The 142,837-nt window shown below is 31.9% G+C and overlaps 13 protein-coding genes across 19 annotated transcripts in view; 9 read left to right on the top strand and 4 right to left on the bottom strand.

Annotated features, from left to right (window-relative positions):
* Positions 1-4,464, top strand: part of LOC118039037 (CSC1-like protein At3g21620) — a 9,793-nt gene extending 5,329 nt beyond the window's left edge. The window contains exons 6-12 of the mRNA XM_035045640.2: positions 391-510; positions 687-767; positions 1,220-1,560; positions 2,476-2,721; positions 3,064-3,388; positions 3,531-3,764; positions 3,886-4,464. Coding sequence (XP_034901531.1) covers positions 391-510; positions 687-767; positions 1,220-1,560; positions 2,476-2,721; positions 3,064-3,388; positions 3,531-3,764; positions 3,886-4,146 — 1,608 coding nt within the window. The 3' untranslated portion in view covers positions 4,147-4,464. The remainder of the gene's footprint in view (positions 1-390; positions 511-686; positions 768-1,219; positions 1,561-2,475; positions 2,722-3,063; positions 3,389-3,530; positions 3,765-3,885) is intronic.
* Positions 4,465-5,192: 728 nt separating this feature from the next.
* On the top strand, positions 5,193-8,345 carry LOC118039113 (uncharacterized). 3 transcript variants are annotated; one of them, XM_035045754.2, is made up of 5 exons: positions 5,193-5,481; positions 5,586-5,742; positions 6,833-6,883; positions 7,031-7,123; positions 7,969-8,345. In XM_035045754.2, exons 1-5 carry the CDS (start codon positions 5,303-5,305, stop codon positions 8,026-8,028), a joined length of 540 nt encoding a protein of 179 aa, XP_034901645.1. In that variant the 5' UTR covers positions 5,193-5,302; the 3' UTR covers positions 8,029-8,345. The 3 variants fall into 3 exon arrangements, with proteins under 3 accessions (XP_034901645.1, XP_073260276.1, XP_034901703.1); XM_073404175.1 differs by having other exon boundaries at positions 5,341-5,481; positions 5,561-5,742; XM_035045812.2 differs by having other exon boundaries at positions 5,343-5,481; positions 5,578-5,742.
* Positions 8,346-11,294: 2,949 nt separating this feature from the next.
* On the top strand, positions 11,295-18,077 carry LOC118039246 (condensin complex subunit 2). Its single transcript, XM_035045936.2, has 13 exons — positions 11,295-11,680; positions 11,777-11,878; positions 11,953-12,070; positions 12,271-12,341; positions 12,420-12,480; positions 12,577-12,777; positions 12,876-13,171; positions 13,293-13,437; positions 13,534-13,784; positions 13,882-13,912; positions 15,127-15,266; positions 15,490-15,600; positions 17,695-18,077. Exons 1-13 carry the CDS (start codon positions 11,432-11,434, stop codon positions 17,884-17,886), a joined length of 1,968 nt encoding a protein of 655 aa, XP_034901827.1. The 5' UTR covers positions 11,295-11,431; the 3' UTR covers positions 17,887-18,077.
* Positions 18,078-26,882: 8,805 nt separating this feature from the next.
* On the top strand, positions 26,883-30,655 carry LOC118039326 (fatty acid hydroperoxide lyase, chloroplastic). Its single transcript, XM_035046048.2, has 3 exons — positions 26,883-27,566; positions 29,456-29,837; positions 29,961-30,655. Exons 1-3 carry the CDS (start codon positions 27,120-27,122, stop codon positions 30,605-30,607), a joined length of 1,476 nt encoding a protein of 491 aa, XP_034901939.1. The 5' UTR covers positions 26,883-27,119; the 3' UTR covers positions 30,608-30,655.
* Positions 30,656-35,792: 5,137 nt separating this feature from the next.
* Positions 35,793-40,750, bottom strand: LOC118039417 (uncharacterized). The gene is made up of 3 exons (XM_035046139.2): positions 40,495-40,750; positions 39,856-39,879; positions 35,793-36,471 (listed from the first exon to the last, which is right to left on the bottom strand). The coding sequence occupies exons 1-3, from the start codon at positions 40,685-40,687 to the stop codon at positions 36,125-36,127; spliced, it is 564 nt and encodes a 187-aa protein (XP_034902030.1). The 5' UTR covers positions 40,688-40,750; the 3' UTR covers positions 35,793-36,124.
* Positions 40,751-44,041: 3,291 nt separating this feature from the next.
* On the bottom strand, positions 44,042-51,635 carry LOC118049743 (uncharacterized). 3 transcript variants are annotated; one of them, XM_073404455.1, is made up of 9 exons: positions 51,263-51,634; positions 48,398-48,469; positions 48,166-48,261; positions 47,427-47,469; positions 46,507-46,613; positions 46,176-46,271; positions 45,668-45,876; positions 45,508-45,577; positions 44,046-45,059 (listed from the first exon to the last, which is right to left on the bottom strand). In XM_073404455.1, the coding sequence occupies exons 1-9, from the start codon at positions 51,407-51,409 to the stop codon at positions 44,949-44,951; spliced, it is 951 nt and encodes a 316-aa protein (XP_073260556.1). In that variant the 5' UTR covers positions 51,410-51,634; the 3' UTR covers positions 44,046-44,948. The 3 variants fall into 3 exon arrangements, with proteins under 3 accessions (XP_073260557.1, XP_073260556.1, XP_073260555.1); XM_073404454.1 differs by having other exon boundaries at positions 44,052-45,062; positions 51,263-51,631; XM_073404456.1 differs by lacking the exon at positions 48,166-48,261 and having other exon boundaries at positions 44,042-45,062; positions 51,263-51,635.
* A 12,163-nt stretch (positions 51,636-63,798) lies between these two features.
* Positions 63,799-72,585, bottom strand: LOC118039501 (cellulose synthase-like protein H1). The gene is made up of 10 exons (XM_073404453.1): positions 72,208-72,585; positions 71,910-72,059; positions 67,628-67,805; positions 67,092-67,217; positions 66,773-66,892; positions 66,429-66,641; positions 66,189-66,324; positions 65,918-66,099; positions 65,436-65,786; positions 63,799-64,509 (listed from the first exon to the last, which is right to left on the bottom strand). Exons 1-10 carry the CDS (start codon positions 72,465-72,467, stop codon positions 63,982-63,984), a joined length of 2,244 nt encoding a protein of 747 aa, XP_073260554.1. The 5' UTR covers positions 72,468-72,585; the 3' UTR covers positions 63,799-63,981.
* A 4,712-nt stretch (positions 72,586-77,297) lies between these two features.
* On the top strand, positions 77,298-81,504 carry LOC118039575 (uncharacterized). Its single transcript, XM_035046351.2, has 5 exons — positions 77,298-77,539; positions 77,648-77,790; positions 77,872-78,001; positions 79,691-79,882; positions 81,027-81,504. Exons 1-5 carry the CDS (start codon positions 77,366-77,368, stop codon positions 81,234-81,236), a joined length of 849 nt encoding a protein of 282 aa, XP_034902242.1. The 5' UTR covers positions 77,298-77,365; the 3' UTR covers positions 81,237-81,504.
* A 12,808-nt stretch (positions 81,505-94,312) lies between these two features.
* Positions 94,313-96,969, top strand: LOC118039652 (probable WRKY transcription factor 31). Its single transcript, XM_035046446.2, has 5 exons — positions 94,313-94,957; positions 95,041-95,139; positions 95,264-95,776; positions 95,866-95,979; positions 96,232-96,969. The coding sequence occupies exons 1-5, from the start codon at positions 94,535-94,537 to the stop codon at positions 96,943-96,945; spliced, it is 1,863 nt and encodes a 620-aa protein (XP_034902337.1). The 5' UTR covers positions 94,313-94,534; the 3' UTR covers positions 96,946-96,969.
* A 14,835-nt stretch (positions 96,970-111,804) lies between these two features.
* On the top strand, positions 111,805-113,330 carry LOC118039732 (mitogen-activated protein kinase kinase kinase 18). The gene has a single exon (XM_035046556.2). It carries the CDS (start codon positions 112,146-112,148, stop codon positions 113,205-113,207), a length of 1,062 nt encoding a protein of 353 aa, XP_034902447.1. The 5' UTR covers positions 111,805-112,145; the 3' UTR covers positions 113,208-113,330.
* A 6,295-nt stretch (positions 113,331-119,625) lies between these two features.
* LOC118039823 (stress-response A/B barrel domain-containing protein UP3) lies at positions 119,626-122,269 on the top strand. Of its 3 annotated transcripts, none has more exons than XM_035046725.2 (9): positions 119,626-119,882; positions 119,951-120,035; positions 120,120-120,247; positions 120,369-120,508; positions 120,651-120,719; positions 121,061-121,199; positions 121,426-121,488; positions 121,570-121,613; positions 122,053-122,269. In XM_035046725.2, exons 1-9 carry the CDS (start codon positions 119,702-119,704, stop codon positions 122,137-122,139), a joined length of 936 nt encoding a protein of 311 aa, XP_034902616.1. In that variant the 5' UTR covers positions 119,626-119,701; the 3' UTR covers positions 122,140-122,269. The 3 variants fall into 3 exon arrangements, with proteins under 3 accessions (XP_034902616.1, XP_034902691.1, XP_034902543.1); XM_035046652.2 differs by having other exon boundaries at positions 119,628-119,882; positions 119,945-120,035; XM_035046800.2 differs by lacking the exon at positions 121,570-121,613 and having other exon boundaries at positions 119,627-119,882; positions 119,945-120,035.
* Positions 122,270-128,731: 6,462 nt separating this feature from the next.
* On the bottom strand, positions 128,732-130,737 carry LOC118040006 (uncharacterized). Its single transcript, XM_035046904.2, has 2 exons — positions 130,302-130,737; positions 128,732-129,424 (listed from the first exon to the last, which is right to left on the bottom strand). The coding sequence occupies exons 1-2, from the start codon at positions 130,582-130,584 to the stop codon at positions 129,051-129,053; spliced, it is 657 nt and encodes a 218-aa protein (XP_034902795.1). The 5' UTR covers positions 130,585-130,737; the 3' UTR covers positions 128,732-129,050.
* Positions 130,738-134,431: 3,694 nt separating this feature from the next.
* On the top strand, positions 134,432-139,375 carry LOC118040099 (dihydrolipoyllysine-residue succinyltransferase component of 2-oxoglutarate dehydrogenase complex 1, mitochondrial). The gene is made up of 15 exons (XM_035046998.2): positions 134,432-134,586; positions 134,668-134,751; positions 134,827-134,889; positions 135,030-135,093; positions 135,205-135,244; positions 135,331-135,401; positions 135,478-135,552; positions 135,637-135,692; positions 135,792-135,836; positions 135,972-136,262; positions 136,382-136,476; positions 136,798-136,888; positions 136,999-137,109; positions 138,236-138,430; positions 138,527-139,375. The coding sequence occupies exons 2-15, from the start codon at positions 134,716-134,718 to the stop codon at positions 138,716-138,718; spliced, it is 1,425 nt and encodes a 474-aa protein (XP_034902889.1). The 5' UTR covers positions 134,432-134,586; positions 134,668-134,715; the 3' UTR covers positions 138,719-139,375.
* Positions 139,376-142,837: the final 3,462 nt, after the last annotated feature.

Genomic DNA, 142,837 nt, shown 5'->3' with positions numbered 1-142,837 from the left:
TTTTCTTTCATTGGAGTTTAAACTTCAAAAGATTTGCCAGGGTAAGAAAGAAAAAAGAGAGGCGGGAGGGTTCCCTAAGTAGGTGATGTAGATTTTGATGCCACAGAATGGATCCAGTTCCTTTCTCCAACAAGCTTGTCTTATATTCGCTCAAAATTCTAGTTTGACCATTTACTTTTCAATTGTACTGTCTATGAACTACAACAGCCATTCTTTGGAAGAAAATTCTGCATTGCTTTTCTAGTTTTATACCATCAAGCTTATGCACATCATCTAACTGAAAAGTTCATCTTGTTTATATCTTGTTAACCTATTTGGCCCAAAACAACTGGTTTGAGTAGGTGAATCATGTTATGATTCTTTTCCCTTGGCTTAAACATTTGCATGCAGGTTGTCTACAATGCTAATGAACTTTCTAACTTAGTCAACAAGAAGAAAAAGATGAAGAATTGGCTTGACTACTATCAAATCAAATATTCAAGAAACCAATCCAGAAAGCCTTCTCTCAAGGTATTCATTGCTAATGGTGTCCTATTGAAGTCACCGTTATCTTTTATTTTCTCTCCCTCCCTCCCTCCCTTCCAGATGTAGTGTTCCTACACTCAATTTACACGACAATTTACGAGAAAATGTTATTCAGATTTTAATCACTAACATGTAGTGCTAATTTATTTTTCATTGAGCAGACTGGTTTCCTTGGCCTTTGGGGGAATAGGGTGGATGCAATTGATCACTACACATCTGAGATTGAGAGACTATCAAGAGAAGTAAGTGGTACTTTTAAATTATATGTTTTGCATTTTTGAGTGTATTGTTTTACTTTCTTGCAGCGTGAAATATTTGTGCTCTAACTTCATATCTGTTCACTGACATTTATCATCATTCAAAGTAAAGTTAGGCCTTTTTAGGTCTTGTTTTCGTCTTATTTGTGAAGCTCTTATTGTTTTTAATCAATTGTTTGTTCTAGTTCAGTCATTATTTGTTGAAGGTCTGACTTTGTTGAAGCATTGACACCATAGCACAGAGAATGTTCTAGCTCTGAGATTTTTGCATTGTGAATGAAGCTCTGGTCACTTAATTGTATACATGAATTTAAATAGCCTGTAAAGTTTTGTAAACATCTAACAATTAACTAATGTTTTTATTATGAATTTTGTTGAGGTAGTCATCTCTATGCTTTCAATTAACCATATTTTCTTTTGAAATTAACAATTGCTAGATCTCCTTGGAGAGAGACAAGATTGTTAACAATCCCAAGTCAATCATGCCAGCAGCATTTGTTTCCTTCAAAACTCGATGGGGAGCCGCTGTTTGTGCACAAACACAACAATCCAGAAATCCAACTATATGGTTGACTGGGTGGGCTCCAGAACCCCGTGATGTATATTGGGATAACCTCGCAATTCCATTTGTTTCGCTCACACTAAGAAGGCTTGTTATTGCTGTTGCGTTTTTCTTCCTCGCCTTCTTTTTCATGATTCCCATTGCATTTGTACAGTCCCTTGCGAACATTGAAGGAATTGAGAAAGCACTCCCATTCCTGAAACCTATAATTGAAATGTGAGTATCTTTTTCTCAAGTGTGACCTTATATTCTTAGGAAAAATAGCTGTGCTCGTCATTTGTTTGGTTCACAACTGCATATCATTTAATTATATCATATTAAATGCTTGTAATCTACATGATTGGACAAAGTTATGATATTATATCAGTATAGCTGTCTTTCTTCCTCACCTTCTTGCTTCATATCATCTCGGAAGCTCCTTAAACTTTATTTTGAGAAAATTGTGCCTTTTATTTTCATGAAAATTTGCTTCACTCCTTATAGACTTAACCTGGCAGCAAGCTACTGACTTGTATTTTTTTTATTGTGCAATTAAATCAAAACAACAGTTCTAATCCTTCTGGTAAAACACTAACCTCTAGGCCAAATTTTAGGTTAAGATAAAGGCAGAAAAGGTATATTTGACATGTAGGAATGGAGATCAGTTGTGCCAACTTCTTTGGCTTAGCTCATACTTTTTTGAAAGAAATAATCTAAGTTCTGTTTTTGGGCATCGGAAAGCTGTAATGCCATCTTATGCCAATTTCTAGTAGATAACAGGAAATGACATTATGGTGGATTCTAGGATGGGGATGAAAAGATGGAAACATGTTGCAGAATGATATTTAGCTTTCTTCAAAAAATGTTATTGGTTTTTTTTTTCCAACCTGTCTTGGATGTTTTCTTTTTCTATGGATGCGAGTCAATTTATTAGAGTTGAATCATCAAAGGTTTGGGTGTGTTGTAGAATGATTCATTCAATAAAGTAAAATATGTTTGGGTGTGTTGTAGAATGATTCATTCAATAAAGTAAAATATATGGGGAGAAAACATAGAATATCATTTCAATCCTTTACCAAATTTGTGCTTTGTTTTCCGTTGCTTTAATGCAATTATCCCCTGAAATATGGCAACCTCTTGTTTTTCATGCAGGAAAGTGATTAAGTCATTCATTCAAGGTTTCCTTCCTGGAATAGCTTTGAAGATATTTCTTATTTTTCTACCCTCAATATTGATGATAATGTCTAAATTCGAGGGATTCATTAGTATATCAGGCTTAGAGAGGAGATCTGCAGCTAGATATTATATCTTCCAATTCATTAATGTGTTTCTTGGAAGCATAATCACCGGAACTGCATTTCAACAACTGGATAATTTTATCCACCAGTCTGCAACTCAGTAAGTTCTTCTCATATGTTCTACGCTTCCAACTCACCGGACATGTACTTGTATGCTTTGTCCATTAGCTGCTAGAGAAACTAAACATCACATGTAAATCTTGATTCATTTTGCATTTTAATTGAATTATGATTCTGCTGTATGCTTTTGTGTTTGATTGTTTAAGTAGAAATTAAACCTTCCGAAGGGTATGTGGTGAGTAGGATGCTCCAAGTCTAATAATCTTAAAATTTTGCTTCAAGGTGCAGTATTTAGGAATGAATTACATTTCTTGCTATTCAATTAGTTCATAATTACTTACGAGTTTTATTTTTATTTGACACCTTAAGCGAATTTTTGCAGAATACCAAAGACAGTTGGAGTTTCGATTCCTATGAAGGCAACTTTCTTCATAACTTACATAATGGTTGATGGGTGGGCTGGAGTCGCTGGGGAGATCTTAAGATTGAAACCCTTGATAATCTATCACCTGAAAAGCTTTTTCTTGGTGAAGACTGAAAAGGATAAGGAAGAGGCGATGGATCCAGGAACTCTTGGTTTCAACACAGGGGAACCACAAATACAACTTTATTTCCTACTTGGCCTCGTCTATGCAGTGGTGTCGCCTATCTTACTCCCTTTCATAATTGTATTCTTTGCCCTCGCATATGTTGTATATCGTCATCAGGTAAAAATTTGAATCACATCCAGAACTGTCACTCAAACTACAATTATACATGTGTAACGTATATGCAGTTCGCATTACAAGCACTAAAACATTATTGGATTGTGAATCCTCACTGAAAATAGATTGCTGCATGAACTTGTAGATTATAAATGTTTACAATCAGGAGTATGAGAGTGCCGCGGCGTTCTGGCCTGATGTTCATGGACGCATCATAGTTGCAGTAATTGTCTCACAACTGCTGCTAATGGGATTGCTGAGCACAAAAGAAGCTGCTCAGTCCACACCGTTGCTCGTTACACTCCCAATATTGACAATATGGTTCCATTTGTTCTGCAAGGGTCGATATGAACCTGCTTTTGTTAGATATCCATTGCAGGTATGTTAAATTGTGCGTATTTCTTGAGACAGAGTACACGCAGTTTCTGCTGTGTAAAATCTCAAAAACTTTCTTGAATAATTTCATCACCTCCTTTTCTGTCATTTCCATTGTTTTGCAGGAAGCAATGATGAAAGATACGTTGGAACGTGCCAGAGAGCCAAACCTGAACCTGAAAAGCTTCCTTCAAAATGCTTACAGCCACCCAGTTTTTAAAGGCGAAGATGGTAGCGACGGTGATGAAGCACCCGGAGAGTTTGAGAAGGAACCTGATCTGGTCCCAACAAAGCGCCAGTCTCGAAGGAACACACCATTGCCAAGTAAACATAGTGGTTCAGTTTCATCCTCCCAGCGTGAAGCTCAGGATTATCCTCTTCTCTGAAACTGTTTATGCGACATTAACTTGTGTGTAAATGCGAGTCCTTGGGAGATTAATCTGGTTGATATTTCTTCAGCACAGAGGTTGTACATAGGATAGACTACGAAAAGAGATAGCGAGCTGTGCAAAAGAACACAACACGGAAATAGGAACAAACTCATGTCTTAGGTTAGCGGAATAATTTGTTTATGCAATTGCCGTCGTAAATTTGGTTTTTTTTTTTTTTCAATATATATATTAATTATTCTCAAGGTAAAGAATACCTTGTTAATTAATTAATTTCATAAACTCAGATTCAAGTATTCTACTCATTCTTACCAGCTGTTTGGACGCAATGTAAATTATATTTTAAAAAAATTAAATTTTTTTTTGTTATTAAAAATGATTTACTTTTGAAAATTTTGGTTATGAATAATGATATTTAATTAAATATTTTATTTTTTAAATGTTACATTAATTAAATTCAAAAAAAATTAATTGAATAGTTTGTAATAGTTATTTAAACAGACAACACAAATTAAATATTATATTTCAAAACTATGATATTAATTAAAATTAAAATAAATTAATTTATTAATTTATAATAGTCCATTAAACCGGTGAATTGGTTGACACTAGAAAATAAAAGATAGTTATTATGTGAATAAAATATTTTTAAAATTTTAATTTAAAATGTATTTTCGAGTCTGGAATAAAAATATATATTTTAACTTATAAAATATATTTAAAAAAATTCATAAATTTTTTTGTATGTAAAACAACAATTAGTTTATACAATTAGATCAATTAGTTACCAATTAAGTGGGAAAATTAAAAATTAAGTTGCATGTTAAACTGTGACGCTTCAAAAACATAACATATTTAACTATCTATCTTATTACACTTCAAAAATACATTTAAATATCACTATTTTTTGTTCGAAAGAAGATAAAAATATATTATTAATAAAAATTGTTATTATGCAACAACTTTTAATTCAATATTAATTTAAAAAACAACCGATTATAATTTTATTAATTAAATAACAAGGAGATCTGGCAGGCTGGCATGCCACCAAATTAATCAGATAGAAATGGTCCCATTTCCTACCTCAACAACCTCCTTTCATTCTTTCCTCCTCATTTCCCTCCCTCCCTAGGTCAAGAGATTGAGAGAAACAATGGAGGCAGCAGCAGCTGGGGATTTGGTATCATCAAGAATTGGGCCTCGAACCATCACCGCATCGTCCTCTTCTTCTTCATCATCATCACCCGCGCCTCTTATACCATACAACCTTCCTCTCCTCTCTGCCTTGCTCGCCTGTTCTCTCGCTCAGTTCCTCAAGATCTTCACCACCTGGTCCTTCCCTTCCCATCCCATTTTCATCTGATTTGAATATTGGCCTTCTGTGTAATTAATTTATTGAGTTTAAATGTAGATTATTTCTTGTCCTAGATGCTCAGGTATAAAGAAAAGAGATGGGATTCTAAAAGAATGCTTGACTCTGGTGGAATGCCTTCTTCACACTCTGCAACCGTTACAGCTCTAGCTGTGGCTGTAGGTTTGCAAGAAGGGACGGGATCGCCTGTTTTTGCCATTGTTGTTGTCTTGGCCTGTGTTGTAAGACGCCCCCTTTTTCTCTTGTGGTGTTTGCTTGCTTATATCTTACATATTCCCACTCTGGTGGTGTGGCCTGACTCTTTGCTGTTTTTGATAATGTTCGCTAACATTGGCTTCCAACTTTCTTCACAACTTGATTAGTTTTATAAATTTTTTTCCCCTTATTGTATTGATTTGAATTGGAATTACTTGGTGGGCTACTTTGAAGCTTTAGTAAAATTTTAATTAAGCAATCTCAGTTTTGTTTTTGTTTTTGGAGGTTTATGAAGTTCTTCTTTTAAGGAAATTTTAGTGGTAAGGGAAGAATTCGTACTTTTCCTTCATGCTTGATGTGCATTTTTTGACAATGAAAAAAAATGCATTTTTACATTTTTTGTGACTGCCATGATGACTCACTTCACTAGCTTCCAACCAAAAGGGAGGGGAAAAATCCTGGCATATTGTTTGAGGAATTACTTGGTTCAAATTTCATGTCTTGACCTGGAGTCTCCTTTGATGTAAAATTTAAGGTTAGATTAGTATGTTTCCTTGTTTGAACCAAAGGAATGAAAATGATATAAGTAGTCTCGGATATTCAAATGTGCCTAATCTGCAATTGAAATGATGCAGTGGAGGATCCTAGAATAATTGATTGGAGCGGTGGAAATTTCATTGAACCTAAGCATTGCTAACTCTGCAAGTGAAGATATTTGTTGATTTCCCTTCTCAGTTCTCTCAAAAAAGAAAGTTTTGCTGCAATCCCAATATGCTTTAGACCAAAACATTTAGCACAATTTCGTATATAATTTCCCATTCCAATATCTAGGTTTTAATGGATTGTTACAGGGCAGCCTTAAAAGCTGGTTTAGCTGGGATGCAGCAAGTGTTGTCAAGTTTATAATCTAACCTGATTTATCCTGCTTTTGATCTGGATGATTTGATACTAGCTATAAAATTCATAGGGTTGTAATGCCATTTATGTTTTCTGTTTAGTGTTAATCCCTCATTAATCATGAAGTTTGATTCATCCAGTTATATTGTTACGTGCTATAAAATTCATAGGGTTGTAGTGCCATTTAGGTTGGCATGATTGGCTTTTATATTTTCGCAGGTGATGTATGATGCTTCAGGGGTCAGACTTCATGCTGGTCGGCAAGCTGAAGTAAGTCATCTTGACACATTTGGCAAATCTAGGTTGCGTTTTTTGTTTGCTTCTAATATTGCAACTTGCAAGTGCATTTGGCACATCCATAGGTGTCTTTTTGTTTCTATTGCTTTACATGATTGTTTTTTTGTGTGCCTGTTACAGTTGCTGAATCAAATAGTCTGTGAGTTTCCTCCAGAACACCCGTTATCCAGTTCTAGACCTCTGCGCGAATTACTTGGACATACTCCCCTTCAGGTTTATTGCATTATATACTGCATTTTGCTTCAAAAAACAAGTTCTCTGTTTTCTGCTTGTATTTTTTTTTTTCTTATTAGAGTTTGTGTATTCTGCATTTCAAAAGTTCTCGATTTACTGTCAAATGATAAGCATCCAGATGAGATGCTAGTTATTGTTTACTGGCTGCCGCAAGCCTTATAATCACACTTCTTTACTCACGCTGTAGACAAAGTACCTTGACATTGTAAATTGGAAACATCTGTGTGAAAAATAAAAAAGAATACTAAATGGCTTATGATAGCAAGATTGGAAACAATAAATACAGGGATAGAGAAAAAAAAAAAAAAAAAAAGGAGAAATGAGACATGGAGACTTAAGCAAAGAAGTGATAGTCGTACACGTTGATTATGCAAACAAAATCTCTATAGAAAGGTGGTTAAATAGCATTTTCCCTGCTTCCAAAAGGCACAGGTTGATAGAACTGGCCATAAAACAAAGTTTGTTATTGGAAGGCTTTTATGATAAAGATGTAGCCAAGTTTTGGCATATTCAGTGACTGCTGAGGGAAGAGTTTTTATGTTCTTGAAATTTGAAAACAATTTTGTGGAGAACAATTTTTAAGCGGAAGGATGAGATTTTAGAAATCATCACAGCAAGTCAATTAATAATATTTGAATTTTATTTTTTCATGATTCCTTGCTAGATTATGTATACTTTCCAAATCCTTCCAAGTGGGGTGCAAGGAAAATGGGAGGATGTTCTGTCATATCTCACAATTATTCCATGCTAGTTTGGGTAGAAGCTTGTTAAACGTATTGAGATTGACATTCAAGTGCAAATAACCAGCTTATTGCTTTGAACAGGTTGTTGCCGGAGCTATCCTGGGATGCATTGTAGGCTACCTGATGAGAAATACTGATTAGCACAACCATCACTTATTATTTACAGGCTACAGGCCCTTATTCGGCAATTCCAGTAAAGAGTGGAAGAGCTGTTGTATATTATAGCTCCAAAATTGTTGGAAAACAGATGTACAATTGATGCCTGGAAACTGGGAATTTTATTGATTCTGTAATATATGTAAAACGACATTCATGAATAAACAATGCTTCCAGAATGAATTTAGTGCAGCTATTGTATCTGGCATCTTTGCAATTGAACTATAATGTCCAGGTGCTCATTCTATTGTACTCAAATTTTATTTTTTTACTCTTTTTACTAGATATTTTTTTTATGGTCATGTTTCCCCCTTGATGTTTTTTATGTAAAATAGAGGTAAAGGTTATGAATTACAGCCAAGTGAGATTTGTATTTATGTATCATGTATTGTTATTCATGTTGCAGGTCGTGCTACATGCGTTGTCCGGGCATTTTCAACGTTTAAAAAAATATAAATTGTTTAGTGATGCTCAACGTGTTTCAAGCAGGGAAAAAAAATCATGATCATTATCTCTAAATCAAGTTTCAATTTAAAAAGAATGCTAATACTAAAAAAATCCCAGATAATCTTTAAACTTACTAGATAATTTGTAAAATGTATCCTCAATCAACCTTAAAACTTTTTTATCTACTTTTTTAAGTAACTTGTGTTTTAAATTAAACTATACAAGTTATTGATAAAGTGATTGAGTGAGTTCAAATGTAATTTAAATAATCGATAAAAAATATAATTTTAGTTTTTTTTTAAAAAAAAAAGATTTAGATGTCTATATATTATATTAATTTAAGTTTCGCAGCTTAATCCTCCAAACTCACAACCTGGGCAATGAATTTCACTTAGTTTAATAATATTTTTTATTTAATTATATACTAATAAAAATAGACGCTTGCAAAATTGATTATCAACCCAACATCAACACATTTGCTTAGGATAACAATAACCTCATAGAATGCAAATTAAAACAAATTAGAAAATCTAATTCTCAATTAACTCAAGCTAACCTATCAAACCATGCATATGGATCATGAACTTTATCTATTAGGTTGAATAACTTTTTTTTCAAAACTTTTTTTTATTTAATTATCCGATAATAAAAATAAATGATCACAAAATCAAGCACCAAATTAACGTTGAACATGTTCGACACTGTGATAACCCCATAAAAATAACAACAAAAAATATTATGAAGCTTGATTCTCAATTAACTCAATTTAATTCATCAAACCTGTGACTTAGGTTGTGGATTTCATTGTTTTTTTTTTTCTTCCTAAAATCATCATTTTTTTTATTTAATCACAAGATTAAAAAAAAATACACTTGCAAAATTGAACATCAACCAAGTATCAAAAAGCTTACTAATGATCGATATAAACATAAAAAAAAAAAAACAAATTAAATAACTTATAAAGCCTTATTCAAATCCAATAAAATATTGAATAATAAAAACAACAATAACAACAATTAAATAATAAAAAACCAATGTTAAAAGTTGAAACTAAAAAAATTCAAAGAAAAAAAAAAAATTGCCAGGCAAGCGAGCTTAGCTGGCCAAGGCTTGATATATATACACTTGTAAGATAAAGGGAAAACATAAATAAAGTATAAAGTTTTATTCAAAATCAATAAAAATAATCAAATGATAAAATTAAAAAAAAAAGAAAGAATTTTTTTGAGGCTTGACATGTATTTGTTTTGTTAGAAAAACTAAAATAATTTATAAAACCTTGTTCAATATCAACCAAATAATAAAGAAAAAAATTTAAAAAAATATATTTCAAGGCTTGATATGATTTTTTTAGCAAAACAATGAAAAATTTAAATAAATTATAAAGCCTTGATAAAAAAAAAAAAATTGAATGATAGAATTGAAAAAAATAAAACATAATGTTCAAAATTAAAATTAAAAAAAAAACAAAGAAAAATGAGGGAAGTGAAAGGTCTAGTGTGTGGGCCACGGTAGCCCAATACACCTGGACTTTTATAAATATACCCAAGCAAGCACACATGGGTCTTATTTATTTATTAAAGGACATATAACTCTTTTTTTTTTAAATAAAATTACAGCATAAGATAAATCGCTTGTTACTCTAGATTTTGACCTTCATAAATGATAAAAAAAGTCAAGTTGTCAACTTTTGATATTAAAAGAACTCATCTTCACTCATTTTTCAATTAGCAAGGCCTCCAGTAAATCCCCTTGTTGTTTTAAATTAGTATTTAATTGGTTTAAAAATAAAAAATCAACTGAACAAAAAAAAAATCCCAAGGCTTGAATTTGCAAAATAAAAAGAAAAACAAAACACCTAAATAAAACTCTGCTTATTAAATTGAATATACCAGCACAAAGGATAGCTAGTTTTACCTCTAAAAACAGGCTATTCATTAACGTTTTTTTTTTTTCCATCATAATTTGGCAACTCTCTCGCTCCTTCAAACCCAATTATTGAAATATAAGTAAAATAAAGTTTTAGACAAAATAGTTTCGTGTTAAAACTAAAGGGACCAAAGAAAAATTTGACAATTTTAAGGCATAAAGGCACTGACTTGTATTTTTTTTTTAAATGCCTCCCATTTTTTACTTTGTTTTAATTCTAGTCCTCTCAGTTTCAATTTTCTCTCCAACAATAAAATTAATTTTTTTTGTGAGATCAAGCACTAGCTTGATGACAATGATTTATTTTTAAATCAAAATAGCCTTAATTGAATAGATAACCAACCCCAAATCCTAATAAATATAATACCGAAGGATCAAATTAAAAGAAAAATTATTGAAGGAAAAAAAAAAGAGGAAAAATAAACAAAATTGACACCATTGTATTTTTAAAAATCAAAAGCCTCCCATTTCTCTCTCTCTCTTTTTTTCTTAAAATTCTGGTCTTAATGATCTTTTCTCCTTTCATAACTTGGTTTTGATTTACTTGAAATCCATTTTTCGTGTGTATTGCTGTAATTTGAATGAATTTATGTAACTCGTTTGCCTTCATTACCTCTTCTTATTTATTAGTTATTTGTTTCACAATTGTGTTGTTTTATGCAATTTTAAATTTATGTATTTTTTTATTTAAAATTAATTTTTATCATTTTTGAGTATGTTAGTATCTGTACTGAAAAAATATTTTTTGAAAAAAATTAAATTTTTTTAATATATCAATATTAAAAATAAAAAAATATTATATTAATATATTTTAAATAAAAAATACTTTAAAAAACTAACTTTTCACCACGCGAGACTGACGACACCGTAGCTTCCTTGCCCTCCCCTCCTCGAACCGAACCCAATTCAAAACACTAAATTGGAGGGAAAAACCCAAACTTAAAATTTTCACCCTGTTTTTGTTTAAAAAATCAAACTGTCAGTGCTGAATTTGAAAGGAAAAGGAAAAAAAATGGGAGAAATTCTAAGCCCTAAGCAGAGACTCCCCAGGATTCAATCCCCAACTTCTCCTTTCTTCTTAGGCTCCAACGACGACAACCTCGAGCGTGCTCAGGCACGTGCTGCACGCGCCGCCGCTATCCGCCGCAAGATCATCGCCGCTAACTCTCAACCACCGCCTCTTCAAGATCCAGATCCCTGCCTCGACAAGCAGCAGATCCTCGATCTCTTTCATAATTGCATAAAACTCGCCAGCGAGAATGTCCGGTTCTCTCCCCCTCTTCTTTCGTACCTGTTCCTCAAAAAATATTGAGATTCTTAATGTAATTATTGTTTTATTTTTGGTGTTTTGGAGCAGAAAATAAATCAAAAGAACACATGGGAATTGAATTTGATTGACCATCTCGCCGAGATCATCAAGGTCGAAGAAGAAAGTGATACTGAGACCAATTTCCAAAAGGTAAAACATCAGTTTCCTTTTTCCTTTTTATTTTCACGCAAAATTGATAGCATTGAATTTGGGAATCTGTGCAGGCGAGTTGTACCCTAGAAGCTGGTGTTAAAATCTACTCATTAAGGGTAGATTCTGTGCATTCAGAGGCGTATAAGGTGCTTGGTGGGATTAATAGAGCTGGTCTTGAAGATGAACCAGGTTGGGTTTCTTAACCCACTCCATTACACATCTAACAAGTTAATGACTTGAATTCAAAATTAGACATGTTAGTTTCCTACATTTTAGTGTTACTGGGTTGTGAATTACAATTAGAAAAAGCTGTGTTATTAATGTTGCTGCATAATTCATGATCTTTTTATGTTTGTTGATCTCATTGATGTTGTGTTATTTGAATGAAGGTACTGTGGATGGTGTTAATGCTGACAATGGACACGAGGAAAGCCATTCGAAAAAAGAGACTGAGAAAAAGGTTGGTAGCTTCCTGATTTACAGACTTATATTGATTGATTAGATGAACAAGTAGAAACTTACAGAAGACTTTATGCAGATATCACCTTTGTCAACATTGGAGCCGTCTTTTGAAGCTCTTAATGTAAAGAAGTTTGATGGTGAGTGATCACACATGAAATGTTATATCTCTGTTTTTAGTGTGGGAATTAAAATTTTGTTTATGTTGGAAATGGGATTTTTCATTTTCTTTTCAGTTGCATTTGCTGTGGATCCTTTGTATCATCAGACATCTGCACAATTCGATGAAGGTGGAGCCAAGGGTCTTTTATTGAACAATCTTGGAGTGTATGGTGGATGTCGAGTGCTTTTCGATTCACAAGAAGTACCGGGGAAGTGCACATCATGTGAAAATCAGCGTGAAGGGCTTGATATGATTGAGCTTTCTTTCGCTAGAGGTGTGGTGTTTGCTTTTAGTTGCTGTTTTCTCTTCTTGCATTCAACATTCAAATACTTATTCGAGTCAGTGAGCGCCAGTTTCTCATTTACTTTCCAGATTACATTGAACAAATGGTACTGAACATGCGGACAAAGGATGAAATTTCACCAACTCTTGGGATTATAGTCGATCAATTTGATGAAGACAACAAAAGGCCATTAAATATTTTTCCATCTCACCAGACATTCGCTGACCAATTTCATGAAGATGATAGAACTTGTAATAATGAAGTTGAGTTCGATGGTGAAACACATGAGAATTGTGGACCCTGGAATGTAGATCAAGATGACCAAAGAAGTGTGATTGATGAGGACCCCATTGGTGCAGATACAACTTTTCCAAGTTATCATGAGGTTTAAGCTATGCACTAACGGGACTGTTTTTTCCCATTACATTTCTATCTTTGATTTTTCTGTTCATTACTTTAAAAAATAAAAAAAGAAGTTGCTGACAAGTTGCGATCAATTCTTGTAGGAAAGAGAGCCACATTTGTTCGATAACCCAGATACGGATGACAGATTTGACAAAGTTGATTGGCCATTGTTTTTGAGTCTGGGATTTACATCAAAACGAAATGATTGGGCAGGTCCTGATCATTGGAAGTATCAGAAAGTTAAAGGTAAAACTTTTGTGCCAGTGCATGTGATATCATCAGCATTTTGCACTACTAGTCCATTTCATGAATTGTAATTTGGAAGCTGCTCTATGGGTGCAGAGGATCCTTCTACTACAGAAGAAGGATCACCAGTAATAACTAAGAGACCAAAGACCAAGAAGAAAGCAGAACTTGATATTGATTTCACAAAAGCCTTGGATGAAGAAATGCCTGATGTCTTTGCTCCTCCCAAAAATGCGAAGTCATTACTTCTACCTGCAAATAGACCACAGTGTAATACAACACTGCCAGAAGATTGCCATTATCAGCCTGAGGATCTTGCTAAGTTGTTTCTTCTACCTAATATAATGGTAATGCTTATTACGGAACTTCGGGATTGTTTGCTAATTCTATCGAAACATTATTCAGATATTTTTTTTGTTAATGAAAGACTTCTTGTGGTTGCAGTGCCTTGGGAAGAGAAGAAAAAAGTTTTCAGGTAATTATTTTTTCAAGACATACTACACAATTTTCTAGAATAATCCAGCAGTTCCTATAATTTTATTCGTATTTTTCTTCCTGTTGCTTTGAAAGTCCAACAGTTTCTGCATATCTTGCCTTGTCAGTTGCATAATACTATAATTGAATGCAATAAATCTCGTACTCATCGCTGCATATTTTAAAGAATTTGTACGTCGTTTGAATTAATCCATTCCTTAAATGTTTCATAGCTGTAATTGTCTTAATAATTATAATTGGATCTTGGTTCGGAAGTTTGGTGTGAATTATTCCTTTCTTTTCTTTTGACTTGAACCAGTCATTTTAATAACCATTTGATCAAATCTCAAATTGTAGAAATTGTTCTTGTTCCTCATTACTAGAAAAGTGCATTCATGTTCTGCTTCTTCATTAATAAGACACGTGGAAGTATCTGTTTTCTAGTCATCTCTTATTTTTAAAGGAAAAGCCCCGTATTTAGCTATCAAGTTTAATTGCAACCAAAACGATCTAACTTGCAGAAAAGGCATGGCCAAACTAGAACATTAAGCAGTGAGTAGAATACTTAAATATGCAATGAGGCATAATAAGCGGTGGAGGGCCTTGCTGCCACCGTTCACGGAGTTGAGGAACACTTCTTTGCTGCTCTGATTTGTCATTAAAAAAAAATAAATCAAAGAAGAATAAAAAAAGAATCATGCTATTTTTCCTCTCATGAATCATTCTCTTTTCTGCTTTTTCTGAGCTAGTATGATTATTATTGAAAGTTAGATATAAAGAGGAAAACATACGAGAGAAAGTATTGAAAATGTGAAGGCTAAGCTTCTAACTTTTAGAAGGCAACAGTTACGTAAGATGGAACATAAACTCAAGCGTCAACTGAAAGCGACTCATCTTGCTCAGATTATCCCTCTAATATTTCAGAAAGGTTTCATTCGCTGCTTTCTAGCAGAGATATGCTTGTTTATACCATTTTCTACATGGTATGAGGAATCTCTCATTATAGATTTCATCAGAATGTATGGTGCAATCGAAAATTTCACTCATTCCTTCCAACTAATTATTAGATGTTATTGTGATAACAATCGTTTCATTCCTTGCAAACTTCATTTAGCTCCATGAAATAATGTAACAGTCTGTATTTATCATATGAATTGTCTGCATTCACAATAAAGCATGTCTACAGTTTCCAATTCTGGTTATACAATATTTTAGATGAAACGAGGCAACAGGCAGATGATTGCGGACTACTGCCATCATGGGATGGTGAAAATGCCTTTGCTGGCCAATTTGATGATGGAGATGCCTATAGTGACGTGGAAGACCCCAACACACTCGTTTCCCAGCCTCGCCAGGTTGGTCTATAATCTCGTTCTAGAGTATGTTTGATTTAGCACTTGTTTTCATACATCATTTACGAGACTGAAATTAAACAGTAAGGAGGCCAATGAGCTTGCACCAAATCCTAATTTCTGCTTAAATTTAGCACATGGTCAATATGCCACTTCAAGTGCTAGTCAAATGCTGGAAAAATTCAAGTCATGTTCTTATTTTCGTTTCCTACATGTAACAATCCAGGTAAATAAAATCGAAGTACACTATGACAAGGCTTCTAAGCAAGTTGATGTCCAGACACTAAAGGAAACTCTTTGGCACCACATACAAGAATCTCCCCAAATGCCTGTCCAGGTGTGCTTATACTTGCACCTTTTTTTCTCCTTTTTTTTTGTCTTGATTTTTTGAAGTAGAAGCTGTAGCAGGACTCAATCCTAGGTAACTTGTGTGTTTTCGTAAGGTTGAATCAGCGAAGCTGGAACCACTGTATAGAATTGCTACTACTATTTTATAGTGTTCACTGCTGTTTCCTGCCATGAAAGACTTGTCAGTTGAACCTTACAAGCAGTCATAAGATCTTGAAAGTTGAGTTAGCTCAGTTTTTTTGGGAAGAAAACGTGCAGAGAGCAGCTTTTCCCTTTCTGGATATGAAGTTTTCATTGCCATCACCAACATTAATTTTACCGAAGTATAGAAAAAAAGGGCTTCAGATAAAAAAAAAAAAAAACTGAAAATGTAGTTCTGAAATGATAGGGGAAAAAAAGAAGAGATGTCACCCTTTTGTGTTTAGATTAAAAATTCCTCAATAAGATGTCCAAGTCTTCAGAGCTTGATTAAACTCTCTATAAGTATGCATAAAGAAGGTTAGCTCAGCCAGGGATATCCATGCCCTCTCTCTTTCTTTGGTTGTGAACTGAACTAAAAAATATATTCCAGATGGTTCACATGACGTATGTTGTTTAATGAGAACGTGGTTCTATCGAACTAATGTTGGGAAAAAGTAAAGTCAGTTATGGAAAATTATCCTAGAATGCAAGGGTTCGAGGCTAAGTAAAAAATAACAATTTAAAAAATTTATGAAAGTAAAAAAAATAGTAATCAAAAGAATTTTTAAAAAAAAATTAAAGGATGAAATTATAAAAAGTTTAATTTAAAAAATTATCTTAAATAAGATAAAAAAAAATCAAATCTATCAGATAAAGAAATTAAAGGAGAATAAAATAAAAAAAAGTTTATAAATATTTTTAAATAATATAAATAGTAATTAAAAAATAATAATAAAATTTTAAAGAAAAAAAATAAAAAGTTGTTTTGAAATTTTAGAGGGTTTATTGTGAAAATTAAAAAAAAGAAAAAGAAAAAGAAAAAACCTGCTTGCGCTATATTAGAGGTTTGTAAGCCATCCATGCCCTTTAGGGAGAGAGGGCTGTTGATAGGATTCAAATAATGCTATAAAAGTCATTGTTTAGTCATTGAATGTCCTTTCACACGTTGTCTATAGCTTGGAAACATTTCACATGATATGTGCAATACATACGCTAATAAATTTTGTTTTTTAAATAATATTTTATATATATTAAAATATTAAATTGTTCCTCATAAATTTAATTATAACAAAAAAAAAAATCTAGACACCAGTAAAATAAATTTTATTTTTAAAGACTATTTTACTATTATGTAAAAATATGAAAAAATCAAGTTATTCCTAATTAATTTAATAATGATAAATAAACTTATGAAAAAAAATCATATTAACTCTAATAACAAGTTTATTGATTTTTTTAGAAGGAAAAATTACTGATTTCACTTATCCAAATCAAGTCTAGGTGTAAGACTCAGCAATCATGTTTTTTTTTGGTAATAAAGCCTGCATACTTTAAGTAGCCGTCCTCCATCGTCTCTTTGGTTAGACAAGCATCCTCATTTGAAGTAACGGTAGCTAAGTAAAGAATGCTAAGGTAGATGTATCAAATACAATAATCATACAAGAAATAAAAACGTTCGCCACTTAAGGAGGGGGTGGCACTCGATTGAGGATTGATTGAGGGATTTTAATTTGGAATCATTTTGTCATGTATCATTTTAACCTATGGATCAGAAAAGGGGAGAGAGGTAGCAAAAAGATGAGTTAACTAAAGTATTTACAAAGGATTGACTATCCTAACAACTTGTACACAAAGTTGTCCTAAAATGAAGAAGATTTGTGTCAGTGATCCAACTAATTTGGAACTGACCACAGAGCTGGGTTGATTATGCAATTTACACATTTTCGGGTCATAGCATGTATTAGTCAAATAAATATTTTGTCAATAGCATTCTAATCTCATGGCCCTTCAATCTACCCCTGTCATTGTATGATATTGTGGTGACTTTTAGCTTGTCGATTCTAAATTGTGGTGTTGTTGCTGGTAACCTTCATGGAAATGATTTCTTTCGATATCTCTGCAGGATCAAGAAGAGGCAGTGTCTTTCAGGGATCTCTTGGCTAGTTTTCCTAGTGATTGCAGAGCTGCTGCAACTATAAAGGAGATTTCTCCTCATTTGTGTTTCATATGCCTCTTACATTTGGCTAATGAACATGGTTTGAGCATCCGTGGTTGTGCCACCTTAAATGATCTCAGCATACATTTTCCTCAATGACGGATTGAACTGGTATGAGCTTCAATCAGATATCCTCTTTTTGTATTTTGTGATTAAAATTGTGTCAATGGCGGTGCATGCCATGCCCTCTACCAGAATGTACATCTTTGAAGCCTGTTTGTATTGTAACGCACCCACAAGCAGAAATGTTCTTGCCTATCATTTATTTATGGATTCTGTCTTTTTTTTCATTGATGAGGCATTTTTTAACTATTAGAGTTTGAATTCTATTTTGTTTGGTATTGTGTTGTAAGGTGTTTTTTAAAAGTATTTTTTAATTTAAAATCATAAAAAGATATCTAAAAAAATCAATTAAATGTTTTTTTAGATAAAAAAATATTTTAAAAAAACACGCTAACACAATATTAAAATATATAATATAATTATTAAAAATCCTTGTTGTCTAGTGCCCAATTATATTGCAAGAGGTTGTTAGTTTAATGTAGAGGTGGCGTCATAATAATTATAATAAATTAGTTTCTGTGCAGATAAAAAAAAAATAGGGAATGTGATTTTCTTGTAGTCATATAAACAATTCATTGTGAAGTCACATTTACTTCCGTCCTAAAAGAAAATTATGTCTTAAAATAAGAAGTATTTTTGTTTTTTCTATATTTGAATGAACAATAAAATATCTATTAAATCTTTTTATTAAAAAAAAAAGTTAAATTATTGATCAAGAGTATTTAAGGCCCTGTTTGTTTCAACATAAAATAGTTTTTTAAAAATTACTTTTCAAATTTTTTTGTATTTGTTTGCCATTAAAAAAATAATCAATGGAAAACTCTTTTTAGTTAAAGGAAAATTTGGCTTGGTTTTCAAAAAAATATTTTCTTTTTATTTTGAGCATAAAACACTTTTCAGAAGTTGTGAAAAATTTAGAAATATCATATTATTTGCTGATAATATTAAATTTAATCTTCAAACTTTTGATTGATATATATATTTTGTTTTGAATCTTTTTTTTTTTCAATTTTATCCCTTAGAATTTGATTTAATTTGGATTTTATATTAACTTTTGTCCTTATTTCATGATTGTTATTTGCTTTTCTCTTATTATTTTTTTAATTGAAACTTTTTATCTATTAAATTTGATCCTTATTCTTTTGATTGTTAATTATTTTTTTTGAAATAATTTATGATATTTTAATTATTATTATTTTAATTTCATCATCTTTTAATTTTTTTTATCTATTAGATTTGATTCCTATTATTTTAATTGCTATTTATTTTATTTGAGATAATTAATGAAATTAGATTTTTTTTTTAATTTCATTTTCATTCAACCTTTTAATTTGTAAGATTTGTTCCTCATTATTTTAATAAACTTGAAAAAAATAAAACATTAATAAGTTATTTTTCACGTCATTTTTCATGACATAACCAAACATTGAAAAATATTTTCCAACTTATTTTCCATGACACTACTAAATAACAAAAAATAATCCACTTTTCAGGATTCCACTTTATAAAAAAACCACTTTCTAGCAAACAAATGAGGCCTAAGTCTTTTTCTTGTTATACATAGTGAAATTATAAATATGCTCTTGGATCCAAGAAATTTAATTAATTGGAATTAGGAGTACTAGGATCTTTTAGCTTCAATTATTTTGTTTATTGTTGGTTTGATAGATGATGATAATATAATTTAGCATTTAATTAATATTTTTTTCAATTTGAAAAATTGCTGGCATGTGTTGTACATGTATTAGCGTGTAGAAGTCGTCGTGCACTTTGGGTGATGTAAGCGACAACTCCCAACAGTGGAAAATATATTTTCACTATCTTATTTTATTCTTTTATGTCTCCTCTTCCATTTGAGTGACGCATGTCATCATATGATGGTCGGTTTATCACCAGTGATCCTTTCTTTTTTTCCCCTTCATTTCTTTTTCCTACATTGAGAAATGCACTTTAGTCCTCATTGTTATTGGAGTTTCCAATTTAGTCCTTTTATTTTTTATTTTTTTATTTTATCCTTTATTTTTCGTTAAATTTTTATTTGTTTTCAATTTAATCTTTCAATTCTAATGCAATCCCCCAGTCATAATCTTAAGGTGTTAATAAAAAATTGAAAATTTAACTAGGGGATAAAATGTGTTAATTAAAATAAATAATAATACTAATAAAAAATGAAATGATATTGAATTATTAGAAAGGAATTTTTATGTACGATGTTTTAAAAGTGAGTTAAGACGGATTTTCTGGTTAAATAAAAAATACATAAATTAGATAAAATGATATTTTTATAAATATTGATAAAATTTAATACATATATTTAAGTTTTGGCTTCCTTAAGAAGCTAGTTTCTTGTCAATTTCTTGATAAAAACACATAAAAAGGCTAGATTAAGAGATTTAAAAGGGGTTTAAAGGATCTAAACAAGAAATCTAAAGACTTTCCTTGAGTTTTTAGCACTTAAAAGTGAGTATTTGTAACAGTCTCAACTTGTAGACTCAATATATATATTATTGAAATTTTGTTTTCAATTTAGTAAAACTCCTCAATAATATCATTTAAACTCCATTCTATAATTTTTCTTTTCAATTTAGCCAAAAACTCCTCAATAATATCATTTAAACTCCATTCTCTAATTTTTCTTTTCCACTTGGCCAAAAACAACCTAGGGAAGGAAGTGAAGATTCTTCTTTTCTCTCTGAACAATTCTTACTCTATTCATATAATAACATTTATAAACTTTCATCTTCCCATAATTTCCAAACAATTGTGTTAAACCTCAAATTCCCGAAATTATTCCTCTTTTGGCTAAATATTCAATTAAAATGGGGAAAATTAATTTTGTTTCTTTTATTTAAAATTAAATACTTACCCAATCATAATTCATGCTTTCTAACATGGTTCATACATAATTTGCATTATTCCTATAAATTATAACATAAATCCACAACTTCACATAATCATAATTTTGCATAATCCTTCATCAAACATAAAATTAAAGGAATTAATCATTTGGAGCATGTTATTTATCTCACTTTGATAAGGATTTAAAGAAAGAATGCAAGGAAATCAAGTTTTCTTCTTCTCCCTCTTCAAACCCTAGCTTGAAATCCTTTCTTCAATGCACTCACCACATTAAAATCAACCCCCTCCTGGTGTTTAATTAAGTTAATCACTTTAATTAGTGCAATCAATGAGAATTTAAGTAGAAAAATCACACAATTCTTCCCCCTCTCTTTTTGTTTCAAGCTCACGTCTAAAGAGAAAAAAAAAATGAAGTATTTATAGTCGAACTTTTACTTATTTACACATTGGCCCCCATTTCTTCTCATTTTTATTTTTTGTCACTCAACTCTTCTTTTTACTTAATTCACACCATAGCATCTTATATTTTATTATATTGTATCCAATTACAATACCTAAAATCATTTTATTTAATCTATTCGGTATTTTATTTATTTTACTCAGATTATAATTTAGTGAATTTTCACAGTATTTTTGTGACAACCCTAATTTTTTTGGATAATATTGTATTTTAGTAAAAATATGTTGATCACATAAGTGAAAAACAATTAATTTTTTTTATTTACCAAAATTTTGACAAAATTTCCTCTATATTTATCATATTTCATGTTATCGACTATATTTACCAAAAAACCTGTATAATTCCAAAAAATTATTTCTCAAACTTGATTCGAGCACCCCAGATTAAAATCATCTAATCCATAACACAATTCACATACATACATAAATACATTCCAATTCAATTTCTCTTTCTCATATTGTAAGTTAAAAGTAAACAACAACCTGGCCATATAAACATTCATTCATAAAGTAAAAAGAATTCCAGAGTAAATAAAATAATCATTCAAGATTAGAAACATTAAAGAATCTCAAATCCATAGAAAGCAAAACACATTATCTAATATTGACTAATTGAACGAGAAAAGTAAAATTCATTAAAAGAACAAATGAACTAACATACTTATCATGGAAAACTAATGAATAATATGAAGATCGTAGAAATCTGGATAAAAATGCATGCTTTCTTTGTAGGTGAGATTCGACTAAGACTAGTCTAAAGTTATTGAATTTGCTTATTTAAAATGACATGAAATTTGTTTTAATTATGTTATTTGAAGTATTTAATGTATGAGTAAGAAGTTAATTTGTATGAAAATTGAAGAAAAAGCCATGACTCTATTTAAAGTAAGGTTCGACTTAGGATGAATTAAAATAGATGGGTTTTGTTGGAATAATTACTTTGATATATGAATCTACGTGTGTTAAGTGAAATAGGTTATGAAGGGTTAAAGTGAAATTAGAAAGGAATTTTAAAATAAACTCATGTCCCTTTTAAATGTCATGTTCGACCAACCATCGGTAATGAGGGAGATTTAAGTTAAGTCTTAAATTATTGTGATGTTTGTGTGAAATTGTGTCGTGTTTGATAGTCAGTTATTAGATGAAATTCATGAAATTTTATACGAAGCTTATAATTCCCTTAATATAGGGTTATTATTCTTCTAACGGAAAAATAGTTTTTTAAAAATTTTTTTGTGTTTGTTTGTCGTTAGAAAAATCTGTTAATAAAAAATTCTTTTTAATCAAAGAAAAATTTGGCTTAATTTTCAGATAAGTTTTTCTTTTTATTTTGAGCAGAAAACACTTTCCAGAAGTTGTGAAAAATTTAGAAATGTCATATTATTTGTTGATAATATCAAATTTGATTCTCAAACTTTTGATTGCTATATATTTTGTTTTGAATCTTTTTTTTTTTCAATTTTATCCCTTAGAATTTAATTGTTATATTAACTTTTCTCCTCATTTTATGATTGTTATTTGCTTCTTTTATCATTTTTTTAATTAAAATTTTTTATATCATCCACTATTAGGGGTGAGCAAAAAAAATTAAAAAAACTGATTAAATCGAGAAAATTAAAAAAAAAAACCGAACCAAAATCAATTTTGGAAAAAAACTGAACCCAAATTGAAAAAAAAAACCGAGTCAATCTGGAAAAAAACTGAGTCAAATTGATTTAAACCGGTTTTTTTTTCTAAAAAAACGAACCAAAATCAGTTGATTTGAACTGGTTTTGATTTTTTTTATTTTTTTTTCAATTTAATTATTTATTTAATAAAAATAAAATTACATAAAAAAAATAATTATCCACTATCCAAACCCTCAAATTTGATTCTCATGCATGTTGAATATTAGTTTTTAGGAGACCATCATATGACATGGATTTATAACACTGATTTTAAAAATGATCACCACACGTTTTAACTTTTAAGTTGTTTTGGGGCTTCATAAATATCTACACGGCAAGTATTCAAATAGAGACAAAAGAGAAATACGGTACCCTGCTAGTTTGCATTCGTCAAAGCCTAGAATTACAGTTGTCTTCTAAGACTGTTTGTTTGAATATCGGCCCCCTCAGCCTCACATCCTCGTGAGTCACATGGAGGCATTCACGGCCATAGCCATGGACCACGTAGTGTGGTCATGCTAATGTTTTATGTGCAGTGAAGTGTCATCATAGCGAAGCTACCTTCATGTATTTTTAATTATAAAAACATTTAATTTCTCATTAATGCACTCTGCATGATATGGATGCACTCTGTTTAAAATTCAACTAAAAATACCGATTTTCATATATAAAAGCTAAGAATATTGTCACTATTAAAATAAAATAATATCAGAAAAAAGATGCAACTTCTATTGTAATGCAATGTTGAACCCTCAAACTTATTTGGAGATTGTTTTTAAAAATATTTAATTTAAATTGATGTTTAAAGTGATTTAAAAATACTGGAAAAAAAATCATCCAACTTGATGTACACTTAAAAGGATATTATGTACTTCTGCCCTCACAAACTATCGAATTCAATGTTTATTTGGAAGTATAGTAGATAGGTGACTCGTGTTATGTCGCGGGTCAGACTAGCTTTTTTTAAATATTAGAAAAGAATATTCAGGCGATGATAATCTGAGATAACTAGAGTTAAATTGAGTTTAAAACATGATTCGGGGTATGAGACCAAAAGATCTAGTAGAAAGAAAAGAGAAAAGAAAATGTAAAGTTCAAGGCCTAATAACCTAATATCAAAGATGAAAATAAAAAATATATAATGTTGAAGAAGAAAACTCGAGTCAACTCAGGGTAATTTGACAAACCTACAACCCGTGACATGAGATCATGATAAAAAAAAAAAAAATCACAATAAGGAATCTAGTGAAAAAAAACCAAAGTTCAATAAAAAAAAAAATGTCAAAAAAAACTCAAAGCCAACTTGGGTTAACTTTACGAACTTGCTCTTTGAATAACCAAAAAGAAAGAAAAGTGAAAAAAAATGACAAAGCTCAAGGAAAAATGATTTAATGTAAAATAATAAAATTAAAGACATAAAAAATGAGAAAAAAAACCGAGTCAACCTGGGTTAACTTAACTAACCTATCACCCACAAATGAAATTGGGATAAAAAAAATAGACTTCCAAAAGAAAGACTAAGCAAAAAAGACTAAAGTTCAATAAAAAAAAAATTGAAAAAGAAAATGCAAGCTAACCTGAGTTAATATGATTAACACACACTCAGTATAACCCAATAGAAAGAAAAATGAAAAAATCACATAATTCAAGGGTTAATAATTGAACACCTAAGAATGAAATTGTAAAAAAAATCAATTTCATAAAAATAAACTGAGAATATTTTTTTTAAGGCAACCATAGTTTTTGTTTTATCTATTATATGAGATATGAGATCACGACAGCTAAAAAAAAAAGTGTAACAAAGAAGGAAGCTAAGGGTTTAATAATCAATTATCAAATAATAAATTTTTTTTAAAAAAATCAATTTTCAATAAGGGAATGTCTTGTTGGAAGGTAACCATGAAAAAATAACAAAGTAAAATATTCAAATATAAAACAATTTAAAACCCAAACAATGCAGACGAAATATGGTATAAAAATAAAATGAAAGAAAATAATTAGGGGCTAAATTGAAAAAACAACCAAGAAAAAGATTTAAAAAATAAAGATCAAAACTGGATAAAAAATTGAATGAAATTAAAAGTTGAGGGACAAAAACATAATTAAAAATGACTGAAGCGAAAACTCGATCCAACCTTCAAAACTTGTGACATGAATCATGAGATCAGATTACAACATAAAAGGCGAACCCAAAAAACAACAATGCAAAATTCACAACCAACCAAAATAATTAGGGATAAACTTGAAAAAACAAATAAAAAAAGATTTTAAAAATGTAAATATGAAAAGAAAGAGAATCAAATTTGACAAAAAAAAAAAATAAAACCAAATCATAATGGATGAATTTGAAAAACAATTTCAATTAACAAAAGGACACGAACAACTAAAACTAACAATAAAAAAAATAAGGATCATATCCGATATAAAAATGAAATGTTAATGGATGAAATTGAAGGATAAATTAATTCAATAAAGGATACAAGATCAAATACATCACAATTAAAAGAATGAGGACCAAATCTAATATAAAAATTAAATCTAAAAGGATGAAATTGAAAATAAAATTAACTCAATAAATGATTGAAGACTAAATAAATTACAATTAAAAGAATGAGGACCAAATTTAATATAAAAATCAAGTATCAAGGGATAAAATTAAAAAATAAAATTAACTCAATAAATGACTCAAAAACCAAATACATTGTAATAAAAAGAATGAAGACCTAATTTAACATAACAAACAAATAGCTATATTTTTTTTGTTTTTTTGCAATGGTCAACATATTTTTCTAGGAGGGGAGAGAGGAAAGAGAAAAGGAGGGAAAAATTTGTGACTGGAGCTCAGTTATATGTCGGATGCGAACATGCGCTTAACCATCGTGATGGAATAGTGAGACGCTGCACATATTATTGAACGACGCGCGTGAAGCCTATTTGTTGGCGTGCGCATATCAACCACTTTTGAATTAAACTAATAATTTATATATTAAAAGATTCAATTCTTAAAATCACATGAGAATTATAGGAAAAAAAAAATATAGCAAAATACTAATTAACTCACTTCTTTAGAGTGATTATTAATAGGATTATTAAAAATGCCTTTGTGCTGTTAAACCCTAGCCTGTCTAGTAAAAGTAAAATCTGATGTTTTTTAAGCATGGAGTATAAAATAATACAATAATTTCGGACATCTCCCCCTGGCCCCACATGTGAACCATGTTTCTGAAAGGGATCCATTGTCCTCGGGACTAATATTTTATTTTTCATGTCGACGTTGTTTTCTTTTGCCAAGATATTTATGTCCGTGCAACCAGAACATGGCCAGAAATAATACCAGTCCACCTATTTATCTCACTATATTACGAGGGGGAAGGACCCCATTCTAATTAATGCTGCAAAACTATAATTACATGATTAACCTTCAAATCGCCGTTGTAGTTATTTTTTAAATTAAAAGAAACTTATTAATTTTTACAAAAAAATATTATTTTAATTCTAGTAATTAAAATAATATTAAATAATTAATTCATGAAAAAAAAAATTTCTCAGTCACAAGTGAGTTTTCTTTCGATTCTACATATTTATAATTACATGATTTTAACTTGATGATATAAATTGTTTTTTTAAAATGCTCATATCTTGTCACTCAGCACATTTTGCATGATATAAAGGACTTCTTCACACTTGGGACACCGACCAGAGATACCATAGATGCTTGTGATTTGTTCATACAGATGCTCAGGGATTTCTTTATCTTTATATATATATATATATATATGTATATGTATATATATGTATGTATGTATGTATATTGCCTTTTTAGTTTTAGAATTCGAGCTCATTTATTATAAGGGAAAAAACACGTGGAAGTATAGAAAACGAACCCATCAACTCATTTTATGTAAGAAAATAATAATAAATAAAGAGATTTGTATGTAGAACTAATTAAATAAATAAGTTGAGCAAAATTTAATAATATCGTGAACAGACAAGTATTGAAAAGAGTTATAAGGAAAATAGAAATTAAAAAAAAAAAAGGTCTTATCCATGTTTTTGCTCTTCCACAAGCACCATTTATTGATCAGCAACATTAAAACCCCTCCTCTCTCTCGTCCCCGGCTCCATCTCCATCTCCATCTCCATCACCGATATTACACGCTCCCACTTCCACCAAGAAGATTCAGTGTCCTGCTTTGCTCTCTCTATAGATCTTACTGTAGTCATCAAATTTAGTTGATATTTTTTAAACATCATCCTCACTTCATCACCACACCCACTACATCCATGGCCATGGGCACGATGATGACCTGCCGAATGATGAGCATATCTCCAGGCATGCCGTCATCATCACCCCCTACTCAGTCTCCAGCACCCGCTTCCCTCCCACTCCGTACAATCCCTGGATCATACGGCTGGCCTTTGTTAGGACCCATCTCAGACAGGCTAGACTACTTCTGGTTCCAGGGTCCTGATACCTTCTTCAAGAAACGCACTGACAAGTACAAGTCCACTGTGTTCCGCACAAATGTGCCTCCAACATTTCCTTTCTTTGCTGGGGTCAATCCGAACGTTGTAGCAGTTCTTGATACCAAGTCCTTTGCTTATCTTTTTGACATGGATATTGTGGAGAAGAAGAACATCCTTGTCGGTGAGTTCATGCCTAGTGTAAAGTTCACTGGGAATATCAGGACTTGTGCTTATCTTGATACCTCTGAGCCACAACATACTCAGGTATATATTTTACAATCCTCAACTGTAGAAATCTCAATTGTTATCCCCTTTTTTTATTATTTTTCTGTTTTACTTTTGCTGTATTTAATTTGCAACTATCTATATATTTGCACCTTTCTCCTTTCTCCTTTCTCCTTTCTCCTGTCTCTCTCTCTCTCTCTCTCTTAAGAAATGTACTTTTTAATTGGTCCTAACAGTTTGAAGAAATCAAAATTGACTAACAAATGAGACCAATTTATAAATTGAGTGAGAAAACTGATGGCAAGAAAGGTAGTTTCTTTCCTATGAGAGGTTGCGTTTTCAAATCACCATTTAAATCCTCTTTAGCAAAGAAATGGCCTTTTTCGGAACTCTTTTTCTGAAATTAGAAAGGAAAGGCAATCCAAATGACCGTTAAAAGAATTTGAGAAAAAAGATTGGAGGAAAAAAAAAAAAAAAGGCAAATACTTCACTGTTGATATGAACGGTGGAGCAGGTGCGCACCCTACTTCTTTAGTATAGAGTAGAATAGAGTGATCTTCCCTTGTTATTATCAGTATCTTCTTCTTTTACTAATAATTTTTTCTCTCTAGAAAAAGAATTAGGAGCTGCCTTTTGGGTGGTGAAGTTGTACCCTGTCAACAAGCGCAAAAAAAAGATCAAGTCCCTAGAATACAAGCTGATTTTTCTATTTTGAAATTGCTTTTTCTCATGAGATGAAAAACTTCATATACCAAGGGGATTTATTTTTAAATTTAAAGGTGTTGAAAATATTTAAAAAAGAATTCAAAATGAAGTGCTAAAGATACGTGATATGAGATATCCCACGTTACAATCCATAGTTTGAATGGTAGAGCAAGAAAATGGCTTCGATAAGATCAATTATTGACTTTCTAGATATTTTATAAGAGAAAAAAAGAGTTCAAGTTACCATTCATTTGGAAGTTGTTCGACTCCAACACTGTCGACCAGCTGACATTTCGAAATCTTCGTTGCTGGCCCTCTTGCTTTGTTGTCCGATCTATGCTAAACTTCTCTCTTTTAGCTCTTTAGGCAACTCCCTTGCGGTATATAACAAATACAAAATTATGAAATGAACCGGTACCGTAAGAGAAAAAAAAGGTGCTGGTGTTACTAACATTTTACCTAATCAGATTCATGTTCTCATCTGGGGTCATCAAGATTTTTTTCCTTCTTAATATCAGTGATAGATTAACGAAACACCGCAGTTTTTTTTTTTTTAAAAAAAACCCTTGAGACTATCTTGGCTTCCAGTAGTCTCAAATATCTGGATTTTTACCAGTTTATTGTACGTGTTACTTATGAGTACAGTAGTTGGGTTTGACATCTACTATGGCACTTCTGATCCCACATGATTGTATCAGTTTGAAACAGAGAGAGTTCCCGTGGCATCATGGAATCTGGTGGGTGTGAATGCTAGTTGGCAAATATTAGAACTCAAGTTAGTCCTCGAATAATAAGTCTTGTTAAACTTACTGAAAATGATTTTTCATGTAATGCCATGGATTTGGAAGTGCCAGTAAATGTTTGATCATAATCCGCCAACCACATTTTTGAGATGGTAAAAATGGATGCCATTTGCCAATTTCCTTGTTTGAGAGATGTCAGTTTCATGAATAAGATCTGCTGCAAAAACATGATTGAAACTGGTAAGTTATTATCTAAGCATTAATATTACACTTCATATGATTTTCGGAATGTGAATGGTTATTTATATCAGAGCAAACAGAGAATTATACAAAACATGTATTAAATGTTATGGAGAATCTAACTTTGGTACTTCTGATTTATCAAATTTCAGTGGAAGAACTTTGCAGAAAGTGTAGGCTTTTACCTGCCAAAGAATATCATTCTTTACAGTTTTGTAAGCTGCTACTTTCAATGTGCAGCTTAAAAACTTTGCCATGGGCATCTTGAAACGCAGCTCCAAGGTCTGGCTTTCTGAGCTTGTAGCCAGCCTCGACACGATGTGGGACACCATTGACACTGATGTCTCTCAAAAGGGCAGTGGAAGCTACCTGATTCCTCTCCAGCAAGCCTTGTTTAAGTTCTTGGTGAAGTCCCTTGCTGGGGCTGACCCGTCAAACTCACCTGAAATCGCTGAGAGTGGTTACGCAATGCTGGACAAGTGGCTTGCTCTCCAGCTCCTTCCCACCATCAAAATTGGTATCCTGCAACCTTTGGAGGAAATTTTCCTACACTCTTTCTCCTACCCTTTTTTCCTTGTTAGTGGAGACTACAACAAGTTATACCAGTTCATAAGAAATGAAGGTAAACTTAAATTCAACATCAGTTCCAATTTGCATCTTTCATAATCTTGATTCATTGATTTATTCAGAGTTGACGATGTTTTTGTGATTGGACTAATGTTATAGTGCATGGAATTGTATGTAGCTAAAGAATTGTTACGCTATGCTGAGACCGAATTCGGACTGAATCAAGAAGACACCATCCATAACCTGCTATTCATTCTAGGATTCAATGCGTTTGGAGGGTTTTCTATATTTCTACCAGGTCTAATAAGCAGAATAGTAAGTGACACCGCATTGCAAGAAAAACTGCGCGATGAAGTCAGACAAAATGCTGGTCCAAATTTATCTTTCGAGTCAGTGATGAAAATGCCACTGGTTCAATCAGTTGTTTATGAAACACTTCGACTCAGCCCCCCTGTTCCCCTTCAATTTGCAAGAGCTAGGAAAGACTTCCAACTGAGCTCACACGACTCAGTTTTTGACATAAAAAAAGGTGAGCTGCTATGTGGGTATCAACCCTTGGTGATGAGAGACCCCGAAGTTTTTGATGATCCAGAGAGTTTTAGAGCAGACAGGTTCATGGGTGAAGAAGGTGGAGAATTACTGAAGTACTTGTACTGGTCAAATGGGCCGCAGACGGGGTCACCAAGTGCGTCGAATAAACAATGTGCAGCCAAGGATTATGTGACCCTCACTGGTTCTATGATGGTGGCTTATTTGCTTAAGAGGTATGATTCTATTACAGGAGACTCTGCTTCAATCACAGCTGTTGAAAAGGCTGTCAAGTGATGATGATTGTGTGATTATATGCTATTATAAATAAATTTGTGTTTTCAAGTTTTTGGCTGGTAAGAATTTTTTGAGTTGTGCTTTGATTTTTTGGTGGGAAAGGGACTGGTTGGACACAGATATGCCCGTTCACATCTTTCACAATTTCTTTTTGTTTTTCGCCGTCCTCGTTCGTGACCACACATTACAAGCTCTCTTCCATGAATCAAGATGTGTTTCGGCTAACATTAGACTTTCCCACAAATCTCCCTCTCCTTGTTGGTGGTTGTGGAGGTGTTCAGTGACCCCTCACATCTATGGTCACTGACAAAAACAGTTCTGCAGATCCAAAGGACAATAATTGTTCTGCATATAATTTTTCTTTTTGAACTCTCAAATAAAAAGCAGAGTTATTGCCGGTGATCCAAGACAAGTCCGGGTCTGATTTCATGTCAAATGAGTGTAAGTTAAACCGACTAAACTTGGTTGATGTAACGGGTTAATCTCTTGGCCTTTTTAGACGAGAAGGAGACTTGATTTAACTTTTTAATATATATTTTTAAATATACTTGATAAACTTGTCAACTAACATAAATATGATATATTTTCCCTTGAGTGTGGCAACCCTTCTATAAAATCCATGGTTATATTTCTTCAAGTTCCTTCAGTTATTTAAAATGGTTGTTGTAATCCAGGATATGCTACCATTTTCATCTTGGCCTACTTGTACACATCATATTAATTCATAAATTTTTTAACCAAAGTCTTTTTTAAAGGCCATTAAAACATTGCTTTAAGCCTTTTGTAGGGATTTTATACCCCTGCATAACCCTCAACATATAAATCATGTGTAACCCTCATCAATCTCCCCTTTTAAAATTTTTTTTTTTCCCAATGACTATTATGTTTTTATATCTCATAACCCCTTCAACAAAAGTATAATCTGGCTAGCTACTTACATTTAATATTTTTCTAACAATCATTCCTTGCAACAAAAAATCATTCTTATAAATCTCACTTACCTTTTCATACCATCTTATCATCACTACAATAATAGCTCTTATAACTCCAATGTCATTATCAATTACTTGACTTTTAGTTGCTGGACTATTTTCATTTCTAATTGTTCTCGATGGAGCATCTGCCATCGTATTCTCCTTGCCCTTTTTATACTGAATTTAATATATTAATCTTAATAGCTTGATTAAATTTCTTTTATATAGGAGTATGAATCTTCTGCTCTAAAATATGATTTAAACTTTCATGATCAATTTTAATGATGAACTAATTATAATCCATGTAGTGTCTCTATCTTTCTATTACCATTAATATAATAATATATTATTTTTTATAGATTGATAATCCAATATGCTTTAGACTCAATGGCTTGTTAAAAAAAGCTAACGACCTCTATTTTTTACTTAAAATTGCATCCAACCTATTTACACATGCATTAGTTTTTAGCACAAAAATATTGTTAGAGTTTGGCAAGGCTAGTATTGAAGCTTTACAAAGCATCCTTTAACTTGTCAAAAACTTCTGGAGCCTTCTTATTCCAATTTAGTCAAATATTTGTTGATGACCCCAAAACCTTTTATAAATTTCCTATAATATCATGATAATTCAAGAAAGCCTCTCAATTATTTAATTGAATAAGAAATTGGCCATTTCTTCATACTTTTGTATTTCTAAGATCATTTGGCACACCTTCTTTTGATATTATGTGCCAAAGGTGCTCAATTTGTTGCACACAAAAGAAGTATTTTGATTGTTTTGCAAACAATTGATTGTTATTCGATGTTTCCATCACTAGCTTTAAATGATTGATATGTAATGCTAGAGTTTAACTATATATTAAGATATCATAAAAGAATATCAATGTAAACATTCCCAACCAAAAATGGTTCCAACATAGTGTTTATCAAGGCTTGAAACACAGTTGGTGCACTGGTCAAGCGAAAAGATATATAACTTTGAACTTGTAGTGTCTATGAGGAGTTCTTAAAGCTATTATCCATATCTTCTTTATACATCCTCATTTGGTGATAACTAAACCTTAGATCCTGCTTTGAAAAGAATTGAAAACCATGTAATTCATCCATCAAATAAGAAATAAGAAATTTATTTTTTATATCCAAATTTTAATTGTATAATTAACACAAAGTCTCTATTTGTTATCCTTATTTTTAACCAACAATAATGGAAAGACAAATGAACTGCAATAGTGTTGTATAATTCTATTCTATAATATCTCCTTAACCAACTTTATAATCTCTTCTTGTGCACAAATGAGCTATTGTAAGGACTAATATTAACTAGTTTGGCTCATGGTATTAGAGGAATCTTGTGATCAAACCCTCTAGCAAGTGGAAGGTGTTTATGTTCTGCAAATACTAATTCATACTCTTTTAGCAATGCTTTCACTTGTGAGTTTTGCTCAACTTGTTTAGGTTCTTCATACACCTTTATGGAAAAAATTGTCCCACAAAACCATGCACTACTTCTTTTAAGCTATTATTAGTATATTAGCCTGCGTTTCGCAGTGAGTCAATATTAAATTTTTTTATTAAAATGTAAAAAAAATTAAGAGTATAGAAATTTTTTTAATAATGTTATTGAACCTAACCAAGTATGTTAATTTTGAAACCTTCCGACTCAACTCTTTGTCCAATTTAAGTTTTTTTTATTAAATTATGTAAGAGCTAGCTCGACTTAAATCAATCGATTTCATAAGTTCAAATGCAACCTCGATGATCGATAAAAACATGATTTAGCTTTTAAAAAAACTTCAAGATGATTATTTTTCTTAAAAACTATTGAGATGATAACAAATTGGATCCATCTCGCCCCCTGCGACCCAGGTCATGGACTCTATTGGGTTTAATAATTTTTTTATATTTAATTATATGATAAAAATAAATGCTCACAAAATTGAGCACCAATCTAAAAATAGACACTTATTTGAGTCAATTATCCCCAGAAAGCAAACAAAAATCAACAATGCACTCCATTTCCCAAACAATCCAATATTAAATGATAAAATTTAAAATAAATAAATTAAAAACAATTAAAAGACAAAAAAAACATATCATATTAGTTGGGTAAACTTGTCAAACCTATAAATCGAGTAAGTCAGGCTAGTATGTCATACCTGTGAACTGAGTCACTAGGATTATAATTTTTTTAATCTATTTTTTATTTAACTACATGATAACAAAAATAGATGATTGCGAAATCAAACATTAATCCAATATCGAGATATTTTTTTAGATCATGATAACCTCATAAAATGCAAAACAAAACCAATTATGAAACTGAATTTTCAATTAACCCAGTATCTAAGGGTGAAAAAAAACTAATTTAAAAAAGTTGAACTTACCAGACCCAAAAACCAAGTCAATCAGCCAAACCTGTGAATATGTTCATGGACTTTATAAAGTTTAATAACACAACTTTTTTTTGAAACTACTTTTTTTTAACTATATAAGAAAAAATAGATGATAAAAAAGACAAGTTCAATTCAAAAAAAGACACCATACCAAACTTGTAAACTAAGGCAATCCGAGTTACTCTGGCAAACTCGCAAACTATGCAAACCTTATATAAAGGTAAAATAAAAAGAAATAAATTATAAAATCAAATTCTCAATCATCCCAATATTAAAAGATGAAATAAAAATAAATAAATTATAAAATCAATTATAAAATCAAATTTTCAATCATCCCAATATTAAAAGATAAAATTGACAAAAACAAATTTGAAAAAAAAATCATGAAAAAAAATAAAAAAACATAAAGAAAAAAAAGAAAGCAAAACATTGTGAGTTATTATTGTTATTCACAGTGCAATATTTGTGGGTAAACAATGGTTTCCTCACACCCTTTAATTTTTATTACTTGTTTATAATACGACTTTTCTCTAAAACTATTTTTTTTTAACTATATGAGAAAAAAATAGACCATAAAAAAATTAAGTTTAATTAAAAAAACAACAACCCACCAAACTCGTAAACCAGGGCAATCTGGGTTATTTTGGCAAACCTACGAAGAATAAAAGAGAAAGAAAGAAACAACTTACGAAGCTAAATTCTTAACAACATTAATTTTTTAAAAATGAAATTGATAAAAAATAGATTTAAAAAAAATCATAACAAAAATTCAAAAAAAATAAATAAAGAAAGAAAGCAAGATATCATGGATTACTATTGTAATCTATAATGCAATGGATGTTGGGTGAACAATAGTTTCCCTTACATTATTTAATTTTTGTTATTTTATTAAGTTTAATAACATGGTTTTTCTCTAAAACTATTTTTTGAACAGCATAAGAACGAAATAGACTATAAAAAAGTCAAGTTCAATTAAAAGAAAACACTCACCAAATCCATAAACTGAGGAACTAAGATAACCTGAGTTATCTTGACAAACTTGCAAACCACGTTAACCTTATAAGAAGATAAAATAAAAAGAAAAAAAAAATTACAAAGCTAAATTCTCAATTATCTCAATATTAAAAAATGAAATCAACAAAATAATTTTTTAAAAAATCATAACAAAAAAACAAAAAAAAACCGTGTAAAAAAATACATTGTGGAAAAACATTGTAGCAATTCACAGTATTATATAAGAAAAATAAAAATATTTTCCCCACATCATTTAGCTTTTCTTATATGTTTTTGTTGTTCTGATCATTTATAATTCAGTATCTTCTATATTTATCTTCAATTCAATCATTCTTCCATTCTTTTTTAATGACATTTTTATTTTGATGAAGGCAAACATAATTATTGAGTAAATCCTTAACTAATCAAACCCCGAACACCATGTCATATCTTTCCCAGTTTCAACACTCTAAAATATGCTTGAAAACTCGTACCCTTCAATAAACTATATGAATTTGGGATGTTGTCACATTTCATTATATGCATAGCTTTCATCCAATGTATTCGAAGGTAGACAATATTCCTTAATCTTGCCTTCTTTAATTGTAATTCCATTGCTATTACCTTCTTCCATATCCATAAACTCTTCTTGTTGAGCTTGCTTCTGATCATGCTGATCTTCTGCTTCCGATTCCTCGCCTTTTCCGATGCTAACCAATGCTAGAAATACTTGAGCTTGTAACACCTGAGGATTCTTGTAAACAAATTACTACAAGAAACTTTCCCGGAAGTGCAGTGTCTTTTTTCAGGTAATACAACGTTCGGTCATCAAACGACTATAAATGTAACTCTCTGATCATATATAGTGCAGTACAACACACCATAGCTTAACGATACTAAACAAACTCTAAGCTTGGGAATTCGGCTACAATGTTTTGCAGACATATTATCTCCCATTTTTCTCACTAAAACAAATCAATCAAACTTCTAGAGTTTTACAAGTAAAGCATTTTACTATAAGAAATAACAGAAAATCCACTTTGGGCCTTTTTATGCAGCTTGGTTGTTTCAAAAGGCTCCTTAATAACGGTATGCTTGAGTATTAGAATCCCAAATATAAATCATATTCGTATAAATGCTGTGGAACTTGTGAATTTTTACGTGGATTGAACATTCCCCTGAGAGTGGGTATGGGACTTGGCAACCTCATCTTTCCATCCTCTCTGACGCGCCCTCAGCTCCCACATTGCTGTCAATTTCTTTTGTGCTACTAATGCGGCTTCAGATTTCTCCCTTGCTTCTTCACAGGTTTCCATCCCTGAATTGCATTTGTCAGCTTCCTTTTGATACTGGGATGTCATCTTCTTAGCCTCAAGCAGAACTATATCAGCTCGCCGCTGATTCTCTAGTGCTTCAGTTTCCCGCAGCTGCAATTCCTCTTTCAGTAGCTCTGCAAAGTTCTTCTCAGCATCTTCAGTCACCTCTGGGTCATGCTTCGCACAATCTGCATATTATATGCCAGGAAAAATGAGACACTGTGACACCATAATTCAATCATATCATCCAAGTAACATTTTGTGGTTTGATACTGAAGATTGCCAAGAAAACTACGTGTAAATATATGAAGAAACTCACATATAGTTTTATGCTAACTAGATAATCATAATTGGTCTATTAAAGGTTTTTGATAAGGAGCTGCTTATGTGATAAGAAAAATAACAATTACTATACATTATACCTCAAATAAACTGTATTATTGTTGTTGTTTTTTTAATGATAAAGGTACTTAATAATCTAACACGCTAGGAATTTGCCTAAACTAGTATATGCATGAGTTATTAAAGATAAAATACTCGTGAAGGGAAACAACGGCGGCTCGCATTCAGCCTCCTCTTCTCAAAAAGGAATTGGTTTCTCTTGTTTTCAATAACTTCAAAAAACCATTTCATGAGTATTACTTGGGAAATGAGTCGACTAGTTTTGTTGAAATATTACTCGTGACTGAGTGGGTAGAGTAGGACATCAAAGTCGATAGAATCAATGAATCGGCGGAATCTAATTCCAAAAAATGAAGGGAATTTCAACAATAAGAAGGAAACAGAGGTACATCATGTGGATGACTATATGTATCAGCCAAAAGGGTATTAAAACAAACAAGGCCTGTCTTTCTGCCCTCATTTCACACAAAATAACATGTTCAACTTTACCCTGGCATCACATATGCCACCCAGTTACTCACCCCATCCTTACAGGTTCAACGCTTGCATTTTAAAAGTGATGATTAGACCTTATTATTAGGTTTAGGTCCCAAGTCACTATTTTAGATCACAATAGTATTTTAACTAAAGTAACGAACACACATATAACAGTTTAGATAAACTCATATTATGTAAGCATATTAGATACATTTATCATTAAAAACCAAACAATACAACTTATCTTAGGTAGGATGTATATAGAGATTGTTATCTTTCCTATTACATAACGAGTTCCTTACATAGAACCTTTGATAGACTACTAAAAGTTTTCTAGTTACCATAAAACTATATGACAACTCATTTTTCTATTTTTGTCCTTATACATGTAGTTCGTCGATGTACCCTATACATTAATGGTGCAGCGAGTGTTGAAATGAAGGGGTTGTCACAGCTATTGTGATTGTGACAAAAAAAAAAGGGGGGGGGGGGGGCGCAAAGATGGGGATGCAAAGAAAAAAGAAAGGGCAATGGTAGTGAAGAGGAAGAGAAGGAGGCGAAGATGGGGTTGCAAATTAAAAAGAGCAGTAGTGCTGGCGGCTAGGATTTTCTAATGAAGATGATTTTTTTTGGCTTTTCGTTTTCTTTCTCTTTCTCTACAGATTTTTTTTTTTTTACCCTTTTGTTTTCTAATTTCTTTTCATTTTGTTCTCCTCCTAGAATTTATTCTCTCTTTGCTTTCTTTTCTCTTTAAATTTTTTTCCTCAAAATTTTCTCTTCGATTTTTCTCTCCAAACAATTTTTTTTTTTTCACTTGTTTTTTCTTCAAACCCTTCTCTCTACAATTTTCCTCTAAAAAAATTTGTTGCTCTCCTTTTTTTTTTTTAATGGAGACTCTTATTTAGACTACCTAATATTCACTCTTTTATTTCTTATTCTCTCTTATCTCACCACCTTCTTAAACTTTCTACCCCTTTCTCATCTTATTACCTTATTTTATTATTTTCTTTTATTTATTTTTCAATCTTATCCTTTATCCCTTAGTTGCTAGGAGAAAGGTTTAGAAATGTTCATGTTAGTCCCTCACCACTTCCTTAATTATCACTATGCTCACTAAATTTTTTTTGTCGTTTTTCTTTGATTTTTTTAATTTTTCCTAATTTTCAAAATTCATTAACATGAAAATGAAAAACGAAAATGATGAAAATCACAAAATGGCCAAATTGTGGCCGAATTGCCTCAAGAAATACATTTTATTTTTAATTTCGTATTTTTGAATTTTTAAAAAAAATGAGTGAAATAGGGGTTAAAGTTGAGTTCCAACACTGAATACCAAACATTGAGACATAATGAAGTCTGGAAAGAGATATATACACTTATGTTCATTGCATCCTAAGTTAAAACAGAAAACCCAGTAAATTTAATTTTTTTTTTTAAGTTTCATTTAAGTCTGCAGATAACCATGATACCATTTTTTTACTTTGCCATCAGGAATTTTTTTTTTTTTCTTTCAATTTCTTTTGGCATGGCTGTAATACACCCAATACTGTCCAGTTTTCATAAAAGCTTACAAATAAAAGAACAAAGCATAAGGATTAGATGATACATGAACGTATGAAAGGAAACAGCATAAATGAATAAGTCATGAGTTTCCTCTGGAGAGGGGCGGGGGGTTGATAATGTTGCAGTGTTTGGGGATTGTTTAAGGATAGCAAATAGTCATGCCTCCACAAACAACTAGGCATAAATTCAGGAAAAAGAAGAGGCAACCAATCAAAAGAAAAGTATGTTAAGTTAATCATCCTCTAATAAGAGCAAGATAGTTATTTGAAATAACAAATCAAATTGATGTCATAATATTCACAAAACTTGTGTTCTTTCATGTCCCGGTTATCTGTCCAACAAAATGTCATGAATGAAAAGAAACATCAGCACAGACGCCTAAATATTTTAGCTTAACACACTTCTCTGCCTTCTACATGTGACTGCCTATAAAGCCTTAGAAAAGAAAAGAGAGAACCAGAAATCCCTCTTTGTTTTCATGCAAGACAGCTTTATTGAAACAGCTAGAATGTACGTGGAAAATCTCATCTTATGAAGCCATTTTATCATTTGCAATATGTCCCGTCTAAAAAGCAAATCGAATCGATGTGTGAAATTGGGTTAGCACATACGAAAATATGTAGTGGAAAAACAACTCAAATTATCACAATACATGGAAAAAATTAAATTCATTGAAACAGACAAAATCTTATATTTCTAACCAGATTTTGGGAACAAAATGCACCTGGTGAAATAATTTTGGAAAGAAAATAAAACAAAAAAGATGTCAACTGTGATGACTAAAGTTTATCCATGTCTCCAATGAATGGGGGCAGCATGTCAGAATGCATCCTTTGCTAACATAATATAGATAATAATTGTGATGGATAAATTTCTGGTAATTTCAGAATTCATGAGGCAGCCTCTACATTTTTCCAAAGTCTGATGGATTTTAGTGCAATTTCTCTAAAATTAAATATCACTTAAATTTTTTTTATCACACATTAAAACACAAGCAGACTGTAGAAATATTTCCCTGCTCATGCACATACATATAGGACCAAGAAAAGGAAAGTGCTTAAGCTGTTCGGTTTTGACATTACAAATAATTTCACACTCAAATAAAGTTAATTCATGACAGATAAACTGACCTGTGAAGGATGCATTGCTCAATCCTGCAGTACAAAAAACAAAGAATTAAAGTAAGTATAAACATGATGAATAATGAAACTTATCCGATGCATGAGCACAAAATTCAAAAAGACATGATTGGCCTAGAAACAAATATACATATGCAAAGAATTCAATGGGTGTAACATTCAGTAGCAGATTACGTATGAAGCTAACAGCAAAACAAATGTGGTATCCTGCATTGATCGTCTGGTTAAAAGACCAAGAACAAGCACACAAATGAGCGCACACAAATAACAGGTGTAACTTGTCTTGAAAATGTTTCATCCTGTAACAAACAAATACCCAAAGGCATTTCACATGGATGATTCAGAAAGTTCGATGCTTCTCGTATTACAATGGTAATTGTGTATGTATGAAACACCATCACATTTATATCTGAACTTGAAGATATCTATTTATCTAGCATGGATCTGGAATCGAACTAAAACTTGTTTTCCAACTAATACGACTAAAACCCAAAATTAGTATACCAAGAATAACATCATCATCAATGAGTAATTGTCAGATCATAAACAAAAGTGGGCATCTAAAATTTCTGTAAAACGTCGTGAAGAAACAAGTAATAAAGAGAAAGAGACAGAGATAGATCTATTGACCTTGAGGAATGGAGAGGAGAGGCTGAGAAGAGCAATCACAGAGACAAGGAGAGCAATTCGGAGAAGATCGAGCGACGGCAACAAATCCTTCTTTCAAGTGCCAGTAGAGGGGTGGACCCAATATGTATCCTGCTATACACACTGCCATTAACCCCAACCCCACCACTGCCGCTTGCTGCTGCTTCGTTGCCATTCCTTTTCGATCTATCTAATATTACTAAGATTAATATCCTCCCCCCCCCCCCCCCCTTCTCTCCCCCTTCTTGAAAAAGAAGAAGAAAAAAGACAGTGAAAGGTATAATATTTCTTGCAGTCTGCGTGATTGATTGTATTCATAATTATGTAAACATATTTTTATCTTTATTGAATTTAAACAGTAGCAATTAAGTGTTTGTACAATATAGCATTTCCATCACAGTTTAAAAAAAAATGAATTTTTTTATTTAAAGTTAATGATTTTATATTTTAAAATTATTTTAATACATTCATCTTCATCTTTTATATATATATATATATATATATATTATTTTAATATATTTATAAATTAAAAAACATTTTAAAAAATAATTGTTATCATTATTCTAAACATCTTCTAAATGGTTGCGGGCGATCGTTTTCTTGCATTGGGTTTATAAAAAATGATGAGAATGAAAATGATAATTTTTTTTTTGTTTTTTATTAGTAAAAGAAGAAAATGGAAGTTGTCACCTAATATTTTGATCACCAGAAATTTTAATAGTCTGTAAGAAGTCTAAGTAAAAGAACTAGTTATACAAAAAGAAGATGTAATGCACCCTATCTATTATAAGTTTTTTTGTTATTTGTTCTAAGCCGTGTTTTTATTAGTTTATTTGTTTTAAATCATGTTTTTATTTGTTAGTCTAAAAAAAAAAAACCCTGTTATTTCTCCTCTAAAAAATACAAGATATAAATGTTTCTTCAATATTTTCACAAATAATTCAAAATTGTATTATTCAAGAAATATTATGAATAATGAAACAATTAATTTAATTACAACATAAAACAAGACACACATTCATTTTAAAGCAAGGTAAAATTTAAAAGTGAGTACAACATAATTAAAGACATGTGTTTTTTTTTATAAAAAAAATTAGATACATCATTCATATTTAATTTATATTCATATACCTTAATCAAGACACTAGTTTCATTTACCAAAGTAACTAGTTTCTCCACTAATTTAACCTTTATCAAATAAAATTTAGATACATTTAAGGAAAATTATGATCACAATTTAAATAATACTTTAGTTTTAAGGTGTCGAGTACCTATATGATATTTGAACATGTGAAATAGTTCTTTACTGCTAAGTAGGTCTTGCGGCGTCTCATATATCAGCAAGAACAATATCATTTGCTATTCAATCGTCAACTCATTTGAAAATTTAACTCCATAGACAAAAACAATTTGACATAATTCCATATCACTTAAATTAATGATCATTAACTATTTTACCTATATTAACAATTTCATTCTTATAATTTCCATCATTTAAATCTTATATTAAGAGTAATTCTAAACAAATTTTAAAGTTAGCTACTTCTAATCAATTAATTTAACTTAATCGCTTAAAAACACTGGTCACTGTTTAAATTATATTTGAAGTTATAGAATTTAGTTACGCGCATAATTTGTTTCTTATGAAAGTTTAGGTACAAGGATATAGCTTCATTGAAGGAATAAAACTCACTTATGTCATTAACACATCCAAAACTACTTGTTATTTCAGCATTTAAAATTTATTCAGCAAAATATAATTTGACTCTTTCTCAGTTTCTAACTTATATATGGGGTTTTATAACTCTAAATTAAACAAGAGTAGTCTTGTTGGAAAGATAATATCCCTAACTTCAACTTTTATGAAAAGCTTATTCAAATTTTTTTTATTTTCAAGCTCTAAACTTAACTGAAAGTTGGGTGATGAAGCTATCTAGTTTTTCAATTTTTTGCTTTTGACATATAACAAAGTATTTTTATTTATTTTCTCACAATTCAAAAAGCAAGTATTCCTCCTCCACCTATCTTATAACATCATTATATATAACATCATAATAATCAATTAGTTTTTTTCTTGTATTCTTTTTGAAATAACTACATTCAATTTCTTTAACATTCCTTCTTCAATAATACTTCAATGTTACACAAAAATTCCATAATTCCTTACAAAATTGCAATGTTCATGATTCAAAGCATAACCAATCTTTCCATTACAGATTAAACACAAGATCTCTATTTCTTTTCAATTGATCCTTTATATTTCAACACATGTTATAATAAGAACAAACAAACAATATTCATACATTGTTTTAATTTTCTTTTTCAATTTTTCTCCTTTTATGGCTGGCACCACCACCTTCAACAATACTAGAATTTTTTCTTCATTTGTTCATTATTCTAAGTTTCTTTCTTCCATTCTCATCCCAATTACATCAAACAAGGAAAATTTCTCATTTCCCCTAAATTTTCTCATGAACCCTAACCTAGAATTTACAATTTAGACATCAATTCTTAATTGTATTCAATTTAATTTGTGTAATCAAGTCTAAAGCCCCTCACTAGGTGATAAAATGAGCTTTGATTCTCAACTAGTTAAAATTTCCCGACACTTCTTATTTCTCCCTCTTGGTCAGCTCCCTTCTCTCTCCAAATGCCCAAATCTCTTTCACTTATTCTTTTTAGATTCTTGCTTTGATGTTGTTTTCTTACTACTTAACCTAAATCTTACTCAAACCTCTTTAATTTATAGTATATCCACTAAATTTTGGTAAATAAAATTGAGAAATATTCTCCCCCATATTCTCTTTTGTTGCCGACTTAAGAGAGAAAAACAAAAAGGATATTTATAGTTTAATCTATTGATATTTATATATTAACTCCATTTTGCTTAGTTATTTCATTTAGTCCCCAACTTTTCTATTATCTAACAGTTAGTGTCGTGTTCTTTTTTCATTTCTTGTTATTCAATTTCATATCCTTAATTTATTTTAACTCATTTTATCTCCGAGTTAAGATTTTAATATTTCAAAAAAAAAAATAACCAGGGGTTTACACTTTATCTCTCATCTCTGAGAACTCAAGGATTAAAACGTGATGAAAATAAAATTTAAAAACCGAAATGAAAAACCCAAAAATTATAGAAATCAAACATATAAAAATGGAAACACATGAAATACTAAAATGAACTTTTTTTTATTTATTAAAAACACTTTAGAAATCCATTATATTTTGTGAGGAATTATCATACTTAGATGAAGAGTACAAACCCCATGCATTTTAGTTTATAGTACTAATAAAAATGATAATAATTTAGATTTATATTATTTTATATATCTTTACCAATCTAAATTAATAAATTTAATTATGGATAATTTAAATCATCTAGTTAACAAATAATAGTGTTAAAAAAGAAGAAGAAGAAGAAGAGAGGATTTGAACAAAAAAAAAATACACACACTTAACACATAATATTAGGCTATTCTCAAATAAGTGTTAATATTACTAAGATATTTTTTAGAAGGCAAGACCAATAAGATGATACAATTCTGACATTGTTTATAAAATAGCTATTTATTTGGTAATAATTTCATATATGATCTTGTTTATTTTTTTAAAAAATAATAATTTAAAAAAAATTAAAATTTTTTTTTTCAAATTAATATATATTTTTACACCATAATCGCATTTCAACCACCACAGAAATGCATTTCCTCATTCAAAGTATAATTGGGGTGGAGCTGTTGGCATACAGTCCCAAACACCATACCTAACAATCAATGTCTTTATTTTCTGGCTCTATCCTGTTACAGCTCTCCGCCATGGTTTTTATTTTTTATTTTCTAGGAACAAAATTCGTAGAAAAAGCCTTAAGAAGAGCTTTTGAAAACTTATTTTATAAAGATTTTAAAACAATTTTCTTTAAAATAATTCCGAAAGAATTACTAATTTCTGCCAAAATAATTCCAAATTGATGCAACAGAAAAAATCTATACGGGGATTAAGAGAAGATCCAAATAAAAACGGAATTGCATCTGGTAATATTCTTCTCAAGGAACAGCCAACTATCAAAACAATTGCCAATCGTATCCATTCTCTAGATTCCAGATTCAGCATGACAAAACAGTAACCAAATTCAGAAGATCGAAAATGGCAAGTATAGATAGCAGCAGGGAGAGCATATTAGGGCAAGAAAAGCAGTGAGGATAGCTTGCTTGGAGCTGCATGCATTAACAATGTATTAAAGATTCACCAGTTAAAAACTATAACGGAGCATCTGTCTCACACTCAACAGAGTAGTAAATCATACAGCAAATTTACTTGTTTTGAAGAACAATTATTTCAACTATTACAGGCTACAATGTAAACCATCTGTGTATAGTATGATATATCTCCAGTTTCCTCAGACAGCAGGGACTATATTCCATGCCTCACTCGATCTATCCTTTGACTAAAGGCCTAATCATCGTCTCTATCGTTTGTATTCTAGAGGTTCTGTTGCTGACATTGTGAAATAACTGTTGCAGGTGTGGTACTGCAGATGGATCGCCCTGCTGGAGGTAATAGCACAAGAAATCATAGTAGTTAAGAGATGGAAGATTTAGTGAAAATGTTGTCCTGTTTTCTCATATCTAGAGGAGTATACAGAAAAACTATCTAGACAGGGTGGGTTGAACTTCAGGGATGCTATTAAAGCTTTGGAGCTACAGGCCGTAAGACATTTCAGGCGCAACAAAAAATTTCTACCTATCTTATCAGACATGTTTTTGCCTTGCAACCCAAAACATTACTTGTATAGAAGAAAACGGCCTTGATTGCGCACTCTATGCATGTAAAAGATCAATGATGGGATGACAGATGCAATACATGCATCTACGTAAATTAAGGATCAACCTTGGGAAGCAGATGCAACATGTATTTGCAATGTACTGACACTGACATGCACGAAGTCTCTATGGAACAATCAATCATGAAAGTCAATCAAGTCTTTTAACTTACGCGAAAAATGTCAATGAAGGCAGCATCACTTAAAATCACAGGAAGGAAAAATCGTAAACCGTCGCATGACCTGCAATTTAGAAGAAACCAACTCATAAATTGATGCTGAACTAAAAAACTACAGCCAGATATTTGAAATAGGAATAGATATTCAGCTAACCTTGGACTTTCTGAGAGCCTATGATAACACCAAATTATGTGTTTCAGAAGCCTTATGGAGGGGTTTTCAGCTAGCTGTCCCTCTTCAGCAAGCTTTAAGACCATGCTCCCTAAAACACGGACCAAGGCAAAAAATCTCTCCGCTACAGTACAGCAATACCTTAACCCTTCTTCATTTATTAAAATTTTGTAAACAATATAAGTCGCAACCTGTTTGGTCATACACGTCACAAATTGCATAACTCCTCAATCTAACCAGTTTTATCCTAAACTTTAAAGAAGAGTTCAAGTTGCAGGAAAAGATATGTGCTTGAACCTTTGCCTTTCCATTAAAATTTTTCATTGTTATCCCCTTTCCCAAAAATATTTTCTCAAATATGTCAGTTGTGTTGGTTTTCAGAACACAGCACATGATAACAGCTCAGAAGCCATAACTACGCGATAGAATGGTGGAACGCGGTTGACACAATTAATTTGAAGTATCAAATGTTCGAAGTCAAGGCACTCACTGTTTTTGACAATACATCTCCCACCTCCATGGAGCGTATGCAACAAGGAAATACTTCAGATTCTAGAAGGAAGTTAATGACATTTGGGTCATCAACCTGCAGAAACAAAGAGTCAAAATTTAACTTTACTTGTTTTAGGAAAAATCTAATTTATTTAAGGTATGAGATAATTAGTTTCTTTTTCCACATAATACAATCACAGCCAAAAAGCTTCAATGGGTTGTGTTTTGGTTGCATTTTCAGTTTATTTAAATGAATTTTCCGTATCATGCCAACAATGTATGCTAAAGACCAGTCAGGCAAATATCAAGCTCAATCTCCAGAAGAGCACCTTGGCTAGAGCACCAATAACACTTAAGCTGGCAAGCCTTAAAAATTGATGAGGCCTTTCCTTGTTTGTGTTGTTTAGAAGGGGGTAAAGATACAGAGGTAGTTTAGCTGCGAAACAATGAAATTCAATTAGCAGTGTCTACTTATCTAAAATATCAACTAACAGAAGCATTCAATTTCAGTCAGTAATACTCAACGTTAGTGAAATGAATCTTATTTGGAATTGAATATTTATGAATCTTGACAGCTCTTGTTTTGCATAAGTTTTAGAATATACCCTTTACAAATGAGTTGCAAGAACAGAAACTAGTTTCTAATTACTTTGTGTGGGCTGGCAAGTGGCAGGTGGGAAGTCAGAGTGCTCAAAGCCGTAAGCTTGATCACCTCCAAAAATGTCATTAGGTTGGAACCAGTAATGGATAGACAAAAACTCACCCTGATATAAACATGACTATACATAAATCAATTGTGGAAGTCTATTTCAACTTTAAAAGAGAATGATGATTTAAAGTTGTCTGCCTAAATTTCAAAGAAAAATGCTTGATATGTAAATCTTAGCTGGAACTCGCCGTGCTAATAAATATTGAAGAAAAAGGATGTTGATTAGTATCTAATAGAACTGGACACACTCAATAACTTCCCTGATATCTTATAACACATATTACGCAGACATGATCCAGTGTGTTTGGAGTGGAGCACAAAACCCAAGTAAGACTAATTCAAGAATAATAAAAAGGTAAATTTCTTCTACAATGTTCCCTCGAAATGCTGTTAACCATTAACAGAATATTGCTATGTAAGATGCTGTGTTGGTTCATAAATTTGTTAATATATACAGATCTAGCTGATTTGAGAGAGAGAGAGCTTCTACTAGATCCAAGTGGTAATTTTCTTCAAAAAAAAAAAAATTGATAAGATTACCCTCAATGAACGGCATTTTTGTACTGGGATTTGCAGCTACACACTGTACAACAATACGGCATGTCAGTGAAAACATAAAAGTGAGCTCTGATGCCACAAAACTTGAAACAATGCATCTTGAATACAGAATAAATGGAACTACTTTATAATTGGCAGTTTCTACCTAGAAGTATACAGAAACTATAGTATCAAACAGAAGCTTATAAGCACCTTCACTATCCATGCTGCTGTAACTGTGTAAACACGTCCTCATCTTGGACATTGTAAACCTTTTTTTAATCTATTCTCTTAAACATTGATGGAGAAGAAAAGAACAGTTACTTGGGTAGATTCTCTTTTTCCTATTTTGCCTATTCCTCTCCTTTCGAAACTAGTAATTAATCTGTTTATTTCCCACAAATTTGTCTCAACTTTCTTACCAGCAGCAACTCCATGGCTTCATGCTTAACATCAATCCGCTTATTGTCAATTGTCTCAAAACTTTTAATTATTTTGCTCATTTGCAATGAGTTAAGTTCTTCCCATAAGGACAGCAAAAAAAAAAAAGAAGAAGAAACTGATAAATGACATCAAAGCCATCCTAACTGAGAAGAAGATGCATGAAACATCCACAGAATCTTAATGTAAATTCTTCTTTAACAATACATATCAAAGAACACCAACCTCACCCCCCCACCAAAAAAAAAAAAGACGAAGAAGAAGAAGAACAAGAAAACAAGAAAATTAAGGTATAACTGACCTCAAAAAGAACAAGGGCATCACAAACCCGATTTGAAACTCTATCAGTAAGCATTGGGATTGGGGAATGCAGCGAATGGTATACTGAAATTATTTCCTGAATGATGATGGTGGTAGTTAAAAAGTTTAAACAAACTATTTGATGCAAGTCACAGTATATTTTATTTATGTTGATACAAACAACATACAAACATTGGAAAAAAAAACAAAAAACAAAGCCAAACTCTCAATACCTGTAGAAGTATAGAGATCGTACCAACAGAGTACCATAACAAAGGCGCCATCTCTTCACGAATAGCCCTATTCTGAAACATAAAAGGGTTAAAGTGAAAGTTTGAAATAATGACAAGTCCAAATGTGCATTTAGTTATTGAATGAGATAAGTCATGGTAATTAATTTGGAAGATATATATCTATGAAACTATATCAACGATAAACAAAACTTAAGCTCATGTCTATTTAATTTACTTTAAAATGGTGCCACTTGTTGCACGTCAGGAAATTAACTTTAACGATCAACAAACACTATACATTTTACAATTAGCAAAAACTTTTCATGCCTCTTCAACCAGTTCCTTATAGGGAAGAAATTAAGTCATTGCTAGAAAAGGTTACCTTCCAAGAAAAGGATTATATCAGTAGTTTATCAGTTAGTTATCCTTTAATAATATCAACAGTAACTATTATGACCTCTGCAACAAGATATTGTCCTTAAAACCCAGGAGTCACATTTATGCGCAAAATCTCATGGCCACAATCACAAGGAAGCAAAAGGAATTTATATGCAGGTTCTATTCATGTCCAGAAATACAGATTCATTAGATGTAATTGAAAGGACATTAAGGAAACAAGGTAGTGACGTGGCCAATCAGCTCGATACATAAGAGCATTGATCACAATTATAGAAAGGCAGAAGGTTGAAATAATGACTATGACATACCGCAATAATGGAATGAGTATCACTATATATTAATACACATTGTTAAATGTTAAGGGGATGTTGATTAAAAGTCTAAAACACTGCAAGAAAACATAAGATTTGCAACCGCACAAATCGGTCGCAAATTTGCAACCAAACCACCAGCACTTTGCAACCAAAATTTATTGTTTATTTTATTTCCATTTGCAACTGCACATGTGGGATGCAATTTGAGGCAGTTGAAACATGGTTGAAAAATTAGCAGGTCTAAATACTCCAAATATATTTAAAAATAAATAAAATAAATTTGTTATGCAATATTATTCATCTTCATTAAAAGATGAAGATAGGAATTATTTAGCACTTATAGCTTAGAGAAAAGCAAGCCCTCAATGCAGTTAGTTTGTCCTCATTGTACGATTTAGCCGAATGAAACGAGAAGGCGTTTCTGCATTATGTGCCTAAAAGCAATTTTAATTGAACAAGTGGTGCTTTAGAAATAGTTTGAGATTCTTTGTGGTCTTAGGCATTTTATTTTTTATTTTCTTATTACGTTGAATTTTTAAAATTTGTTTGAATTTTGTTGGTTCTCTTTTGTTTTCCTCTTCCGTTCATGTTATGAAACTTGAATGTTTGTAACCAATGTCTATAATAGGCTAACTCTTATGTACAATTAGAACTTCTACAATTCACTAGTAGTTATGAATTCATTACTATTTAATTAAAATACAACCTTATCAATTCGACGATCTCGTTATCATATGCATATACATCAAATTCAATTCGATCCAATATGTCAATGAGACCACATTTTAAAAATACAATCAATCCAAGATCCATTCAACATAAATGCTCCTTGACTAACCTGTTTAATGCAGACTATTGGCAACAACACTCATTTCCTTTCATTTTTATCGTAAAAAAACAAAGTGTTCAGAAACATTAATAAAATCATCCAGAAAAAGGTTTGTCATGTTGTAGATTTGTTTATAGCGATAACGGTGCCCATTATCCTTGGAGCTTGACACTAAGCAACATTAATAGTACCGTCAATTAATTTTATTGTCAACATTCAAGCACCTAATTATAAAGGGGATATTCCTATTCTTTCCTAAGCTTATATATAGCAGGGCTAAACCTAAATATGTCAACAAAGAAATGGACCACCTCTATCTATGCTTGTCCAATATGTATAATGACTAGAATCACTTTATTAACTCCAACATCAGGAACAATTCCATGCATGAGCTTTCATTGTACCTACTAAAAGAAGCTTTAGAATAACCAACAAGAACAAAATAATTTCTTCATCTGTTTGATGAAGCTCCGCCATAAAATATCTTCAGAGCGCAATCAAGGATCCAAATTAGGTTCAGCTTCGAATCACTTAAAAAGCATAAAACTATGACTTAATGGAAACCTGTTACCGTTAAAAGCATCTAGACAAACAGAAACTACATATATTAACCATAAAATTGATCCCCTATCATATTGCTGACTGTTGGAACTTTTGTTTCTTGAGAAGCAAATCCGAAACAGAAAAATCTCATCAGTGAGCGTATCTAACATAAAAGTAACTTTATCAAATAATAATAATAATAAAGAATCACGCATAAAAATATCTGTGAGACCCTAAATCAAAGGGGGAAATTAGAGGAAGATAACTACTCTAATTCCCTGGTGTGTTTAAGAAGATTGCATGTATGTAATTTTAAAAGAATTATTGATAAATGCCTTTCCAATTATATGCATTTATTATTATCACAAATTCAGAAATACGATTTATATGTGGAGTAAAGGTATATGCAATTAGATTCAGATGAACAAGTTTTTTCTTTTTTTAAAAAAAAAACAACAAACAAGTATCGAGCATCGAAAGAATTAAGTGATTTTCTCAAGAACATCTCCATCACATCCGGCTTACAGCACCTATTCTACTCTCTAATCAAGACATTAAGGCCACCATGCAACGCTGATAATGATTTAGAACAGTTCAAAAAATAATTACAAAAATAAAACCCCCCAAAATTCAAAGGTTATCACAATTCAATTAAAACATGAATAGATAATCCCACAGTTTCCAGTGATAATTTCTTGACAATCAAAGAAAACCCTAAATATAAGATTAAACGAACAAAACAAGGACCAAAAAAAAATATTTTTCTTCTCTCTCTAATACCTTTGAAAGGAGATGAAGGGCGCATTCACGGGTTGCGTCATTATTAAGGGCTTCAATCAACTGAACCACTGAATCCGTTTCTCGGGCTCTATAAGCGACCTCGGACGGGTTCCAGCTTCCGAACTGCAATTCCGGCCACCTATACATTGTTGGTCTGTATATTTTTCTACAGCTAGCAGGCTAATCTGACAGTACTGCTCAGCCCCGAAAACAAGAAAAGATAGACGTACGTAAAGAAAGAGAGCGAGACAACCTTGCCTCTCTCTCTAAATCTCAAATAATATCGTTTTCGTATCTATCTATCTATCTATCTATATCTTCTACATGTAGCAGTAGGGTGGGAAGCGAAGCAAGAGCACTCTTTATATGCAGTGATGAGAGGAGTTTTTTCTCTTTCAAGTTAGGGGCTACAATGGGGTTTTCACTTGTTTTTGTTGCCTTTTTGAGGATATGGTCACAAGATATTTATAGGATGTTTGGGAGTGTGGTAGCGGTTGTTTTTTAAATAGTTTTTCATGCCGAAAAACATGTCAATAATATTTTTTTATTTTTAAAAAATTATTTTTGATATCAGCACATCAAAACGATCCAAAAAGTACAAACCACATTTAATTTTAGCAAAAAAAAAATTAAATTTTTTTAAAAAACAAGTTCAACCTCAATGCCAAACAGGCAATTATTGGAATCTTCATGCTACAATCGCTGTTGGTGAAAGGAAATATCCAATCCAAAAAATTTAATTTATTAAATGAGATTTCAAAATTGTTTTATTATAGTTATAAAAAAAATTTATTTTATTAAAATATAGTTTTCAATTAGACTCCTTAATTAATCACATCATTTTGATTAAATGATGTCTGCAATAAAGCATGTATTGGTAATATTGAATAGTTAATAAATAGTCCGCACGATAAATTTTATTAATTAAAAAAGCATATCTATCTTAATTATTGGTGTCATGGCTCATATTAATTAAAACATTTTTATCAAATCTTAACTATTTTAATACTTGGGTAAGTTTTTGATGGTAAATTGATGGATTGGTAATTAATTAAATATATTTACACGTGTAATATAATTTGTTGGGTTTTCACCATATTAAAAAGGCCGGAAAAATAGACTCAAGTTACTTTTATCTTGACTTGAATACTCTTCTCCAAAAAACATTATTGAATTGGCTATTGTAGGTTTTAAAATTTTTCACAAAGTTTATTATTTATTATTAAATTAATTAGGGATGCATAATTTTTAAAAAATTATAGTTGGCATATATAGCGCCTCCTGATGGTTAAATTGGCATTGTCGGCAAGAAATTTTTTTTTTTCTTCACCTTTCACTTTTTTCTTTTCTCCCTTGGAAAATCACACCAGCCATATATAATTTTATATTTGTCCTCTGATTTATTTAGATGTCAAATACAATTTTTTTTTAAAAAAAAATTTTGTTCTTATCCCTTTTTGTAAAATCTTGATTTCTTTTTAATTTCATCTTTCAAATTCAATTTGTGATATTTTATTTTTTAAAATTTAATCCTTATTCTTTTGATTGTTTTTTTAGTTATTTTGTTAAATTAATTTTTTTTTCAATTGCACAGTTTAATCAAAAAATTATTATTTTATTTCTAATTTTAATTTTGATCCTCAATCTTTTGATTTTTTTATAAATTTAATTTTTCTTTTTAATTTCATCCTTCAATCAAAAATAAAATTTTATTTTAATTTTAGTTTTGATTATCATTCTTTTAATTGTTATTTTTTGTGTGAGATCATTTTGTATAATTAAATATCTTTTTTCAATTTCAGCTTTAAACATTTGATTGTTTAAGAATTGGGTTTTGTAGTTTTTTCATATAGGGTGTTTCCAGTCTAATGATCAAATTCACAAGTTTGAAAAATTAACACGGGTTCATATTTTTTTTTTTTTTTTTTTTGCAACTTTTATAATTTGATGTTGATTTTTTTTTTTTAAAAGAGCTTTGTGATTTTTTTTTTCTTTTCTATTGGTATTCCAATCTCATAACATGAGCCACAGGTTTAGCGGGTTAACTCAGGTTACATGTTTGTTATGTTAATTTGGGTTAAATTGGACTATTTATTTTTGTTTTTTTAAAACCAAATTTTTTTCCTAAATGGAGAATTGAGCTATATTATTTATCTTATTTTGAAAGAATATTTATTTTTAAGTTATCATGATCATGATTTTTTTTTTGTTAATTTGATTTATTTGTTATTATTACTTATTTTTTTTATTATCTAATTAAAATAAAATCAATTTATTTAATTCAGTCAAGTATATTATCCAAATAATAATTTTTTGTCATATTTTTAAATGTGTTGAACATCATTTTTATGGAAAAAAAAAAAAAGTCAAACCCCTCAGGCACGGGTCCACAGCTGTAATTAAACTTCCATATTTTTTTTTAGAAATGTTATTTCGAATGCTTTAAGAAATGATTATAAAAAATAAAAATTTCACAAACTTAAAAAGACTAATAACATATTGATTAAACCACCACCATGATGCTTAAATTAACACAATATCTTTATTACAATAACATTTTGGTCTTGGTCTTGAGTTGCTTAGTTCTTGCCGCTGTTTTATTAGTATTTTTTTCTAACATAAGTTTAAATTTTTAATTCTTTTGTAAACTTTAATGCATAATTTTTAAACTTTACTTACAATAACTCTAGGATCAGAAAAAAGATAGGTTTATTATGTTATTTTGGGTCAACTTAATTTTTTTATATTATAAAAAATAAAAATAATATTATTTAAAAAAAATTAATAAAAAAAAATTAATGAGTTTTGACTCAATTTACTTGAGTTTTTAATTGAATCAATTTTTATTTTTATTTTTATTAAAACTCGACTGATCTAGACTTAAATAGTGAAATAATGAGATTGTTCTTTTTAAAAATAAAAATTTGAAAAAATTTATTAGCAATCATGCTATTAATTAATATAAGGAAACATTTCTGTCAGATCCAGAAGATTTTGGACTTGGTACATCTTTTGAGCATTCAAAATATAGAGAGACAGCAAAGAAATTGGAATATCCAAGCTACGGGTACACGTGTTGCTCATGCAACTCAGTTTTTAAAGATCCATCCAAAAACAGAGGAGACAAAAGTTATATGAAGATTTTCTATCTCTAACTTATGTGACCTCTGCTTGCACGTGCGCACGTGCAAAATCTAAGATGCAAGAAGTCAACTCTGGGGGTTTCGTCAATTCGTGTATAAAGAAAGCACTTCCATGAAGATTTACCGTACAGCCTCTCTCTCTTTTGTTTGTCGGCTTAAGGACAAAGCCGCTTTGCAGTAGATTTGAAGAAGGTCCCTTTACTCTTTCAATATTTTTATTAAGACCCTGTACTTTATATTTTATTAGTCAATTTGATATTGATGAAGGGTCCAAAACTATCTTGAACTATTAGTCGACAATGACTTAATCTCTAACATTTGAAATTTCTTATTTTGGTTCTTAAATTGATTTTTGATCTAGGAAAAAAACTCCATCCAAGTCAAGTGATATCCCCAAACCCACAAATTTATTACAAATGTAGATAATTATTGTATATAAATTAGCAAATAAGACATATTAACCTAGAAAATATTTGGATATATTCTAATTTACAATATCAATCAATTCATCGACATAAAAAAAAAAAAAAGACAATTGATATTAGCAAACAATTGTATTTTAGAAGATAATTATTAGACTTGCTAAAGGTGAAATTAAGATATTAGAAATGAGGGTGTCAAAATGAAATCTATGCGGATGCATTTAAATATAATATAAGATAGTGATGGATATAGAATATAATTGGTTTTTTTTTTTTTTTTAAAAATGTCGATATTTTCTGAAGTAAGCCTTAAATTTAAGGGTATATTTAAAACATTTAGAAAGATTAGGACTAATATGAAACTTTTGAGGGAGCCATAGCCCGACTAAGCATAACGTGGTTCTTCCCCTTCTCCTGAGGCCTTCTTTCTTTACCGGCAAGAACTATAACATGGTCAGATTCTGATTATTAGATGAATGAGTTTTTTTTAGATGTTAATACAAATTCAATCCACTTCAAAAATTAATTCAAAATTCTTTGAGGTTATATTTTTTTTTATATTTTTCAAACATTAAGGATTCAGTAAATCATGAAAAATAGAAAATAAGTTGAAATATTCTCAAATTTTGTGGGAGTTCCGGGGAGATCACATGGACAATTTCAGTGCGGTTTTCAAAATTTTTACATGCGTGATTCCATAACTGTTATTTTTTTAAAACTTGCTTACACGTTATGTATTTGATTATGTAAATATGTTGAGAATCATAGTAAAACATTGCAAATACATTTACACAAGATTTTTAGAGCACCCAACAAAATTTGAGAGCATTCCAACTTAGTTTATTATTCTTACAATTTTATGAATATTAATGTTTAATAAATAAATAAAACTTCTTAAACCTGGAAATTTTTTAAATTATTTTCAAATAGATAAAAATTTATTAGTATTGGTGAAAAACTTTAACTAAAAATATGAAATTCTTTAAGAAGATTTTGTGACAGACAAAGTTTGAACATGTTGACTCAGTCAAATTAATGATAAAATAAAAAAACAACTAGGTATTTATTTTTGTCAAGAAATCTTGGTTTTGAAAAAAAAATAATTTTTTCTATTTTAAATTAATTTTTTTTATGTTTTTTTGATTATTTTGATGTGTTGATATAAAAAATAAAATTATAAAAAAATTATAACAAAAATATTATTTTGATATATTTCCAAACGAAAAACATTTTTGAAAACAACTACCACAATACCAAAACACTATTAAAATTTACAAGTTAATTGCAGTTCCTACAATGTATCAAGATAATTTCACTTTCAAATATCAGTATTTTTATTTTAGTATATGATGTAGCCAAACTTGTAAACAATGAGGATTATGAGTATTCAAGATGTTGATAAGCTAATAAATATTTTTGTGGATTAGTGGAACAAGTTCAAATTTATGTTTTTTTATGAATAAGTGAGATAAGTCCAAGTTTATGAAAAATTCTAGAATAGTCACATTAGGTTTGCTCTTTAAAAATATAATAACAAGAGATCCGACCATTAATCGAGCTTAACTTTTGATAGGTAATTTTACAGGTAATTTTTGCTAAATCAACTATTGCATCGTAAAACAGATCGTTAGATCTTTTATAATTATATTTTGAGCCTTATTGGTCCTATTGATTTTATTATTTTTCTTGTTATTTTTATTCTATGCTTTAATTCTAACTTTTTGTTTAATTACTTTATGTTTTTTTGGTTTCTAGTTGTTTCATATTAGAGCTAGGACACAACAAGAATTCACAGTTTTACCGACGAAAATATTCCGTCGGTCTGTGATTGATATTACGTCGGTAAAATATTTATCGACAGAATAAGTCCGTTGGCTTACCTTTCGTCAGTGATTACCCATTTCATCGCTATATCGGTCGGAAAAACAAAAAAAACCATTTATCGACGGTTTTACAGACGAAATTTGTGCGCCAAAAAAAAAAAAATTTCCCGCTTCAATAATACCGACGAATTGTTATTCCGTCGGTGATATCACAATTCACCTACGGTTAATTTCCGTCAGTAACTTAGTTGGTGAATTGTTGAAATACCGACAGAATATACCGTCTGTAAATTCATCGGTAAGTTATAATACCGACGGATTAATGCCGTTGGTAAATCTGTTGGTGAGTCATGAAAACACCGACCGAATTTATGCGTCTGGAAATTTGTCGGTGATGGTCGCGGCTACTGTCTAATGTCGACGGATTTATTCCGTCGGTAAATCCCTTTGTAATTTTTTTCTTTATAATTATTTAGAATACATAATATAAAATGATATAAATTAATGGTAATAAAAACCAATTATGCAAATAAAATTTATATTAAGCATTAAAAACAAAAAATGAAAGATAAATAATAGTCATTACAAAATGAAATGTTTCAAAAAAACATTAAATGAAATTTTAAATGTAAATAATGTTTATCAAAAATTAATATAAAAGGAGGATCAGGAGGCTGGCTGTTATGCGGCCAACTTGGATTGGGTGCACATGTTTCACCTTGTGACATGTTTATGACCATTTGACGAAGCTCTTCATAGGCCGCTCTTTGTTGTGCAGATTCTATTGTGTATTGTTCTTTGAGTTGTGTGTACGCCTCTGATTGGTGGTGGCACCTTTGCTGCAAAGCCACGAACTCCTTAGATTGGGAGGTCGATACTGATTGGGAGCTCCTGACGGTTGAAGCAGTATGAGTCGTCCGCAAGTTGTCGGCCCTAGTGTTGGAGAGCCCGTAAACCCGATTCTTATCGGGTCCACTTGACGATACAGCCTCCATCCACAAATCCGGATCGAATTCCGGATGGGTCGAAGGATCGTCCCCGTATGTCTCCCTCAACTGATTATTATAGGTCTCCTGAAAATAAAAAAAGTAATCATCATATTCAATTCAATAAACATAATAATAACTTACAAAATAAAATGGTTGAATAAACATACCACAAAATGTTGAGCGCGGCTGTCAACGAACTGTTGCACCCCCTTTTGGCGGTCTTGACTCCGCACGTGCGTCTCCACAAACAGCTCCATAGGGCTCAGCTCACATCCAAGAGACGTAGCCTATAATGAAAAAAATTTATTAACAACAAATTAATTGAACGATATATTTTATTTAAATTAATCTTACCATCCGTTTCGCATGTGCAGCAAACGGAACGGAGCCGCCGGTGTGCGTTGTCACCGAGCCATGAATTGGCCGATTCCGGTTGCCAGCACCGGACTGTGAGCGTCGTGTGAACCGTTCAAATGTCACGTGCTCAAGATAGTGCGGCCATATATCCTCCGGGATGTATATCGGTTTGAAATCCCTCCAAACCGCAACATTGTTCAAGCCTTGGAACCCCCTATCCCTCGCAGTTTTTTTTGGGCTTCGTACCAAAAATCACGCAACCTACTTAACGCAATAAAAAATTACATTTCGAAACATAAATTTTTTTGTAAAAAAAAGTTGTATTGTTTTCGATGTTACCTAGTTGCCGCGTGATTTTCCCACACCCTCCTCACAACATTGTTATGTTCTTCGTTCCAGTAGAATCAATTGTGTATAAAAAATAATTTTTTAAAAAATGTTAATAATTTATTTATAATTATATTAAGAATTTATTAGAAATAAGCTGAAAATTATATATTAACACGAACCTCAAATCTGGAAAACCATGCATTGATTTGAGGCATCCATGCATAATGTCTGGATATCTGACTCCATTGAAACAATGAAATCTCCATCGACGCTTTAAACGCCGATGATATTACTCGGGTGGCCTCAATGTTTGTGAACCTGAAAAGAATTGAAATTAATTAAATAGTGACTTCATAAATTTTTTTTTTTTAAATTAAAACCTTAACAAACTTACATTGAAAGATCATCCTTCCATTATGCCTCGTACTTGCGGGTCCATCGATTTCGCTGCGAAGGCACGCCGCTTCTGCGACTTGAAACATCGCTGGAAGAGGCAGCATCAGTTGACGACGCAAGTGGTGTAACTGCCTCTTCTTGAAAGGCACCTAAGGAAATGTCTTCGTCGCTGCTAGACGAACTATATGCGACCGTACGTGCAGCTCTGGTTTTCATTCTCTGCATCTAATCAATTTTATATAAATAATTATATAATTCAATTGAAATGTTAAAAAAAATTCTCCCCTATACTTAGATACTACCCAAATCCACAAATCCCCTATAAAAAATTATATAATTATTTATATAAAATTGGTTAGATGGCAGAGAATGAAAACCAGAGCTGCACGTACGGTCGCATCTAGTTCGTCTAGCAGCGACGAAGACATTTCCTTAGGTGCCTCTAAAGAAGAGGCACCTACACCACTTGCGTCGTCAAGCGATGTTTCATGTTGCAGAAGCGGCGTGCCTTCGCAGCGAAATCGATGGACCCGCAAGTACGAGGCACAATTCTTTCAATGTAAGTTTGTTAAGGTTTTAATTTAAAAAAAAAACAAATTTATGAAGTCACTATTTAATTAATTTCAATTCTTTTCAGGTTCACAAAACATTGAGGCCGCCCGAGTAATATCATCGGCGTTTAAAGCGTCGATGGAGATTTCATTGTTTCAATGGAGTCAGATATCCAGACATTATGCATGGATGCCTCAAATCAATGCATGGTTTTCCAGATTTGAGGTTCGTGTTAATGTATAATTTTCAGCTTATTTCTAATAAATTCTTAATATAATTATAAATAAATTATTAACATTTTTAAAAATTATTTTTTATACACAATTGATTCTACTGGAACGAAGAACATAACAATGTTGTGAGGAAGGTGTGGGAAAATCACGCGGCAACTAGGTAACATCGAAAACAATACAACTTTTTTTTACAAAAAAATTTATGTTTCGAAATGTAATTTTTTATTGCGTTAAGTAGGTTGCGTGATTTTTGATACGAAGCCCAAAAAAAACTGCGAGGGATAGGGGGTTCCAAGGCTGGAACAATGTTGCGGTTTGGAGGGATTTCAAACCGATATACATCCCGGAGGATATATGGCCGCACTATCTTGAGCACGTGACATCTGAACGGTTCACACGACGCTCACAGTCCGGTGCTGGCAACCGGAATCGGCCAATTCATGACTCAGTGACAACGCACACCGGCGGCTCCGTTCCGTTTGCTGCACATGCGAAACGGATGGTAAGATTAATTTAAATAAAATATATCGTTCAATTAATTTGTTGTTAATAAATTTTTTTCATTATAGGCTACGTCTCTTGGACGTGAGCTGAGCCCTATGGAGCTGTTTGTGGAGACGCACGTGCGGAGTCAAGACCGCCAAAAGGGGGTGCAACAGTTCGTTGACAGCCGCGCTCAACATTTTGTGGTATGTTTATTCAACCATTTTATTTTGTAAGTTATTATTATGTTTATTGAATTGAATATGATGATTACTTTTTTTATTTTCAGGAGACCTATAATAATCAGTTGAGGGAGACATACGGGGACGATCTTTCGACCCATCCGGAATTCGATCCGGATTTGTGGATGGAGGCTGTATCGTCAAGTGGACCCGATAAGAATCGGGTTTACGGGCTCTCCAACACTGGGGCCGACAACTTACGGACGACTCATACTGCTTCAACCGTCAGGAGCTCCCAATCAGTATCGAGCTCTCAATCTAAGGAGTTCGTGGCCTTGCAGCAAAGGTGCGACCACCAATCAGAGGCGTACACACAACTCAAAGAACAATACACAATAGAATCTGCACAACAAAGAGCGGCCTATGAAAAGCTTCGTCAAATGGTCATAAATATGTCACAAGGTGAAACATGTGCACCCAATCCAAGTTGGCCGCATAACAGCCAGCCTCCGGATCCTCCTCATCCTCCTTTTATATTAATTTTTGATAAACATTATTTACATTTAAAATTTCATTTAATGTTTTTTTGAAACATTTCATTTTGTAATGAATATTTATCTTTCATTTTTTTGTTTTTGATGCTTAATATAAATTTTATTTGCATAATTGGTTTTCATTACCATTAATTTATATCATTTTATATTATGTATTCTAAATAATTATATAAAAAAAAAATTACAAAGGGATTTACCAACGAAATAAATCCGTCGGCATTAGACAGTAGCCGCGACCATCACCGACAAATTTCCAGACGGATAAATTCGGTCGGTGTTTTCATGACTCACCAATAGATTTACCAACGACATTAATCCGTCGGTATTATAACTTACTGACGAATTTACAGACGGTATATTTTGTCAGTATTTCAACAATTCACCGATTAAGTTACCGACAAAAATTAATCGTCGGTGAATTGTGATATCACTGACGGAATAACAATCTGTTGGTATTATTGAAGCGGGGAATTATTTTTTTTTTGCGCGCAAATTTCATCTGTAAAACGGTCAGTAAATGATTTTTTTGTTTTACCGACCGATATAGCGACGGAATGGGTAATCACCAACGAAAGGTATGCCGATGGACTTATTCCGTCAGTAATTTAATCGGTAAATATTTTACCGACGTAATATCAATTACAGACCGATAGAATATTTCCGTCGGTGAAACTGTGAATTCTTGTTGTGACAAAAAGTAGTGAAGCATAGAAGGTGAACCTGCCATCATTACTCGAAGATTGGTCTTTCAGTGTAACTTCAAAAACTGTATCTGATATTCTTAAAACCTTCAACATTACACTTACAACTCCAAATAACCATGCATTCATTGTATTTATTCTTGCCATCCTGTGGTTATTCCACCATGCACGGATTGATCACAATCCAGTTTCAAGGTACTCTATTAGAGTGTAAATGACATAACACAGGAAAAGTGCCACATAAATATATATGGCTGGCTCATGGACCTGCATTCATATCCATTTTCAAGTTTGGAAAATGAGCAAAGAATGAACATGTCTATCTATCGATCTATCTATCTATCTACACGTACGTAAAAACTTAAAAGAGTAATGATTTTCTTCGTTTGAGAATTCGGTAGAATTTAACTTGATAGATTGTACTTGAATAAATAAAAGATCTGGTTTTATGTGCAAGTGAGATAAAATTATTGTAATCTTTTTATTTTTTAATACATTTCATTGGATTTTTCTCTCATATATATCCGTTTTCGTCTGTGCCTTCTCTCTTAATTGCTTCTTTATTTTTAAGAAATGATGCGGTTTTCATGGATTGGATTTAATCTAGACTTGGTAGGGGGTGGGGTGGGGGCATCTCTAAATTCGACGCCGTCGTTGCTAGCCTCAATTTTGGACCTGCATGACACCATGGTCACTAGCTACTTCCCATGATGCTAAGAGCATCCACATTGTTTCTCTCTAATTAAGCTCTTTAGCTATAATAACTAGCAAATACATGTTTTTCCCGCAGCATTGATGCTATCCGAAGAGCTCTCTACTTTGGCTTTGTCAACAGTACTCACTATAAATATATAGCGAGTACTGTAGCACTCTCTAGCCGTGGAGCTGCAGAGAGGGAAGGAAGAAGTGGTTCGCCGGTTTTGGCAACTCTCGCCTAGAATATTTCTCAGCTTCTGATGTAACATAATCCCTCGAACTACAAATTTCAAAGCACGTCCAGCAGTTGAACAGACCAAGAACCCAAAAAATGAAACATAGGCTCACTATTACTGGTCCCTAAAACCACAGGCAAAGGTGCACAATAAACCGCAGCAGATTCTTTCTTGCATGTTATCAAGAAGGCAAAAATAGCAGTAAAAAATGGTGTGGTTGCCCAAATAACTTGTTTAAAAGACACAGACAAGTACCTTAATGAAGAATATATGTCAAGAACTTGGTCATTGGTGGTGGTTGACACGGTGGTGCCATCTCCAATAACTTGATTATTCTTAGGTTGCTGCTGATTCTCCTTGTTGCCCATGTTTGTGCCTCCACCATCCTCCTAGGCTTCAAGTGCAAAATGAGTTTTCACAAAAAACTTCAATGATCCGGCTTGGTTGTTGGTACTGTATCCCAGACCCATCAACCAGAGCATCACTCTTGAATCTTCTCAAGAGGTACAACTGTGATGTTGCTACTTCTAGCTAATATTTACTTTATAAAGAGATCAAATATTCTTCAACAGAGAAGAAGAAGACGAGGAAGAAGAAGAAGAAGAAGAGAGCATCGTTTTTCTTGAAGCAGATTGTGAAGTGAAAATGGAGATTTAATTATCTAGCAAGGCATAAACAAGCGGAGGAGAAACATACACTTGAATTTTCATCTTTTATATAATTTGAATAATAAAATATTCATGACTCTATATTTCATAGAGCATGGATGTATAAGGGTGACTTCTTCAATGACTTGAAAAATCCTAAAGGATATGTGGTTTGTTGCCATAAACGTTAAATATATGTCCACCAATTGACAGTGATCAACTGATCCTGCAAGAAAGAACAGCTGTAAGAGTGAATTATTGAGAGAAAGAAATCAGAAGAGCACGTAATTAAAAGGGACCATTTAGGTCTTTTTGCTCACCTTGGGCAGGAAACTCGAGCTGGTAATGATACAATAAGCTGACAACAGTGCGTAGCAGATCGCTTATTCCCCAGAAAAGGATCCAGAGATACGCCAAACACTGTCTAAATCGGAGTCTGGCAGTAATTGTGGCAATAATGGGGATTCTTTTGCTGATCAATATTTCTGTTCCTATGTCATCGGGACATGCAGCATAAATTATGTTTGGAAAAGCATGCAAATTGTTTTTTTTATAAAAAATTTAAAATTTTTATTTTTTACAAAAAATTAATTTTTTTTATATTTTTTTGATACATAAATTTTAAATATAATTTTTAAAAAATAAAAAAAATTATTATTTTAATTTATTTTAATATAAAATACATCTTAAAAAAATAACTTCTGCCACAATTCTAAAAAGTCATTAAAAGATAACATTTGTAAGAGAATTGCAGTTCCTACATTGTATTGTATGAAGATAACTTCTCTTCACTTGAGATAACCAATATTTTTATTTATTATAGGAAAGACATGATAAGAAAATTCAATTAAAAAGATGTTGAGTCAAATCATCAAAAACTTGCAATCCTTCAACACCATCGACTTGATAAGTTCCACATTTCCTTCACACATAAATCGATGCATCTGTGGGTACACAGTAGGCTTGACCCCTTGATCATGCACGCTTGGCCAAGAGCACAAAACACAACGCCAAAAAAGCTGACTTGAATATTGTGGACAGAGGAATCCCATGGTTTCCTTTTGCAAACAGGCCTTTCAGAAATGGCCAGAAGCACATGACCACCATTATGCTACACAATATCTCTCCCAGCCCCGAGCCACCGTCAACTGACAGTTGCCTGCCTCGGAATCCCATGATCAACGCCGTGAGTTGCAGCAGCAGAACGGTGGTCCCAGGCACAAAAATCGGCGAAGCATCGAAGGTGAACCTGCCTTCACCGCCGTCATTACTCGAAGATTGGTCTTTCTGTGTAACTTCAAAAGCTGCGTCTGATATTCTTAGAACCTTCAAGATTACACTTATAAATCCAAAGAACCATGCGTTCATTGCATTTATTCTTGCCATCCTTTGGTTATTCCACCATGCACGGATTGACAATCCAGTTTCAAGGTACTCCATTAGAGTGTAGATGACGTAACTCAGGAGAAGGGCCGTGTAAATATATATGGCTGGCTCATGCACCTGCATTCATATCCATTTTCAAGTTTTAGAAGGAGGAATGCTAAATTGACATGTATATATATGAACTAAATATTAAAGTGGGAAAAGGGAACAAAGAATGAGGACAGCTATATTTCTCTATATGTAAAACTTAAAAAGAATAATTATTTTGGACGTCGTCATTGCTGGCCTCATTTTTTAACATGAAATTGTGTAATTGTAGGGTGTTTTTTTTTTTAATTAAAAATATATTGAAATAATATTTAAAATGAAAAATAATATGAAAATATTTAAAAAAATTAATTTAAAAATATAAAAATAAAATAAAAATTAACTTTTTTTAAACAATATTTTTGAAACGCAAAATTATCAATCAGTTATTCATTGCAAAACCTTGTTTATTTTTGTGTATTAAAAGTGTTTTTGAAAAAATTTAAATTTTTTTTATTTTTTTTTCTTTAAAATTATTTTTTGATATTTTTAGATTATTTTGATGTACTAATATTAAAAATAATTTTTTAAAAATAAAAAAATATTATTTTAATATATTTTTAAATAAAAAATATTTTAAAAAATAATAATAATCATACTTTTAAATTTGACAAAAAAATTAAACAGGAAAAAAAATACTTATCTCGGTCGCTAGCCTCAAATTTGGATACGAGGCCATGATACCATCCATTAATTTTTTTTATATGGTTAAGGTTTTGTTTAGTATTATGATAATTATTATTTTTAAAAATTTATTTATTTAAAAGTATATTAAAATTAATATAAATTTTATTTTTAAAATCAATTTTACAGGACAAGCGATCGTACATTAGCTGTAAGAGATAGGACTACTTTAATGACTTGAAAAGTCCTTGTTGCCAGGTCAATTGACAGGTGTCAACTGAGCGCGCAGGAAAGAACAGCTGTAAAGTGATCACTTCTGTTTTTTTGCTCACCTCGGGCAGGAATCTGGAGTTGGTGATGGTACAATAAGCTGGCAACACAGCGTAGCAAAGCTCAGGAACAGAGCGTAACCCCCAAGTAAGGAACAGGAGATACATCAAACACTGTCTGAACTGGAGTCTGGCAGTAACTGTGGCAACAATGGGGCTTCTTCTGCTTATCAATATTTCAAGCAAACCTGTTGCCCACCTCTTTTGCTGGGTCATCGAGATCGGTCCGCCCCGAGGGGCGCAACCCAGAAAGGCACGAGGATCCGGTGTGCAAAAAAGGGACCTCCAGCCCCTAGCATGGATCATTAATCCGGTGAGGACGTCTTCTGTGGCGGATCCATATTGCCAACCCACCTGAGATATAACTCGCCACCACTACCAGTCAATCATTATAGATTACGGGGAGGGGAAAAAAGCTTTTCCAAGCATGAAAAATGATACATATTTAGCAATTAAACCCTTGGATTTTTGTTCCCAGTACTAACCTCCGTGCCCCAGCTAGTACCGTACTCGTAGCCACAACCAGCAACCTGGTGTGCTGCCTCAACTAAGGTTGGAAGATTTTTAGGTCTAATATTTTCCTTCCCTTGTAGTGCATGAGCAGCTGATCTGAGAAACTCCTTTGAATCGCCAAATATTCTTAGCTGCTCCTTGTATGATAAACCACCTTGTTCATAAAGGAAGAAGAAAGGGTGTGATCGATCGATGATAGTTGAAACAGAAGAGAAGGAGTAATTGCTATATAGTAAGGATTACCATGAACTGGAGTGAGACGTTTTGCTTGATTTCCTACGTCATCGGGACATGAACCATAAATGACTTTTCTTCTGTGAAAACATCCTGTTCCTCCATAAAAAGGTCCTTGAATCCCAGCTGCTCCCTTCCCCAAGTACTAACCAGTTCAAACATTCAAAGCCAATTAATGACCAATATTACTCTTCTTCGTCAAGTTGAGAGAGAGTTTTTGCAACTTTTTATGTATTTGGACGCACTTACTTTGTGCTCAACCACTAACTGGTTCCCAAATGGATCGTCCTTGGGTCCATCATAGAAATATTGTGGACACTGAACAAACCCGCTTTCCCTTTCATTCTTGGATCCAAGCAACAGACACATTGCATGGAGAAAAATCTGTGGATTGTTGACAAACATGTCGCAGTCCACGTTCAACATGAATGGAGCATTTGTCATCAATCCAGAGACTCTGGTCTGTTTATCATGAAATAAAAAAATAAATAAATCCTGACCATAACGGCGAGTTAATTAACAATTATAGGCTGGGAGGATTGCCAATACACTGAATGCAAAAACTGTGATTTTGAAAAGAAAAAAAAACTTACTAAGACGTTCATGGCACCTGCTTTATAGCGATGCGGATGCTCTGGCCTCTTCTCTCTTGATACGTAAATTAAATGCGGCAACGCTTCTGAAAGTCCAGCCTCATTCTGATCCCTCATAACCTACAAGAAATTTCTCAAAAATTAGCAAGGATTGCACGTTCAAGATTGAGAAACTTGGAAAAAAAAAAAAAAAAAAGGAAAAAATTACCATGTAAAAAGAGCATCATATATATATATATAAAGAGAGCACCTAAAAACAAAATAATAATAGCAGTAGTGATAACCATTATCATCAACATATGCCTTGTAATGCGTGAACCTTGATTATAGTCGGATGGTTTTTGCGCTCCATATTCGAGAAGATGGCAAAATCACCGATTAGATCCCACTCCATGGATTTTTCGACTGCATCTTTGATTTTGGAGGCAAGCTCCTCATACTCATCCTACCAAGCATGAAAACAAAACATTTTTGTACCATTTGTAGTCAGTCCAACCACTTAAATTTTGTTCTATTATCTTACCGCCACTTCATATATATATATAAACATTATTTACACCCACAAGAATTTCTAAATGGCATTCCTAGGTGCAATGCATATTAAAATTAAGCTACATACAGAAATTGATTGTATTAATTTTGATATAATTAATTATTGTATTTATTTTTATGTACACGACATTTTTATTCCCTAAAACATTCATGTCATCTCTACTAATTCAGTACACTCTTCAATTTGTATATGAAGCTCAATTAATGAAGTAGATAAAGTTGTGCTGGGTGGTGGGTACTCTAGCAAAAAAGAGAAACAAATACTGAGAGATAAGATTAATTACTTCGCAAATTGAAAATTACCTTCATCTTGTTGTATTCTTGCTGGAATTCCAACGAATTACAACTGCCGGTTAAAATGAGCTCACCGGAAAAGTATCTGAAAGGAGCTCTAGTTTGAATGTTATACTTCTTGCAAAATGGAACCCAAATCTTAGCAAACTTGGATGCTTCAACAAGAGAATAGTAGGTTATAGGGGAGTGTTGGTGGGAGAAACCACTGGTGGTGGCTTTGAAACACTCAGAGGGGATAAAACACACTGTTTTATTACACAAAACCGAAGCTTACAATACAACACAAAAGCTTAAACAATTACACACCCTCTCTCTCTCTATTCTCTTTCAAGTGTTCCTCTCAATTCTCTCCACACATATAACATAAGCTGGGCACTCTATTTATACACGAAATCAAAACAAGAAAATTCAACCTTCAAGTGTGAAGGCGGCTGGCGGCTGTGGCAGCTGTGGGGGCGGCTGGCGGCTGCGGCTGGTGGCTGGCGGCTGGTCGGTTGGTGGCTGGTCGGTGGCAGCTGGTGGTTGCCTTCCTTGACCATCTAGAGGTTGAGTTTAATTCAACAAATCTCCCCTTTAAACTCAATCGAGAGATATCATGCCAAGCATGAACACTTCTCTCTTCAATGCCTTCTCTCTGCTTGTAGACCCTTTTGACACCTATTGCTTTCTTCTTTTCTGGTGGGTCCTTATCTGCATGGAAACAAAACAGAGTTGTATCTTCCATGACCTGAGTGGTATCATACAACTCTTCAAGATTCCGCATCTTTCTTGGTCCTTCTGACGAGGATGCTGATGGTGGTGTTGATGATGATGCTCCTGGTGTGTTCCTCCTGTTGAATACAGGAAAACTGTGTACCGGACTTTGTGGTTCAACTGCTGGTATAAACACTGGACTTTGTGGTTCAGCTGCTGGCACAATCGGTTCCTCTACAAGTACTGTTGGTACTTCTTCACCTTCAAGGATCAAATCAGTGTTGATCCATCTGACTGCTTCTTGATCATCATTCCATGCCCAAGATTTATCTTCTTCAAAGATAACATCTCTACTCGTAATCACCTTCTTTGTGATGAGATTATACAGTCTGTATCCCATCCTTCTTTCACCATATCCGACAAAGATGCATTTCTCGCTCTTATCATCGAGCTTTCTCCTTCTTGCATCTGGGATCTTTGCATATGCCACACAACCAAAGACTCGTAGATGAGTAACACTTGGTTTGTGACCACTCCATGCTTCTTCTGGAGTAACTCCTTGCAAACTTCTGGTTGGGCAGCGATTCAACAGATACACTGCACATGATACAGCTTCAGCCCAGTATTGCTTGGGCAGCTTCTTTGCTTTGAGCAAACTTCTAGCCATGTCAAGAATCGTGCGATTCTTCCTTTCTGCTACACCGTTCAGCTGTGGTGTATAAGCTGGCGTCGTCTGATGTCTGATGCCTTGTTGTGTACAATAGGCTTCAAAGTCGTTGGCTGTATATTCTCCTCCTTGATCAGATCTTATGGTTCTGATCGTGTAACCAGTTTGCTTCTCCACAATTGCTTTAAAATCTTTAAAACAATTGAATACTTCTGACTTCCTCTTCAGAAAGTATATCCACGTCTTTCTACTAAAATCATCAGTAAAAGTGAGGAAGTACCTATTTTGTCCAGTCGACATAGGCGTAATTGGGCCACACACATCTGTGTGTACTAACTCCAGTGGCCTCTTTGCTCTCCAGTTGACTTCTTTGGCAAAACTGGATCTGTGATGTTTGCTGAGGACACAACTCTCACAGACTTCATCTGGATGATCAATGTGAGGCAAACCTTTGACCATCTTCTTGCTTGCTAGCATCTTCAAACTCGTGAAATTCAGATGTCCAAGTCTCAGGTGCCAAAACCATTCTTCACTGTTGGTGATGGCGCTCAAACACCTTGTTGCATCATACTGGATGTTCAAAGGAAACATCCTATTCTTGGACATTTTCACATAGGCCATTAATCTCCAATTGTTGTCTCTAATTGCCAGATGACAATTCTCCGAGTAAAAAAGTATAGCTCTCTCCAAAAAGTTGACCTAAGCTGATAGGTTCTGTTTTATGGCTGGGACATAATACACATCGGCGATGTAGCTGGAATCGCCATTCTTCATCTTGACTGGGATGTTGCCTTTACCTTTGAATGGAACCTTTGTGGTATCTCAAAAGTAACTAGACCTTGCTTGGTCTCATCTAGATTACTAAATAACTCTCGGTAGCCGCACATGTGATTGCTGGCTCCAGTATCTAGATACCATATGTCCTCCTTTTTCTTATCAAGTCCTTGTTGGACAAGAAATGCAGTTTCTTCTCTGTCATCCTTTTCTGCAAAGTTGGCTTGCTCACGTATCTCTAACGGAGCTTTTCTTCTGCATTCAGTGCTATAGTGCCCAAATTGATTGCAACTATAACATTTGATATTCCTCTTGTCACGGTTATTGTAACCGCCTCCTCTTCCTCTAGGAGTGAATGCTTGTTGTCCTCGGCCTCCTCTAGTGGTGTTTCTACCACCTCTTCCTCTAAAGCTTGTATTCCAAGAACCTCTTCCTTGGAATCTCTGGAATCCTCCTCTAGATTGTTGACTTCCTCCTTGAGTGGTGTAGCCACTTGATGAAGTCTCCCCTTGCTCATATCTGTCCTTGAGAGACAGCTTTGCTTGTAAGGCATGCTCAATTGCCTTATCTCCATTTCGCTTTACAATCTTCTGCTCATGAGCTTGCAAAGAACTCATAAGCTCATCAACCGTCAACTTGTCCACATCTTTGGACTCTTCAATTGCGACAACAACAAAATCAAATTTTGGATCTAGGGATCTCAAAATTTTCTCAGTAATTCGAGCATCGATGATGGCTTCTCCATTTCTCCTCATCTGGTTGACTATCACCATAATCCTTGTGTGATAATCAGAAATAGACTCCGAGGACTTCATTTGCAATAACTCAAATTCACCTCGCAAAGATTGAAGACGAATCTTCTTGATTCTGTCAGCACCTTTGTATTTCTGTTGGAGAGCCTCCCATATATCATGTGACGTTTCAGCGGAAGCTATGATCTCGAACGTATCTTCATCAAGACCTTGGTAGATGATGGTCTTGGCTTTGTTGTCCTTCTTTCTGTTGACTTTCAAAGCTTGCTTTTGTGCCTCTTGTAAAGCATCTTCTCTTTCTTTGGACTCTGGTTCATCATAACCAGTTTGTACAATATCCAAACACTCTTGTGACCCAAGAAATGCCTTCAATCTGATGCACCAACTATCATAGTTGTCTTTAGTCAGCTTCGGGATGAGTGTATGTGTACCTTCTGTAGTCATTTTGCTTTTGGAATGACTATATCACCTCTTTGGAAGCCGAATTTGGACAAACGGACACTGTAGATAGATCCGGAATGGTCCAAATAGTAGGGAACCGGTCTGACTTTGTTGAAATCGGGTCAGAAAGTGGGTGAACCGGTCAAAACACCAATTCTGTACGGCGGGCGGTTCGCTGGGTTGAACCGGGAATATTCTGTGGAATATTCGGGGAATATTCTGGGGAATATTCCTTCGGCTCGGCTGAGGCTTTAAAGCGGCTCGGCTCGGCGCGGAGTGCGGCGCGGCTGGACTCGGCTAGGACTCGGCGTGAACGGCTCGGCGCGGCTTGAATATGGCGCGCGTGCACGTCAGTCGTCTTCAACCTCTGGCGCGCGTGGCTGCGCGTGGTCTTCTGGGCAGAATCTTCAGGCGGCGCGTGTGTGCTACCCCGGACTCCGAGTTGGCTGAGTTTTGCGGCAGTGAGTTCGTCTTGATGAGATCTACACTGTGGAATGATCAAAACTTGTTTTTGACAATTTTGAAAATTCGGATATACCCCAAAACACTTCTGTTTTCCGATGAACGGGGCTCTGATACCAATTGTTGGTGGGAGAAACCACTGGTGGTGGCTTTGAAACACTCAGAGGGGATAAAACACACTGTTTTATTACACAAAACCGAAGCTTACAATACAACACAAAAGCTTAAACAATTACACACCCTCTCTCTCTCTATTCTCTTTCAAGTGTTCCTCTCAATTCTCTCCACACATATAACATAAGCTGGGCACTCTATTTATACACGAAATCAAAACAAGAAAATTCAACCTTCAAGTGTGAAGGCGGCTGGCGGCTGTGGCAGCTGTGGGGGCGGCTGGCGGCTGCGGCTGGTGGCTGGCGGCTGGTCGGTTGGTGGCTGGTCGGTGGCAGCTGGTGGTTGCCTTCCTTGACCATCTAGAGGTTGAGTTTAATTCAACAGGGAGCAACAATCATCCGATACATAGCAAGCTAGTTTATCTGCTGGATAGTCAACTGCCAATAAGGATATGACTGTGTTTACAGTGAGTATTGGCGGTTCTAGCACCGGGTCTGCACTTGTCACAAACATATCCACAGGAGGAAGATCTTGTGCCCTAGAAAATTTCAAAGAGAAACAAAATGACAGCAATATAGTTTAGAACCTAAGGTTTTATATTATATGCGTATACTTGAAAGAAAGGAGTAATTAGCATGGCAAGATTATAATTATAAATGGCATGTTACTATGAGAAAGAGTGTTACTTCTGTGAAAGTCGTTCTGGGTATGTTTTGTATTCCACTGGATTCCATTTGCAATTGATAGTGACAACCCAGATGAAGGTAAAGCATGACTCACATAGGAGAGCGAGAACCCAAGCAAATCCATGGTTGCTGAGATAGAGAAGACGATAAACGAGGAGAGATGCGAGAAGGAAGAAGATGGTAATGTCGAAGGCTCTGTGTATAGGGTATTTAAGAGCAACTTTCTGGAATAAATCTGGCGGAGAGATTGCATTGGCCATTGAAGATGGAACTGGAGTTGGGATTATGGACTGGCTACACTGTTGTATGATGAACACAGTTACACGCACGTATATAGTGCGTGTCTGGCAATTCTGACCATGTGGTCTCCCTGTGGAGTGGAATTATTCACTTCATGATATGGGATAAACTGAGATAGGTTACAGTACTATATTGCAGAACTGATTAAATTTTTTTAATATAAAAAAAAATATTTAGCAGTTACCATGTTTTTTAAAAAATAAGAAAATTTTGATATTTAAATCACTTGGTTAATTTAATAATATAATTAAACAAAATATCAATAATAGATAAAACAAATAAAGAAATAGATAATAATTCACCATAAAAAATAACCTATAAGTATCATACTTGAAAGGAGAGATAAAAAAGTTTGTCAAAGGCTTACATCACTCCATGGACACTGCTCCACTGTAAAAAGAAAAAACTTATCAAGAAGGTTTTAATGTGAAAAATTGCATGATGACAATGAAAAAAGCCATATGTATTGTCAAAGTAATGACTAAAATGCAAACCAAATAAAATATCATGAATTAAACATTTTATACTTATATTTAATCAATTAATTTAACTTGATTCAAAAACAAAATTTCTTTTAAAAAAACTAAATTTAACAAAGAATAACAAATAAAATTTTTTTGAGATAAATTGAGTTATTTTCAAATCAATAAAAAATCCTTAAAGAAAAAATAAAAAAATAACAAATTTTAATCTCCAATTAAATAAATGTTGAAGGATGAAACTAAAAAAAATATGAGCTAGAAAAAAAAACAAGCAAACCTGGTTAATCTCCTAAAACTTGGTTAATCTTCCAAACTCTCAATTCGTGAAATCTTAGACCCGAATTCAATTAAGAAACTTTATTCCAAACCAATTTAATATTGAATAATGAAACAAAAAAAAAACAATTTAAGAATTTTGCCAAGGTAAAAACAAATAAAAAAAACGAGGATCAAATCTGATAGGAAAAAAAAACTAAAAGATGATGAAATCATAAAAAATTAATTTTAAAAATTATCTCAAATAAAAAAAAATAGCAATCAAAAGAATTACAACAAAAATAACAGAAGAAGAATTTAAAAGAGGATGCAATTGAAAAAAAATCCAATTTTATAATTTATTTGAAATAAACAAATAGTAATAAAAATAAGAACCAAATATAAATAAAAGATAAATTGAAGGGTTACTTTTAAAATTTAGGTTGTCAAGCGTGGAAATTAAGGAAAAGAAATAAAGAAAGAAAAAATAAAAAATAAAAATCCATCGACACTAAATTAGAGGTCCATTAGCTACACACACATAATTTAAGAATGGAGAGGCCACCAAAATTATTTGAATGCTACCATAGAATCTACTGTGTGGCTGCTAAACACCCACTTATAATTTGTTTGAAAGACATGATAACAACCAGCACACCCACTTATAATTTTTCTGAAAGACATGATAACCAAGGTTGTTAAAATCGCGATTTTAACACGGCATGGAAAGCTGTTTACAAACTTGGATCGTAAAAACGGATCGTAAAATCGTAAAGAATTTTAAAATACATAAAAAAAAATTCATGCTTTAAATAAAAATTCATACATAACAATTCATCTAATTAATTCAGTTCTATAATACTGAAATGACATTAAATTCAGTCAAATTCAACAATTTTCAGTCTAATTTTCACCTTATTAATTCAATCCAATTAATTCTGAAACCAGAAAACTGAACCAGAAAGGAGAGTAAAAAGACCCTCTGCACTTTGTTGCGCAAACACAGCACAACATCAAGCGAAGTTGTTCCCTATTACTTCTGCTGATGAAGAAGGCACATAGCAAGATTGTTTTAACTTGCCGTCTCTCATCATGATGGATTGATATCAAAATCCAGATAACAAAACTAAAGGCTGATTGATTGATGGGTTTTGATCTTCAAAGAAAGTTAAGGCTTCTACACAATCTATAGCATCATAATCAGAATTAAAATTTAGTGACAGCTACAGAAATGGGAAATCAAACAAATTATACTTAGCCGCTTAAGCTTCCATGAGCAGTGAAGACTTGTAGCCCTTGGAAGAATGGCGTGCTCTGCTGCTTTTCGCTGTCGTGTTGCTGTTCTCTTGGTCGCGGACCCAAACAAGGGCTCAACCAGGCCATTGCCGCGAGGGAAAGCAAATCGTGCCCACGAAGCTTTTGCTCTTCTCCTCACTGTCTGATCATCTTGGGGTTTTTTGTTTTTACTCTAATCAATGGGAGCCCGAATCGCCGATGCTCCAAATTCTCTCTCTGCTGGTTCCACTCTCATCTTAAACCTTCAGTCCTCGAATCCTCCGATCTCGGTAAATTCATCAAGCCCCTCTTTTTCTGCTAGTCTCTCTCAGTCTTTTTCTTTCTTTCTTTTTTGGGTGTAAAATGAGGGGTAATAGTCCGTGACTGTGCAGGAATAATCCAATAGGCATCTGACAGCTGTCCAAGAGAGGGAATTTTGTTTCGGGGCTTTATTTTGTTAAAATCGTAAAATCGGTCCTGAAATCGTGATTTTACGCGATTTCATCCGATTTTTGCGATTTTACTCGATTTCAACCCGATTTTACCCATTTTCAATTTTTTCAAGCGATTCAACCCGTAATGCATGTTTTGACTCGTAAAATCGTACGATTTTACGAGTCAAAACACGATTTTAACAACCTTGATGATAACAACCAGCACACTGACAAGTGCATTGCATGCATCTATCACTTTTATTTTAAATAATATTTATATTTATTAAATTATCAAATCATTTTTTATTTAACTTGGTTACAATAAAAAAAAATTAGGTTGAAAAAACATAAACACCCTAGACTCTAATTAATTATTATTTTTTTATTTTAAAGGATAAATTAATCATTTTATTTTGCTTTAAAAAATGAAAATATAAAAATGTTTTTGGACACTTTTTTTTAAAAAAATTCTCTTAGAGATAGTTTTATTATTTCACTATGCTTTAAAAAGTTAAAAGACCGATTTATACCAATGAACCCCTGCAAAAAGATAGAATTTTCAATCTTTCGACAAGGCTAATTTTTTTTTTAAGAGATTCTAGAAGCTATATTACCTGTGTAGTTAAATTTCAAAGCAATATGAGGTTAGAAAAGCCCATGAAATAAGGTTTAGAAGTTAATATTTATTAAAATTGATTTAAATTTCTTATTTAGTATAACTCTTCTTATTTAGCAAATCCTAAGATGTTTTTGGCGGTACTTAATTAGTCTAAAAGAGTTGTAATATAGAATTTTGATTAGAAAAAAAATTAAATAATAAAATGTTGAATTGGGATTTTTGGTATGATAATCTTATTTGATAAAATATTATGTTATTTTATTTTAAATTAAATAAGTAACCTTCTGTTTTGAAAAACAAATCACCTTTTTTTTACACAACAATATAGAAAAAAACATTTAGTTAATTAAATTGTGTCAGTTGTCTACACTACACCATACACATAATTAAATTTTAAATCTTTGATATTATAAATGCTAAAATAATTCTTATTTTTCATTTTATTTTATATGTAAAAATTTATTTTTAAAAAAACCACAACGAAAGTGTTTTTCTTATTTTTTTTTTAAATTACAATTACAAAAAATATTATAATATCAAACATATACTAAAACACAAATTATTTAAAAAAACATTTTATTATCAAATTAAAAAATAAAAATAAAAATATTTATCATGATTTGTTTTTTTTTTTTTTTTTTTAAAGAAGAAGAATCATGTGTCACGCAAACACATCTATCTCATAATGTTTAAAGTGCAATAATTGATCAATAATTGATGGAGTGCTTGTGCTAAAGCATAGTGGGGTGGTACAGAAACAATGAACATGACTTCTAAGATGGTATTTGTAATTACGATTAAAATAATTTTTTTAGAAATTTATTATAATATATATTTTTTATTTTTTAAAATTTATTTTTTATATTAGTATATTAAAATAATATCAAACATATACTAAACACAAACTATTTAAAAATACCTTTTATTATCAAAATAAAAAATAAAAATAAAAATGTTTGTCATGATTTCTTGCTTTCTTTTTCTTTTAAAAACGAAGAGAATCATGTGTCAGGCAAACACATCTATCTCATAGTGTTTAAACTTTAAACTACAATAATTAACTGAGTGATTGTGCTAAAGCAAAGTGGGTGGTACAGAAACGAACATGGCTTCTGAGGTAGCATTTGTATTTTGTACTATGATAGTGTTTTTTTTTTTTTTTTTAATAATTTTTTTAAAAAATTATTATAATAATATTTTTTTTATTTTTAAAATTTATTTTATATTAATATAATATAAAAACAGGACACGTTTTTATAGGGTGTCTAATAGTGTTTTTTCTTGTTTTTAGTTATTTTTTAAAAGTGTTTTTGGTTTAAAAAATATTAAATTAATATAGCTTAATTTTTTTGAATAATTTTAATGTGCTGATATTTAAAATAAAAAATCTAAAATAATTTATTTTAATATATTTTTTAAATTAAAAAACTATTTAAAAAAAGACTATCTAGAATTTTAGCATTATCTTCATCACTTACTATTAAAAAAAAAAAAAAGGAAACTATTTTGCCATGGTTAACTGGGAAAACAAAATCTTTAAAAGGAGAACATCTCCGCTATATATTCATGATCATGTCCCTTGACTCTTGGCTACATTGCAACTGACTCCTTACCTCTCCATTTGGAGGAAAAAAAAAAAAACAGGAATGATTTTCCTTACTTTTAGCAAACCGACACCGTCTTTAACACAGAAAAATGGGGAAAAGGGTCAGATTCATAAAAAAAAAAAAAAAAAAAAAAAAACCCAGTGGAGTGGAGAGTAATGATAAGAGGAGAGAATATTAATAAAGAGTATGTTACTGTTCGCAGGCAGAGTGATCTCAGATCCATCATCATCAGCTTCCAGAATCTTCGCCGCCGCCAGAAGAAATCCCTTCTCCATCTCCGGTTCACGCTTTCAAGTTCGTGCAATGGCCGGCTCTGCATCTCAACCTTTCAAGAAAATCCAAATCCAGAGAGACGATACTGTCAGTTAGTCACTCTTTGTTTTTTTTAATAAAAAAATTAGATTATGGCTGTCAATCTGTTATTTCATTACAAAATGGTTGGTATTTATTGTTTGATTGGGTGATCAGACATTTGATGCATATGTTGTTGGGAAAGAAGATGCTCCTGGTATTGTTGTACTTCAAGAGTGGTGGGGTGTCGATTTCGAGATCAAGAACCATGCTGTCAAAATCTCCCAACTTGGCCCTGGATTCAAGGCCCTTATTCCAGAGTATGTACCCATAGATAAATCTCTCTCTCTCTCTCGCTTTACAAATGCTAGTTGAATTCAAGGGATATATCATTTGTTCAGTTTGTATCGAGGAAAGGTCGGATTGGACGTTGCTGAAGCTCAGCACTTGATGGATGGTCTTGATTGGCAAGGTGCTGTCAAGGATATCCAGGCTTCGGTTAATTGGCTCAAGACAAATGGTTCAAACAAGGTATTAATATCATCATCATCGTCGTCGTCGTCTTCCTCTCAATTCCACTTCTTGCTACAACTTATCAAAACTGCCCTTTTGGATCATTCCTTCGTTTTTTAACTCTGTACTAAAAAAATGGTGACTTGGTTAATGCCCATAAAATGTTTGGTTGAAATTTTTGTCAAATTGTTGGATATAGGGTAATGTGGTCTTTCAAAAGTACGCCTAAGCGTTATGTGATCTTGTTCACTAGTGCTATTCATGGAATTAGGATTTGTGGGCAGCGTATGTTACCTGATGGTGTGGAGAGTCATTTTGTAAACCAGTGAAGCAGCTTGTGTTACTGATATGTCTTCATGTCTAATTGAGATGGAGGAGGTATTTATACAGGAAATGAATAGATGGGTGTGTGTGTGTGTGTGTGTGTATAATTAGGAAACAAGTAGTTGCGACTTCTTTCTTTTACGAGTACAGCTTCGGTTGATTTTTACAGAAAGTTGGCTGTTTGAACATGCCATCAAAGCTCTTGATGGATTGACGGTTATAGAAATTTGCAGTTGGAATGAATGATTTTTTTCTTTTGCTAATAATTGTAGATAGAAACAAGCTCCAGACATGTTTGAGAGGGTGAAAGAGGAAGGTGTGTGTCCACATGACACTACTTTTGTTGCTTTACTTCCTGTTTGTGTTCTCAACATGGTAGTAGAGATTGGTTTGGAGTTGTTTCAGTTAAATGTTGAGTGAGTTTGGGGTGATAGTAATAGGAATTATGGGGGGTATTGATCACTTGGCAGGACAGGATTACTGGTAGAAGTAAGTGAAATTACAAAAAGAATGCCTTTTGAGCCTGCCTGGGTTTTGTGGGTACTTTTAGGGGCTTGTAAGATTTATGGAGCAGTTGAGATGGGGAATGAAGTGGGGAGGAGGTTACTTCAATTGTAGCCACACCATTGTTGGGGATGCTTGGTGTTATCAAATAGTAATGCGGGTGTGGGGAAATGGGGTCTTGGTGATCATGTGAGGAAATTAATGGTAGAGGATGGATTAGGAAACCCCCTGCCAATGGTTTGATTGATTTTGCATGGAGATGTAAATTTAATTTTGCATTTCAGTTTAGATGTTGATAGATTTTAATGATGGCATATTGGGAGATCAGGGATCAATGATGGAAAAGTTGAAAACATAAAATGCTGATCTTGACACTCATTTAGTATCATAGTGTTTGACAGAGAATTTGGCCCAAAACATAACAGTATGGAGGCATATAACAATAGCACATTTAGCTTAGGATTGAGGGTAAGTTGAGTTGAGTCCTATATAGTAAGTGATCCTATGATTTAATAGTTTCTGCAATAGGTTTGTTCAAGGAAATAATACACGAACTCAGGATGGTGTCTTGGTGGGCCTTTAAACTTTGGAGGGATACTGGGGTTTTGACTTGCTCCTTCAGCTGCTCCCGTAAACTATAGCTAGAGTGGCCTAGAGAATTGAAACTGTTACTTGCACTTAGAAGAAGCTGAAACCATCAATTTTGTTTGTGGAATTGTTAACCATGTTGTCATGCTTCTTTAAGTCTGCCATCAATTGGTTTGGTTCATTCTCAAATCTATTCTATCTTGTATAGCTAAAGTATGAGAAAAGTTAATTGGTTTAGCAAGTTCTGAAGATTGAATTAAGATGCTAAATAATCTTGTGATTCTGCAATAGGCTGGAGTAACTGGATTTTGCATGGGGGGTGCTCTCTCTATTGCAAGCTCTGTTCTGGTTCCTGAGGTTGATGCTGTTGTTGCATTCTATGGTGTTCCTTCATCGCAGCTCGCTGACCCTGCTCAGGCTAAGGCACCTGTTCAGGCTCATTTTGGAGAGCTTGATAATTTTGTTGGCTTTTCAGATGTTACGGTATGCCAATTTCTTTTGAGTTTGTCATTGCTGACTAATATCTGCTTCAGTTTTCCTTTATAGTTATCAACTTGTCCTTGCCTGTGATGCTCTTGAGTAAAACTGCTCATGGTACTTGTTATATTCCTCTTTGGATGTATAGATTTTCAGCTTTAAATTCCTCCATGAACTGCAGCGCTTGAAGGTGCACTTCAAGTAGTTGAACACGTTTAAAAGTGGGAATTGTGTCTCGGATTATTAATATTATTACGTTAGAACTGACACCTTCAACGAATTTGCTGTTATTAATCTTCATTCTTTAAATTTGAAGAGGAAAACAGAATCTCTTCTTCAAAATAAAATACGAGGAGAAACACGTTTACTGAGATAAATTCAACATATGAACAATGAAAGCTTGCATCTGACTCCCTTGTAATTATAATAAAGTTTGCATCTGAAAGAGGGAGCTATATCTTTTGTCTTTCCCAATTTTTTTCCTTTGCATTCTTTTCCTCAAGAGTGCAGTCAGGCCAAGACAATATGTTGCCTTAAATCTAATTCAGGCAATTAACCAAATTTACAAGTCAACTGAAAAAGGAAATTTATAAACAATGGACCTTGGTTGTGTACTCATTTTGTTGCTTGCAGTTTGTCATTGTACTTAAAATAAAATCTGTTTGACACATCTGAAGTTATCTCCTGAGAAAATCTCAAAGCATGGCCTCTGCTCTTTTTTCTTGATTTGTTTCTCTTTCATTCCTTTTTTTTTTTTTTTTAATTTTGTTTTCGGAAAACACCTCCATGTGCCCATCTTACAAAATGGATCACAAAGTTATGAACTACCTTGTTTAATTATTGATGAGGTTCTTAGCTTGGAAAAAAAAAAACTGTCATATGTTCTTCTAATATCCCCACTGAGCTCAGAGGTTAGATATGTATATATGTGTAGTAGTATAGAAATGGTTTCCTGCTGAATTTACATTGTTTACAGAGCTATTTTTCCTTGAAACACTCTGTCAGCCTATGGATATTGCATACAAGATGATAGATAGATCATTGATGTATATACATTATCACATTGATTTTTAGAGCTACATTTGATCCAGGGTACCTCCAAGAATAAAATATAAATCTACTCATGCTGTTATTAATTTTGATATTTTAGGCTGCCAAGGCTCTGGAGGAAAAGCTGAAAGCATCAGGAATTCCATATGAGGTGCACATTTATCCAGGCAATGCACATGCTTTCATGAACAGGTCTCCAGAAGGTGTGAAGAGGAGGAAGGGCATGGGGCTGCCTGACGAGGATGAAGCTTCTGCTGAGTTGGCTTGGTCCCGATTCACAACATGGATGACTCGTTACTTATCTGCATAATCGAGTGGTCGGTTTGATATATCCATCTTGCCTGCTTGCTATCTAGCGCAAATAGCAGCTTGATATGTTTACCTAGATGTAAGTTGGAAGGTCTGGGATAAATAATGTGTGCTCCCCTCCTTTGAAAGTCTGATAATGGCACAAGTGATGTTTGTAAAGTGATTGAGTTTGTTTTTAACAGCTGCTGTTGTGATTTGGTATGACATCTTTCGCTTTCCTGTGACCCTCGTTTCTTGCCTGGAATTTAAGTTTCATGGATTTCTATGTCTCTAGATCTCTTTTTCTCTAAACTGGACTTCCAGTATGCTCCATGCAACAATCCTGCTTAAATCTCTTTCTGTAAGCACTGTCTCCATAAAGTCCAAGAGAACATGCAGTGTATAAATTTGGTTTGTCTGCTGGTTGATTGTCATCATCCCGCACAGATACATAGATTGCCTGGACGAATAAAAAATAGTGAAACATAATGATCTGAATGGTTCTTTTTCTTCTTATTGCTCATTTTCATCGAACACGAGCTTTCTGAAGGAGTAGAATAGAAAACTGTTTCATTGTGTATCTTTTATAATAAAGTCATGGATTTTCTTAAAAAAATTATGCTAATAACAATTTTCAGGAACTCCGAAGTTTTTTCGTTCTTCTTTTTTGTCAAACGCAGAAAAACATTCTGACTCTTGAATAAATAGTGTTCAGGAGCAGCATAGAATAAACTTGAGCTCTTGGATGGACAGGCTCTGGGAAGAGAGGGTGAGGTTTTTGATGATATTAGATATTATACAAGTAGCTGTCGTGTTTGGATGGTTGAAAATACTTCATAGGCCAGATGTGGATAAAGTCATGTATAATAGGACATTGTTCAGGATGAATTATATCTGTTAACTCAATTTTTTTTTTTTTTTAATTTAAGTTAGTGTGCATTCTTGCAAGTAATTTGTCACATACGCATGTTGACGAAGAAGATTTTAGACTCGTTGATGCGAATCTCCTCCACACACATCAAGACAGAAAGGAGTTCTAAAAACATTTCCCACGAAAAAGTTGAAAATCACTTCCAAACAAAGGCATGTTTGAAACTCGCAGCACTTTTCCTGTTTTATTGTTTTTGGAAACGGAAGCGCTTTTAATAATTAAAACAACGAAGAGGCTGGATTTGTGTGCTGCCTAACATTCTTAGAGCTCAAAAGAGTGTTTGTCCTTTTTCTCTTATTTTCTCCATAACCCCAGCTGGTAATTATTGATGGCAAGCAGGCAGACAGGCTTCAAGAAAGGGATGGATGTTGAAGAAGAGGAGAAATCTTCCATTGGACAGCCTGCTAACTTTATCAAAAATGGTCCAGGCTCGACGTATTCTTCAAATCCAAACAAAAATGGACCGCGTATTTAGAAGAAGATCTTGCAAACTTCCTCCATCTTGCTAGCAGCTACCTAGCTACCTAGCTACCTAGCTAGGATACAAGAACGATCAAGGTGGGGCAAAACGAAAAGATACAAGTGCAGAATCTCCCTCCTTCACATGTCTCGTGTCCTGTTAGCTCCTTGTCAAAGAGACGAAGTTATTGGAACCCAATCCTTTAGGGCTAAAATATGCTTTCAACTGGTCTGGTTTCACACGTAGATTGAACACATGTTTGCTGTGATAATTACTTGCTTTATTGCTTGTTGCTTACGCCTACATCTTTTGGTATGTAAGAAAATCTTAGTGATCTTTTCCGGCGTTGTGTTGTGTGATGTATAGTCGTTCATATTTGATAAAAAAAATAGAGACAACTTTAGTTTGGATTAAAATCATGTAAAATTTGTTTTATCCTAACTTTATTGATTTTATAGGTTCAAAGAAAAAAAAAAAAAAAGCTAAACCGAACGAGCTGTTTAGAAATAACCAATAATTGAAAAATACAGAAATCTTTTAACACTAGATTGATGGCTAGTCCTATTTATTTTTGCATTTTATAAGTACTTTTTTTAAAAAAATTAAATTAAATTAATTTTTTTTCTTTTCTTCAAATTAATATTTTTTTTTTTGTGTTTTCAGATTATTTTGGTGTGCTGATGTAAAAAATAATTTTTTAAAAAATAATATTTTAAAAATAAATCATAACCACATTTCTAAACACACATACCATTAACAATGGACCTTCATTAAGTTCTTTTTAGTTTTTTTTTATTTACGTGGCTGTCCGGGCCAGCTTGTGCGCACCACGACTAATCCCACGACTCACTGAACATCCTGTAAACCCAATGAGCATGTAAGGCACCGCGGGGATGACAGGCGTGCACGATGAGGTTTGAACCCAGGATGCAGAGGAAGGGAACAAGTCCCTTCAACCGCTTGGCCAAGACCTCAAGTACAAGTTCTTTTTAGTTTTTGTTAATATTCTATGGTGTATCATTCATCACAAAACACTTGATTTTTATTTTTATTTTGTAATGATATAAAATATGCAATGAGTGTTTTATAATAAAAGTAATTCTCATTCAACTTAATATTTTGTCCATTCAAAAACACTCGTGATCAAACAGTGCTTAAATACATTATGGTGCCATGGAAAAGCATGGGTGTGAAAAACCCTCTCTTGTTGCTTGCTGTGGGTCATTTTTTACAGCTAACAATAAATAATACACTTTCTTTTCTTGCTGAATTTAAATATGATTAAAAATAACTATACATTATGTATGATTAAAGTATTCTCTCTCTCTCTCTCTCTCTCTCTCTCTATATATATATATATATATATATATTTATATATATATATATATATAAAAATAAAGTATCCTCCTTAAATTAATTGAAGAACTAGAAATATTAAGATTCTCCACCTTTTATAAAATTGATGCAGTGCAAGTAAAGATATCGGGCCTCGTGTTGCATTCATGAAATGACTTGATGCGATGGTTTTCCTCCATAAAATATAATGTTTTTTTTTTAGCAGGTGTTTGTTGTAGATTTTTTTAGAATTGTGATTGTGGTTTTTTCAAAGTATTTTTTATTTTAAAATATATTAAAATAATATTTTTTTTTATTTTTTTAAAAATTAATGTATTAAAATGATATAAAAATAATCAAAAATATATTAATTTAAAATAAATAAAAAAATAAAAAAATTTCAATCTTTTTTTAAAATATTTTTAAAATACAAAAATAAACATAGCTTAACCACCATTATAACAGTAATGTCACGTTCGGCAATTCATGTTATATATATATATATATATATATTTCAATCAAGACAAGCACCCCTGTGATTCCTCTGTTTTGAAGAAGAATAATAATAATAACAAAGAAATTTATTATAAATCCACTCTGTTCATAGGTGAAATTTCAATTTTTCAAAAGCACAACACCCCGATTTTATAACTTTGTTTTTATCAATATTATTTTTAATCCATCACGACACGATATCCCCGTGAAAAGGAGTTGCCGACGCTTTTATTTTTATTTTTATTTTTTGGATTCTTTTAAATAAAATAACAAACAAGTAGGTGACTCCAGCAATCTATATTCTTAGAAATAATTAATATCAGATTAAATATGTTTAACGTGTTAATGGATCAGTTAATTAATACTTAAAACTAGAGCTAGAGACTATTTAATTTACTCTTTATAAAACTAGAGAGATTAATTTATAGTTGGCTCCAAAAAACAAAGATTGAAAGCATTTATATATTACTTATTATTATTATTATTATTATTAACATGGGTGTCTAAAACAGCTTGCGTATACTTCGATTAATTTTATGAATCTTAAAGTTAATGACCATGTAAAACTCCAGTAACCATTATATTAACAATCACGAGTTCGAACTTGAGATTACATGAATAACAAATTTTTTACTCCTAAATTTTTATCACTGAATCAACTACTATATTGTTATATTTATGTTAATCACGGGTTTGAACTTAAGATTACATGAAGAATAAATTTTTTATTCCTAAATTTTTATCACTGAACCATTTACTATATGGTTGTATTTATATATATTACCCTTGATCAAGAGGTTGCTGGCTTGCCGGTGCCTCTATGTCTGGTGGTCAGGCATGCCTCCTCCATCATTTTGAACGATGAAGAAAAGGAGGGAGACGAGGGACAATGGCTGCTAGGTTTAGGTTTCCTTCTCCTTCTCCTTCTTGTTTTTTTAACCAAAGAAGAACTGTGAGAACAACAAAGATTTCTGCTAAATTGGGAAACATGTTTTCCATTTTGTTTTCATACTTTCTTCTTTAATGTTCTTAAATTATTACCTGGTCATCTGATCAGTGGCTTTCGTTTGAATCTTCAAGGAAACCAGTGTGAGCTTTGACAACGAAAGGATCATTCATTATTGTTGACTGTTCCCTTTCTTAAAATACGACATACTATACAGTATAATTTATTTCTTTTTCTCAATTGTGTTTTTTATTATTATTAAAACAGAAGGAGGAGTGTCGAAGCTTGAAGGTTGGTTCCTCGTTAAGAGCATGAGATTAAATGTGTGAAAAGCATGTGTCATCATTTAAATTTTAGTTCCAAGTTCAATGGTCTGCACAGCTCATATCCAGTGAAGTCTTCCTTGGGTTGTTATTGTTAATTATCATGATTTTGTGTTTTCAACTGAAGAGTTTTATTTAATCTTCTCAAAGATTATGATAAGCGTACTCATTGTCGGTCCTTATAGGGTGTAGTGTGATGACAAAAGGCTTGAGATCTGCACAACAGGTCTCGAGTTGGAGTCAGGGCATGCACCTCTTGTAAGAGCCTGAGACAACCGGAGTTTTATTCACTTACCTGAGCCCACAAAGTGTGCTTTTCAGGGAATAGAGTTTCCTCAAATTCAAAAAAAAAAGTACTCATTGTCATCGTCATCGTCCGAATCCAAGTTGTTTTATATCTTATCTCAATTTTTTATTAAAGTTGTAATATTCCTTCTATTTGAAACTAAGTATGAGATTTATTTTAGACAGGGTTTTTAGTTAAATTAAATAAAATATTAATTTAATAAAATTTGGTTGAATATGTGAACTGATAATTTATTAGGGTTTTCATGACTTGATTAACTTTGCTATACGAGAAAAAAAATATATTATTATTTTAATAAAAATAATTTACCTAAATTTTTTTAGGAATCAAATCTCAAATAAAATACGATAACAATTAAGCAATAATCTAAAAGGCGTGAGGGAAGCATTATAACTTCCCTCACGCCTTTCACTTTTTCCATTATTAATATATTATATTATTATAATTATTATATTATATTATATTATAGAACTGTCTTTTATTATTATTATTATTATTATTATTATTATTATTATTATTATTATGTTTTTAATTTATTTTTTGTTTATTTTTAATGAATTTTTTATTTAATTTAGTTTGTTAATGTTAATTTTTTTTTATTTAGTTATCAGACTTTCATGATACGGATCCCGGGTTTATGGGTTAACCTGGTTTGACGAGTTAACCCAAATTTTGTTTTTCTTTTTAATTAATTGTTTTCGTTTAGTTTAGTTTGTTAATGTAAATTTTTTTTATTTAATTATTAGATTTTCATGACATGAATCTTGGGCTTGACGGGTTAACTTGGTTTGATGGGTTAACTTCAATTTTTTTTTTCTATTTAGTTATCAAACTTTCATGACGCGAATCCCAGGTTTAACGGGTTAACCTGATTTGAAGGGTTAACCCAATTAATTCAGATTTTTTTCCTTTTTCTTCATTAGTTTTTTTCTTTTTATTGGTTTTTTTTCTTTGTTTTTTTTTTTTTAATCTATTTAATTATCACACTTTTATGACACGACCTTATAGCCAGATCCACATTCAATGCTCTTGGGTTCGGTGTTGCAGTCAGGTTCACTTAAACTTAAGTCATGTAAGTTTAATATTATTATTAATATTATAAATATTATTCTTGGGTTAAGGGTTGCAGCTAGACCCAAGGCTTTTGGGCATATATTTGCAGAAAGACATAACACTTTTAAATCTTAGTTTTTTTTTATATTTTTTATGCAAAAAAAATAACTCATGAGATCTCGCGGGTTATGTAACTAGTGATAATTTATAATCCGTGGACTATTCCATTTTGGTTAATCTATATTTATAGTCCATTTTGAGAGCAAATGTGTTTGTACCACCCAAACCAATTAAAATCTTAAATAGCAAGAATTATAGTTAAAATATTTTTTTTTTATTTTGAAAAATAAATTCACATTCTCCTATAAATTATAATTTTCCCTATATATGTTTTTTTATATATTTATAAATAATAATTAAATATTTTATAGTTTGAAGTAAAAATAAAAATTGTATATATGAGATATACACATGCAATTTAAAATTTTCATTAAAATTTCTACAGAGATTTATTTGGATAATAAATAAAGTGTATTCATTTTGGTCAGATACATAAAGCAATGTGTGTGATTTTTCAAAAGGATGACCAAAGGAATTAAAAAAGTAATTCATCAAAGGGACAAGATGAAGCGTGAGCACGTACGTCATGCAAAATGTGTGCCACATCTTGTTTCAATCATCAACACGGGCAACATTTTCTAAGTATAAATCACAAGATCATAACAAATTTATAAAAAAAAATAAAAAAAAATATAAAATTTAATTCTTAATCAATTCAATATTAAAAATTAAATTAAAAAAAAATAAAAAAATAATCTAAATCAACTCGGGCTAATCTATCAAACCCGGGACAAGAGATAGGAATAACTCCATAAAAAACAAACTGAAACAAATTATGAAGTTCAATACCTAGTTAACCTAATGTTGGAGAATGAAATTGAGAAAAAAAAAAATCTAAGTTTGAAATGATAAAAAAAAAATCCTCACAAAAATGAGGATCAAAGTGAAAAAGAGCTTGGCTTTTCATTGTTCATTGCTACAGTAAAAATAATAATTATAAAAATTAATTTTTAATAAATTCAATGTTGAAGAATGAAGTTAATTAAAAAAATTAAAAAAAGGCTTTGCTTTTTATTATTCATTGTTACAATGAAAAGTCAAGCTCTTTAATTACATTTTAATAATTGGAGGCAACAATAGGGATCAAAACATACAAAATTGATCTTTTCACTAATTATTTTTCTTACTTCAAACAAAACATGCACGAATCAAGTAACAAATAGAGATAGAGTCAGGAATATCTTATAAAAAGGTGACAAGTATACTTAAATAGAAAACTATTAAATCTTTTTTTTTAAACATTGATTAATGGATATATTTGAGGTTAAATTAAAAGTATAGTCACTCACTTTTAAGGTTGAATTTTTAATGGAAATTAATTACTCTCCTACAAAAACTTCTTTATGAAACATAGCATGATTAAAATAAATTATGGGTGAATAAAAAAATAATCTAAAAAAACTTGTATTTGATTTGTTTTTGTGAAATTCAAAATCTTTATTCCACATTGAAAAAATACAAGATTTTCTTATAGTTTATATAGTGAAAAGTTGAATAGTTAAAAATGAGTCTATAAGAAATCAAAGCTTTTAGAAAAAAAAGGACCTTAGCAAATTGAATTTAGGACTTAATCCACATGCGCACTCGATTCAAGCTTCAGGTCCTAAGTTCTAGGCTTTGGCGTGGGCTTGCTATAAAATATATATATATATTTATAATTTGTGTTAAATAACCATCTTAACTCAATAGCTTAAGTTGTTAAGTAATGTCTTAAATGTGATTTATATTATTTTCTAACACATTCCCTTAAATAAAAACTCTTTGTGGGCTTGAAATTTATACAGGTCCACATTGTCTTGTGTTTAATTTTTTATCAAATAAATAAGGACGGTGAGATTTGAACTCATGACCGCTTGGTCATCAAGGCTCTGATACCATATCAAAGAATCAATTTAACCCAATAGCTTAACCTATTAGGTGAGGTCCCAGAATATGATTTATATTATTCTCTAACACATCCCCTTAAATGAAAGCTCTTTGTGGGCTTGAACGCATGCTCACATTACCTTATACTTAATTTTTATCAAATAAATAGGGGATAATGAGATTCGAATTCGTGCCCACTTGGTCATCAAGGGTCTGATATCATGTTAAAAAATCATCTCAACCCAATAGCTTAAGCTATTAAGTGAGGTCTTAAATATAATTTATATTATTTTCTAATAATTTGGACTTGAGTTTGTTGTAAAATAATTCTTTAGTCCATAAGGAGTTATTTTTAACTAGCATACTTGGTTTAGTTAGCTTATAAAAGAACAGTTTGAATACTAATCTTCCACATCTTGAATAATTTTATTTTCTAAGTAAAAATATATGGTTTTTAAAGCAAAAATCATCAAGTTTTTAACTTATTAGCGGCAGTCATTAAAGTAAAATAGTGAAAATTAATTCTGATAATTATCAAAATTAATTCTACATCAATTTGGTTCTAAAAATTAGTATTAAAAAGATTGAAGGAGATATGTTCTACACATCTTATAGTAGCTTAATTTTCTTATTCTCTATAATTTTTACCTTATTTTGCCTCTCGTTTTGCTTTGTTTTTCTCCTTTTATTTTAGAGCTTAGGTTCTGGTTCTTTGTATAGAGATTTTGAGTTTATTATTCCTTAGGTTTATAGATTTTCAAATGAAGCATATTCTTATAGGTTGAAGGCAGACTATATGTAAAAAGATTGTTTGCACTGAGTAATGAACATTTTAAGGACAGAGGGTATGTTTTTACAACAACATCTTCTTTAATCCGTCCAATTATCTTCAACAAGTAAGTACTTAATATCTATACTATTTTTAGTTCAAGTATAATATCCATTTTTTTATATATTTTAGTATGTATGATATGATATTTGTTTATTCAAATACAACTTTAAATATTCTTTTATTTACTTGGCATGCATACAAGGTTTTAGTTTTTTTTTTTTTTTTTTACAAGTTTACGCTCTTCTTACCTTCTTATAAAATTGCATGTAATCTACACTAAATAATTGCTACCACTAAAATATCACCAACAATCTTAAAACTAAAACTTGTTTTTCCATTTGCTTATGTTTTTTTTCCCATTTTTGTTTGTCATATCAAAATATAATATCTAATTGTTTATTTAATCAATTAGTTGATTTTTTATTTAATTAATTAGTTGATTTTAGGCTTATAAAATCGATATTGAACCGAACCAGTTGATTTTTTAAAAAAAATTTAATCGGTTTTTTTTTACGGTTTAATTTTTTTCGATTATTTTTACTCACCCTTACTTCAAACTACGTTAGCCTAGCTAGAAAGAAGTAAGGGAAATCAAAACTGATCACATATCCTTTTCACTGTGATTATACCCAATAAATTGAATCACGTTTTAGTCCTGTTAATGTTCATGCTCTGAACGTAACTTGAATCTTTCCTCGTATCGTTTTCACTTTATAATATTTATTTAATAATTTGTGTGTTTTGGACTTCACTCATGCATGCATATGCAGAAGCTCGCACCTTTTTCTTTGGACCCGAGCTGTCTGTATCAAATTCTTGCCTCCTTTTTTACACCCTTCCCTCTCCACAACCTTCTTCCACGTCCAAACACAGAGGAGGCAGACAGATTCATGAACATAAATCATCATCAACAGAAAGTCATGATAATCAATATGATGCTCAAAGAAAACAAGTGAGGACCTGTCGGTCACGTGTAAATTAACTAAACTAATTCATCCTGTCTTTGATTTGTTTTTCTGGGCTAAAAAGAGTTCAAAATGAAAGTGTTTGATTTCGAAAAATAGCATGCATCACAATGATAATCGTTGACTTCCCATCTCTGTTTGTGTTAATTTACCTAACACACATGCAGCTTTTAAATGAGACATATAAACACCTTTTTCAAGAACCCTAATAGAGGAAAGAAGCTGCCATTTCTTGATTTCTATGTCTATAAGCACTGGTCAATTTTATTTTTTTTATATCAAAAAATTATTTACTCATATTTTTTCAATGTATTTTTATAGTTAATTAAAAAAGTATAAGTAAAAATAAAAAAATTTATGCATATATATAATCAAATAACAAGAGAACTATGTGTGTTATAAATGAAAAGAAAAATCATAAATGATAACTAAAATTAAAATTTAAAAAAAATCAAGAGACAAGTGTAGAATCAAGATATTTAATTTTGCAAGACGAGATATTTATCCGATTGTGTCTACTAAATCTGTTTATTAAAATAAATTTTTTATTCAATCAAATGATAATAGAAACATTCACATATTAAATTAATTGATTGAATAAAATACTATGCAAGCCTATATATATTGGAAACATATTATATATAAAAAAAAATTTTTCAAAAAAAGTTTATCTATACAAAAAATAAAAAATATAGATGAATAAAAAAAATCTCTTTAAAAAATAAATACATATAAAATAACTAAAAAATACTCATCATTTAAAAGATAATATATACACAAAATAAAGAAAAGAATGGGTATTAGTTTAAAAATAAAAAAAAATTAAAAAAAAAAGCATTAATTCAAACAAAATTAGAAAAAAAAAAAAACACAGGTGTTTTTAGGCTTGGTGAGCCAACCTGCTTGCCTAACCTATTTTGTTAGGGCTCACATTAAGAGTGGGTAAAAAATTAAAAAATTAATTAAACAAAAAAAAAATTAATTGAAAAAATCAAATCATAAAAAAAACCAATTAAATCAATTAAAATTTTTTTAAAATTTTTTAATTTAATTCGGTTCAATTTCAATTTCATAGTTATGAAACTAAAAAACCACCAACTGAACTGAACGAATATAGATACAATAAATAGAAACAAAATGCTAATTTCTAACCCTAGCTCTCGTCCATAGTTGCGCGCCACTTATAGCTCACATAGACACTCCTAGTTCCCAACTTCCCACACGCCTGCAAACGGCCAGATCGTCGTTCTTCGAGATTACTTGAGAAATAGAGGGAAGTTGGTGAGAATAGAAACGTAGGTCTTTCTCTGACATTGTTGTTGCTGTTTATAAACTAATAATATTTCATAAAATCACATAAGTTTATCATTTTATTGAGGTGCAAGAATGAGATTTATTAATTTATTTTGAATGCAAGAGATGTTAATATGTTGTCTCTTTTTATTCATTCCTTGGCGATGCATACTTGTTGAAGAATAAACTATGATATAGTGTCGCTTAGATTAAAATTAAAACTGAAAAGAACAAAAGATTTAAATACAAATAAAAAGGCTTTTCCTTTCTTTTTAAATTGTAGAACAAAAAAAGCATTTTTATCGTTTTCAAAATGTTTTAATGAGAAAATTTGATTCTTTCCAATCATGCAATATGATGAGTATTCCAATGCTGAATTGAATAGTTGGTGGTTGTGTGGTCGATTTTCTTTTATGCCAAGTAGTCGATATTATATTGGCTTTCTTCTTTTAGTTTCTAATTCATGATGTTGATGTTTTGTCAATTTATACTTCTTTCTCCGTCTATGTTATAAAATTGTATTTTTGGATGAGGAATTATAATGATAATTGTTATAAAAATATCAAAAATAAATTTTTATACTAAAATTAAATTGAAAAAAAACATTGAGGGACTGGATATGTATAACTTTTATAGTGTGAGACTAAATTAAATATTTTATATAAACTTTGAAGCCATAATTTATTTATAACATCATTCTGGTTCATATCTTTTAATTTTATTCTTAATCAATAAATCTAATTTAATTGCTGTTGAATTTGATAATAAAAAAATACAGACCGAGGACCAAAATCTTAAACAGTAAATCCATAATAAAAATAGGAGAGAAGAGAATGAAGAGAGGTGAAGAATTCCAAATTCCCAACTGCTCCTTTTTTACTCTCTCGTCAAACAATGCTGCCCACTTCACTGGCTCTTTATTTCCACTGTTTATGCCTGTGGCAAAGTCCATATTACTAGCAGTATTATTTATTATTATTATTATTATTATTATTATTAGATAGAGTCAGTCAATATTTAATAATGTATGGACAGTCTTTAGCATAAAGGATAAGGGATTCGGTCTATTGGAGGAGGACGTGGTCAACCCGGTGGATCAATGGCCGGTTCGAACCGATCCATTCCGAGTGATAAATTGTTGACTAAGGCAGCCCTTTTTCAAAGGAGCAAGAGGTGCCGGGCCAATAGGGGCGGTGAATTCTTGGAACGCGTCAATCTCCTCTTCTAAAGTCCCACGCCTCTGACGAAACCCTAAGAGAAAAATATAAGATAAAAATAAAAATAAAAGCTCCAAATCGAAAAAGAGAGAGAGAGAGAGAGAGAAAATAGAGAGAGACTTTTCTTCCACTGGCCCCACATTTTAGTCACGTGGGTCCCGCTTTCAGATGGTCCCACTGACATTTGTCTCTCTGACCAAAGCCATGACTTCACCGCTCGAGAGGAGGTTTTATCTGGTGTGGGCAAATCTCATATGACCCTACCCTTTCCTCTTATCACCACCAAAACATGTGACATATCATAAATAACAACAGATTTTTCTTTTCTTTTTTTCTTTTTGATATATAGGGTATTTTAGACAATTTATATATACTAAATAAAGTCCTTACACCTTGAATAAAATTTATACCTTGCAATCTATGATTATTAATATTAGTGAAAAGAGAGAATACAACATATAAAACATATAAAGTATACCTTATGATTTTATTCACTTTACCAACCGATAATATTAAAAAATATAATTATAGTTGTTTTTTAAAATATATTTTTTTAAAATATATCAAAATAATATTTTTTTTATTTTTTTAAAATAATTTTTAACATTAGCACATTAAAATATTTTAAAAACACACATAACAAAATTAATTTGAAACAAAAAAACAAATAAATTTTTTTATAAATACTTTTAAAATACAAAAATAAATAAAAAATCATTTACGGATAGCTCTTCGGTTTGGACCGTGGACCCTTTTATCACCATTCATTTTTTCTCTTTTAAATTTAGTATTCTTTCTTTATTATTTTCCTGGTTATTCCACAACTTGATTGCAATATTGCATATACAAACAAAATATATAGAGTTTCATAGAAATCATAAATTCGATAATATAAGATTTATAAATATTAAATGATGATTAAAAGATATAAAGAATGATGGTGCATGCATATCAGTTGGTATGAAAATTTAACACAGATGGATTTTATACTTGCCAAGATCCAAATCTAAAAGGCAAACATTTAACACAAGAAACACGCACTTAAGTGCTACTGAGCACTTGTATTCGGTCTTCTTCTAAAGTCTCTAACTCCCCCCCTTTATTGCCGAGTCCATTGCAGCGTTTAGAGACTTACACACCCTCCTCTCTCTCTCCAGGGCATTCTCTCTCTTGATTTATGGCCAAAGGAAGGGGTGTGCTCTCCATTGATTCAGATCTAATAAGCACTACTAGTGCTTTCTTTCTACACAACCCAACTGTGCTCAATTCTTTCCCTGATCAAGAGAACATCGTGAATCCCAAGTGGAAACAACTTGCTACTACTGGTAGACAAACCATGGATGCCACATCTGCTAGGTCTCCTCCTACTACCATCCAATTCCCTGTCAAACTTATAAACACCAATGACGCCCGTGATGATGACGATGATGAAGATGATGATGATTCTTCTTTGCCATCTGATAATAGACGACGGACGGTCATCGACGAGATGGACTTTTTTGCTCGCAAGAAACATCATGATGGCTATCCCATCACCAACGATAGCACTGATGATTTGAAAGACTCTGGAAGTCCTGCTGGATTGGAGCTAAACGTCAACGTACGTGACTTGTACCAGAGTTTGTGTCTTTGACGTTTTTTTCTTTTTGCCCCCTCTAACTGCATTTATCTTGGGTTATACAGACAGGTTTGAATCTTCTTACTACTAATACTAGTAGTGACCAGTCGATGGTGGATGATGGGATATCGTCGAACATGGAAGATAAAAGAGCTAAGAGTGAGGTAAGCCTACCCAACCCCATCAAATGATGTAAAAAATGAAACTTTATATACATGAAAAGCTTTGAATTTTCTTTTTCGGGTGTATTTCTGGTTTTGAATATTACTGTGTTGTTGATATTTGCAGGTAGCAGTTCTCCAAGCTGAGGTAGAACGAATGAAAGTGGAGAATCTACGGTTGAAAGACATGTTAAATCAGGTTAATAGCAATTACAACGCACTGCAGATGCATTTAGTAACGCTTACGCGGGACCAAAAGTCTCATCACAAGAATAAACAACATGATGACAAAATTAAAAATAATGGGATGGTTCCAAGGCAGTTTATGGATCTTGGTCTAGTTGCTGCTGCTGGTGACACCGATGACCTTTCTCTATCTACATCAGAAGGAGGAAGGAGCCGTGATCGATCGAGATCACCTGGAAATAATGTAGAGAATACTAATGAAGATGGGGCACTAGTGTTTGATCAAGATAAGAAGGGGTTTGCCAGGGGAGCTGATCATAGAGAGGATAGCCCAGGTCAAGGCTGGGCCTCTAATAAGGTTGCTAGACTTAACCCGGCGAAAACTATTGATCAAACGGAGGCTACAATAAGGAAGGCCCGTGTGTCTGTTCGAGCTAGATCTGAGGATGCCATGGTACAGCCGATTTGATTCAATTAGTTGCAATATTGGTTGAATTTTGATTAGATTTTGTTTAATTCAATGGAAACTTGTGGTTTGTTTAGATATCGGATGGATGTCAATGGCGGAAGTATGGACAGAAGCTGGCAAAAGGAAATCCATGTCCTCGAGCTTATTATCGGTGCACCATGGCCGCTGGTTGCCCAGTTCGAAAACAGGCATGTTTCCTGTTTTTTTCCTTAATTATATTCGGTATAATGTTGTGTTTTTATTTTTCGGAGGATTTCTGTTGCATATATAGAAGCTAGAAGAGTTTGATTAGGCAATTTTGGAAAGACACTGCCACTAAATTACAAAAGTTGTTGTTTTGATCGAAGACTTTGATCAGATTATTGAATCTTGATTCTCATATCACCCAGACATTTTCCTTTTCCTGGTATATGTTAATCTGAGCTGGGACGCTTGAACAGGTACAAAGATGTGCAGAAGATCGAACCATCCTCATAACAACATACGAGGGCAATCACAACCACCCTTTGCCTCCGGCTGCCATGGCAATGGCATCAACCACCTCATCAGCCGCAAGAATGTTGTTGTCAGGCTCCATGTCAAGTGCTGATGGACTATTGAACTCAAATTTCCTCACCAGAACTCTTCTCCCATGCTCCTCTAACCTTGCTACTATATCAGCTTCAGCCCCATTCCCTACAGTGACATTGGACCTAACCCAAAATCCCAACCCTCTACAGCTCCCGAAGCAACCAACTCAATTTCAATTCCCATTTCCAAACGCACCTCAAGATCCTGCCAATGCTTCAGCCACTGCATTGCTGCCTCAGATTTTCGGACAAGCACTTTACAATCAATCAAAGTTCTCCGGCCTGCAAATGTCTCAAGATATGGAACCTAATCGATTGGGCCAACAATCACAACCTGCATCGCAGCAAAATCCATTGGCTGACAGTTTGGCCGCGGCAACTGCTGCCATCGCCGCTGATCCTAACTTCACAGCAGCGCTAGCAGCAGCAATTACCTCAATAATTGGTGGTGCTCACCAAAACAACATTAATAGTACTAATAACGCTCAGACAACAACCAGCAACAGCAACGGCAACATAACTATCAGCAACAGCAATAGCAATGGCCACAATAAAACTAGCAATTCAAGTTTTCCTGGCAATTAAAATAAAGTCTTCTTCTTCTTCTTCTTCTTCTTCTTCTTTCCATTTATTTTTCTTCACCGGACAAACACATTCAATTTTTTCATATTATCGTGCACAGGCTTTGGTATTCTTTCTTATTTGAATAATAATAAATTATCTTCCTATGGTTCCCGAAACAAAAGGAGCTGGTTTTGCTTCAATTTCTGGACTCTACTAGTCAAAGTGAAGCCAAACCCAGAAAGAGAGGAGATAAAGTTAGGTATTCATTCTTTCTTGAAGTTACCTGTCCAGATATGGCAGTCACGAAAGGGCGAAGAAAAGCGTCTCGTAGTGGTTGATAAAGGAACCGCTTGACACGAAAGGCAGGGAATAGAGAGGGACTTCTTGTCACACATGAACTCAGTAATCGTCTCTTCGCCATTTTAGCCCCACTTGACAAGGAGTTTGAAAGTGTGGGGGCTTTTAAAAGGTATATTTTATTTAAAAAAAATATTAAATTAATGTTTTTTTAATTATCATCCTCATCCTCAGGTAATATTAAAAATAAAAATATCTTAATATATTTTAAAATATCTACCAAGAACACACGTGATGGCAAAACAAGCAGGAGGGTGGATTGATAGACTTTCTAGCAGCTACGTTCATTCACGTCCAATCAATCATCAAATTTCCAAGATTGTTAATTTGTATTTCGGTGTAATGTCAGCGTGCTTTGATAGTCTAGGCTACTTGGAATATTTGTGATGTGGGTTATAATTTAGAAACACAGTTAATATCGTGTTTTTTAAAATATATATTTTTTTATACATTTTTAAATCATTTAATATAATAATACTATTTTAAAAAAAAAGCATTGCGTGATATCACCTCTTTAATTTTTATTTTATTTTATTATTAATATGGATATCTAGATTAACTTATAAATATATCAATTAATATCATGAATTCTAAAATTAATAATTATATAAATTTATATTAGTTGTGAGATTAATAATACTCAATCTAATAATATCTAAAAATAAATTTAAAACATGTCCGAACTAAATCTCTGAGTGTTTTTTAATTGCCTTAGCTGTCATTTATGACAACTGTCCATGCATGCATGTGATGACAAAAAAGAAAAATACATCGGCCAGCAGCAGCCCATTTAGATTTTAGACATCGGTGCATGCATTAGCTATCGTTTCTTGGCCGTAGTTGATCCTGTTCTTTTTTTTTAATAAACAAAATATTATTTTAAATTAATTTTATAATATTTTTATTTTTAGGTAATCAATAGTAACTCCCATCAGGTTTGCCATGCTATAAACTTTAATTTGTTATTAAAACTCGAATTATAATATCAACTTATTCATGTATATATAATTATAATAATGTGGCTGAGCCTTGTTGTGACAGTGTGCCTTGCAAATAACATATGTTTTTGAGGGATTTTCTAAATCCCAAGGATTATTATACGGGTCCACTGTCCAGAGCCTAATATTTGGGCCACTGAAAGGCCCATTACTTCCATCTCACGCTTTCAAGTTTGTGTACACAGCTCAGCTATGTTATACGTTATGAACTTATGATATCTATTATTTTGAATAATTTTTTTTATAATTTATTTTTAATATTATAAAATTCAAATAAAAAAAACAAACAGAAAAATACACCCAACTTGGCTCTATCTTGTTTATATTTTGGGTGAACTTATTTTCTACCATACATATATATAAATATCTCACTTCTACTCCTTTATTTTGAAATATACCAATGTTACCCTTTTAATTTTCAAAAGGTGTTAATATTAGCCTACCCATTAAAATTCAATTTTTAAAATTTGGTTTTGGAGTTTTCATGTGATTTTTTATATGTATTTTTGTGCGTGTGTGTGGATTTAAGAGGAAAATGAGAGAAAATAAAAGGTTAGGTTTTGTTCATTTTTAAGACTTTTTTTTTTTAATTTTAACTCATAAAAAAGTTATAAATATACTTGGTTAAAAATAAATTTAAATTTAAATCAAAGATTAAAATTGGGTCAAGATTTTACTTTAATAAAAAGTTATGATTTTTACTTTTTTAACTTATGAATTCTAACATATACAACTTCCATTCCTTAAAATAATTATTTGAAGTAATTTTTACCAAACAGCCTCAAACCCAAAAACGTAAATAATCATTCCTACTTGCTCATAATCTCTTGTTTCTCTGTTTGAACATACCTTTCTCTAACTCACAGATTGACATGGGAGACGTATTGACTGGCACTGAAACAACCGGTAATTATACAGAGCTTCTTGCTCATGCTTATCATCTAGACTCCGGGGGACATTTGCTTGTACTGCCCGTGAGATGATGGTTGCAGGGACGGAAAACCTCGGCTCAGGCGTAATGAGACTGAAGATAACATTCTGAATTACGTGAATGAGGGAAGTTTGCTTCATCTTCTTTTAGTTCTGTGGGGGAATGTGGCCTTGCGACAGCTCATCGCAACCATTGCAATTGCAGCTCCGTGGCCGGCTGCTCAGTCCAAATGGAGAACCGGCAGTTGATTTGTCTGTCGAAACTTATCTTGTCTCCGTCCTCCCTATTGAAATGTCTGTCAACCTATATACCTTGTGGAAATATACTGCCATGCATGTACATGATCTCTGGTATCTGTAACATTTCTGGATTTACATCGCCCTTGAATGGTTCAGAGTGCTCTTTCCCCTGTATATGTATAGCAGGGAATACCTCTGGGTTTTGCCCTGAATGTGTCGGGGCCTGTGACCGGAGGCACTTGTATCGTGGCAACAGCAATCAGATGCCAATTAAGCGGTTCTGTCAAATTACGACTTTGGGATCAATCAATGACAGAGCTTGCATCACAGGTGTCGCACCCGACATCGCGGCGGCCCTAAAAAATAATTCTCTCTTGAATTAATTATGGAAAAAGAACAGATTCTGGCATCCGGTTCTTTTAGAAAAAATGTCTTGTTTGAGGAGTCGCCACCTAGTATTATGGTCACTAGGAACCCTAACTGGTCAACAGAGATTCTATGGTTCGGGATTGGTTACGTAAAAGGGAAGATATTATCACCCCTTAAACGTTCTGCCTAAGGCAAACTGCATTGTTGGTTTTGTCTTCAATTGCTAAATATTTATTCGCTTATGCTATGATGATTTGTTTATAATATTCCTGACTCTGGCGCCAGTGAATATTCGAGCTCGAATAATTCCAACTCTGGCGTTGGTAAAAATTCGTAGCTACAAAAAAATTAGATTAATGTTTCTATATTCCCTACTCTAGCGCTAGTGAATAAATAAAAATAAATTTATTTTTTACGCATGCACATATTTTTTTATTTTTTTAGCTAAATAAAATAAAAATACAACGAATAAAAATAATATAAATTTAAACTGGTATTTTTATTCCTGACTCTGGCGTCAGTGAATAAACCAATAAATTTACATTATTTTTATTCATGCATACACATTTTTTATTTTTTTTATTTTTCTGCTTTTTATTTTTCTATTTTTTCTATTTTTTGTATTTTTTGGGCTGGGCCCAGCTCAGCCCACATGGGCTGGGCTGAGCCCAGCTGGCCCAGCCCGGCCACTGGCCCAAGCCAGTGGTCCAGCTGGGCAAATAACACGCGTGAGCTGGTTCACGCGTGTCTAAGTGTTCAGTGAATTAAAATTCATATGAACAGTATGACATGAATTAAAACTGAAAAGCGAGAGGAGATGAAGAGAAACTTACCTGTTGGCTGCTGCTCCTGAAGATGAAGACGAAGTTAAGGGCGGTTGGTGCTATTCCCTTTTTTAAGTTCTTCCTCTATTATTCCTTCTCTCTGCTTCTGGAGACGATCAACATGGTTGCAGGGGATTTTGACTCTGGGTCGTTCTTTTTTCCTCTGTTTTCCCAGCTCCCCTTTGTTCGTCTCTGCTGTCTTTCTTCTTCTTCTTTTTTTATTCGTTTATTATCCTCCCCTGTGTTACTGCTTTGAGTCGGGAAAAACCTCTTCTCTCTGTTTTTGTTCGTGGTCTTCTTTTCTCCAGTCCAGTGCCCTTTCAGTCCCTGTGATGAAGAAAAGTGTACATTGCTGGCTTCCCTCTCGAAATTGGGTCTCGTTTTTTTTTTTGCTCTGTTTGTGGCTATGTTTTTGGTTTGATTTTTCTGCAGGGATGAAAGCAACGGCAGAACCGGTTCTCCTCTCTGTTTCAGTCTTCTGCGTTCTGGGTCTCTCCTCTGATTTTCCTCCCTCTTTTTCCTCCTTTCGGTTTATGCTCTGTTTTCTCTGCTTTTGCCTTTTCTGTTCTTGGCTATGTTTTTGGTTTGATTTTCTGCAGGGATGACAGCAATGGCAGAACCGGTTCTCCTCTTTATTTCAGTCTTCTGCGTTCTGGGTTTCTGCTTTGCTTTCTGGGTTTATTCGTCTGGGTTTAACTTCTGTTCTGTCATGCCCCCCCTTTTCTGGTTTTCTTCTTTCGTTTTCTGGGTTTATTCTCCGTTCAATCCCCTTTTTTCCTTTGTTCTGTGATTTCTTCCTTTTATAAGGCCAGAACCGGTGGTAACAGCCGTCTTCAATGAGTAAGCGTTGCTGCCAACGGATGAAACGTCTCTTCCTTTAATGGCAGAGCCGTTGCAGAGGAAGAAGACGGTGAACAGTCGCTGCAAAACGGCCCCGTTTTCTAGTTCTAAAGGCTGCTTTCAATTTGGTCCCTGGAATTCTGAAATAGTGCAATCAAGCCCCTGGATAAAATTTAAATTTGGACCCCTTTATTTCGGCGCTTTTCCAATGTAGTCCTTGTATTTTTAATTTCAAAATTTGGACCCCAAACCTTAATAGTTCTTCAATTAAGCCCCCGAATAAGTTAATTTAATTAAATCCAAAGTCCAATTAAGTCTAAAACTTATCAATTCTCTAATTAAACCCCTGATTGAATTAATAAAATTAATTACAAGCTTAATTAAGTCTCCAAACTTATCAATTCTTCAATTAAATCCTTAACTGGATTAATTAAATTAATTCCAAGCTTAATTAAGTCTCAAAACTTATCAATTCTCCAATTAAACTCTTAATTGGATTAATTGAATTAATTCCAAGCTCAATTAAGTCTCCAAACTTATCAATTCTCCAATTAAACCCTTAATTGGATTAAATAAATTAATTCCAAGCTTAATTAGATTAATTCCAACATTTAATTAAACCCTAAAACCTTCATTCATATTGCCCTTAACCCAAAATTTAATTCATTCTTCATTTATTTCATTTTACTTCTTTTTTTATTATCATTATTATTTTTTCATCAATTTTTTTTATCCTTTTCAATAAATAAAATAATAATATTAAAAAAATAAATAAATAAAATGGTCAAAATTTGGGTTATGACAACAGGGTCGGGTGATGGTAGATGTTCGTGTCAAGAGAAAGAGAGTCAAGGGGGCAGCACATGTCATGCAAATCAAGTTCTAAAACCTGAAAATTTAAACTGCTGAATTTAGATATGTTCTCGAGAGTGGATGTATGGTTGTTTTATGAAACCAATCTGCTCGAACTGCACAGAGCACAGTTCAACTGTCCTTTTCTTGCCTGTCGGTCCCTTTGATATTTTTAAAAAATAATATAAACCATATCCTAAAATTTCATTTAATATTTTAAATTATTGAATTCATATGATATTTTAATATGGTATCAGAGTTTTGATGATCTAGTGGTCACGAGTTCGAATTTTACCATCCCTATTTATTTGATAAAATTAAACACAAGGTAATATGGGCTTGTACAAGTTTTAAGTCCAAAAACTTTCATTTGAGAGGATGTATTAAAGAATAATATAAATTATATTCTAAAAACTTACATAACAGTTTAAGTTATTGGATCTGACAAACACGAATCAGTCATGCGCCTCAAGGGAAGGGAGGCGCCATCAATTTCTATGAAAAGTTCGAATCTCACCATCCCTATTTATTTAATAAAATTAAGTACAAGGTAATATAAACTTGTGCAAGTTTCAAGTCCAAAGGCTTTCACTTGAGAGAATATGTTAAAAAATAATATAAATTATATCCTGAAACTTCACCTAACAGCTTAAATTATTGAGTTTAAATGGTTTTTTTTTTAACAAATATCAATCAGCCATGGCCTCAAGGGAAAGGAAGCGCCATCAGTTTCTATTAGAAGTTCTCATAATTATAGAAATTCTTTATCAAAATTCCCAATTTAGCATTATTGAAGAAAAGGCCTTGAACCCTTTCAATCAACCTAGCCAATGCTGTTTTTTAAAGTTTTTTCTGAGGTTGGTCTTCGTTTGTAGGGCGTTTATCGGTTTGTTCAGGGGCTAGCTTCTAACTTGCATTATACTTTCTGTAATTCTTCTGAGGTAGTCTTTGCCTCCTCTTGTTTATCAGGGGAAATTTGTTTTTAAAAATAGCAAATCAACCTCATCGATTTGATTAATAATGAGAGTTAGTTTAAGCCCTTCGCCAATGACATTGATTGCTGGCAACTTCCTCTCTTTAGCTGAAAATAAGTCCTCTCATCAAACTAGCAGAATTAACAGTTTAATTTTCTGGTTATAAAATTACTAATCCTACTATTCCTAGTCGTGGTTGGTTTTTTGAGCTGTTATTTGGTTTTTCAAGGTATTTTGAATGTTTTGAGTTATAAATGAATTTTTAAGTCAAAAACAAACCGAAGCCCTGTTTTTCCAGCGTTCTCTAGTAGCTAGATTCTTCAAAAGTAGATGATATGTCGTTTATTGTCACTAAAGAAATGTTGTTTATTTTTTATTTATTTAATAAAAAATAGAGTGGACATCTTTAAAAAAATTAAAAAAAATAAAGACATGCACACGCGTCTAGGCTCCATTATGGTTTTGTTTTGTTTTTTTTTTTATTTTATATTTGGGTTAAGAAAATCAATAAAAAAGCCGTTGAATCTAATTAAGTTCATGAGTTAGGTTATAAGTTTAACAGGGTAATTCATAATATCTAGACTATTATTTTTTTTTTGTTTAATGCTTTTACTACTTTTTTTAAAAAAAAAACACAATTTAATCATTTATTATCAATGATGTACATATATATTATCTCAGCATCGTATTCCTATCATGGTTTTTGCACTTCTAAAATAAATATTTGATACAACATAATTATCAAGTGATTTATTATCATATAATTAAAAAATATAATTTTTAAGATAAAAAAATCTATTGAATCCGCTGACATACATAACTTGTGTCACGAGTTTCTTTGTCAACTCACATTCACTTAGTTTTTTTTTTTTAAGTATATGCTATTTTATTTTACCAATTTTGTCCTTAAACATTGAATTAATTCAAGATTGAGTTTTTTAATTTTTTTTTTCAAGATTATCCTCTCAAATTTCACAGGTTAACCTAGGTAGATCAAATTTTTTTTTTTCCTTCTTAATAATAGATAAAAAAAATTATTTAATTTATAATTAAAATCTTTTTTTTAAGACACTTCACCAACACTTGAATGTTTTTTTTTTTATGCTATAAATATCTTTTGCTCTCACTTGCAGCGTAGAGCAAGCCAATAGACTAGTTACCTATAAAATTCCTCAATGTGTCCATTTAAATATTTATTCGATAAATACTTGATTCCATGCCTCCTCATACATTTTCAAACATAAACCAAATTTTAATAATTTTGTTATAGGAAAAAAAATAGTACTTTTTCAATAATTTGTGCATACATATATATAATTATAAACAAAGTGATATGATTTATGGATAACATTTGATGAAAATATAAAAACAAATGCTATATTTTAATTAGTTTTATTGATTTTTAGAAATTATTTTGAGTTACTTATATACATCTTAAAAACAGTAATAAAATATGTTCTTACAAACTTATAGTTCTATCAAGAGATTACCTTAGATGGTTAAAATATATGCTCTCTCTTTTAACTTTTTATGTTTAAATTTTGTAGTCAATATTTAATAAAATTTATAAAGTTATTTATATAAGGTCAATATTTAGTAAAATCTTCTAGAAAAATTTATAGTCAGGATTAATATATAAATTAGTTCAAATATATTTTTCATTAATGAATAAAAACAAAAACATATTCTTCTCTGTGCTAAATCAATCGGGGGTGCACGGGTCCAATAAACTAGAGTATATCCTAAAACAATCTTAACAATTGACATCCTTACAATCGCGTTCGAATATTGCATCCCCGCGCGTATTTTTTGGATTGGCGTGGAGAACAACCGTGTTCGAGTGTGTACGGCGGAGAGAAGGGCGGCACCTTTAGTAGTTTCATGCGATATCCCCACCGACCGAACGTTAGGGCGACCAACGAGTTTCTTTTTTTTTTTTTATTATTATTATTATTATTAATGTAAATATTCAAATAATTTATTTATATTTCAATTAATTTTATGAGTTTTAAAATTAATAGCCATATAAATCTTTAATAACCTTAAAATTTATAAAATAATAAATTTAAAATATAAAAAATTAAATTAACAATTAAAATACTGACTAAGACATCGTTTGAAAATACAATTTAAATTATGTTTTTTAAAAATTTAAATTTTTTTTGTTAAAAGTTAATTTTTTATATATTTTAGATTATTTTGATATGTTGATATTAAAAATAATTTTTTAAAAAATAAAAAATATTATTTTAATTTATTTTAATATAAAAAATACTTTAAAAAATAATTATAACCAAACAACTTTTTTCATGGGAAAACATTTATTTACGTCACAGGAAAGGTTGTCAAATCATCCAATAATGAAGCCCTCTTAATTTGGACCACCCTACATGGTCATTATAACATTTCGGTGTGTACTTTTATTTTTATTTATTGGGCTAGCCTGAGTCGTGTCGACTTGGAGCATTTCTTACCATTGGTCCGGTAGGTAGAGTTGTCTTCAATTTATTTATTTAACCTCCATTTGTACATACCACGTCATAGAATCTCAATTCACAAGTAAACTATATATATATATATATATAATAAGATCTTTTCATGTTCACTTGAAAACATAATTTCCGTGGGACACATTACTCACATGCATTTCAATGCACATAATTCTTAAATTTGTTAAATTTAAATCAATAAATTTAAAATTAAACATAACCAATTCAATACAATATATTATCTTTCACCTGATTTAGATCATTGAATTCTTAAGCAATGATCATTAGGTTTAGAGCATGATTTGATCATGCTCTTAGAAAAACATAAAATATCTAAATATGATATTTTAGATTTAAATCATATTAATACTTTCTTGTTAATACAACATATTTTTGTTTCACTAATTAATCTTATCCTGCTATTAGGCATCTTAAATTATTATTTCGGTATAAATACAATAAAACTTAACAGTGCACTCATTCAAGCTCTAAAGGTGTATTTAGTTAACTAGTGCACAAGAGAGTTATGATAATATAGTTGTTATTCATGAAATAAATTTAAAAGTATTATTGAAGTTGAAAAGAGATTTATAAATTTTAGATTTAAAATTTATAATGATGACAAAACCAATAACGAGTTTAAATGGATAAAAAAATAACAAAAATTAAAAATAAATATTTTTTTGAAATAAGAAGATAGTTCCAAGGATTTAGTGAAATGATTAATATTGTCGATGCAAGGATTGAACAAAAAAAATTAGATTTTTTAGCGTAAAATAAGCAATTGCTAAGTTTTACACTATTGTGCATAACTCTCAATACGATTGTTGGTCTAGTTGAAATTTTATGAGGAGTTTCTTGATACATTATTCTATTTTAGGTTAGAAATTTAAGGAAGGTTATATAAAAATGTCAAAAGTCGGACATAAAATGAAACATGAGACTTATTAATGGTATTTTTTTTGTAAATAAATGGATAAACTGGAAATTTCAACTCCTTCTCCTTATAACAATTGGTTTTGCTAGAAAAAAAAAAAAAAAAAAAAAACAAAGAGGGGACCTTCTTTTTTTCTTGCAATCGTTACACCAAAGATTCGAGAGAATTCAAAGCTTAAGGCTATAATTAGAGAAATATAAGTGCTTGAACCTATAAATCACAAGAATCAAGAGAAAGTCAACTGAGAGAAAAAAGAAATCCTAGAAAGAGAAACAGAGAGAGAGAGAGAGAGAGAGAGAGAGAGAGAGGCATGTCATGTTGGAGGGAGAAGGGAAAGAAGTGAGAAGATTTCAATTGGTTAGCATTTGAAGCTCATTTTATTATCGGGTACGAAGTTCTAAGCTTAAATATAAAAACTTAGATGAAGATGAATATAATTGATGCTAAAACTAATGAATTTTAAGTCATGGTTCTTGAAGAGATTTGAGAAAAATGCAAATCAAATTTTATTTTGGTCAATTAGGTTAGGGTAAATGGTAATGGATACAAAATTATGGCAGGAATTGAAATAAAACTCTGTATCAAATAGATACTAAGAACCGACCACAATGGTGGAAATTAGGATAATTTGTGGGTTTTTATATGTGCATGTTTAGTCGTGTTAAATTAATGCTTGATGATGTACCAATGATGAATTGGAAAAAAAATCATATCACTTTTGTAGTGTGTATTTCGACCAACACTAGAAAAAAAAAGAATTAAATTGTTCTTCTAAATTGACATAAGAATTGTGCTAGGTTGTATTGTAAAAAAACATCTTGATATTGATATGAATTGTACTTGCATGAAAAATTCTAAAAACAAAACTATGGTTGATTAATAAAAATCTCAATCAAATGAGGAATTTTTGGGGAACTAATTAAAGGAGTGTCACAACTTGTTAAAAAGATGATTTTTATATAATTTTGTAATTTTATGGAATGAAGTTTAATAAAAAAATCAAAAGAAAACATGGTGTTACTAATATAATTAGTGTCGGCCATCAAGTAAAAGAAGTTGAAAATCTAGAGATTTCATGAATTGCTTGGTTACTTATAAGTATGTAGCATGTGTGGAAGTATTAATGATGATTTAAAATTGAAAGAAACTCTTGCATTTGATTATGGTGTGGATTTTAGCTTGTCTTAGACTTTGACACCTTGGGATTAGAGTGAAAGTTAGGAGAGAAAATGTGTTCTTTTAGATAAATGTGTATGATATATATTGACAAATAAATTCAATAAGGATTTAGAAAGATGAACATAAGAAGAAAAAAGCTTTGGGTTAGCATGCATAAATCTTTAGAAAAGTTAAAATATTGATGATAAATGTGTAGTTTTTTCTTAGACATCAATTTCAAAGTATGAGGGTAACTTTTGAATGAGAAATATGGAATAAATGCCATCAAAAGAATTATGTCTAGGTTAAGAATAAATAAACGAGTTCCCATTATTGTTGAATGTTTTCTTTTGATATGTCTAGGTTATGTTTGTGTCTTGATAAGACACTAATAAGTTAAAAATCATGTTCATGCACAATAGATCATTGAAATTGGACAAGAAGCAGGAGGTGATGGGCATACTCAAGCTGTAAACAAGTATCCAACACTTTGACAATTAGAAAATTTAAATATCATTTGATTAGTTGTTATTTTTTATAGGATTATTTTTTAAAATATTAAAATAATCATGTTGTGAAAAGAATAAATTAATGAATTTTAAAAAATACATAGTGTGCATTTGTTGTGATATGAGATATTGAAAGACAATACTTACATAGCTATTTAATGTGAAAAGTTAGAACACAATGATAAATATTGTAACTAACTAAAAGGTTTTGGATATAAAGTATGTTAATAGAAGAAGGATATCAATTTATGAAATAAAAAAATGTGTGCATACCTAACGAGGTGAAATTGTGTATTTGTAATAAGAACATTGGATTTTAAGAGTGAAACTTTACACCTGATAGTAAAACATTGGACATTTCAAATGATTAGTATTACACTTGGTTGTAAGAGTGAGTATACAAGGAGTAATAGCAGCGTAGGGTATTTAAAATGGGTAATAAAAATACAATATCATGATTTATATCTGGATTCAAAATAGATGAAATTGTATAAGTTTAAATTATAAGAAGGTATTGAGTAAAGAATAGGGTGTGGATGTTAGGTTTAGGGGTAGGGTAACCCAATGAAATATGTAAGGTGTTAAGATGAATAAGATTTCGATTGAAGTGAAATAATGTGCTGGGTATATTACCAAGAAGTGTGGAGAACTTGGTATGAGAGGTTTTAAAAGAAAGTTCGATTAGTCGGGCATTGTATGGAGACTAATGAGCATCAATAGTTACTAATGATCAATATTGTTTGATTAGTTTTACCATTGTATATAGACTAATGGCATCATTTGTTACTGATGACCAACATTGTATGACAAGCTTACCATTGTATGGATACTAATGAAATCAATGGTTACTGATGACCAATGAATTGTGAGCTCACGGGAACATAAATGTGTCTAAAATATATCAGTTACCCTTACGTTTTGATGATTTGTCTAAAGACTTTATTATTTTTAAATGATTCAAATATAAGATTTTAGATTAAGATTTTCTTGGTAATATAATATATTTTCATTTCCTTAATTCACCTGACTCAATTAGGTATCTTAAATATTGTTTAGGATATAAATGCAATAAAAATTAACCGTGCACCTATTCATGCACCAAAAGTATCTACTTAACTAGCTCACGAGGGAGCTATTAATGCTATTGAATTGGAACCATCCTCGAGGAGTACATTAATTTTAACCCTTACGATTTTTTTCTTTTTTTAATAACTCGATAGATTTTTCGAGGGAACGAAGAAGCGACCCAAGTGAGAGAGAAGAGACAGCTTGAGAGGCAAGAATCCTCAGAAGCAAAATAAACTTGGTAGATGCATTATTGGACCGTTCTTGATCTCTCTCTCTCTTCTCTCTATATATATATATATATATATATATATATATATATATATATATATATATTATTGGACCGTCCTTGATCTCTCGATTTACATAGCTTAATTGTAGTATTAAATTTGATGGTTAAAATTAAATTTATTTATAAGATTTGAATATTAAAAGTAAGGGAGAGCCTCTCATCCTCAACCCTATATTATAAATAACTAGCTCCTGTTTTTAAATTAAAAAAAAATATGTTTTCTCATTTTAACACACGTGCTGAGCAAATATCTTGGAGATACACGTGGCTTATTTAATGCCCATATTGAATTAGATTATAATAGACAAGCATTGAAGTACTAAAATGGTTGTCAAGAAGATACATTTTTTTATTATTAAATTTTAAAACTAATATTTAATAAATTTATAAGTACTATACCAGACTCATATAGAGGGTGTCTTTTTAGGATCCTTTACTAAAAAAAAATATTAAATCAACACAAAAATATCCCATCTATATATAATAATAATAATAATAAAAAGAGCCTCTTCGTGAGTTGCTTGTGAGAAGAGCATCTTCGGGCGTGATGATGATATATATCTTAGAAGCCACGAATAAAATCAAGGATCCCATGCCATATCCATCTACTGATTAGAAGCTAGCTACCGTTAAGTTGGTCCAACTAACAGAGTTAGTATTGACAAGAATCGGGTGGTGGGCATGGACAGTTAAGGGTGCGAGGGCGTGAGATGACAAACGATTATTGTCTATAATGCTGAGTTTGTTGGTAATGGCTGTCACTTTCGGAATATTAGTTGCCGTGTCCATTGCATCTTTGGTCAGCTCCCCCGGCTCGGTGGTTAGTTAACCTCCTCCTCCAAGCTCCTCCTTCTCCTCCTCCTCCTCCTCCTCCTTTTTTTAATGTGAAATATGATTACCAAAACTTGCTTATGTGTATGCTTATGTCATGATCATATCACATGATGGGTAGCATACTTTCTATTCTTCTTTCTATATACTAAATACTAATACGAAGAAGAGGTATAACACGTTGCAAATCCATATTTAGGTCCCGTGGATGATTAATGAGCACTTGTCAACGTCACTTGAAGTTAGACTAGCATATTGCCAAGTCTTGTCGGATTATTTTGTTTTTAAACTTTAAAAAATAAAGTTGAGAGAAAGAAGAACTTTTAAGAAAAATTCGAGCAAGCAATTCGATTTTAAAACCTGTTAATTCGGACTAGTTATTTAAATTGAATTTCGAATTAAATAGCATGAGAACTAATTAAAAATTATTTATTTAATTTAATGGATCCGAAACAACTAATTAAAAATTTATGAGTTTCGTTAACAAAAATCAATAATTAACTTAAAATAAATTTAAATTACAAGAGAATGATGCTTAATGAGTTTTAACATTATCAAAATAAGTCAATAAAGAACTCGTGTGATAATAAATTTGTTATTGTATTAATAAAAAAACCAATGTTATATGATTAAGAAAACATATTTACATCAAATATTATTAATTTCATGATTTGGTGCAAGATCAAAGAGATCATGGTTTGAGTTTTGTTCTTGATATTAATCTGTTAATATTTTCACAAATTCCTTTAAAGATGATTTGTTCACTGAAAAACACGGTTGGAGGACGGTATTAATAATTATTTAAGCCAAGTTTCCATGAAATCAGTGTCATAGAAAAGAAAAAGGGATTTATATTGACTTAAGCATGGAAAGTTCTTCTAAATTCAATGAACGAGACTTGTTTTTTGTAATATTCATGATCTTCAAGTCATAGAAAGTTTTTAAATTTTACAATTTTTTTTTTCCTGGGTTTTATGATTAATTTCGTGCAGCTTTCGTTAAACCTCGTCAGCATACATGGAAGATGGAAGGTTTGACATCACGTCAAAAAAAGATGGGCTAGTGTGAAGGCAAATATTATTAGTTGACTAATGATTCAAGTGCAAAAATGAGCAAATGTCTAGTTTCTAGATAGAAATGAGCGTTGACTTCTTACAAAACACAACTTAACTATCCATAGAATTGTACTTTTCACACCCCCATTTAATCGATAGAGTTCAACTTGGACACACCGATTAGTTGGGTATACACTCAAAACACATCGAAAGGATTCCAAAATTCAACCATTTTGTGGGTGGTTCAACCCACCCCCTCCGCCCTTACCATTTGCCAAGTCATCGCCGTCTAGGCGGCCAAAGCTGTCAACCCCGCAACTATTTTGACACGTTGTGCTCTCTTCTCGTTAAAGGGATTGTCCCAACTAACCTACGAAGCTACCCTTCAAATATCCATCCACCTCCAGTATATAAAGGGCACGCAGCTAGTTTGTTGTCCCCTCAAAGAAGAAGGGGGGTAAAATCGTAGGGAAACTGTCATTTCTCAGCTTAATTTGCGAGATGGACTGGACTAGAGGGCACACCATAGGCCGCGGCTCCACGGCCACAGTCTCCGTCGCCACCTCTATTCAATCTGGTGATGTTTTCGCCGTGAAGTCCGTCGAGCTATCACAGTCTGGATTCTTGCAAAGGGAGCAAAAGATCCTCTCTTCTATAATCTCTCCTTTTATAGTTAGCTACAAGGGGTGCGAGGTTACTAGAAAGAACAACAAAGTCATGTACAATCTCTTCTTGGAGTACATGCCCAGCGGCTCACTTAGCAACGCGATTCATGCTCATGATGGAGGCCGGCTCGACGAATCATTGATCAGGATTTTCACGTATCAAATCTTGCAAGGTCTAGATTACTTGCACTTGAACGGATTGGTGCATTGTGACATTAAGAGCAGCAACATTTTAGTAGCTCAAAGTGGTGCCAAGATTGCGGACTTCGGGTGTGCAAAGCGTGTGGAACAGCAGGGACCGATCGCTGGCACGCCAATGTTTATGGCACCGGAGGTGGCGCGTGGAGAGGAGCAGGGGTTTGCCAGCGATATATGGGCTTTAGGATGCACAGTTATTGAAATGGCTAGTGGCGGAACACCTTGGCATAACGTCAGCGACCCGGTCTCCATCATTTACCGGGCAGGGTATTCGGGTCACTTGCCAGAGTTCCCCTGTTGTCTGTCGGAACAAGCAAGGGATTTCTTGGACAAGTGTCTAAGGGGGGACCCAAAAGAGAGGTGGACCGCTAGCCAACTTCTTGAGCATCCGTTTTTGGTTGGAGAATTTAACAAGCAAATTCAAGAATCTACTCCAAGCTCGACTTCCCCTACAAGCATTCTTGATCAAGGCATTTGGAATTCACTGGACGAATCAGAAAGTCTGGAGAGCCTGGTCTTGGTCCCTTCAGGTGGTGAGAGTTCAGCCGGTGAGAGGATCAGAGGGCTGTCGCTGCTCTCAGGGGAACCTAGTTGGGACTGTGATGATCAGAACTGGATCACGGCCAGGGAGGGTGGCAGTGAGGAAGGTGATACTGTTATGGATGACATTGAATACAAAGATCAAGTAGATGGTTGGTAGCGAGGAGTTGTTAAATTCGTTAGATAGCAATAGAATTATTGATGATTTTTAGGTTTCTGTACATATAGGGAATTTAGTTTTGTAAAACCTTCTATGTCAAGATTAATTTTCTTTTTTCTCCAACTCTTGAACAGTCGGGTTTCATTTCCATTTTTCATTTTATTTTTGTGTTACAGTAAGGAAAGTAAGGAAAACTAGACCGGAAAGACGGCGTTCGAACCTCGATTTCTTATGAAAAAATGGGGGCACGAGTGGTAATTAAACTACAAAGCTCATTGGCGACGGTCAACTTTTGTTGAACATGAAGAAGTCGGTGTGGAATTTGGGAGGTCAAACCTGATTCTGGGTTTTTTCCCATTTGCCACAACCTAATCCTATCTTCTGTTTCTGGGTTGATGAGTTCACATGGCATTAGTGCCCAAAAGTAGCTGCCATTTGGCGGATTTTGAAGGTGTTTTAGTGATATCAATTGTTTTTAAAAATATTTTTTTTGTTTGAAAATAAATTATAATAGTATTTTTTTTTTTGTTTTTTTATATTAATATATCAAAATGATTAAAAAATATATTAAAAAAATGATTTAAAATAATAAAAAAAATTAATGAAAAACAGTTGAAACTCAATGCTAAACATTCCTTTGCTGCTGGAGGTTTTATTTTTTCTGTATACGTAAATATTTTACTTAGGTTTTTTATTCGGTGTTGGGTTTTTCTAGTTTTCTATTGAAGGGAATAACTTTATTATTTTTATTTTTCTATTCATTATTAATAAAAACAAATAATTTTTCTATATAAAGAGTTATGGTAGCTTTTTACGGGCAATGATTCTAATGAATAAAAATAGAATATTTTGAATATCTAATCATTAATGTTTTTTTTTTTTTCTATCTAGCAATATGTTCTAGTTTTTCCATTTAAAATGAATAATTTTTCTATTAAGTAGTAATTGAGTTTTTTTAGTTTTTTCATATAAAAAATTACAATAACTTTTGATAAGTAAATAAAAATTAAAGATTTTGAATACATTTCCATTCCTATAATTACAGTGGTCTTGATCTTGAATGATTTTAATTAATAACAAACCCGTCGTCTTTCGCTGCCGGCAACGGCACGCTTCCATTAATACAAGTCACCGGAGCCTCTCGTCCGTTTCTGGAATTGGTAGATTATTATTTTGACCGGCCCAGCAAAACAAGGTGCCAATTTGGCCACCTCCACTATAATTAAGGGCCAGCACAGCACCGTCCCCTGCTTCAATGGGTATTTAGGTAAGAAATATTTAATTCCTCTAACACCGTTGGCTGTCTATGTGGCCTCTGTTCACTGATCCGCCATGCCATCGGTCTCTGTTATTGGTAAGTAAGCTTGGATTATAATAATGTCAGACGAGGTCTCTTCAAAAAGTCAACATTTTTGTTAGATGGATTTAGCTCACGTTGATTCAATTGCATCACATAGATTTCGTTAGTCACTAATGATGCAGAATTGGTCTTTCAATCAATCAAACATTTTCAATCCTCGTGATAGAATCTCGTTGGTGTATTTTTTCCTAAATTTCTTTATTGAATTCAATATGTATCTAGAAATTCCAAGACTGTCTTTGTTTTAATTTTTATGATTGAGGTGGGTTATAATCTAATTATACATAAAATTAAATTATAAAAATTAAAAAAAATTTATTTTTTTCAAGTTCTTTTGATGGTTATATATATAAAACTCAATTACAAAAATTAGTTTTTTTTCTAATTTGTTTTTAGCTCCATACACAAAACTTAACCTCAATTTTCAAAACAAACACACTCAAGTTTCAGAATGTGTTTGGCTTAGAAATATATTGTTTTTTTTTTTTCAAATATATGATTTTTTTAAAATATAAACCACACCTCCAAAAATTAAAAATACATGATGTTTATGTGGATTTCATCAAAAATAAAATAAAATTAAAGCCACTTCCAAACCAAATACTCTCATGTTGCTGTCAATCATTCTAATTTTTATGTGGATTTCTAATTTTTTTAAAAAAATATATAAACAAACGGGAAGATGCGTGACACTTCTTTTGTCATGAAGATATTTCCATATTTACAGCTTCTTACACGTAATAACAACATCATTAATTCATAAATTATATCACTGTTTTTTTTCTAATTATTTGTACTTTACGTAATGAGCTTTAACTGGAGGTATTATAGATAAACACATGACTTAATGTTCTTACCAGACAGTCATTTTAAATTAGACAAAAATAGAAAGTTAGAAAATCTCCGTGCATATTTGATACTAGTGGTATATATTTTAGGCTAATAATTATTTATTAAAATTGAATAAATTATCAAATTACTAAACAAAAGTTAAACAAATCAAAATAATGAAAAGTTAAATCATGAGAAATATTATATTTACAAATGTTCCAAATGGAGTTGATAGAGACATTAGTTTTTAAACTTGATATATAAATTCGCTATTATATTTTACTACATTTATTGGAAATAGGCTTTTGAGCTCAAACATTTCTACCTTGTCTGGCTTGGGTTGCCCAAACGAAGCATAACAGATTGAGTTAAGATTTTTTATTTATTTAATTCTTAAAGATATAATTTAACTAGTCGAATTTTAAGTTTGTTTTTTAAAAATTACTGATTCGAATCTCACAAATCTCAAGACCGCTGGAAGCTTATATGGTCATTAATTTTAGAGTTCGTGGGATAAGTCAAAATATACGCAAATTAACTCGGACACTCACGTTAATAAATAATAATAAAAAAATTCCCTTTATTTAAAATTCAATACAAACCCTAGGTTTTGAACTCAATAAGTTTGCTAACAGCATTAGAAAATATTTGAGTAAAATTGGTTTGAATAAATGAAATCTTAAGCCAGAAAGAAAAGGTGCTTATTTTTTTTCCTTGTTTCTTAAAAGATGTTTTTTGATAACCTTGATTTTTTTTTTTTTAACAAAATCGACTCTTCTATCTAATTCTTTTTAGACAAGTACAATTTAAGTAAACCGAGAGGTGAAGGCCTAGTGCACGGGGCTCATCACCATCCTTGGGCTCAAATATTTATGTAGGAAAATAGTATTAATTAGGTTACTTCCCTTGAGCTTTGCAACAAAAACATTTTAACTTAAAAAAATAATATTTAGATAATATAAATTTTTTTTTGATATTGTTATTGCATTTGGTATAATGGGTCAAATTTAAACATTCTCAACCCAGTATTTTACATAATCTTGAATTTTAAATTAAATCGTATAGGAAGTGTCATCCAACATGATCTTATCAACTTAACAGATCCAAAAAAAAAAAATCAAAGAAAAAAAATAGTATTAATTAGGTTACTTCCCTTGAGCTTTGCAACAAAAAAATTTTAACTTAAAAAAATAATATTTAGATAATATAATTTTTTTTTTGATATTGTTATTGCATTTGGTATAATGGGTCAAATTTAAACATTCTCAACCCAGTATTTTGCTTAATCTTGAATTTTAAATTAAATCGTATAGGAAGTGTCATCCAACATGATCTTATCAACTTGACAGATCTGAAAAAAAAAATCAAAGAAAAAAATAAATAAATCATGTTAATCCTAATCAATTATCCAAACTCACGATCTAAATTATGGATTCCATTAGATTCAATTAAATTTTCTTGGTTATATGATAAAAATATAGAAATAAATTTAAAGTAAATTTAATATTGAATGATTTAAAAATAATAATAAAAAAAAACTACCCTTAACATCTTGTGGTTTGGTTTAAATTGCGATTTGAAAAATTACATTTTATACACTTAGCATCCTTTAAAATAAAACCTATATTTACATGATTGTTATTATTGATATTTAATGACTAAAAAGTCTCTGAAGCTAAAAAAAAAAATACCAAGAATGCCACCAAGTGATCATTGGACATTTTTGGAAATAAATACCCATTGATAACTCTCATTAATTTCAAAAATATCCATTTACAAATATTTAAAAATATTATGACTAACCATTTCCATCCAAAAAAAATAAAATTCATATACTTCCCAAACCCCTCACCATTTCCAGCCATAAACAACTTTTTTTTTTTTTTTTATCACAATAGTGTATCAAAATGATATAAAATATATATAAAAAAATTAATTTTTAATAAAAAAAATTATTTTAAAAAAAATACGGATTGATTCATATTTCCAAACAATCTCTTTTAATGTTCTTACCACACAATCATTTTAAATTAGACAAAAATAGGAAGTTAGAAAATCTTCGTAGAATGAGTACTTATTTGATACTAATGGTATATGTTTTAGGCTAATAATTATTTATTAAAATTGAATAAATTATCAAATCAGTAAGAAAAAGTTTAAAAAATCAAAATGATGAAAAGTTAATTCATGAGAAATATTATATTTACAAATGTTCGAAATGGAGTTGATAGAGACCTTAGTTTTAAAACTTGATAAATAAATTCGCTATTATATTTTACTACAATTAATTGGAAATGAGCTTTTGGGCTCTCCCGTTTCTACCTTGCCTGGCTTGGGTTGCCCAAGCCAAGCATCAACACAATGAGTTCATATTTTCCCTTTATTTATAATTTTTTAAAAAACATAATTGTAATTATTTTTAAAAATATTTTTCATATCAAAATATATATACTTATTTTTTTTCTTAAGAGATGTTTTTGGATAATCTTGATCATTTTTTAACAAAATCAACTCTTTTATCTAAATGTTTTTAGACAGGTACCATTTAAATAAACCGAGAGGTAAAAACGTGTTACGCGGGACTCATCATCATCCCTTGGCTCAAACATTTATGTAGGAAAATAGTATTAATTAGGTTACTTTCCCATGAGGCTTGGAACAAAAAAATTTTAATTTTAAAAAATAATAGAAAAAATGTTGATATTGCTATTGAATTCAGTATAATAAGTCAAATTTAAAAATTCTCAATCTAGTATTTTACTTAGCTTGAGTTTTAAATTAAATCGTGTATGAGTTATACCAACATGACCTTGTCGGCTTAGTAGGGCCAAAAAAAAATAATCAAAGGAAAAAAAAAATTGATCATGTTAATACTAGTCAATCATCCATACTCGCGATCTAGGTTATGGATCTCACTAAGGTCAATTAAATTTTTTTTGTTATATGATAAAAATACAAAAATAAATTTACAATAAACTCAATATGGAATGATTTAAAAAAAAAATAGAAAAACTACCATTAACATCTTGTGGTTTGGTTTAAATTGCAATTACTTTTTATAGTTTGAAAAATTATACTTTACGTACTTAACATCCTTTAAAATAAAATCTAATTATTTACATGATTGTTATTACAGATAAAGCTAAAAAAATAATAATAACAAGGCCACCAAGTGATAGTTGAAAATTTTTGAAAATAAATACCCATTGATAACTCTTATTAATTACAAAAATATCCATTTACAAATATTTAAAAATATTATGATATAGTTTTCACTAACCAATTCCACCAAAAAAAAAAAAAAACCTTCATATACTTCCTAAACCCCTCACCATTTCCAGCCATAAGCAACCATTTGTTTATCACCATAAATCATCCAAAAAAAAAACACCATATTCTTTACAAATCACTCACCATTTGTAGCCACAAGTAATTGTTTTTGTCATCACCATAACTAAACAATGCAGGAATTTATCTAATTTTTTTTTGGTAACCCGAGGTGTCCGGACCAGTTTGCGCGCACCACAACTAATCTCCGGGCTCACTGAACATCCTGCAAGCCCAGTGAGCATGTAAGGCACCGCGGGGATGACAGGCGTACACAAGTGGGGCTTGAATCCTGATGTGGAGAAAGGAAACAAGTCCCTTCAACCACTAGACCACAACAAAAAATCTAACCACACCAAAATAATCAAATAAAAAGTAACTAGCCTAATTTTTCGACCATAAAAAAGTAGTTAAAAAACTAGGATCAAGTTTTTTGGATTCAAAAATTTACTTTTTAATATATTTTTCATTTAAAAATATCTAATAAATATCATTATAATCTTAATAAACAAAATCATTAACTCAAAACACTTCTAAATTTATCAAAAAAACATAAAATTAAATAAAAAACAACTTATTTTTTGCTCTAATAAACTTTTTCCAAAGTAAAAACATTATAATAGAACATTTATTGTAGAACGAAACTATTTAATATTAAGAATGATTTTTTTTATTGTCAAAATTATTAAATTTAATATCAAAACCATGTAGTATTAACACTGTTACAATCCACCATCCACGTTAAAAACCCCTCACCTTTTTAGATTTCTTTTTAATTTTAATGTTAATATCCGTATTGTATTAAAGCTAATTTCTGATTCGGATATGTCCAAGTTTCATGGATGAAATTAAAGAAAATCATAATAAATTTTTATTAGAACACGATATGTGTAAAAATAAAAGCAAATTTTCGTTGTCCACCCATTTCTGCTTTGAAATATTTCTTGAGCACCACAATTCCACTTCCTGCTTCCAAATGATAAATAGTTTTTTTTATAACGACAACAAACACACAGTTACTCTGGCTAGAGTAGCCACTTCTTCATCTTCAAAACTAAGAACAATGCCCCTTGAAGCCCTTACATCGACCGCCCCTTCCTTTCCCAGTTTTCGCCGCCAAAACCCCACCACTCTTTCCTGCCATGTTTCTTTTGACGGTGAGTCCAGAAGCCTTTGACCCATGTTTCTTCCAATTTTTTTGTTAATTTGTTATATACAGTTTCAGGATTGAATACGAGGAGGAATCGGACAACGAAGGTCACGGCTGGTTCTAAAGTTGAGAGCTCGAGCTTCACTTTGGAGAAAAAGAGGTTCTTGCTTTCCGGGTCTCTTTAAACTCCTGGGTTTTGATTTCCGGGTCTCTTTAAACGCATGGTTTTATTTGGTCTATGCAGAAAAGTTGTGGAACACGTGTGTCTGCTCAAAGCAAAGAAGTTTTTGTCTGATGAGGATGAGAAAGATATGTTGGATTATCTGTATACTTCCCAATATCAAATGCGTGGAATTGTTGCAGTTTCTTTGGGTCATTTCCTTTTCATTATCCAATTGCAAATGTGCATTCTTTGTTTGAAAATTGAAACTTTGGAATACATTTCTTGTAACATCTTCTCTTACATATAATCATGTCGTTTCTTCTTCTATAGGACGAATCTCCAACGACAATGTGGAGAATTATACTCATGCTGTTTTCATGCGTTTCCAAACAAAGGAAGATGTTACAAGGTTCTATGAGAACCCTTTCTATTTGAAAGTTTTGAAGGAGCATGTAATGCCTTATTGCCATGTACGACCTTGACATGTAAACACCACAACTCTTATTTTCTTTAAAATTCAGTAGTATTTCCTTTAACTGCTGGCTGATTCTGCCTAAATTATAATCTTACTAGGTGTTTTTTATTGGACTTAATTTTGCTGTTTTTTTGCAGGATTTAGTTAATGTGGATTATGAATCGGAAGTTGAAGATGATATGATTCCTATATTTCGTAAAGGAGAGGTAACCCACATACTTGCAAACGTTTCTTGCGATTCTCATGAATTCCTTTGAGATTTTTGTTCTTTTAATGAATAGAAAACCTGTTGGTGCTATCGTCAGCTGGCTTTGCATTCTGGTTTAGAATATCAAAAAACCCGTACCAATGCTATAAAATTCTTATATATTGGGAAATGTTTCTCTTTGCCTGTTGCCATTTTAACCGTGCCTTGTCTGTCCATATGGAAGATGCGCTCTCTTTTATTTTTATTTGTTTCTGGTGTTGCAATATGGTTCTGTGGCTGGTTGCTGGCTTAAGCTGATAATTATTCCAGAAATGAAGTTGAAATATATTTCGCTTACAGGAGTTCAACTATGGTGTGGAGTTCGTGCATCTATTTGCATTTGATGACAGCGCATTAGGTGCACCTGTGGAAGATGCATTGGCATCTCTTGAAAAGTTGAAAAAGGAGTTTCCGTCCTTAATTGTCCAATCTACTCAAGGTGCGTTTGAAATGAGAACTGCATTTTAGGGTTTTGAAGTCAGTAATAAGCATGCTGTCTTGTTATCTTTCCTAAGCTTTGCGGTGGCTGATTAGGGAGTCAGTTGGACTAGTGATTTAGCTATGGACTAAATTTATTTTCAGTTAACCTTTCTATATGATACATTTTCTTGTAATATGGCTTAAAGGTTGTAAGTTTGTAATATTTCCTACATGTGTGTTTTCAGGTTCAAATTTTAATCTCAGCAGCAAAGAATATACACATGCTGTAGTGACAAGATTTCGATCATGTAGGTCCCTTTTCAAATTCCGTAATCTGTTTCTTTCCCACTTCCACTTTTTTGAGTGCTGCTTGTTGGTATATTTTGCAGCTGAGGCCTTTGAGATATTCGTGGGTAGCACTGAATACAGAGATGTAAGAAGGCTACTCATACATGCTGCATATTTTTATGTCTTCAGTTCACCTCTTAAAGTATAGCTATCAAATGGCTATGGATGCTTTTTTGTCCTATCTTGAATATTGGACTCTAAAATTTATACTTCAAATTGTTTTCAATATCCTGCAGCATATTTTTTTTTCATAAAAAAAATCTCTGTTTTTCTGATGTTATAGTTGAAGTTTTCAAAATGAAGCTTTGCAAACTGTTACTCCCGCTACCAAATATTGTTTGAACATGTAGATGCATGTTAATAATAGGATTTAATTTTAGAGCTTCTAAATTTGAATTGGCTTGAATATTTGCAATGGACATTTCTTGTCTGCATTCACTCAACATCTTTCAATTAGTCTCTATCTGTTGCACATATCTTTTGATGAAGAAATCAAACAGAAATAGACTGAACTTGGAAAGCAGGTGTGGAGGTCGAAATTCGAGCTGATCACCCAGAAAACACTTCCCATTCATTTCTCTGTTGATCCAGTGGGCAAGGAGGTTATGTAGTGATAGATCACTGTTTCTGTGATTTGTTTTCTTGCTCATAGATGCTGAGACATGAATGAAAGAGCATTTGTATATTGTATATAATTCTTGCAGAGGTCTAAAAGGGCTTTCCTACTCCTGTTTTGGTTTCTTGGTACAAGCATTCAGGTGATCCTTCTCATCATCATGATTTCACTTAACTTGTGCTTACTCGTTGCTCTTTCTGATTTCTTTTAATTATTCAGATTTTTATCAGTAGTCGCTTTAATTCCCCTGTCTCTGTTACTTCTAGTTAGTCGAAATATGCAACATTTATGTTTCTTATTTAGCAACTTAAATCTAATTAGGACCAGGAATGACTCAAGCCTATAATATATATGCTGGCAGTCTCAATTTCATTATGTAGTAATAATTCAAGTAGTCTTTCCTTAAATCTACGAGTGTGAGGCTAGTAGTTTCAAACTTTCTTTATTTTCTCATACTTTTAGATCTGTTTTCAGTTTTGAAGTCCCTGAATTACTAAATTCAGCAGCCCAAACCCTGTAAACAACCATCTATAAACTTTCCTTTGACTTGTCCTGCATCGTGTAACTTTTGGGCTAGAAATGTGATGTTTTGGATAAGGAGACTGGCTTCCTTGCCCCAGTCAAAATGTTGAATTTCTATATCTATGGCGGTTTCAGGCTGTCAAAATTCGTTTTTAGAGAGCAACACACCTGCGACCACTCAATCTTGGTCCGTCTGATTCTTCGAAGACAGTGATGGAAAAACACATGAACTGCAGGGTTAATGCCTCTCTGTTTTTCTCTGTTTTCATGTCATGCACCAGTGAGTGATAGGCTTCACCTGTCTTCCTGTGGGTGCGTTTCATATGTCCAACTGTAGTATTAGACTTGTGTCCGCGAGCTGCTGCGAGTGATTTCTAAAATATGTTTTTATTTAATTCTAAAATAATGAAAAATTATATTTTAAGGAATTTCAACGATCTTGTCATATAATTATTTTGTCCACAATAAATATTTGTTAAAACTCCAATGATCTAGATTTTGAGAAAAAAAAAAAGTATCTCATATCTATCTCTTATGGTAGTGCGTGGTGACTGTAGCTGCGACCCATTCTTCTTTTTTTCCCCCCTGTTTTTTTCTATCCTCTCATTGGTTTTCATGCCAAATTTCTTCTTCCCTTCCCTCCAAGCGCAGGATAGCACAAAAGGTTGTCATTTTTTTTTTTTAATGTCAAAGTTAATCTCGTTATTTCTAACCATAATTATAGTTTCATTTCACTAAAAAATTATTCATAAAACATGATATGCCGCGGCCGGAACATTTTTTTTATCGGTTAAAAAGAGATGTGCTGGCAATGCAAGCATGTTTTAAAAAGGTTAAAAAAAAAAAAAACAACTTGGGGCATAAACTTGATCAAGTAAAAAGGTTGGTGTAATTTAATCAGGTAATAAAAACAAATAACAGCAGCTGTTGCTATCTAATTTTTTACCTTATTTTTTAAAATCATTTCAAAAACCAAAAAACAACAAAAAGCCAAAAGAATATGCTCTTAATATATATGTATTATTTTCAACGTTTTTTCTTAAAGAATTCTAAATAAAAAACAGAAAAAAAGAAGAAAATAATCCATTTAGTAATTTAATTGTAATTGTTAAAGGAAAATGATCATTTGAAAATGAGAGATTCTCTCACCAAACAACCTAATTTTTAATTAAATGGTCCATGATTAATTCTTTTGATCCGAGGATCAATTTTTCTTTGCTTTGTCTCCTAAGTTATCAAATGAATGGTATAGACTCATTCTTGAAATTCAATGGTTAGTCGAAACGCTTGTAAATTAGCCTGGACACCAACAGTTACCAAAGAAAAAAAAGCTAGCCCAGCTACCACACCATCCAAGCTCGCCATCACTTATTCCTCATCAACAACTAACAACAAAAACAAAGTGTAGTTCAACCGCTAAAGTTCTAGGTTTGCTCTCTAGAGGTCACTAGTTCGAGTGTCATAAACCTCAAGATCACTAGAGGCTTACCTGGTCAATAACTTCAGGGCCTTGGTGGATGAGTCGAAGTGCATGTAAGTTGGTCTGGACACCCACAGTTGCCAAAAAAAAAAAGCTAGCCCAGCCATCGCACCGTCCAAGCTCGCCGTCACTTATTCCTCACCAGTAACTAACAACAAAACCAAACTTGTGACTCATATAGCCTGCTTTCTCATCATCTTTTCCATCATTTAATCCAAAAATAAAGAAAAATATAAGGATTTACCCTATCGATCTTAGGCTTCAACTAGCCACCAATCAATCTTTATTACCCCCTCCTCTCTCATCATCTTTCCCAGCATTTAATCCAAAAATAAAAAAAATAGAAGGACCCAACAACTATTTACCCTTTTGATCTCAGCCTTCAACCAGCCACCGATCAATTTTTATTGCCCCCCTTATCTCTCATCATCTTTCTTAGCATTTAATCTTAAAATAAAGAAAAATAAAAGGACCTAACAACTATTTACCCTTTTGATCTTAATCTTCAACCAACCACCAATCAATCTTCATTGTCCCCCTCCTCTTTCATCATCTTCCCTAGCATTTAATCCAAAAATAAAGAAAAATAGAAAGACCCGACAACTCTTTATCCTTTTGATCTCAGCCTTTAACCAGACACCAATCAATCTTCATCCCCCCCCTACACAAACTAAAATACACTCTTACACAACTCCTTCTCTCTTTCAAACACCAAAACCAGTCTATGAAAAGACTCATGTGACAGTTGTGTAAGTGATTCTTATATTTGATATCACTAAATTATCTTATATGATGAATGTTATGTTTTGATCCTAACTACACGTTGTTCTAATTAAGGGTAATAAACATGTAAATATTGGGTATAACATGAATTATATAAAGGTATTTGAGTGACCAAAAGAGAATTCATCACCCTAAGTAAATAAGAGAAAATATTCTACATGTTCTAAAATAGTATTAATTGTGAAATCATTGTGCAAGATAAAATAAAATTTGAAATGAGTTTCAAGTCTTATTCGAATGATTAATGATTATAATGTTAAGAACAAACATGATTTGACATATCTAAATCAGAACATTCTTGATAAAATAATAATAATTACACTGAGAAGTTATTCAGTATAAGATTAAATCAAACCATTTATGACCTTTTTAATATTTAGAGAATCATGACATGTTTGCTAGAAGATGCACTTGAACTTCAAATATAACTCAATCAATTATTGATTTGATAATAAATTAAATCATTTTATTTTTTGTAATCCTATTTAATTGATGATTATGTTTTATATTTGTGTCACCTTATTAGAAAACCGATGGATCACACAATTAAAAACCATTGATCGGAAATTAAATTGGTATAATTAATCAAGTGTGACTTGATTTTAAATAAGTTTTAGAAATTAAGGATTATAATATAACTTATACATGAAATTACAATTCTAGACCTAGAAAAATCAAGTAAGGACTTCATTGCATAAATTTCTAAAACTATCCTAAAATAATATATGTAATATTATTTAGGAGGCAAATATATATTTTATTATTTATAGAGATATCAGGTTTTTCCTATAAATAAAATGTTATACCTCATATTTTGTAGTGAGAGTTGTATAGATGTTACATAACATACATACAGAGATTTGAAATACAAAAAAATAGAGTTAACACTTAAATGCATCAAAATTCATCTCTTCTTGGGAGATTTCTCACATGTAATTTATATGAATTACTGTTAGAGATTAAATACTTAAATAACTTATTTTTTCAAGAACTCAGATTTGAAGAAATTGATCAAAACTTAAAAAACGATATGATCTTCATATAATTTTTTATTGAAATCCTAAACAACCCTTGATTTCCTAACAAGATTTTTTGTTACTTTTAAAAAAAAAATATCATTTATATAACATGTATATATTTCGAGAAACTCAAAAATCGAAATATTTTAATAACTAGAATGAAAATAAAAATATATATAATTTCTCAAATAATAATAATAATAATAAAAAAGCCCAATGAATTGGACCTGTCTTTATGCCGCACGATTCCTCAAGAATAGTGTGAAAACACATGACGATAGTGAGACTTTTAATGTTAAAAGATTCTATATTGCCATTGTTATTGAGGATTGCTTGTCCCATTTTGATTTTGTCAACAGAGACACAAAAACTTTTAATGCCCTAAGATTAAATTGTTTTCTAAAATTAATTAACGTGTCATTATATAAGAGCCCTGGAGCGTTTTGAGTGCACAAAAATCAAAGTTATCAAAAGAAACTGACAATAAAAATATAAAGATATGAGATACCGATGATAATTATTTTTTAAAATATTTTTATTTAGAAACGTATTAAAATAATATATATTTTTTATTTTTTTAAAATTATTTTTAATATCAATATATCAAAATAATTTGAAAACATAAAAAAAAATATTAATTTGAAGTAAAAAATAATAATAATTTTTTTAAAAAACCACTTTTAAAATATAAAAATAAAAGGACCAAAATAATAGAAGTATTTGAAGGAGAAAAATGGTTTTCTCACACTCACGAGGCTGGAAAATGAACTTGAATGGAAAAACAATATGATCGACAATGGTTTTATCACCAGAGAAGATTTTAAAGAGTTAAAGCAAGTAAATTCTTTTTGTTGCCAAAAACAATGTCTTTCTGTTTCCTTATAACACTGTTTCAATCTTTTGTTGTTGCTGTTTAAAGTAGAATTAGAGCATGAAATGCAGTAGAATTTTTATTTTTTTTCATAAAAATATATTAAAATAATATATTTTTTTTATTTTTAAAATTTTGTTTTTAATCTAGCATATTAAAATATTCAAAATAATTTAAATAAGAAACAAAATTGTTTTTAGTTTTTTAAAAAAACTGATTTAAATTTCTAACATATTTTTAAATCATCAACGTTATTTATTAATATCTAGAAGGATAAATCAGTATCATAAGTGCTGTGCAACAGTCACTAAAATTGGGCTGTGCGCTGTCTGTTCAAATCTGGACGAAAAACATCAATATATTATTGTTTAACCAAAATTACTACATTATTAGGGTTCTTGACTTCCTCTTTTTCAACTTTTTCCCTACACTTTTTAAAATGAAGAACCAAATTATACTTATTATAATTTATGTAATTCTTTAAAGATTGTAAGAGCAAAACAGAGACAAGAATACTAGCAAAAACAAATTGTTAGTTTTTTTTTTTTTTTTGCTTTAAATTAAATTTTTTTAGTGTTCTTTAAATATTTTGAGGTATTAATGTTAAAATTAAATTTAAAATATTAAAAAATATATTTTTAAATAAAAAACATTTTAAAAATAATTACCAATCAAATAAGCTTAAATTAATTGTGGGTAAGGATTGCTCAACTCTCTTGACACCAAACTATGCTTCCACCTACCATGACAGGGGCTAGGAAATGGCTGAAAGGGCTACAGCATGTTTAGAAAAATAGTGTAAATTGTATTTTTAAAAATTTAAGAAAAAAAATTATTTCAAATAAATTTTTATATATATTTTCAGATTATATATACCATATCAAAAATAACTTTTAAAAACTTAAAAAAAATTATTATAATATATTTTTAAATAAAAAATATTTTAAACTATTATCATTACCACAATTCCAAACACAACACAACTTAATTTTATCTCGTGTGTGTTTGTGTGTTGTACACGTACAAACATCTCCAGTATTCCATTCTGTCAAGCTTCTCAAATATTTAAAAGCTCCTTAGGCAGTCGCCCACGCCAGGCCAAGGCACCTACAAGTCACAGCAGGTTGTGCTGAGTAATCAAGTTCAGCAATCAATGGTGTTAGCTGTTCAAGCGTATATGAATTAGCAAATGAGTTTAACACCAAACCATGCTTCCACAAATTAGCAAAATTTGGGCATTTTCTGCGATGTCTGTTCAGGAAAACTCAGTTTGAATTGTTACAGAACCACAAAGATCATCAACAATTGTAATGTTGTCAAATAAAATGCTAGAACAGCAAGAATAATGATAATGGAGTGCATAATTACCATATAAAGTTTTCTTCAATACTTCAAAGAAAATGAATGTTAAGAAACTGGAGCAAGTACGAAAAATAAAGCAGTCATACCTACCAAAGGCTTGTCTTTCTCCGTCTTCTCCATGGCTACCACAAGAAACCGATTCCCAACGCCCACCTACCAGTCTCCCATTACTGATGGTTGCACAACAGCTTCGAAATCACCACATATCTCAAGTCAGGATCTCTCTCCCCGTTATTTTTATTTATTTTTAACAGAAGGTCTCTCCTTTACATCCCACAACCAAGAAAAACAGCAGAAACCCGCAGAAAGAAACTGCTGCATCATAAATATTTTTATTCTAAGCAGTTGATACAGTCTACTTCACCATCGAAATGTTGCAAGTTGAGTCAGTACAAGTAAATCGAGCATCTCAGATAATAGCGAATCGAGTCGGTAGAAGTAAATCAAGCATCCCAGATAATTCATCTACTTTAAACTATAAATTTAAAACGGATTTTGACATTCGACAGCACAGTCACACCTACTCCACCATTCAAGCGCCGGATCAAGATTAGTATAAGCAAGGATCTCAGATATTTCAATATTACAACTATAAATTAAAAACAGATTCTGGAACTTGACAGCACAGCTGCACAGGGAATGTTACGCTACAATGGAAATCAAGTTTAACAGTGTAACATATGATAGTTTTCAAACCAACAACATACACAAGCTGAATATTTCCCTGCTTTCTAAACTAGATGAGATGTTATTTTAAACACCACCGACCACCACCGACTCTCTAGCTCTCCACTCTTTCTAAACCCAAGTCTAGAACAACCTTCACAGGCATTTAAAAGAAGGGAAATTTGCACCAGATGATTACTGCCTTACATATTCTTCTTGCCATCAGATGGTGACGAAGCTTGGTCTATTGAATCCAACTGGTTCCGCAGGCTTTGATTATCCTCAAGCAAGTGATCATACTGTAGAAGTGACCCTTCAGATTGTTTTCTGAGAGCCTCAGCCTTGGCTTCCGCAGCCTCTGCCTCCTTTACTTTAGCCTCATATTTAGATTCTAGCTTTTTGACCTTACTCCTCAAAGTCTCAACCTCTTCTCCCAGACCTTTGCCCTCTCCATTTTTTCCATCTTCAAAACTTCGGTTTTGTTTCTTAGCAACCTCCATTGCCTTCCTGAGCAAACGAAGTTCTCTAATGTAATGGTGTAACCTGTCTATCATCAATGAGAGGAATAGCAAGAAACCTGCATGGAAATAACAAATCATATCAAAATCAAGTTCTAACCTTTAACAATAATACCAGTCTGCACTTACTGAGAATCAGGCAACCCAGCACTAAGGTTCTGAGCTTTATTAAGAGACCGGATCGGTTAAATATTACACCATTCCAACAAGATATAAGATTGTGGAAATAGCTTGCTATTGCACAGAACTCACAAGTAAACTATCACACGATCCCAACAACATCTAAGATTGTAGAATAACTTGCCATTAAACTCACAAATGTACTCTTTTTGGCGACTTGCATATATTATCAAGAAACATATTCTCTCTTCCAACAAAACTAACCCTCTTCTAGACTGTAAAGAAGAGTGCAGTTACAACATTTACGCCACCTAATCAAAATAGAACCACCACAACTGACTTTGCACATAATTAGCTTGTAGTTGGCTTTGTCTAATTGCGGCCAAACTGAATTCCTACCGACACTGAAACACCTGATCCCAATGCCCAAAATACTGCAATGGATGATAAGGCCAGAGCTCTTTCCAGCCGATAGAATAAAACTCGTGTTCGATTAGATTACTGAAAGAGATAGTTGCTTCTCTGTTATCCAAACTCTCATCACAATAACAAAGTAAAATTCCATAAGACTCTCTCTCATTCAATTGCTTCCCAAAAAAATCCAAAATCCTCACTCCAAAAAAAAGAAAATCTTAGTTTAGTTAAACTTGCATAGAGTACAAAATAAAATTATCTTAGCACCCCATTTTACCAGAAATCAAATAGCCCTCTTTCTTTTCTTCCCTTTTTTTCCTTTCCAAGAAGTGAATAAGAAGGAAAAAAAAAAAAGCACGATACCAGCAAATCAAAGAAAAGGAAAGAAGAAAGGAAGAATACCCAAAAGAGAGGCCTGGAGCAAGAGCATGGCCATGAGAACCTCATCAGTTGGATTAAGAGCGCCGGCTTCTATCTTACGGTTCTGAATATTCCCAATAGTGTAAACATTAGACAAGAGAAGAACTAAGATTGTCCCAGCAACAGTCTTGACGACGACGGGTCCCCTCCCTCGCTTGACTCGATCTAAACCCATGATCACAAACTTTCTTAACGGATTTCTGAATATCAGAGTTAAAATCACTCCCATCTCGGAAAAAATAGCGATGTACAACGGCTGAATCATCTTCCTCCGTCTTGCTCTATTCCAGTCCACTGGGCTAGCAAAGAGTTTTAGCTGCGTCAGAGAGAGAGTGAACGAGAAATGGTTGTTTTGAGTTTGCCCTTTTTTCTATCGTTGGGGATCTTCAGCGATGTTGTACTACTTCCTGCCTGCCAACTGCTGCCTTTATTGACGAGTTTGGTTTTGTATTTCAAAAGTTATTTTAAGCCTGGTATATTTGCTCGAAAATAATTTTTTTAAAAAGGTGAATTTTAAATAAATAAATTATTTTTTAATATTTGGTAGTATAATGAAAAATAAATTGAAAAATATTTTTTAATATTTAATTATGTCATGAAAAATAAGCTGGAAAATAATTTATTATTTTTTTATTTTTTTAAGTTTATTAAAATAATAAGGAATAAATCTTACAAATTAAAAAGTTGAATGAGAATAAAATTGAAAATAAAATATATAATTTCATAAATTATTTCAAATAAAATAAATAATAATTAAAATAATAAAAATTAAATCTAAAAAATAATAAAATATGAAGAAATTAAAATAATAATAATTAACATTTCATAAATTATTTCAAATAAAATAAGTAACAATAATAAAAAAAAAAAAGAGGATCAAATTTGATAGATTAAAATATTCAATAAAAAAATAATAAGGAAAAAGCAAAGAATAATTATAAAAATAATGACTAAAGTTAATATAAAAATTAAATTTTAAGAGATAAAATTGAAAAATAAATATTCAAAACAAAATATATATATATATATATAGTAATCAAAAGTTTGAGGACCAAATTTGATATAATCAGCAAATAATATGATATTTTTAAAATTTTCACAACTTTCAGAAAGTGTTTTTCGCCCAATTTTTTCAGGAAAATATTTTCCTGAAAACCAAGCTAAATTTTTCTTTGACTAGAAAGTGTTTGCTGTTGACCAACTTTTCTAATGACAAATAAATACAAGAAAGTTTGGAAAATGATTTCCTGAAAATCACTTTCTAGAAAACAAACATAGCCTAAAAGAAAATTATATTTATATTTCTAGATTATTTGATGTAAATAAATTTTAAAAATAAAAAAAATATTATTTTAATATATTTTTAAATAAAAAATATATTTTAAAAAATGATATGTTTTTTTTAGAATTTAAAAAATTAAATTAGGTGAGGCCATGCTCCAAAATCCAAATTCATTAATTTGAATCTTATGAGCTTAATCCATTAATTAATCCTGTGATTCCGTCCATGGGATCCAAAATCGATATCATAATAAGTTTTTGGGCCAGATCCACCGTAGATTCTAATTATTTAAAGTGTGGTTAAAAAGCTAATAAATTGTAGTTTGACTAATATTAATATCCCTTCTTTTTTCAAGAAAAATGGTCAACAATCATGTTCGTAGTTTCCCCCCTTTTTATTTATTTTGTTTAGGCATTAAATTTATTGATTTCAGCGATATTAACCCAACTTATATGCTTAACACAGTTAAAAAAAAAAAAAAAAAAGCAACTGACTAATAACTAGTTTTTTAATGAGTTTATAAAGACTCTCTTGCTTGAAACCTTATTTATTTAATTTTATCAAAAAGTAAAATTATTTGAATTTTAATGTTAAATTTGGGTACCATGATGAAATTAGTGTTGGTAGCCTCGAAGGAATGGCATGATGTGATCTTTATTAACAAATACTATAAAGGGGGGGGGGTATTGTAGCTTTTTTTATTTGTTTTTTATTATTATTATTTTATGTTTTATCTTTCTTTTTGTTATTATTCTTTTTTTTTTCTAAAAAAAACTATTTTTGTCAATTTTTTTTAATATTAACTGGTTGAAAATTTAGTTATGTATTTTTTCTTTTTAAAACATTATAGATTACCACAATGTTTCCTACATGGTTTTTTTTATGATTTTTTTTTTTCTTTTTTCAAAATGGTCTGTGTCAATTTTAGTTTTTTCATATTGAGCTAGTTGAGAATTTTGCTTCGTATTTTTTTTTTTTAAAAAAAAAACACTTTGAATTGTTACAATGTTTTCTTATATGGTTTTTATTTTGCTATAGTGTTTCCCCACATTTTTTTTAATTATTTTTGTTAATTTTTTTTTTAATATTGAGCTAGTTGAGAATTTAGTTTTAATTTTCTCCACATGTGTGTTTTTTTTCATTTTTTTCCTTTTTTTTTTCCAAAATTGTCTTTTTTTTTTCATTTTCCCTTTTTTTATGTTTGTTTTTTTTAAAATTATTTTTGTTGATTTTATTTTTAAAATATGGAGTTGGTTGAGAATTTAGCTTTGTAATTTATTTCTTTAAAACATTGTAGATCGCTATAGTGTTTTCCCGTATGGTTTTTTTTTAATATTTTTTTTTCCAGAATTATCTTTGTCAATTTTATTTTTTTTTATATTGAGCTGATTGAGGATTTAGCTTTGTATTTAAAAAAAAAAAAAACACTATGGATTGCTACAGTGTTCCCCTACATAATTTTTTTTTTGTTATGAATTTTTTTAAAATTGTTTTTATCGATTTTATTATTTTTAATATTTAGCTGGTTAAGAATTACAATTGTAGATTTTCTTATAAAACACTATATATTGCTACAATGTTTCTCTGATTGGTTTTTTTTTTTCCTTTCATTTTTTTTTTGTTATGATTGTTTTCAAAATTTTCTTTGTTCATTTTATTTTTTAAAATATGAAGCTGGTTAAAAATTTAGTTTTGCAGTTTTTTCCTTCAAAATATTGTGGATTACAACAGTTTTTCTTTATATATTTTTATTTTTTCCACAAACTTACGACAACGCACAAGCATACCACAAGCTCGCGGCATCGCGCAGGGATGGCATCTAGTACAATCTATAGTGTGATTAAATGCATATTTAAACTAAAAAAAATGTTGGGTATTCATGCTCCATATGGAAAAAGGGAGCACCATATAAATCAAGGGAAAAAAAAAGGTGTGCTTATGTAAAGCTAAAAAGAAAGAAAAGAGATGTTGGATGTATTTTAGGGTTTGAGGCCTCAAAAATCCAAAATAAAAGAGAAAAAAAAGAGAATCATGTGGAAAAAAATAAAGATGGCAATTTGAACAATCTTTATTCAAGTTTTGATAAAGACACGAGTTTGCCAATGTTTCTAAACCCAGGCACGGGTTTGGTATGGCCCCAGATTCAAAGCTCTAGGATTTGGCATGGCTGTCAAATCCAGATCCGAGTTTGCTAAGATTATTAAATCCATCTTGGATCTAGCATGGCCCTAAACTTAAGTGTTTTAGAACTTGCATGATTGTCATACCTAAAGTTTTTATGTTTGGTATCGCTGCTAAATCCAAAACATTTAAATATAAAATATTCTCTATACTTTTTATATTTTTAAATATTTTTTTTAAAAATATTAACCCATTACCCGGTGACCAATATACTAGTATAATTCTAAAGAAAACTAAAAAGAAATAAAGAAGATCTAGTGCCCCTATCACAAAATTGATGACTCTCCTCTCTTCTTTTATTGATTCTATTTTTTAATATTCAAGTAAAAGCCAGAGCCGGTGGCTTCCGAAACGTTCGATTCGATGAGTCTATAACTGTCCTTAACAGTACCAAAGTGACCTCGTTTATTTGATGGCTGCTATTGAAAGACAAATTTTCATTTGGAAACCGGTGTTTCATTATATTTTTATTTTTAATTTTTTAAATATAATAATATTACAAATAAAATTAAAAATAAAAAACAATCTCTAATATATTTTTAAACAAGATATTTATAATTAAAATATTACTTTAAAATTTTTAATTTTTTTAATATTAAAAATAAATTTTAAAAAATAAAAATATATATATTATTTTAATGTTTTTTAAAAAATATATATTTTAAAATACAAATTTAAAACCTCTTTCCGTTTCTTCACGCCACTCCTTTAATTCATCTTCTTCTCCTCTCTCCCAGCAGCTTCTATATAGTATTTCTGCTCTAATTGCTTAATATGTGTCTTTGTCTCTAATCCTATCACAAGGTAACGCTTAAAAAACAAAATTAAAATCATTCATCATTCTGCTGATTACTTATTTTTAGCTGATTTCTTTATTTTTCATAGAGAAAGATAAAAGTGATTGGTTTGAGGCATCGTTGACTCGTTGTTGAAATGATCTGGGGAATTATTCGGCGCAAACTCGCTTCGGTATTTATTAATTACTGCACTATTTTTTTTTAATTCTTTAATTTTATTTTAAACTAATCTCCTCAGTGTAAACAGTCTCAGTCAGTCTCGCGAATTAAGCATCCGGCGATAAGGCCGAGAGGTTACGGCCAAAATGAGGTACCTCTGCCTGCCTTTCTTTGAATACTCAATCCTCATTTTCCAATTACAAGTGAATTTGGGACATTGTTGGGTAAGAAATGTGGAGATTTAGTAATTTACACACGCAAGTAATGAAGTCGAAGAATCTATCTGTGCAGCTTCTGAGCAATGGTAAGGGGTGTAGGCATGCCGTCGGCAGCTTTAGTTATTGCACTACCTTAGGTAATATTGTTATTATTATTATTATTAACTTGCTTCTGTTCTTTGCTTGATTTTTACAACTTTTTATAACTTCATCTAAGCCACTTTATTTCCTTATATTTTTTCTTTTAGGGAGCCAATGTTGTCGTGCATATTCGAATAAGCCGAGGAGGTTAGTGAGCTGACTGACTCTTTTATATCTGTGCTATTCCTGTTGGTATATTGGTTATATTTGGTTTCAGTTCCGAATTAATACAGGGAAATTACTGCAATACTTCGACCAGAATATTTTATTCCATTGAGGAGTAGATCATTTTCTTCAGATACTGGTAATTTATAAGTTCATTTTTGTTTATTTATATTTAGAGTTTATGCTTCTGAATGGTGTTAATTCCCCCTTTGTAGGAGATCTAGTTGATGCAGTTGTCCCCTTCATGGGTGAATCTATTACTGATGGCACCTTGGCGAAATTCTTGAAAAGTATGCTTTTTTAACTTTTCATCCAACTGTTTGCATTTCAACAAATACTCAAAATGAATATGGCAATTGGCATATTATGAGCAGATCCTGGTGACAGGGTTGAAGTTGATGAGGCCATTGCTCAGATTGAAACTGACAAGGTAATCCTTGAAAGATAGTAAGTGACTCTGAAGAATGGATATTGGTTGTTTCTGAAACTGGGTATGATTAACATGATTGAATTGTTTAATTACCACCAGGTCACAATTGATGTGGCTAGTCCTGAAGCCGGCACCATTCAAAAGGTAATATTTATGAACTATAGCAACATCAAACTTGTGAAGTCTGATAATTTTTGTCTCATCTGTTCACAGTTATCAATGGATACGTGCTGCTGTTCTGATCCCCCCCCCCCTTATTTCATATTTAATTGCTAGTAGCTTGTAGCCAAGGAAGGTGAAACTGTGGAACCGGGTACCAAAATTGCTGTTATTTCAAAATCAGGTGAAGGTGTACCACAAGCTGCCCCGCCCTCACAAGAAAAGACTACTTCTCAGCCCCCACCCCCAGCAGAAAAAGAGAGTATAGGAAAAGGAACGACCAAGACTGAAACTTCCTCAGTCAAAGGAAAGGAAAAAACACTGTTTCCACCACAACCAGCAGCCAGAGCTCCTTCATCACCTCCTAAACCTTCAGAACCGCAACTTCCACCAAAGGAAAGCGAAAGAAGAGTGAGTTTTATGATGGTCTATTTATTTTTGTGTGAAAATGCACGATCATGTCTATTTTACTTCCTGCCTTAGTGGTAATGAATTTCTCTATCAAGTTTTTTCATACTTTCTCACTCCAGGTTCCCATGACAAGGTTGAGGAAACGGGTTTCAACACGGTTGAAAGATTCGCAAAATACATTTGCAATGCTGACCACATTCAACGAGGTTGATATGTGAGTTGAAATTCATCTTTTCTTTTTCCATCATCAATGGTTGAAAGCTGAAACATATCTGTTTAAATGGATTTCATTTCTGAACTAAATACCCCAAATTTTTTTCATGTTTTGATGATTTTCATTCTGCAATTGGTGTCTTTTCCATGTTTGATATATTATTTGTACTGGAGAAAAAGGAAAGAAAGAGCCAATGGGATTATTATGCCTTTTGAACTGCAACTTAATTTTATCTTCTTTTTTTTTTTGTCATTCTTTGGATGGCTAGCAAAGTGCAATTCCATCTCAGTTTATTTTAACATGGTTTTCTGTATAATGCAGGACTAATTTGATGAAGCTTCGTTCAGATTATAAGGATGCATTTGTTGAAAAGCATGGAGTGAAGTTAGGATTTATGTCAGGATTTGTCAAGGTACATAAAATGCCAATTGTATAAAATACCAAAATTCATGTATATTATGATGGATTGATGATGTTAGACTGTTACTGTGTGATGTGTGTTTCTGACCATTACTTTTACAGGCTGCTGTTAGTGCACTTCAGTATCAGCCAGTTGTCAATGCTGTAATTGATGGAGATGATATCATATACAGAGACTACATTGATATAAGCATTGCCGTTGGCACTCCAAAGGTACATCAATATTTGTTTGATCTATATTCAATTATTGACTTTTTTTTATTTTATGTGGCCTTTTGATGGGGAAATAATCTGCTAAACCACGAGCTCAATAGCATTTTATAAGTTGCTGAAAAAAAATTAAAATGGTAAGAATCAACCTCTTCTATCAATGGTGTTCCAGAGGTGACACCCTGTTTGCTTGGGTTTGGATTTCCAACATGGAGGTCCAGGTTCAAATCTAACCCTCATTTGTGTAGCTCAAAATCTAACATACCTTCTAATGTACCAATAAAAAGCCCTATGATGGTTTCGATTTCTGAATTATGGTGGTTTTTGTTATTTCATTTTATATACTCGTTATCACTGTCAGAATCTAATGTCAATTTGGTGAATTCATCCTGGAAGAATTTTATAGATAATTGGATATGCAGATGATAGAAATGCTTTATAGATAGCAATCTTAATATCATTTCAGCGATGGTAGGCAATAGGTAAGACTGTTGAAAATTTAAGACACTTTCAGATTTAGCAATTTGTCAACTTCGGAAAACTGAAAGAGGTCCCTTGCTGTGAGACAACAAAATAGTTTGATTGTTTTCTTAAATCTGTTGGAATTACATGCTACTTTAGTTCTTGCTCTGCCTTTTCCATTGAGTTAAATGTTGTGTTTTCTACTGCCTGGATTGAATGCATATATATCACCGCTTCAATTTATTTGGTGATATCATTTGACAAGTGCACTTATTTAGTATATAGCTTGACTGGCTTGGATTGTGACTTCATAGCTTTAAATAAAATTGTTAGAGAAGAAAAGTTCAAAATGAATTGATTAAAACATTAAAAAGAAGTGATTCAGGGTATTGAAATGCCATGTTCACACTGTTCTGGTTGAGTTTTTTTTCTATTTTTTTTTTTCAATGAGACTTGATAAGTTGTGTAGGTAAGTCCATTGCACTAGGCTTGCTCTTCTACCCATTAACAGCTTGCATCCATAATAAAGTTTTGCATCATTTAGTGAGATGAAATGGTCTCTTCAAATAATACAAATTAAGCATTATTATCTTGATTGATCACCTGCTTTGGGACAGCAGAAAATGAAAGAAACACCTAACCATATCTCCCCTCCTCCCAAATGAAGGGCCTTGTTGTTCCAGTTATCCGCAATTCTGATCAAATGAACTTTGCTGAGATAGAGAAGAACATCAACACTCTAGCTAAGAAAGCAACTGCTGGTACCATATCGATTGACGAGATGGCTGGAGGTACTTTCACAATATCTAATGGCGGGGTTTATGGAAGCCTTTTGAGCATGCCAATTATCAACCCTCCTCAGGTATTGCTCCATACAAAGTACAAACAACACCTTTTGGTTTTATTCCTTGATGGGGAAAAAAAATCCTCTTTAACTTGATTTCCCTCCTCCTTGCAGTCTGCTATTTTGGGCATGCACTCTATAGTCACCCGGCCAATGGTTGTTGGGGGCAACGTAGTCCCAAGGCCAATGATGTACATTGCATTGACATATGATCATCGACTGATAGATGGAAGGGAGGCTGTTTATTTCTTACGCCGCATCAAAGATGTTGTGGAGGACCCTCGTAGGCTTCTTCTTGATGTATGAGAAGCCGCATCTGGTATAGTTTTACTTTTACCTATACGAATAAGTTTCTAAGATGGAACTTTATAGGGAGTCTACGGATCTGTCACTTCTGCAACTTCTTGGTTTGTTTTTTGGTTTTTTTGTGGCGTTACGCAAGTTCTTCAATTGCTGGATCCATACTTGTGTCCCAGCAAGAGGCCTTACTGCATTTACTTTTATTGGTGTGCGTGGTGGATAAAAGCTACGGTGCTGGGAACTTTCTTCAGTGTCTTGTGAAGCCTTTGAATTTTATAATTTATTGAAGAGATTGTTCTATAAATTTCCCGCGAGCAGACACACTGAGGAGGAAAACACCCAATAGGGCATCTTATAATCTTTCCAGACCAGGTAGAATTTAGCCAAGAGCAGCTCAGTCTGCAGTATGCTTATCTAAAATTTTCACAATTCAAACCTCGTATACTGGAACAGTCAGCACTTGCTATAGATACGGCTCCGTTTACTTTTGCTGTTGGAAAGTGTTTTTGTAAAACTTTGATTTTTTTTCTTCAAATTAATTTTTTTTTCTTCTGTTTATCTTCCTGTAAAAGCAATTGTTTTGGAAACATTTATCATTCTATACCTGATATTTGTACTTTTTTTTATTATTATTATTGAAAATAGACATTTTGTACCCTTTAACTTCCGATATCATGAATTATAACTCACATTCTGAAACAGAAGCTGTTGAGGAGCTGGTATCCCATTAAAAGGGTTTCATACATCTGTCTTTTAAATCACGGCTGAACGTTCTGAAACATAAGCTGTTGCTTGAACGGAGATTTTTTTGTGGAAGCTCTAGCATAAATTCCTCGTACTCGGTGATTCTTGTGGGTGATCTATGGATCGTGATTTTTTATTTTTTGGCGGTTTGGTGAGATCTAGGTGAGCTAGCGGCTTGGAGAGGTTTCATCATCTTATGAACTCAGGCCTGGAGTTTATGAAACAGGAGACCAGGGAAGCAATCGTGCTTCGTTTCGCTTGCGAACGCTGCTACAGATAAATTTGTCAAATCGTTCAAAAACTGATCTAATTGTTCAACAAAAAAGAGAGAACAAGAAGTTCATCATCACCAGATCGTGTGATTGTATAAAGGTTCTTCATGAGGACATTATACCTCTGTTGAATGCGGAGACAATAAACACACTTCAAGTTACAAATCAAGCCGGAAAGAAGGGGAGAATTCAATGCTACTAGTTTGATAATTTTGGTTTCAACTGTGTGGTTTGATTGTCAAGATTCACACTCAAAATGGTTGCGAGTTATATTATGAGATGGATTGCCTATAGAAGGAGCATCTAAAAGTCATTTTGATGGGTGATGGTGTTGAAGAAGAAGAAATTGCACATGTTAGACCAATGCATATGTTGAATAGCTAAGTCGAGGATGGAGTTGAAAAACCTAGCCTTATTGAAGAGAATTTGGTATGCCTTGAACCCTTAGGAGCATAGTTTTAAGACTCAGTCCAGTTTAAGGCCCGGGTTTCAAGTTTTGACCCGGTCGCCGGGTTGGTAGGGTTAAATTTTTTTTCAAAAATATCAAAACGACGTTGTTTTAGTAAAAAAAAATAAAAATCAACAGGTTTATGGCCGAATCTTGCCGGTCAACCTGCCGAGTTATATTAGGTTTTTTCTTTCTTTGTTTTTTTTTCAACCTGGCCAGGTTCCAGTTCAGATTGGACCGAGTTTTAAATTGACCCGCCGAGTCAGATCGGGTTTTAAAATTATGCTTAGAAGAACGTAGAATTGGATACTTTAATCACCATGACATGTCAAATATGAAAAGACTAGGGTATAGAGAAACAAAGATGAAAGACCATAATAGTCTTGTCGGGTTCAGAAATCATACAAGTAACAACCCAAGAAATTCAGATCACTTACAATGGGGTTAGAAAGGAAAGCTTCATGACCAAGCACAAGATGAAAGAACTGTCAAGGAAACTTGCAACATAGCTAGCAAGCTAATGGTAGGGAGAGTCAGGTTCTATATCTTCGAGGATCTAACATAGACGTGATTTCTCTAAAGATACTTAGATTTGAGTAACTATAATTTTTTAATAGTAGAACCACGTATGTTCCTAGAAAAGGTAGAGTAATATATAAATAAAAAGAAGATTAGCACTCTATTTTTACTATAAAATACATGTTATGATAGGAGGAGGAGTTATCAAATATAACTGAGCAATATGAAAACCTAGAGAACATATATTGTATAATGAACATGTGAAAAATCTACAAAAATACCTATAAGATTCAACGAGATACTAACACATGAAGAATAAGATAACAGATGTGTTAGACGGATGTTTGACATGATAAATGCAATCAGAAAATTTATTCACAATGAAGCTCGTAGCAAATACTAGGTTAAAGATATGTATAACTTGAAGTCTATTATTGTACCAACCCTGATTTTTTCATTTTTTTTCCACAATACATTAGAAATTTCTAAGTAAATTATTTTTTATATAGGTTCCACCAAAATCAAATTTTAATTGAGATGGGATCTTTAACCAAAATAGAAAAACATATTAATAGACTTCATGCAAAATTATATCACAATCCGATGATTGGATTGAGAGCTCTATTTTCTAATGTAAAATTAATCGATTCATGAATTTTTATCAATAGTCCATATTTTTTTGTTCAATCTTTAAATAAAATCATATCAATTATCCTTCTAAATCTTTAAGGTCATTTTATTATTTTGGAATATATTCATTTTAAAATTTCTATCTTTATTTATTTATCAGGGTTATTACCATTTCAAAATAATGTCACTGATTTTTAATTGGTGTTTACACCTTCATTCCTACCATTTTCATTGCACTATTCTTTATTATAATTTATTATTTTCTACCTCACTTATTCCTTAAAAACATTTTATCATTTTTCTCATTATTTTATCCATCAAAACATGTTACTAGTTTCTTTGTCCTTATAAATTTTAAACCAAAATTTATTCTATGGAGGTTATTCCCTCCATTATATATCTATTATTTTTTATCTTGGTTTCTATTACTCGTTGAGATCGTACCACTTTCAATCTTACGTTTTAATGAAAGTTTACACATATGTATATATAAATTATAAATTTTCTAGGTTTCACACTTATACTCTCAATGAAGAAAATAGTGAATATCTTTTCAATGTATTTAAGAATGGAAAAATGATCTATTTCACAAGGACTTGGTCGAGAAGGTATGATCGCCTAGTAAAAAAAAGGTGAAGACATATTGGTTTAAAGATATAAATGAAGTTATTGAGCATTTTAAATGAGAGTGTGCATGCGCTAGTAGAAAAAGCACAGAATATCTTAATATAGATATTAAGATAAAGATTACAAGAGGTGTGTACTACAACTCTTTTTTTCTAAGTGACCAGTGGTAATAATATTTCTCATTGTGCACTTGATGGCAAAGAATGTTGGAGACACTTCAATGCATCCTAGACAAAGAAGAATACAACCATCCCATGAAAAAAAAAATGCAAGCACCTTTAATAAAAATCATAGTTTTAAAACTCGATTTGGCTAAGCGGGTCAATTTGTGACCTGAACAACCCGAGACTAGGTTTAAAAAATTAAGATAAGGAAAAAAACCTGAATGATCCAATCAAAATTTCGGTTACAACTCGTTGATTATTTATATAACAAAAAAAAATATAATGAAAAGACAAACACATTGAGCCTTTAAACTTATTGATTTTAAAGGTAATTAATTATATTATTTCAATGTTCTAAAAAATAAGATGAAAAAACCCTTTTTTAAAATGTTAATTTATTTTTTCTTTCAAGAGTATTTACTTCTCTATGAAAAAATTATTGAACAAAAGCAACCTAATTTTTTGCTAACAGTCATTTTAATGTGAAAAAAAAAAAAAAAGAGATGCACAAACCACTTTGTCCCGAATTAATTTAGTAGTAATATTCAATGGATCCCCTGGCATTAACCCAATAGCAAGCTTCGTTAGTTTTTTTTTATATAAAGTCAAATTGATCATTTCATTGTTCTAATGCACATCACATTGTATCTTGATGATGCCTTTTAGCTTTTATTTTTTTTTTAAAAAAAAAAATCACGATCATAAGAAGCCCTAAATCAAA

Source organism: Populus alba, chromosome 14, assembly GCF_005239225.2.
Source record: "Populus alba chromosome 14, ASM523922v2, whole genome shotgun sequence".
NCBI classification, from domain to species: Eukaryota; Viridiplantae; Streptophyta; class Magnoliopsida; order Malpighiales; family Salicaceae; genus Populus; species Populus alba.
Note: the sequence above shows the minus strand (reverse complement) of the source record. Positions and strands in the feature narration are given on the sequence as shown.

Coding starts and splice junctions, on each gene's coding strand:
- LOC118039823 (XM_035046652.2), top strand. CDS start 119,702: ATGATAAATAGTTTTTTTTATAACGACAACAAACACACAGTTACTCTG. Junction 120,248..120,368: donor AATTGTTGCAGTTTCTTTGG/GTCATTTCCTTT, acceptor CTTCTTCTATAG/GACGAATCTCCAACGACAAT. Junction 120,509..120,650: donor ATGTAATGCCTTATTGCCAT/GTACGACCTTGA, acceptor GTTTTTTTGCAG/GATTTAGTTAATGTGGATTA.
- LOC118039246 (XM_035045936.2), top strand. CDS start 11,432: ATGGGAGAAATTCTAAGCCCTAAGCAGAGACTCCCCAGGATTCAATCC. Junction 13,438..13,533: donor GAAGTATCAGAAAGTTAAAG/GTAAAACTTTTG, acceptor CTATGGGTGCAG/AGGATCCTTCTACTACAGAA. Junction 15,601..17,694: donor CTCCCCAAATGCCTGTCCAG/GTGTGCTTATAC, acceptor ATATCTCTGCAG/GATCAAGAAGAGGCAGTGTC.
- LOC118039575 (XM_035046351.2), top strand. CDS start 77,366: ATGTTACTGTTCGCAGGCAGAGTGATCTCAGATCCATCATCATCAGCT. Junction 77,540..77,647: donor AAATCCAGAGAGACGATACT/GTCAGTTAGTCA, acceptor TTGGGTGATCAG/ACATTTGATGCATATGTTGT. Junction 77,791..77,871: donor TTCAAGGCCCTTATTCCAGA/GTATGTACCCAT, acceptor TCATTTGTTCAG/TTTGTATCGAGGAAAGGTCG.
- LOC118039652 (XM_035046446.2), top strand. CDS start 94,535: ATGGCCAAAGGAAGGGGTGTGCTCTCCATTGATTCAGATCTAATAAGC. Junction 94,958..95,040: donor GATTGGAGCTAAACGTCAAC/GTACGTGACTTG, acceptor TGGGTTATACAG/ACAGGTTTGAATCTTCTTAC. Junction 95,980..96,231: donor GTTGCCCAGTTCGAAAACAG/GCATGTTTCCTG, acceptor ACGCTTGAACAG/GTACAAAGATGTGCAGAAGA.
- LOC118039113 (XM_035045754.2), top strand. CDS start 5,303: ATGGAGGCAGCAGCAGCTGGGGATTTGGTATCATCAAGAATTGGGCCT. Junction 5,482..5,585: donor CTCAAGATCTTCACCACCTG/GTCCTTCCCTTC, acceptor CTAGATGCTCAG/GTATAAAGAAAAGAGATGGG. Junction 5,743..6,832: donor TTGTTGTCTTGGCCTGTGTT/GTAAGACGCCCC, acceptor ATATTTTCGCAG/GTGATGTATGATGCTTCAGG.
- LOC118039417 (XM_035046139.2), bottom strand. CDS start 40,687: ATGGCAACGAAGCAGCAGCAAGCGGCAGTGGTGGGGTTGGGGTTAATG. Junction 39,880..40,494: donor TCTCCTCTCCATTCCTCAAG/GTCAATAGATCT, acceptor TTTGTACTGCAG/GATTGAGCAATGCATCCTTC. Junction 36,472..39,855: donor GAGCAATGCATCCTTCACAG/GTCAGTTTATCT, acceptor TATAATATGCAG/ATTGTGCGAAGCATGACCCA.
- LOC118049743 (XM_073404454.1), bottom strand. CDS start 51,409: ATGTATAGGTGGCCGGAATTGCAGTTCGGAAGCTGGAACCCGTCCGAG. Junction 48,470..51,262: donor CCCTTCATCTCCTTTCAAAG/GTATTAGAGAGA, acceptor TTTATGTTTCAG/AATAGGGCTATTCGTGAAGA. Junction 47,470..48,165: donor ATGCCCTTGTTCTTTTTGAG/GTCAGTTATACC, acceptor ATTGTTGTACAG/TGTGTAGCTGCAAATCCCAG.
- LOC118040099 (XM_035046998.2), top strand. CDS start 134,716: ATGATCTGGGGAATTATTCGGCGCAAACTCGCTTCG. Junction 135,402..135,477: donor ATCATTTTCTTCAGATACTG/GTAATTTATAAG, acceptor CCCCCTTTGTAG/GAGATCTAGTTGATGCAGTT. Junction 136,477..136,797: donor ACATTCAACGAGGTTGATAT/GTGAGTTGAAAT, acceptor TGTATAATGCAG/GACTAATTTGATGAAGCTTC.
- LOC118039326 (XM_035046048.2), top strand. CDS start 27,120: ATGGCCATGGGCACGATGATGACCTGCCGAATGATGAGCATATCTCCA. Junction 27,567..29,455: donor CTGAGCCACAACATACTCAG/GTATATATTTTA, acceptor TTCAATGTGCAG/CTTAAAAACTTTGCCATGGG. Junction 29,838..29,960: donor CCAGTTCATAAGAAATGAAG/GTAAACTTAAAT, acceptor AATTGTATGTAG/CTAAAGAATTGTTACGCTAT.
- LOC118039732 (XM_035046556.2), top strand. CDS start 112,146: ATGGACTGGACTAGAGGGCACACCATAGGCCGCGGCTCCACGGCCACA.
- LOC118039501 (XM_073404453.1), bottom strand. CDS start 72,467: ATGGCCAATGCAATCTCTCCGCCAGATTTATTCCAGAAAGTTGCTCTT. Junction 67,218..67,627: donor AAGAATACAACAAGATGAAG/GTAATTTTCAAT, acceptor CATGCTTGGTAG/GATGAGTATGAGGAGCTTGC. Junction 66,642..66,772: donor CAGGTGCCATGAACGTCTTA/GTAAGTTTTTTT, acceptor CATGATAAACAG/ACCAGAGTCTCTGGATTGAT.
- LOC118040006 (XM_035046904.2), bottom strand. CDS start 130,584: ATGATTCAGCCGTTGTACATCGCTATTTTTTCCGAGATGGGAGTGATT. Junction 129,425..130,301: donor GCTCCAGGCCTCTCTTTTGG/GTATTCTTCCTT, acceptor ATTTCCATGCAG/GTTTCTTGCTATTCCTCTCA.